The sequence below is a fragment of the Leiobunum rupestre genome, chromosome 1 (assembly GCF_980474605.1).
Source record: "Leiobunum rupestre chromosome 1, qqLeiRupe1.1.hap1, whole genome shotgun sequence".
NCBI lineage: Eukaryota > Metazoa > Arthropoda > Arachnida > Opiliones > Sclerosomatidae > Leiobunum > Leiobunum rupestre.
The window spans coordinates 51,145,376-51,289,554 of NC_143384.1; the positions used below are offsets into that span (position 1 = coordinate 51,145,376).

At 36.3% G+C, this 144,179-nt stretch overlaps 6 protein-coding genes across 9 annotated transcripts; 4 read left to right on the plus strand and 2 right to left on the minus strand.

Moving 5' to 3' along the window:
• Positions 1 to 524: 524 nt before the first annotated feature.
• On the plus strand, positions 525 to 8,157 carry LOC149963193 (uncharacterized). The gene is made up of 4 exons (XM_090165015.1): positions 525 to 766; positions 7,104 to 7,440; positions 7,502 to 7,695; positions 7,878 to 8,157. Exons 1-4 carry the CDS (start codon positions 525 to 527, stop codon positions 8,155 to 8,157), a joined length of 1,053 nt encoding a protein of 350 aa, XP_090021141.1.
• Positions 8,158 to 10,292: 2,135 nt separating this feature from the next.
• LOC149963194 (uncharacterized) lies at positions 10,293 to 58,527 on the plus strand. 3 transcript variants are annotated; one of them, XM_090180417.1, is made up of 6 exons: positions 10,293 to 10,405; positions 10,475 to 10,620; positions 10,699 to 11,382; positions 11,447 to 11,822; positions 11,903 to 12,206; positions 58,337 to 58,527. In XM_090180417.1, the coding sequence occupies exons 1-6, from the start codon at positions 10,327 to 10,329 to the stop codon at positions 58,371 to 58,373; spliced, it is 1,626 nt and encodes a 541-aa protein (XP_090036543.1). In that variant the 5' UTR covers positions 10,293 to 10,326; the 3' UTR covers positions 58,374 to 58,527. The 3 variants fall into 3 exon arrangements, with proteins under 3 accessions (XP_090036543.1, XP_090036540.1, XP_090036541.1); XM_090180414.1 differs by lacking the exons at positions 10,293 to 10,405; positions 10,475 to 10,620; positions 10,699 to 11,382; positions 11,447 to 11,822; positions 11,903 to 12,206 and adding exons at positions 56,394 to 56,506; positions 56,576 to 56,727; positions 56,800 to 57,534; positions 57,599 to 57,974 and having other exon boundaries at positions 58,039 to 58,527; XM_090180415.1 differs by lacking the exons at positions 10,293 to 10,405; positions 10,475 to 10,620; positions 10,699 to 11,382; positions 11,447 to 11,822; positions 11,903 to 12,206 and adding exons at positions 56,394 to 56,506; positions 56,576 to 56,721; positions 56,800 to 57,534; positions 57,599 to 57,974 and having other exon boundaries at positions 58,039 to 58,527.
• Positions 37,391 to 39,473, minus strand: LOC149963195 (uncharacterized). Of its 2 annotated transcripts, none has more exons than XM_090180419.1 (5): positions 39,361 to 39,473; positions 39,146 to 39,291; positions 38,384 to 39,067; positions 37,944 to 38,319; positions 37,391 to 37,879 (listed from the first exon to the last, which is right to left on the minus strand). In XM_090180419.1, exons 1-5 carry the CDS (start codon positions 39,437 to 39,439, stop codon positions 37,545 to 37,547), a joined length of 1,620 nt encoding a protein of 539 aa, XP_090036545.1. In that variant the 5' UTR covers positions 39,440 to 39,473; the 3' UTR covers positions 37,391 to 37,544. The 2 variants fall into 2 exon arrangements, with proteins under 2 accessions (XP_090036545.1, XP_090036544.1); XM_090180418.1 differs by having other exon boundaries at positions 39,140 to 39,291.
• A 39,367-nt stretch (positions 58,528 to 97,894) lies between the features above and the next one.
• Positions 97,895 to 98,644, plus strand: LOC149963196 (zinc finger MYM-type protein 1-like). The gene has a single exon (XM_090165026.1). It carries the CDS (start codon positions 97,895 to 97,897, stop codon positions 98,642 to 98,644), a length of 750 nt encoding a protein of 249 aa, XP_090021152.1.
• A 6,041-nt stretch (positions 98,645 to 104,685) lies between these two features.
• Positions 104,686 to 106,180, plus strand: LOC149963197 (uncharacterized). The gene is made up of 4 exons (XM_090165034.1): positions 104,686 to 104,771; positions 104,894 to 105,123; positions 105,194 to 105,486; positions 105,565 to 106,180. Exons 1-4 carry the CDS (start codon positions 104,686 to 104,688, stop codon positions 106,123 to 106,125), a joined length of 1,170 nt encoding a protein of 389 aa, XP_090021160.1. The 3' UTR covers positions 106,126 to 106,180.
• A 36,423-nt stretch (positions 106,181 to 142,603) lies between these two features.
• On the minus strand, positions 142,604 to 143,528 carry LOC149963198 (uncharacterized). Its single transcript, XM_090180420.1, has 2 exons — positions 143,131 to 143,528; positions 142,604 to 143,050 (listed from the first exon to the last, which is right to left on the minus strand). Exons 1-2 carry the CDS (start codon positions 143,411 to 143,413, stop codon positions 142,710 to 142,712), a joined length of 624 nt encoding a protein of 207 aa, XP_090036546.1. The 5' UTR covers positions 143,414 to 143,528; the 3' UTR covers positions 142,604 to 142,709.
• Positions 143,529 to 144,179: the final 651 nt, after the last annotated feature.

Sequence of the window (144,179 nt, forward strand, 5' to 3'; positions counted from 1 at the left end):
CAGGATTGGCGCCGCCTAAATTATTGGGGCAGCTTGTGTTTTAAAGTTCTAACCAATTGATATTTTAATCAACCTTCAATCCTTATCCGTTGGAGAGCTATGTTCAAAACAGAGAAATAATGTCAACGGACAGTGCTCTCATTCTAAGCCCGTGATCGTGAAAATTTAAAACAGGATATGGAGGTCTTGTAAATCGCCATCTATTGATACATCATTCGCCTTCCTGACCCTATCGGTTGGGAGTTGTGGCCCTAGATGCGAATATCAAACAAATCCATGGTATAAAAACGAAAATGGTTACTAACACGTGCAAAAACTATATGGCCAAATATCTCAAATCTTACAAACATTAATTTTTGCCATTCAAGAAACCAGGTTTAAGCCTCGCTCACTTTCCAAAAAGTCAAATAACGAAATTAAAATTTATCCCCCTGACCGAATACAATCCTGAGATTAAGCTAGTGGGAACGGCTCGACAGATCCAGCTGGAAACCAAGTACTCCCTACCTAAGACGAGGAAGAAGATGTTGCAAATTAATTTGCATCACTGCCAGGCAGCTTCTGCAGTACTCTGCAGAAGGTTTGCAAAGGAGTGCTACGATGTGGCACTTATAAGGAGCCTTGGGATATCAGTGGCCAGATACTTGGTCTTCAAAGCTGTCCGTTACTTTGACAACATCAACATGGAAGACACAGTCATTGCCTACTTTGTCACCTACCCTCGAGCAAGCGTAAGAATGGCCTGCTCTGATTTGGACTCGTCAAAGTACTACGTTCGTTTGGAGTGTCCTTGACCGTCATAACTATCACCCATTTCGTGCCACGCTCCATCAAGCACTTAACGATGGTGATCAACGACTTCGGCTAGATTTCTGTAACTGGTTTTGTACTATGGCCGACCAAAACGAAGATTTCCTCCGTTTGATTCATGTGTCCGACGAGTGCTCCTTTGGGAGAGACGGCCCGTTTAACCGCCAAAATAACCACATGTGGAGTGATGAAAATCCGCACTGGGGATGTCCTCACCACAATCAGGTACAATTCCGTTTAAACGTCTGGGCTGGTCTTCTGGGAGATCGCGTTATTGGGCCATTTTTTATTTCGCGTCGACTCAATGGGCAGAACTACCGGGCCTTTCTACAAAATGAAGTCGCAGACGAGTTGGAAGATGTGCCATTAGTCGACGTCCCACGCCTTTGGTTCCAGCATGACGGTGCACCTGCCCACCAAAAAAGACACTTCGTGCAGTACCTTAACAACGAGTTCCCTGGGCGATGGATAGGCAAGAACTGTCTAGTACGATGGCCTCCGAGGTCCGCAGATTTCGCGTCGTCGGACTTTTTTCTGTGGGGATTCGTCAAGGAGGAAGTGTATAAAACGCCTGTCACTAACGAAGAAGATCTACGGCAGAGAATCATCGCAGCGTTCCAATTCGTAACTCCCGAGATGGTCCGTGCTTCGTTTCAAAATATGCTTTATCACGCACGGATTTGTATTGCAGCGGACGGTGGAATTATTGAACCTCATTTAAAGTAAGTCGCGTGAATTCTGGAATTGTATTTTCTCTAAAAAATAACTTAAGTTATTTGGCTTAAAAAACAGTCCTTTTTTATCTTTACAAACATACGATCATTTCAAATTAGATAGGTTTCTCTATTTTTCTTTTTCATGAGACTTAAACCTTTTTGGGTAGTACCAAATTGTCCATTTTTGATCAAACCAATTTCATTAAAGGTTTTCGAGTACGCTCTACAACTTGTTGATTGAAAACTTTCGTCTACCACCTACCGTTCAATTTTTTTTTATCAAAACGGTGAAAAATTTCACGATTTTTCTGTAAATTCCAAAAGAAAAGGGTCTTCCCCGAGAGAGTATACCCTGATAATTTCACATTTCTAGCAACTATAGTGTTTGAGAAAAATGCCTGGGCCGATCAAATTAAGACACCCTGTATAATGACGAATGTAATAAGCCCGATATCTCATTAGTTACCAAGGACTTACGTCTTTCGGTGGCATTCAGACTAAGTCCAGAAATTTTATTATTTATTCTGAGGGATAATTATTATGTTGGAGTTATCTTTAGCGTAACTCCCAATCAATCTTCCCTTTCCTTGTTTCCCTAAGAATCACGTCTCACGACTTGATTGAAGAGCACAACTTTGGTGTTTTTCCTCCCCCCTCCCCACTGGTAGCGCGGGAACGTTAGACAAAGTCATTCTCTTTCAATAGAAATAAGTACATTCTTGATATAAGATAATTACATTAACGTCGAAACAAAGCTATATTCATTTTAAACACGCGAAAACTAAACGGAACATTCTTTAGAAGATTTTATCTTTTCGCATTTCCCGGTATTATTTCTTTATACAGAAGACGGTATTATTGGTGTACATATTGTTCATGAATAAAGTCTCTTTCGTTCTAGTCTTAGTTAGTCAGCGCGAGGTATATCTTATATACATACATATTAATGTAATAGTGCTGGCTAAATCCTCAAAACTTAGTTCTGTAAAATAAATTTTAAAAAGTAATATTGTATACAACATAAAAAAATTGTGTAGAGTAAATCTTAAAAACATTCTGTAGAGTAAATACTGAAAACATTTTTTGGTGGAAATACTAAAAATATTCAGTAGTGAAAATCGGGAACACTTTATAAATCTTGAAAATATCTTAGTGTAAATCCTGAAAACACTTTATAGTGTAAATCCTGAAAACATCTTATATTGTAAATCCTGAAAACACTTTATAGTGTAAATCCTGAAAACACTTTATAGTGTAAATCCTGAAAATATCTTAGTGTAAAGCCTGAAAACACTTTATAGTGTAAATCCTGAAAACATCTTATATTGTAAATCCTGAAAACACTTTATAGTGTAAATCCTGAAAATATCTTAGTGTAAATCCTGAAAACACTTTATAGTGTAAATCCTGAAAACATCTTATATTGTAAATCCTGAAAAATTTTATAGTGTAAATCTTGAAAACAACTTATATTGTAAATCCTGAAAACACTTTATAGTGTAAATCCAGAAGCAAAAGAAATCTTCGATGCTTTCAAATTATGAATAGAAGTAACAAATAAGTAAAAAGGTGTTAATAGAATTACGTGTGGCCGTGGATATATATTGGTTATATCACCGGCGTTGTAGGTTGCTGTGAATAACTCAAACAAACTTAACACATTAGAAGGATTGTGTGTATTCTGAGCGTCGTACGTCTTGTTTAAATCTATATTTGAGATTAAAGACAGGTGAAGCGACTCCCTGAAAACGTGAACGGGTGAGCTTGTATAAGATTAGCTAGTACACAAAAACCAATTTAAAATAAGAATGTATACAGGGTGTCTCAATTTGCTCGATCAGGCCATTTTTCTCAAATTGTATTTATGCTAGGGTTCTGAAATTTTCAGGGTTTATTTGTTAGGTATGGAAGGCTTTGGTTACTAAATTTCAGAAAAATCGAACGATTTTGTGCCGTTTTGGAAAATTTATTTTTTCACCGGTAGGTGTCACGCAAAATGTTTCAATAGAAAAGTTGTAGGGCATAGTCGAAACTGTAATAATAATTTTGGTTCGGTTGAAAAAGACCTATTTTTCACTGAGTTTGGAGGTCGGGGGAAAAACAAGGTGTACTAGCAGGCAATAGCCTTTAACGAATTGTAGGTAACATGCATTTCAGTTATAAGATTTCGAAAAATAAACAAATAATAATTAGCCCAAGTGACAAATGTTTTTTAATGAGTTCTACAAAATGTTTTCAAAAATGCCACCTTCTGATGCAATGCACAAATATGCACGATGTTGCATATTGCGAAATGCTCCCCGAACCATTTCTGGAGTCACCCGGCAACATGCTTCGATGATTCTTTGTCGTAAATCTTCAACGCTCGTCACAGGTGTTTGGTATACGTAGTCCTTTACGAATCCCCAAAGAAAAAAGTCGAGTGGTGTTAGATCAGGGGATCTTGCAGGCCAACGAACAGGACCAGTTCTTCCGATCCATCTTCCAGGAAACCCGTCGTTTAGATATGCAACCACGTCACGATATTGGTGAGGTGGCGCCCCATCTTGCTGGAACCAGATGCGTCTGTACTCGGCCAGAGGAATGTCGTCCAACACATTGGATATTTCATTTTGAAGGAACTCCAAGTAGTTTTGACCGTTCAGACGATTTGGCCAATAATTCTGTCACCTAACAGACCAGCCCACACATTTAAGCGAAACTGCACTTGGTGGCGGTGAGGAAATCCCCAGTGTGGATTCTCGTAGTCCCACATATGTTGGTTTTGACGGTTGAAAGGCCCATCTCTTCCAAATGAACATTCGTCGGACATCAGTAGTTGATCGTGAAAATCCTGGTGTGCGTCAGCCATGAGGCAAAACCAATTGCAGAAGTTGAGTCGGCGCTGTCTATCACCGTCATGCAGTCCTTGGTGAAGTGTCGCTCGATAAGGATGAAAATGGTGTCTTTTGAGTGTTCTCCAAACGTAGTTTCGATCCAACCCTAAGTCAAAGCTGGCAGTCCTGATGCTCGCTCGAGGATAGGCGACGAAGTAGGCAAGTATGGTGTTTTCCATGTCGATGTACTGGAGACCACGACCACGAAACCTCGGATTGATATTACCCCAGTTGTCGAAGTCGCGGACCACTCTAAGAACCGTCGTTTGACTTGGTCTGCAATTGAAAAATCTTCGTCTAAATAACTGACTTACTAGAGTAGCATTACGACGACCTTCTCCGTAAAATAATTCTAGCATATGAGCGCGTTGATCTCGAGTGTAAAGAGGCATACTGGACAACAATCGGACAAGCTGAGATAATGTTTTAACTTTGAAATGTAAACGCTTTAAATACTACTCGGACAATTGATATCTCACGTTAAAAAACAACAAAAGAAAAATAAGCGTAATTTTTGGTCTACAAATCTTTGTTTGATGATCTTACTCGTAACCACGTCGAAATGGAAGACGCGGTTTTTGTCTACTTTGTCTAATTAGGTGTTGAACGTAATAATTTTCTTTAACAATAACTTTTTGCAGATCTGATTATTAACTACATAGCTGAAAGTATAAGTTCCCTAAAATAAATGTACATGTGTGTTGTGATTATGTACGATTGTTTACGTTAAAGGCTATTGCCTGCTAGTACACCTTGTTTTTTCCCCCGACCTCCAAACTCAGTGAAAAATAGGTCTTTTTCAACCGAACAAAAATTATTTTTACACTTTCGACTATGCCCTACAACTTTTCTATTGAAACATTTTGCGTGACACCTACCGGTGAAAAAATAAATTTTCCAAAACGGCACAATATCGTTCGATTTTTCTGAAATTTAGTAACCAAAGCCTTCCATACCTAACAAATAAACACTGAAAATTTCAGAACCCTTGCATAAATAGATTTTGAGAAAAATGGCCTGATCGAGCAAATTGAGACACCCTGTATAGTATTTAAAAAGTGTCCCTTTTTAGGTGGGTTTCGGGATAGAATTGAACAATTTTCCCGTTGATTTGCGACAAAAGTCCCTTGAATGAGCACTTCGACCAAATCTTGAATAGCCCTTCACCCCGTCCGTAGCAACGTTTAGGCAGCGAGTGACCTATTCCATGTTATTTTACTTCAAATAATCAAAGTTTCGGTCCAATTTAAGTCGTACTCGTAGATTGTGGGATTCAGAGACGTAACCCGTTTTCAAATGATAAATAATCACCAAAAGCGTGCCAGTTCTTATAATTTCCAATGATTAAGATTAACTCAAATATTTTATCGAAATAGAGGGCATAGGATGCAAAAAATGATCCACTTTCTGATTAGGACTTCTGTTTCAAAACGTAGATATATGGCGGTAGCACGTGCAGTCAGTGGAAAAAAAAATCAATAAACCTACTACCCTTCTCCATTGCTTCCTTAGTTTTCGAAGCTCTCCCCAGGTGACACTGTTTCTGCATGTGAACTTCATTCTTTCCATATTGCATACCCTCCCTCCTCCTCTGCTAACTTTTATATCGAGCGAAAGTTACAAATGAGACACGATTACAATGATACACTTTTCGTCACTTTTAGCATATAATTTTCTATAAAGTAATAATATATAAAACAATAAACCTGAATAGCAAACGGACGATTTTCCCATGATAACTAACATAGTTCAAGTTTTTTCGCCCTTGCAAGGGCCACAGATTCACTTGAATTTTGAGGGTTGCGTGTTTGGCCGGCGAATGTTCTACAACCGAACCACTGATACAAATTATGGTGCAGCGATATTTCGAAAAACCGCTTGTGTGAAAGTCCGTTTTCCTTTACGCTTTTACAAACGTTTTAACGTCAATTTATTCTATAATATTTTCATATTTATAAGTTAAATGAAAATGAAATTTATTGAATTATTTTAATATAAAATACGGTTGAGGCCAGGAATCGAACCCGTGTCACATTTTAACAGTCAGATTATTTACCGCTGAGCCATTAACTTTCTTAAAAAGTGTCACAGGGAAACTCTTACGATCAGAAGTATATTAATAATAATCAGCTAGGCTAATACCCAAGGCACCACCTTAGGCCTAAGTCATCAAGCGACTTTTGAAGCCATTATTTCATTAATATTTTGGCTTGCCAACTTATCGTTTCATTATAATAATTATTAATTTCCCTTGAACAAAACTGCCTAGTTAGCATTTTCAGAAAACATCGAGCCACGTAGCAGCCGACGTGATAAGTTCGTAAAGTGCTGGATTTTTGTTCCCTAAGCAGCAGATAAATCCCAAGTCGTCTGCTTAGCAGATGAAATTACAGCTATTTATAAACTAAAAAGTCTAATTATAAAACCACAATTAATAAAAGTTAGGGTAAATATTACGGACGAGTCACACAAAACGAGTAGTTCATTGGTACGTTCAATAACTGTCGCCGATGACACCGGTATCTTACTATACGCTTTTTCGCGAATCCTTTTTTGACATCAAGATGGTCAACAGTTGCTCACCGAAGTCAACAGCTGGAAGAATCACTTTTTCCGACGACTGACGTAAGACTAAAGAAATTTTGGAGGTAGAAGTTTATCTGCATATTGTTTATTGGAGTGAAGGGTGTTCATTTTCTAGGCGACAGTTTAGCCAGCTTGTTTCCCAAAAATCCAAGCACTGTGGTATCCCTGATCTTAATGGCCCGGAGGGTGCTATCACCTGCGCAGAGTCTAAAGCCAAACTGCTGGCAGAAACCTTTCATGGCACTTTCACTGTTCACACATTTGAAACGGTCTCCCTTCTGCCGCCCCAATGTTCTGTAATGCCTCCGATCATCTTCACGGAGCAAGGCGTACAACGTCTACTGCAGAGCAGCAGGTCTTTTAAGGTTGCGGGCCCTGACGGAATTCCCGCTGCTGTCTTGAAGAACTGTCGTGGCCCTGGCTGCTCCCCTAACGCAGCTTTTGTAACTCTCGTACGACTCTGGGAGTATTCCGGCTGATTGGAGTACAGCTAATGTGACTCCCGTTCCAAAGGGCGGTGACAAATCAAATCCGTCTGAATACCGCCCGATTGCACTACTTTCCCTGGTGCTCAAGGCTAATGAGCATATAGTGGCTTCGGACATAACCTCCCACCTTCAAGCCCAGGATGTTCTGCAGCCTTACCAACATGGTTTTCGCAGCAGCTTTAGTACAGAAACCCAATTACTTTGCTGCGTTGAAGATTGGTTCGACGCACTGGAACGCACGGGACGTGTTGACATTATTTTCCTCGATTTCCGTAAAGCATTTGACTCTGTCTCTCACGAACTCCTAAAAGCCAAGCTCCACTCCTATGGCATTAGGGGCCAGACCTTGCTTTGCCTGGCTGCCTACCTTCCAAACCGACGTTTCCGTGTTGTAATTCCAGGGGCTGCGTCCGACTGGCTTCCTGCGGCCTCTGGTGTTCCACAGGGCTCAGTCCTGGGCCCCTTTTATTCGTCATTTTCATAAACGACATTGGGGACCATGTTATCTCCCGACTGTATATCATCGCCGACGATGTTGCGCTCTCAAGAACCGTTTTGGCCCTTACCGATGTTATTACCCTACAAGAGGATCTCAATCGTATTCTGTCTTGGAGTGACTCTAACAGGCTACCTCTAAATGCCTCCAAATGCTCAGTCCTCTCCCTTCACCGCTCAGGGTAACCATCTCACTCTCCCCACTACACCTTGGGGGATATCGAACTGAAGTCCGTCACCTCCCAAAAATACCTCGGAGTAACGCTATCCTGTACCCTTGATTGGAATCCCCATATCTCGACCGATACTTCTAAAGCCGCCGACACCTCTCAAATTGCTCCTTCCAGACAAAAACCCTCGCTATTAAAACATATGTCCTCCCCATTCTGGAGTATTGTTCCCCAGTCTGGTCCCCCAACACCGCCAGCGGCATGCATACCATTGAAACCATCCAACGTAAAGCCCTCCGTTTTGTTGCCAACATCGGTTTCTCTTGGAGTACAAGCATGACGCGAGTCTTGAAAAACTTTAAATGGGATTCCCTCTCGGACCGTCACCGCGTCAAATGCCTCGCAATAGTAAACAGTGATATTCACCGCTCCAACGGAGCCCTGGCCCCGCTTACGTCCGCCATCTCGTCTTGGCGTCAAGCTCCGCGCGGAATGAAATCCGTGGCCCTCATTCTCTCTGGATTTCGACTCTCCGTCCGCAGGCACTCTTTCCTCCCCTCTTCGATCCATGACTGGAACTCTCCCGGACTGCCTAAAGTCCATTCCCAACCCCAAATGGTTTCGCAAGGAGCTAACTGAGTTCCTAGGACTTTATATTTAACTCGTTAACACGTAATAATGTAATACATAACTCCTTTATTTTGTTTTATTTCCCTTGTATCTCCCTCACATTGTACTGTTTTCCTGTACATACAAAACTGTATATAATATCTCCTCTGTATATGTATAATTTGTATTGTCCACTGTCTTAACGTGATGGGTCTTAGACCTCTTGTTGAGTAATAAAAGAACTAAAGAACTAAAGAAAAAGCAGAGTAGCAATTATAGTGCTCTGCTCTGTTTTTTTTTCATGAAAACGATTGACTGCCACTAAAATCTACAGTATTTTATTCAATTACTGCATCATTTACAAGGTCAATTAAAAATAAATGAAGCAGTTTGCGCTTTCTTCGATTTTCTGGAACAGAATAATAATAATAATAATAATAATAATAATAATAATAAGGCTTTATTTGGATATCCAGTTCAGTCAAAGACTGATTTCCAACTGGGTCCATAGATTAATATTATTTACAAATAACAAAAAAAATTAAGAACTTGACAGGTTAAAGTTTTAAGGTATTTACAAAATTAAATTTACATAATGTTAGGTTATCTTGAAACAATCGCGAAGGAAGGGAATTCCACAAAAGAAATACCATTGGATCGCGGACTTTGTTTACGAATCGTCACGGTGATATATTCAAGATAAAATGAAACCGCGCTTAAGCGAGTTGGATAATCATGAACGGTAGAGACTCGTTTAAAATGGTTGATGACATACGGCGGAACTTGGTTAGTATGGACCTTGAACATGAACAATAAGAGATGAAAAATATATCGTTGCTTAAGTGTGAGCCACTTTACGGCATTACGGGCTTGCGTAGCGGAAGACCGCCGATTAGTACCAAGGATAGTTTTGGCAGCAAAATTCTACGCCATTTTAAATATTATTGATGACTAAAATAACGGCGTTCAACAACTTACGATGTCATTATGACCAAAAATGTCATCGGTTGAATATATGAAACCATCAGGTTGGTTTCCGAGGTCAGTTATTGAACGTACCCCTAGACTGTTGAGAAATTAAGATGTTTTACTTTATGTTTTAAAACTAAAATAAATAAGAAATCAAATTGTTACGAAAGTATTACTTGAAAAAGATTCTACGGCTCTTAATTCAATGAACGGCGATTTACAAAGAAAACCCATTTTTCGGCGCCTAATTCGGGAGAAATTGAAAAGAAGGATTTGTTCCTCGACTGTAAAAAGTCCCGTGATGGAATTTCCATCCTGCCGGCCCTAACGACTGGTTCCATTATTCTTTGGCTTTTCGTAGGAGTTTTGACAAAGTTTTGACCTTTATAAATAAAACCATAGAAACTTTTTACCTCACGTGCAGAAAGTCCTTTTTCCAAAACGATAAACCAGTTGGCAAAGAGTTGATTTATTTATCTTTTTTAATAATGAGTAGTAAAGGTTGCTTTTACCTAAAAAATTATATAAAAGTTTTTAATATATCATATATAAGATAATCGTTTTCGACTCTCTTCAAACAGTCTCCGATATTATAAACTTTCAAAACATGGTTGGACTTTTATGCTTGTTAGTTCTCAGGTTCGGCGTTTGGGCGGCACCAATTGAGGAAGATGTCTACTTGCTGGGTGAGTGTTTCATCATTAAATCTGACTCGTGGTATTCTTAAATAATTTATGAAATGGTGATGTGTGCAGAGCTCAACGATGCCTTATCTAACGATATGGCAGAAATCGGAGATAAGATCAAGTACGAACTGATCACGGCTGAGCGAGATGAAGAATTGCTGGCAAGACACTCTACAAAGGACCGTCATGATCTCCATATGAAGGAACTTAAGAAGGTAAGGGGTAACAAACGTAGATGATTAGTTTAGGCTTAAATCTCCAAGCCTCAAACCTTAATTCGTTCCGTCTTGTAGAATAAATCTGGAAACCGAAAACCAGGAAAAAACTTGTACCAACGATTGCCATCTTCGAAAGTCTGCCATCCTTCCTTCGCTTCTCCTTCCTTGCTGATGAGCAATTCGTGGCCACCTTTTAAGTACCCGACCATGCCACCGTTTAAACCATTTCCAACTTGGGCGCCGTTAACAATTCCTACACTACCACCGCTTAAACCATTTCGAACTTGGGCGCCGTTAACGATTCCTAAACTACCACCATGGAAACCATTGCCAAACATAGCTTGGCCCAATTTGGTGTCGTCTTCTCCACTGATGGCGCCAAAGCCGCCGCCGTATGATTTCGAAAGCAATCATAACATTTGGAACAACTTATTTCCACAAATGACTCACCAGAAGTTAACGTATCCGGCTTGGAAGTTACCAACTGTGGTTCCTTTAAACATGACGCTTCCTTCGATGGATCAATTCAGCAGCAATTGGGTATTCCCTACGTACCCTCCAATAACTCCTTTGCGATTGCCGTGCTACTCTGGCACAACAGCTTCGCAGTGGTCGACCTTAAGACCTTGTCCGTTTGCTTACCAGTATGCGCACGAGTTTCCCTCTCACATGCACAGTTCGTCACCATCCCTCCTACAGAATTTTAATCAACAAGGGAAGGTCCATCTCAACAACATGGTTGGAGATGGAGATCTCACGGTACAGCAGTTGTATTTCCTTTGTTTTTAATATGGGACATTGCTAATTCTTTCAGTTTTCGTAGTTGGATGTTAAGCAACTAAATGGAGAAAGTTCACAAGCAGTTCATATCAATGTGACTTCTTTTGCTATTGATGGTAACAAGACCGTTCATCTGATGGTGCCCAATCAGCAACATTCAGCTACTCAAATTTTCGAAATAGGAAATACGAAACACGTCAACAACTTGACCATCGTCATATTGAAGAATTGCCAAGAGTCCGACTTGAATGTCCAGTGTACCGATAAAGCTGCATTCAACTTCGTTCCAGCTTATCAGGAAAAGTTGGGAAACTTTCCAGGCTCGAGTGACTACGACCACGAGATTATGAAATTGGTCTCTTCATTTCTTGAAGAAGCTGCTGAGGTAGAAGACAGCAAGTCACCTCTTTCGCTTGCCAGTAAGTTAAAACCTTAAAGTTACCTCAAATATTTGTATAAACATTTTAACTTGAAAATAACGCTGAATATTTTTCTTCAGAGTTTGTTCGGCTAAAAGGACAAGTCTTCAACCAAAACGAGGTGAATCAAGGGAATGTCTTGAAAGATATGAAGTCTCTCCTATTTGGGGAGTCTACATTCTTTCCTGATGACTTGTCTTTGATGACGAGAGCTAAGCCGGATACTGACCTCTCACCCCCGGAAGAAAATGGTTCAAGCGGTTTATCGACGACCGGGAGTTCTATAGTTCCAAGCGAAGATAGTGAATCTGGCAGCATAGTTAGCGTTGCTGGAAGTGTGGGCGTTGAAGACTCCCAGTCCGATGTTTCTGCTTCGACGAAGACCTCTGATCCAGTTGCGACGACTGTTTCCGGAGCCTAAGACAACGTTATTAGACTTAAACTGTTATTTTAAGACTAGACTTATTGCTTGTTACACCCGTAATATATACAGATAATTGACTATTATGACATGAAACTATGTTTCATTATATATATAAATACACGTAATATGGTTTTAAATAAATAAACTCTTATATGAAAACGAATATTTATTATAAATTAATATCTACACTTAAGCGATGTCTAAAAATTATTCTACCATTGCCTCTTAAACAATAGTATGAAAACTATGGTAAACTTCTTTTTAATATCTGCGAAGTATTCACAAGGCGCAGACAAAGAATTTGGCACTATGAGGTAATGCCCAATAACCAGGAATCTTCTCCTAAGAATGAGTAATCAAAATGACGTTATTCCAATCGGGAAAAACGTTCAAGAGTAGAATTATCTATAACATGGCTTTCACTCTGAAATAATTTATTGTTAAATAAGAATTTTACTTGGATTTATCTTGCTCAACTTTCATTACTTTTGTCATCTGTCTGTCAAACTACAACAGTTTGCTCAACACCATTTTATGATAATTCTCTAAAAAATGTTTCCCGTATCTAAAATGTAATATTGCACCGCCGCAAATCAATTTGAAATGATTCACACATAAATCTTCGAAATTACTTTTAGCGCTTAATTATAACGACAATTTGATTAGGTTGATAATCAAGCTTACCAAAATTTTGACGAAACGTTCAGTTTATACATTAGGCTGACTTATCCTGTATGAATTTAACTTAAAATAACTAAACGGGGAGGAGAAGTCAAGATTAAGTCGATAGGGTCTGGAAGATTTTCAATATTCCAGATAGGTGAAAGTTCACCTTCTTTATCGACGTTAAGTTTACCAAATTTGTTTACTAATTTTTTTCTGCTATTTTACGTTTGTATGTGTGCTTTTATTTGTATAAATTTTTTTGTTGTTGAAATTAATAATATGGCTGGTTTGTAAAGAATGTATTGATATTTGATAGACTATAATTAGGATCTCTATTTTTAATTGCGTGTTTATGTTCAGTGATACGCGTTTCTACAGGTCGTATCGTTTCTCCGACGTAACAATCAGGGCATACACCACAAGGGATTTGGTATATTACACCGTCAGGATTTAATTTATTATTTCGATTATTTGTTAAATTTTTATAGACGGGTTTTACGTTAATAAGTTTAAGTTTGCGTTCAAGTGCCAAATTTGAGTCGCCAAGATAAGGATGTTTTAAGTATACAGCCCACAGGGTTAACATTTTCGTTTAGAGGTTTGCATGTATAAAGATTATAATATAATCTGGATGGTTTAATTATACTATTAGGAAAATCACCGTCTTTCAGTTGTTAATCAATGATGTCCTTGTCCTCATTGTTATTAGAATTATACTTGTTTATACGTTTGTGCATGTTGTAAGCTAAATTTTGTTTAATTTTATAGGGTTGGAACGAACGAAAATGAAGAAATTTACAAGCGTGGGTAGATTTATTGAAGACCGTTTGGAACTGCCTTTTTCATAGTACACAAGACTGTAAATATAGACTTATGAACATCCATGGCGAATACCTAACTTGGAATACAATAAAAAAAGTGTACAACAATGATATGGAAACTTCACAAACTCACAGCGGATCATATTAGCGTTGAAAATAAAATGAAAGTTAAATTAGCGACGCAAGTCATCAGCCAAAGTGTAGCAAATTGCATAGAACAGTATTTTCCTGGTGAATATCCGGAGACTGTTCGTTTCATCAAACTATTTAACAAATGGTTTGATATCATGAACGTGGGGCATCTCCTAGAGGGCCTTAATTCCCGAAATCCGAACCTCAACCCGTTCAAAAGAGTTGATGATCCAAGATTAGGAGTAAATATTTCAAATGTAATCACAACTTACTTTGAGGCTTCTATACTAAATATGCTACTTACTTTTCAGTGGCTGAAAAATAAGTTCCTTGACTATTTGGATGAATGGAAACATTATGTTGAAAGTCTGCCTGAATCTAGAGCCACAAAAAATAAAATGTTGCTTACCCGTGAAACATTGTCTGGATTGCGACAAACAAGTAATTAAGTTAGAATTTGTTTTTGTATGTAATTTTAATTTTATTTTTTCATTAATTCTAGCAAATGCCATTCTGGAACTGATTCCTTTTCTTAATAGGAAAAGGTGCTAATTTCATCCGAACTTCTCATTTCAATCAGGATCCATTAGAGCAGTATTTTAGTAAGCAGAGACAAGCTTGCAAAGCTGGTTCACAACCTAGACTTTACCAATACTCAAGAACAGCAAAAATATTGCAAAATATTCAGGAAGGCAGAATAGCCCTGAAGAAAGCAATAGGGGGAAACACTGAATAATAGAACCTGCAACGGGGCCTCTGTAATGTATGAATGGAGACGTTATAAATAACATAAGATGTTATTATGAAAATATATTGCGTTTAATTTAAATGCAGCTACAACAATTGTTATAACATTTCATTTTCATAAATTAAATATCACGATAGCTTTATGGTAACAATATCACAGGATACCAGTTTTAGGAACATATGTGAGATTTCGCAAGATTAATTGGTTATTTAGATAATAATATTGTGTTTTTCCAAAAAATATTTTTCGATCTTTGCCTTTAATTTGTCTTTACTACCAAATTTCGTTTGTAGCCTCTTCTTTCTAATTTCTTCCTTCTTTTGATTTCTTACTCTCTTGGTTAATCCATTACCTTTTCTGTTGATGAAAGTGGAAAATTAAAATTTTAAGTATTTTCCCCCCTTCCGCCAAGCTAACGTCAGCATTTGCAAGAATTTCATTCCATTGAGCTACAATTTTTGAATCTTTCATAATAAACTCCGTTGCTTTTACCAGTTTATCCGAACAAGCAGGGTCATTTAAATATTTCACTACACGAGAGTCTATTTCTTTGAATAGTTTAAAGGCATCCATGGTTGGATATATGAGTCTTCCACGGCTCTGCTTCTGCACCCACTTTTTGTACTGTTCAGGTATAATGCTGACTTTTTTCAACCATCGCTTCGCCAACGCTGATGCTAATGCTGGTTTTGGATTTCTTTATAAGTTTACCGACTACAAACCCTGCCACGCAATAAACAGTACACGATTCTTCCTCAGTACGGTTGTTAATCTCTTCATTAGGTACTCTTGCACATATTCCCTTGTTAAATACTTCTTGCATTAGTATTCAATCCTATTTCCTTTTCTTTTGGCCCCAATACATTATCTTCATCCATATCCCATGAGCTCACCAATGACTGTAAGTTGCTATGAAATGCGGTTTTAAACTGTTCGTAAACCTTATCCTCACTAGATAGAAATATTGCATAGAATACTTTTTTGAGCTCGTAGTAATATAAACTTCCTGTTGCAATTTCGGAAGCCCAATTAATTCGTTGAAGCTGTTCTTGAATGCCCCCAATTTCCATCAAATTTTTCAAACCCATTTTGGCTGCGCTGAAGATTACACTGAAAGTCTCGTCGTAGTTTTTGAGAAATAGTGATTGACTAGGTTTCGGGGTTTGTACCTTAAATGCATTTAAAGTTGGTTTCTTTTTTGTTCTTGGCTTGCTTTTCCTTAGAGATAATAAGTTTTCCAATTCATCAGAACCCGAGCTCAAGTTATCTAAATTTTTAACCATTAATTTGATGCAATAGTAAAAAAAAACAAATTAACATTCTTTCTATCATAACAAATGTTTGCTCCTGAACAGGGCCGGCTCAAGACATTTTTCTCAGACGGGCAAGTGGGATTTTTGGCGCCCCTCTTATTTTGAGACTAAATAAAACTACCCCCCCCCCAGTAAAAACATTACCATGTCCATGTTCTGAATTTACCGTTTTCATAACAATAAATAATCTCTATAATCACTTTCTAAATACTTTGTGTAAACATATTTAATACCTTCTTTCTGGTACATGGTCATTTTACATGGAGTTTGAAACACTAGGTAAGGTGGCAAGGCTAGTATACCTTAAGTTCATTAATAATAATGTCCATACTGAATAGTATCACGATTAATATATGTGAAATAAAAGAATTAAGTTTACGAAGAACCCGTAAGTTAAAGATAAAAATAATGGATATTTTTATTTTTAACTCACGGGTTGTTCTTAGTAAACTTAATTCTTTTATTCCTTACATTAATTGCTTTAACAACTTAATTAAAACACTTTTTTGTGGGATTTTTTAAGGCCTACACCATATGTAACATAATAACTTATAAGTATGCCATAAAAGCATTTTCGTTAATGAAACTTTGTTCACGGGATATGACGTTAATTACGTCACTTACAATTCCGTGACGAAATAAGCGTCATCAACTTTACTGAATACTGATGGGAAACGGAAGTTAGTGAGAATTCCTCGCGCGTTTCTGGCTTTGCCCATGTCAAGTTTAGTTCGTGCCTCGCGATCACATGACTTCATTTCCATGGTAACCTTTTCAATAGCGCAAGGATTATAAGCATTTTTGCATTTTAGGGTTCGCTTTATGTATGTTCCGCGTGAAAAAAGGTCTCATTGAATTTTTTTCAAAGTAAATGTTATACAGAGGCATACTTATGAGTAATTATGTTACATATGCCTACACTTATGACCATTTTTAAAGCTGTCGCTTGCTTTTCTGCTTCATTTCCTTTTTTTATATAAAGAACCAAAATGCTTTCAATTCAACGTGACTCTAATTAATATCTATCTAACTGAAACTAATAAATGGCTTTTTGCGCGTGCGCGTAAAATAGAAGAGACTAACTGTAACCACGGACACACGACAGATGAAAGCGTACCGATAGACTGCTTTGGAACTAGCCACCGAAAACGATTTAAATGCATTTTAGCATATTAAATGCAGGTTCATAATAGCCTGAGAAACAAATAGAATTCTTGAAGTTGGCTAGTTTATTTATCATAAAGCTGGATAAACGACAACGAAATAGCAAGCAAGTACATTGAAGTACTGTATTACTTTGGGCTTCCTTCTATTCTTGTGGCCCTAAATGGGTGTGCAATAACTGGTGACTTTACCGGGGAGTTGGGGTCCGGCTCTTGTAACCCATAAGGGTGGTGGCGCACTGGGAGATGTTAGCTCTGATCAAATGGTCCTACCTCGCTGGGGCGAAAAACCAACATTGTGCGTCCAGGAAACGCCTGGGTGCGGAAAAGTGGCTCAGTCCAATCCGAAACTCAGCGCACTTTGAAATTTTGAAATCGGATAATATTTTCAGTCTGTTCTTTGAGGGTAAAAAACACTAAAATTTAAGGTTTTGCAAAAATGGGCTTAAAATCGATACCGATACCTTCCAAGGGTGACTTTACGATGAAAAGTCATCAGAGGGTACTTAGAGGTCCGTACCGAGTCGCCAAAGTCCCCCCATGCCAATCCTCATGGAGGGGGAAATGCTCAAAATTGCGTATTTTCTTTCGAGTAAAACGCTTGAATACTTGTGCGGTCCCTGGGTCATGTCTGTCTACGAGCACACCTGTATCTGTGCCACCTCTACACTGAAGCTGGACCCCCCCCCCCGGTCACCGGTCTCCTTCTCCCCCCCCCCTTCTGGTCGAGCGTTGTCGAGACTTGTCAGAACCTGTCAATGGCTCGTACTGTCGGCTCACGCCTAATGTTCGTTCACTCGCAGGTGCTAGTCGACGTTGTCGTTATAGTTTCTTCTTCTCATTGTCTCGTCGTTGTTTTTTTTGGTGGGTAGAGATTCTGGTTCTGCCTGCACGCACTCCCCTCTTTGGTTTCATTTTGGTTCGAACGTTTTGCCAACGAGGGCTGACGTTCTGCGATGTTGTCAGGAGGTTCGAAGGCAAAAGGGCTGTCTTTCAGAAAAAGACAAGGTGCCTTCGTTCGGAGACATTGCCGACGAAGTCCGTTCCAAACTAATAGTTATTTGGGAATCTGCTTCTATCCCAACGGTCTCAGAGCAGCGCATTAAGGAATGTCTCACAAATCTTCATAAAAAATACACTACGTTGAAAAATTTATTGAAGAGTAAAACAACTTCCCAAAGTAATAAGGATGAGAAAATCGCCGCCTTCAAAGAGTACTTCTCTGAATTATTTAACATAGCCGCGTGTAAGTGCGTTGACTTGTCTAGGTGCTCCTGTCCCAAGGAAAAGAAGCTTCCAGTCATAGAGCATGCCTTCTATCTTGACCAAAGAGGTAAAAGACTCATGGGAATCGCCAGCGTAGATGTCTCTGAAACAAAAAAAGTACATAAGAGAGCAGAACGTAATGCAAAAAGAGGCAGACTTGAACGGGGAGAGGGTGGGGAAAGCGTTCCTACTGCATCGGCCTCCACATCTTCCTCTACGATTGATATGGATATAGATTTAGATTCCTTCTTTGAGGATGGTGAAGGTGATAATCCTCCTCCTGAAATTAAGGTAAAGGTTGATGCTTCTACCAATGATGACGATTTTCACGACATTCCACGCAGACTTGTGCAGAGAAAATCATCGCAGGCCAGACTTGACTTATCTGAAGCAGCAGTAGTTGCTCAAAGATATGGTATAAGTCAACGGGCTGCGGCACATTTAAGCTCGTCTGTACTCCTCGCTGCCAATCGAGCAGGTATGATCTCCCCGGATATTTCTCAAAAAGTACCTGAGTGTCTAGTCATAGATAAAAGTAAGATAAGGCGCGAGAAAATTAAAACAGGCTCCAAGTTGAAGGAGGAATCACGCTATGAGGATTCTATTCGTGGCTTATACTTTGATAGTCGAAAAGACGAAACATTGACAGCCTCCGGATTTATTAAGGAGGAACACATATCTTTGGTGTCCGAACCAGGTTCTAAATACGTAGGCCATGTCGTCACACCATCGAGCCATGCCCAAGATGAGTGTGATTCTATTTATAATTACGTAACAACAGAACTGAATGGAGGCTTCGATGCAGTGGTAGTCGTGGGCTGTGATGGTACAAATACGAATACGGGCTGGAAGGGAGGAATTATTCGTCTACTAGAGGAACGACTTGATCGTCCCTTGCAATGGGTTGTCTGTCTATTACATTTCAATGAGCTACCGTTCAGAAGTCTTTTCGTATTTATTAACGGACCTACCTCTGGTTCGAACAAGTACTCAGGGCCAATAGGGGGACAACTTTCAACTTGGGAGACCCTGGATGTTGTAAAGTTTAAACAAGTTGCAAGTGACTTACCTGAGATTGAGCCCACTGATCTCAGCTCAGATCAAAGGTATCTTTATGAGATATCAGATGCCATACGGTCCGGAGCGTGCTCTCCTGAGCTGGCCTCCTGGAAGATAGGCCCCATCAACATGGCTCGCTGGCCAACAACTGCAAATAGAATTCTGAGATTATACATATCAACAAAAAGACCCACAAAGAAACTGCAAGTATTAGTTGAATACTTACTCACAGTATACGTACCTCAGTGGTTCCACATCAGACGGGATAAGTCTATCGCTGATGTGAGTCGGCACCTCTTCCAAGCAATCAAATTTTCAAGGTTTCTTCCTCTGAAGTACCGAAATGTGGTAAACACTTCCATTCAGAGAAACGGCTTCTCTGCCATGCCAGAAAATATACTTCTTGGAATGGTAACCGACCCTAGGCTTACCGTTCGCCAAGACGCACTCACCAAAATCCTGGAAGCAAAACATAAGCAACAGACAACTGTTAGATACAATATTGTGCCAAAAATTAATTTTGGAGCTAATGATTACACAGAAATGATTGATTGGGATCAGACAGATGTTTCACTTACCGTACCTCCAGTTTTAATTCCTATAACAGAGGATGAACTTACCGCTAAGCTATCTATGGCCGATGGCTTGGTACCAGACTGGGACTTAACATCTTTCCCTTGTCACACAGTAGCGGTGGAAAGAACTGTTAGACTGGTAACAGAGGTGTCCAGACAAGGCATCGATCCCGACGTTCGGGACCGACAGATACGCGCCACACTTCTTTCTCGAAAGACTGTCAAATTATTTGACACTAAGAAAGACTTTGTGGGTGAAATTAATGAATCTGACACTTAAATAAGCACGTTCTACATATGGTTGGTTGGTTGGGTAGGGCGTGGGTGGAGCCCGATGTGCAGCCACCTCCACGCGGTGGGCTCTGGGTCACTCGAAGTAGTGGAACTCAGTGAGCTAGGAGCTGCACAAGTATTTAAGCGTTTTACTCGAAAATACGCAATTTTGAGCCATTTCCCCCTCCATGAGGATTGGCATGGGGTGACTTTGGCGACTCGGTACGGACCTCTAAGTACCCTCTCCTCCTAAGGTAGGAAGCAACGAAATTTCGCGATAGGAATTGACATCTTGGGGGTTTTTTCCCGGTTTACAAATAGGATGTAAGAGCGCATGCTTCCATTCTGTAGGGTAACAGCCTTGAACCCACAAAGAATTAAACAGTTCCAATAACTTTTCTTGGAAACGTTTAGGGGTGTTCTTCAACATAAGGTTGGAGATGTTATCAACACCTGGAGCCGAGTTTGTTAAACGTGAGAATACACTCTCTAATTCCGCTGGCGTAAAGGGAAGATCGTAAGGGTCCCCTAACGGAGATGGACCTCTCACCGGTGCACCAGACCGGAGGAACCTAGTCGGTGGAAGATGGACGTTCTGCCGGAATCTGTTCGCCAAGACATCAGCAACATCCCCTTGCTGAGAGTAGATCTGGTTACCTTGAGTTAACGTAATATTTTGGGTTGACGTAGTGCCTTTGCTAAACCATTTGACCCGCTGCCAAACTTGGGTGAGGGAGAAATGGCTATTTAAACCGTCACTATATTCTTGCCAGCTCTTCCGTTTCAGTACTTTGGTATACCGCCTGAATTCAGCAGCGGCCCTCCGATAGCTCACGTAATCCTGTAAGTTTCGACTATTTCTTGCAAGCCGTCGTAGTGCATTGATTCTTTTTACCTTAATAGGGCAAGAAGAATCCCAGTGGACGATCTTCTTCGATTAAATAATTTATCTTAGATGGCGGTCTAGTTACCCGTGGTGCATTCGAAATTTCCCTGTAGTCGCGGGAGGCCGAAAATTAACAAGGCCTCGCTTGTTAACCCTCCCCTTTCGCACGGGAAAATTGCCGTCCGACAAAAATATGCTCGCTGATAATTTCGGTTCATGTATTCTGGTAAATAATTGCACCCCTGATCGAAGATTATTAAAGTGTGCCATGTACAAATTTTAAAACAAAAATTCCCACATGCTCAGATTTTTTAACAAAAGTTTTGAACCTGTTAAATCTTATTCTAATGTGAATACAAGTTAACTTATTGGTTAGAATAATACAAAGAAATAACTGACAACTGACTCTGCAACTGCATTTCGTGAAGCCACCATAGAAATCGGAGACAAACTAGAACGATTTTTGAAATTTGGTCGCGTGGTCCGATTAGAACTTTTAAAGAACCCTGCCTTTGGCCCATGCTTTTCATTTGGCTGGTAACGAAAGTTACGCCATCAGCCAAAGTTCGTAAAAGAAAAGCACTATAAGCAGTGTTTCCACTCTGCGGTCGAAATTTTCGCCTATTTTAGGGGCAATTTTACCAGTTTTCGCCGGTCCTATAGTCGATTTTCGCCGCCATTTTCGCCACAATTTCCCCCCCTATATCAAGTGTCACCATATGTTACATAATTACTCATAAGTATCCCACTATACCTTTATTCCATTCAAAAATCTTCACTAACGGTTTGTTTCACCACGAACCAGTAAAAAGGTGGACTACGTTAGATTTTAACCTTTTTATTCATCCTAGTAATTTTGGGAGTCACACTTTTGGCTACTAACATATGCATTTAAGCCAATGGAAAACCTCTAAATTGAGAAGGAATTTTTTGCGTCGGAATTTTAGTCAGTCCCCGCCGCCGCCGTTCGCAAACACGCCGTTTTCTAACGCCACGGTAGGATTCTTACCGTCCGCAATAACGTCGTTCTCTTAAGCCACGGTAGAATCCTCCTACGCTCGCGTTTTAAACCAGAGATGGAAAGGCCGTAGAAAGCTAGCCATATCCTCCTATAGTTTTTCCAGATTTTCGTTCCTAAAATTCACGCGCGTTCGACAGCCAACAACCTAGCAAGTCGGGCAATCGGGATTCGGCGATCTTCTGGCGTGGTCACGTACTTTGTAATCTTTTTCCGTGTAAGCATCACCACACGCGTAACATGTTGTTGCTTGCAGAAAAGCTATTTCCTCCGCTCGTGTCATTTTTATCGCTACGTTCACCTTAATCTTCACCTCAAAAATTGCCATTTCGAGTAACAAATTCTCCAAGAATTTCTCCGTGGCGTCTTTTCCCCGATACGTCACTGGTTTAGATGGGGTTCCATCCGGACCCACGATTACGTAACTAAACCCGCATGAAACGTGAAGCGCCAGAGTAGTCGTAGGTGAGAGTGACGAGTCTGGTACGCAAGTTGACACTTTGGGGAGAACGGTCTCAAAGTCGGCGTATATGACGTACTTAATCTGTAAATGAATTGTAATTATGATTTACCAAAATGTATTGAAAGATGTTTTATGAAAAAAAAAAAATCAAACTTACTTTTTGGTGCCCCTGGTATTTTTTAAATTTAAGTACAGGCTGCTTCACCGGCATGATAACTTTCTGTGGACCGTGGATGCTGCAGTCCCGCACATGCGCATCACGGTTTTTCTCCGAGTTAACACCAGTAAATCGATGGAGACAATAGCGGCAATAATGAGTTGTGTGTCCGTTCTTTAAAAAGTTATTCAGCAAACGACTCAAACTACGAATAAGACAGTAAAGTCTCTTCTCTCCCTGTGATAATATCATGAGATCGATTTGGCGTTCCTTGCCCACTTTGTTTGAACTAACGTATCGCGTAACAAAAAATGTTGATCGAAAGATCATTTTTCGTTTCAAATTTTTCCAACCTATCACCGTTAAGCACGAAACTGAAAGTAATGTCCGATATGTCCAACTCTTCCTGGAATCTCGTGTAATTTTGCACACGATGAGGGTTATCTCTGACAGGATGTAGATGCGCAATGATACACCTTAAAAAAACACTTATTGTCCGCGTTTTTTATGTTTATAATAGCTTTTTTGCCCGAGAATACCTTTGGAAGTTCAAGAAAAGTCCCGCCTACAAGTGGAAGGTACGCAATTATATTTATTTGCATAAACAATATGCGATCCAACACCCATCCACTGCAGCGTTTTTCAAATTCTTCAATACGCTGCTTAAGCACTTCTACGCGCAGGTTGATCTGCTTTGGAATTATGTCGGGGGTTAGCGTTTGACGGACTCCACTCTGGTGATACGCGACGTATTCCACTTCTTCACCAGTGTTTAATTCACGCGTGTATCGTACTCTGATAACTATATACCACTTGATGCCTTTTTTCTCGGTTAATTTCCCACGTAGATAGTTTTCTATCGCTTTTCTATGTTTGTTTACGTACAGTGGCGGCTTAAGAAGGCTGGGTCCCTGGGGCGGCGGCAGCGTTTTGTGACACCCCTTAGGACCGCGCAGAAGTTTTCACGGGTCCGTCTTCTTCAAGTTTAATCGTTCTGATCGGCACCCCCCCCCTCGAGCTTCTCCGATGGCACCCCCTGCTGCCCTGGTACCCGGGGCGGACCGCCCCCCCTCTTAGGCCGCCACTGTTTACGTAGGCATCCACGTCCGTAACCACACTAACTGGCGTGAAACGTGCGCAGAAAATCGCGTGCCCTAAAGCTTCCATCTCTTCCAACTGATCGAGCGGAGATGCAACTTCATGTGTCGGAGGCGCATTGTTTTCAATGTTCTCTATCAGATCCATATGGGCGTTAAGTTCCGCGCATTCTTGGGCGGTCAACTCACCCTAGGAACTTTCTTGTACTTCGCTGGATGCCGTCAAATTAACACACGCGGAAACGTCGTTTAGCGACGGTGCACCGTTGACTGGAAGAGCTGAAGTTTCATCGGCGACATTGGATATTTTCCTTTTTTTGGCAGATGGTACGTCGGAACATGCCTGGTCTTTTGATCTGGACTGACAGCGATCTTCTAAATTTTTATTTGCCGAGAACTTAGCCCCGCAGATTTCACACATAACCATTTTTAAGTGAAAATTAATTTAAAAAATATATACGTAAACTTATATTCTTACAAGTACTGGAGTAGAGTTGATGTCGCTTTGATGGAGCATGAACGTTTGATAATTAAAAACTAAGACTTCAACTATTTATACCGTCCACTTATTTGATTATTAACTTGGATTTTATTTGTGTTTTTTTTCGATTGCTACATTGTTTGTTGTTTATTTATCTATAGATTAGATATGAAGGAAAGACTTAAATTAAAAACATTTTGGGATTTTTTTTAAATTGGAAAATTCCATATTTATTTAATCACAAATACTGTCTCGAAATACAAACAATTCTAGGAACCATTTGCTTGCAAAATTCAAAACTTAAAAATGTTGAATTATTGAAAACTTCCGTTATTGACTCTATATTTAAATTACTGATGGCACTTGAAATGTTCATGTCGACACGTTCTTTCCAATCGTGTAATAGACAATCGTGCTGTAATTGCGACGGGTGATCTATACGACACCCATTACACGAATTTTTAATATACGTGGTTAGCTGTTGAACGACAATCTCCTTAATCGCTTACTCTCGTTTAGCAATATCACGACCTGTTCATGTTTCTCTAAAAGTCTTTCCCACAATTCAGATCCAATGGCAAACCCATTTTTAGTAGGAAATAAAATCCCATAGTTTTTGCCGTTGCCGGTAGACATTTCCCGAATATTTAACGTCTTGCGGCCTTGATAAGTTTTGACTTCCAGACGCTTATGAGTCGACCCTTCGAAAAATAGCGAGATGGGGATGGCATCGTCTTTTTGAAAATACATCGTGATTTCCTCCTTCATACGATAGAGCTGGTAGTACTCATGCTCGGTTAGATCGATGCTGGACGTTCCATCTGTAAATCCTAGTCTAATTTTACAGGCTGGAGTGACGATGATCGACTTGCTCGAGGAAATTTCGATAATATTTGTGTTGTCCCTATAGAGTAACCCAAGTTTTAGGTAAAAAAAAATGACCAAGGCTTAAGAGCATTCACGAAAACTATTAAGTTGTTTAAAAAAATATATATAGTAATCACATTTATTACTGTCGTTATAAATCAGCGTCCGGTTGTGGTTGCAGAGAGAGCTCCGAGAAAATATAGCTCTTTTTGGGATTCAGCGGCTTTTATAACGTGAATATATCGAACTTTAATACTTTCAGTTGCAGTTTGACCTTATGACGTATTAGTTTTTTCACCACTCAACGCGTACGTTTCACAATGTTTACTTGGAAATACCAGTCACGTGTTCTGAAGGCTTACACACTGGCTTACCCCATACGTTCTAGTTTTAGTTACAGTATCGGTCCGTACACGCATTTGATTATCTGTGTAAACAAACTCCGACGTTTCAATGTTTACTTGGAAATACCAGTCACGTGTTCTGAAGGCTTACACACTGGTTTTAACCATACGTTCTAGTTTTAGTTTCATTATTGGTAGAGGTTCGTACACACATTTTATTCGCTGTGTAAACAAACAAGACTGACGAAATGTATAATTTACTCTATCCTCATACGGAATGACGTAAACTGTCGATCCCTCAAATCGTACGAGTTTACTTTTAGTTGCAATAAGCACCATTGATTAAGTTACCTGTCCTCTAAGTACCGATACACCTTATCTTATATCAGCCTAGTATAGATAAGCTACAAAATGTTTGGGCTCCAATGGCTTCAATGAGCTCCAACGGCTCCAATGAGCTCCAACGGCTCCACCTGCTCCAACTGTTCCAGAAATGGCAAAATAATACTACTTTCGTCCCTAAAATTCACGAGCTTTTGACAACCAACAACCAGAAAGTGTAAATATTATGATAGGCGTCTCTTCCTATTCCCGTAACGTTAAAATGTCGTACAAGATTTTGAGACCGCACGCCCATAGGAGAGGTTATGATATTATCCGACACAAGATGTCGCTACTGGAAAATTTTTAAATTTTGTAAACATCCGGAAAATATTTTTCATCAGTCATGGCTGTTGAACATAGTTGAATTATGCTAATTTAAAATTAATACAATTCAATGCCATGAAAAGTAAAGAAACGTAAGAACAAGAAAGCGGACTATTGATAATATTTAATACTAAAAGAATTAATTTGTTTGATTAACCAAGGAAATTCATTGGAAATTTTATGAAATGGCCGAGGCTTAACGAGAACACAATAAATTAAAAATATGATGTAATTAATATAAATTAGAGCGGAATAAATTAAAAAATACGAGGAAACATTGAAGTAGGTAAAATGAGATTAATGTTGTATTTTTAACAGTTTCCTATCTAATCTTTTCTGGGTTTTCATGTATTCATGGTCGAGATCTTGTTTTTAAGGGATCTATGTATGCAGAATTCTATGAAAAAAAGATATCATGTTTTGGTATGCAGTTTCACATGGAGAATCTTCGGTAGCTTTAAACCATTTCTTGTCAATTCTTCGGGTGATGAATCTCTCCAAACGTCCTTTAATATTTGTCATGTGCCATAAAACCTTAAAACTGGTGTTAAATACTTCATTTGTCTCCGTTACAAATTTGAAGAAACTATCAGTTGGTACGATGAGGCTGCTGAACGCTTTAAAGTAAGAGAGCAGATTTGTTGGGTCAAAAATTGGATTGTCTTTTTTGATTTGACTTATTGATGGTTTGAGTAGTTGCGGTGAATTAGATATCCTGAAATGTAACTAAGGACATTTTGTTTTCGCAGGTTTGGACTTTCAATAGAATTACAAATTTCTACGTCTTCATTGGAACATTGCCCCTGGCTTTGCAAGACTTTAAGATTTTCAAAATTGGAGAAATCTTCATCCGGTCCTGGAGCTGCAGTTTTAAAAGTGTCAATGTTTAAAATGAACTCATCCAAATCATCAATGCAATTAGAATCCGGTGGTTTCATGAGATTATTCACAGAGGCAGCCCGGTAAACAGCTCGAAATTATTTTGGATTGGGATGATCACGGTTGCCTCCTTTCTGTCTTATAGATCCAAAAAAAATTATCTACAAAATCTTGGCTAATCCTGCCCGTTAATAAAAACTTGAAACCAAAATTCTCCTTTAGATCTTCCCAGAGGAGTAGCAAGGCCTGAATTGAAATTTTCCATCCTTCGATACAAGGCAGGGTTTTATATCTGCAGTTTTGAGGCTTCCACGTTCTAAACCATTCCAATTTCTCATTCAACATTTGTACGTGAATTGACGAATCCCTCATAGCTCTCTTACACAGCGTTTCATTATTAAGGGTCCTACTGTTGAATAAATCAAAAAGATCATTCATGTGGAGAAGGAACTCGGCTGTGAATGTGCTATTTAATGTCAGGTCTCCTAATCTCAATGAACACGCTGTTTGGATACAGTTGGAAACACTTCGGCTGAAAACTTGGGCTGCTAAGCTAACTTTCATGTTGGAAAATGCCAGTAACTTGTTATGTTTGGATTTTAACTTGTGAGCACCGTGGAACTTTCCAATTTTTTGGTCTAAGTCAAAAAAAAATTCTAGGTCCTTCCAATAAACTATGTTGCCTTCTATCATAATTGGGTATTTCTTGAAATGGTTTCTAATACTTTTTAAGAGATGAGGCGGATCAAAGAATAAATATATTTTCTTGCCATCAATTTCAATGTAAGGCTTTTACGAGGTTATTCCGAGATTTTTAAATAGATTTTGGTTGCCTGTTCCTTGGTCGCAAACTACGGCTTTGACAATTAGGCCAATATTTTCAAGGTGTTTTATGCATTCTTTAAGGAGCAGTTCCAAAGTCTGCCCAGAGCAAGCATCCTTAAAGAGGAAGTAACCAATTGGTTGTTTCCATTTGAGTTTTATGCATTTAGCCATGAAGACAAGGGCCAGATTTGCGTACTGCTTGGTTCTTCCATGTGGCCCATAATCAACAAAGCCTTCAATAATATCATTGCATTGGTCAAGGGTGAGTTTTTCTTTTAAACTCATTTCATCAAAAGAAATTAAAACCACTTTTTCACTTAGTTTCTTATTCTGGAATTTCATCTTCAAGGCTTCGAGTGTTTTATGATCAAAACCGGGAGCAATTTTCATGCGACCAAGCCATTTCTCCAAGGTCCTTTTCGTTGGAAGACATAACACAGCTTGCCACATCCTATATGCTTGGGCACTATGGTAGAATAGAGAAAGTGACCATTTCTTAAGCATTGTGGAATAATTCCTTCCCTTTTTATTTCTTTGTCGAAGTTTCAACTCCGAATCGAAGAGTTTTTTTCGAAAAACCAGTTAAGAAAATTGTAGCATTGCTAACATCGCAAATCTTTTCACTGCCTGCCAGTTTTTCTTTTAAGCTTCTTATCTGTTCTTCATTCTTTGAATTTTGGTATTTTGCTTATTGTTTTTTCTAATAAGTCTTGACTCTCTTTTTGTTTTCAATCCTTTTACTTGGACAGCCTGATCATTGCTTTGCTTCCCCGAAACTTCGGCTCCTACATTTAGATGTACTGTAAATAATTTGAAAAGCCCTTAATTAAATGCCCTAAATTAAAAAATATTTATCATACCATATTCATTGTGGTTATTTATTGCGTAGGTGTTGTTTGGATTGATTGTTTTTGTTGGATCGCTTGTTTCGGTTGGATTGCTGAAGCTATGACTGTGATCTAGTTGTACGCGTTTAGCTGTCTCTGTAAAATCCGGGTTTAAATCCAAAGTTATTTTTCCATTTTGATTCACTGTAGGCATTATAATGTTTTCCAATTAAAATCTGATAGCTATCAGGGATACAAAGTCTCTTTCAAATTACCATTTTCTGAAATTTCCAATGGTGTAGAGTCTCTAAGACTGAAAGTTAAGTTAATATACCAATAAACCTATCTAATGAAAATACGAATTTACAGGTCTTTTTCCTTTGGAATCTAAAAAAAAGATAAACGAGGATATCTTGTTTTCGATGTTTTACAATTTAAAACAGAACAATATACCCCAGGCATACTAGACTATTTAAAAACCTTGTAAAACTAGCATTAAAAATCGGGAAAGTTTTTGCGTCTCTTTTAAACCTAACATCGATACGCGTGCGCTGTGAGAACGGCGCCACTGGTGGCGCGATCACTCCTACAATAGTAGTGGACATTTTTGGAAAAAAAAAGTTAGTACGCTTTTTAGAAAGAGAGACGCCTCTCATAATCTTTACACCGTCTGCAACAACCTAGCAAGCCGGGAAATGGGGATTCGGCGATCTTCTGGCGTTTCCGTCTCTGGCGTTTTCGTTCGCACACGGTTTCCGCAACAGCGCTTGCCTCTCGCTTCCATTCGGGTGGGGGAGGCAACGATATGGCGACTCTCCCTCCGAGCGCTCCTTTCTACTGTTGGCAACGCTTCGGAGCCCAACCATTCTGTGGAATTTGGGAACTATCACTGCCACAGAGCCCCCAGGTGTGAAGGAAGGGGAGGGGGCGGCATGGGTTTTCGTAAGTGAATCTCTAAACCTGGTGAAGTCGCTTCTGTTTTTTTTGAATGCCTTAAGCCCAACCACTCTGGGTAATTTTTCCCACAAAAATAATTCGAGCGGTTCCCATATTTCCCACAAATTTATTTCGAGCGGTTTTCAGAGCTGCCAGTTGGGCTCTTTTATAGCCCATTTTGGCTTCTTTTTATGTCTACTTGCGGGAAAAAATTAATTGGGCTGTTGGACTGTTTTTTGGGCTACTTTCAGAGGTTTTCTATAATATACACTAAAATCGATAGGATACCGATTTCTTTCAAAGGAATACGCTTTAAAGCACTTCGAAATATATTACTCTCAATATATGTACATGTACAGTCTTTCTTTAAAAATTCGATTAATTTGTACTTTATAAAATATTTCGATTAATAAAAATGGGAGTTCCTATAAAATTTCCCATGACACTTAAAACTATGACATCACGCAAACACCAATATTTTGAAAAGCGCGCCTTTAAAAAAATATACTCATATATACTCAAATTGGGCTAGAATTTGGGCTTGTTTATAAAATATGGCCTATTTATAATTGGGCTGGAAATTGGGCTCCCTTATTTGTTCGTGTTTTCTTTACCGGTTAAGGAGGATAATGCCTACGGTGGACACCTCCTTCGCTAAATAAAAAAGGGCCTAGATTCCTACCTGACGGAGGTGGTGTGGAAACGGAATTATACTACATACTTTAATCAGTTTATACTACTATTCGTTGTTTTCGTAAAGCTAGGCTCGTGTGAAACTATTATTTGGGACTGCCGGGCCCACTTGTTATATTAGCTTCAATGTAAAAACTATTATAAAAAAATAATCCGCTAGGGGCGCTCAAATCATACACATCTTTTGCTCATAGGTTAACACAGAAACGTCAACGAATGAGATGGCCGCTGTAGCGCGCGAGAGCGCGAGAGATCAAAGTTGGCCGTGGGTGAACTAACACTAATTTCGCCTAAGATTAAATGGCCGACTATAGCTCGCCACTAAAGAGGTTTTTTGAAATCTTTAAAGCGACTTTTGTTTAATTATAGTTGAAGAATTGCTCAAAATTGCGTAATTTAAACGTGTAAGAGTAAATACACAAAAGAAAACATATCTTTTCACAGGTTAGTGTTAGAAATAGTTTTCTTTTTAACATAATTTCCAATCGCTAAGAACGCACTAAAAAACGCGTTGCTTTCAAATCATATAAACATAATAGAAAGCTACTTTTTTCAATAAAAAATTAAGAATATATGGTTCAAAATTGCGTAATTAGGCCTAAATATTTTGGGAGTAATTACTCAAACAAAAACCTATCATTCTGGCCACTTTTTTTGGTCCTTGGCCTGCAAAGATTCAACCAAATTCAACGTGCGCGCTACGCTACTTCTGGAAAAAAAGTTATTGAAATATATTTATAGTGGCTAATAGTCATACCTTTGTGTGATACAATACGCGAAAAAGTAGATTAGTCCATAATTAAAAGGGATAATATAACTAAATCCTAAACAAATTTCAAGAAATTAAAAAACTTACTAATAACTTGTACCAATAGGTCTTCCAGCAAACAAAAAACGTGAAACTCGGATCAAATAGATCTTCGAGTAATAAACTAAATTAAAAATAAATAAAATAGCCAGAAATTCCAACGGTAGACCGGTTTCGTTCTATTTGGAACTCATCAGTACCGTGCGGGAAATCTGGCTGGCGACTGTCAAATCTAAAAGAGAAACTAAGCCTTAACATTAAAAATTTCAAAACGCGTTGCTATATGTAACGCGTTTTGAAATTTTTAATGAGTTCCAAATAAAACGAAACCGGTCTACCGTTGGAATTTCTGGCTATTTTATTTATTTTTAATTTAGTTTATTACTCGAAGATCTATTTGATCCGAGTTTCGCGTTTTTTGTGTGCTCGAAGACCTATTGGTACGCGTTATTAGTAAGTTTTTTAATTTCTTCAAATTTGTTTAGGATTTAGCTATATTATCCCTTTTAATTATGGACTAATCTACTTTTTCGCGTATTTTATCATCCTTCTCACAGTCCATAGGTGGTTTCTTCTAACATACCTTTGTGTGGCAATGAAAAAGAATAAAGTTTCGGATAAGTTGAAAAAGTTATTTGATATTTTTAATATTTTTTTTACAAAGAAATGCGTAAAAAAATCCAATAATTTAAGTTTTTACAATGACCTTTAAAAGAACATATATCTTCTCAATTAACCTATTCCAACCCACGTTTGCATGTAGCCTTTTTTAATGTGCAATTCATAAACGCTTAAATATTCGATGTTTTTACGTTCCCCACGTGCTCGAACGGTGTTTGAACAATTCGGTCAGAATTTACCATATGATAGCTGATGATGTACGACCAATCATATTCTGGAAACTGGATAAATTCAAACGCCGGTGTGACCCGTTAAAAGTGCTGCGCGAAATTTTTTTTTGGATTGCTTTGATCCCAATTTAACGTATTTAAAGAGAGGAAACAAGTCGCTATTTGGCACATCCGGATTCAAAGTAAGTATACATTATTTAAAAAAATTAATCAATTCAAGAATAGCTGCCGCATTGTGGTTCCGTTTCGCCTACTTGGAACTACTTCATTGACGAATTTCTAACAAATAAGATGCAGCTATTCTTAATTTATAGTAAGAAAGTATTAGGATAAGACTTTCAAAGTAATTCTTTAAGTTTATTGTTAAAGGAAATAGCAAACCTGCCTAAATATGCTCTAGTTATCACCGATAACCAAACAAAAAAATTGTTGACACTGATAATAAAGTTACGTTCTATCCAAAACATTTGGATGACTTTAAACCTCGCCATAAATATTCTTTGTTCCTGGATGAACCTGATAAATCAAATAATCTATTTGAAGAAATATTAATAATAAGGTTGGGTGGTAAGTATTTAGCATTTGTGGGACAATCGCGTATGAATTACCCTTGAAATCATTAAGTTTTAGCTACAAGCGAAGAAATTAACGAAAAATATTCAAACAAAAGGATACGTGTACCCGGTAGGAAAATTCAAACAAATACTCCTGAAGAAAAAAAGTTACCCCAAAAAAGAAAACCATTTGTAAATGCAAACGTCTAAAAATCTAAAAGGCTAAAAAAAGTGTTACAATGTAAACTTAAAGACCAAAAAAAAATTATATTGGCAAGTATCATAAATGTAACGTATCAAATAAATAATAAGCCCAAAATCAATACCTATTTCTTTGTGTTTAGAGTAATGAAACTATTGAAGAGTTTGACAGTGAAGAACTGCAACAGGACCAGGTATATTGCTATATATTTCATAATTTAAGTCATCATAAAAAAATTACCTAATCTACAGTTTTGAACATAAATTGATCATCAAAATCATTATTTTGTGTACTTACAGGCAACCCAGAGGTCCTATATGGCTACGCTAAAAGGTGGGTAAAAGCGTCGACCCTCCCTGTGAAATTTGAATATATATGAAGACCAATACCCGTTTTTGTGCAGCGTCTGGTTTTCGGTTTAAAATCGTCTGCATTTAAGACTTATTTTTGGCCTTTCCTATAAACACAATTTATTATAATTTTGCATGGTGGGTCGACACTTTTACCCACCTTTTAGTATAGCCGTATAATTATTTAAACACCTGGGCTGCCTGTACTTATATCATTAACATTGGTATTATCTCTAAATTATTTTAATGTTTACTTTAGTTCCTACTGCAGAAGAAAATGCAAAGTCTATGGATGAAAGTTACTGTGATAATGAATATGTCATATCTCCTGATAATGAACACACTCACACTGCTGTCATTAAGTATGATGAAGATGAGGATAAAACTGGTACATATAGCAACATTCACCACCCTCATAACAACAACAATGGTTCTACGAACTCATCTTATCCCGAAAGTTTAATGGAGTCTGATAATTTGGTCAATGATGACGGTAAACTTTTAGATTTTAATGGCAAATTTTTAGTTTAAATTACTGGTTAGATTATCGTGTTTTAAACAGGGCGTAATAACATTTAGGTCAAGGGCATTGCTCCTGCTTTTTTAAGGAAAACCCTATCAATGTGATGATTTGGTCGTTTTCGTACCACTCTCTGGCCGAATAGGCAATGGTAAAATAGTTTTGTTTTCGGACTATGATATTATAAAATCTACTTAAACGTGACTTTAAACTTAGATATAAAATGTTTGTTATACAATACCTAAAGGCATAAATGAAAAATCTAATTCCTCTGAATACTGGTCTATCAAATTAAAACCAACCGCAGATTTCTCACAAAATGTCGTTTTGAGCGCTGAGATTTACTTTTAAAATATCTAAGGGCTAATCAAAATTCAATTTACTCAGAAAACCTGAGGCTCATATTCTAGTTCATGTTTCCAAACGACTCTACTTTAATTCAAACGCCTGTAAAAGTGATTAGAAAACCACAAAATAAACCTTTTTCGCTAGATTTCCCCTTAAAGTATTTTGAAAAATTAATCTGAAGTGTTTTTGCTTGTTTGAAATGTTGTACGAACCCTGATTTATTCATCCAAAGCATGCATCGCCAATTACTATTTTCGGCGTTGCTTAGTGATTTGTTTTAAGGGTTTAACTACAACAAATCACATTATAGTGAGGTATCCATAAAGAATGTGTCGCAGTTTATACTCCGTTTAATTCAGTGATGAACAGCCATCACGGAATTAATATTTTTATTATTATTATATTAAATTAAATAATCCAAAAATGTCTTTCATTTTAAAAAGGTGGGACAAAAAAATATTAATATGGTATTATTTCCTTTTAAACATAGTATGGACTTATGAAGAACTTACAATTGTTAGTGCGAAGTACAACAAATGATATAATTTGTCAGTGGAAATGAGATTGGAAATATCTAATTTAAAAAAAAAGCTAGCAGAAACAAAAAGTTGCAAATGCCTCACGGAAAAGCCTCTGGGTAACTTAATTTTATTTTAATTTACTAAACTTGGTTAGTGTTAGCTTTAAACCTGCGTATTTATAGCTGAAAAATATGTGGGGAAAAATTTCTTGAGGAAATAGATGAAAATGTAAGTACATAAATTGACGGGTATCTAACTTTAGTGGATCTTAATTCAATAAAATTATTCTTAATAATATTTTGGTTATTGTAATTTTTAAGGTATATTTAGGAAATGACATTGCCATCCCTAAAGATAAATGGGATAGTTGTTTAATGGCAACTAATTTTTCAAAATTTGCCAAGGACCTGGCCTTAGTGGTAAAATTTTGAACAGAATGAAAAATATTAATGGTCATCAAGTCCCTAGAAAGGCATTGATCCCGCAAAAGGTGGCGTCAATAAAAAGTAAGATATATACTATATAGTACTTCTGTTTTTACTATATAGTATTTCTGGTATTCATTACCTGTGGTTTTAACAGGGTTCATACAGACCTGGAAAAAGCAGGGAATTGATATGTTGACAGGGAAATTAATTTTTAAGTAAAATCAGGGACATTTTTGAGGGTTCAGAAAGTTTGCCCTAATGAATTACAAATTTGCATCAATAGGTTTTCCTTATTAAAGATTTGACTTCGTTTCTTCTTTTAAATAATAATATTGAACCAATTTAAGTTAAATGACAATCATGAAATAAATTGCTCTGTAAAATCTAAGTTTTATTTGATCTTGCACCTGGAAATATCAGGGAAATCGGGTTGCCAATAGCTGTATGAACCCTGTTTAAGTAATAGTTACGTTAAAAAAATTTAATTTGTAAATTGTTTTTTTTAATAAAAGAATAAGGTCGTTATTTCTCTTTTAACCAGCAAGTGTTAGATATTACGTGGAGAGGCAAGGGAAAGATCGTTCATATCAAGACTTAGCCGTAACTAAAGTTAATCGCTCATTAACAGAAAAAATATCGGATATTAGGAAACAATGTGAAAAATAATTTTAAATAAATAAATTTTTATTGGTGTGTGTTCTTTATAAACTTTTAAAAATAAAGCATTTATTTCTATTTGGACATGTTTAATCCTCTAATTAAGCTAAATATACATAAAAAGATTTCCTAATGGGAAACATCTTCAATTGTCTTATGAAAAATATCCAATATATATTTAACTATTATCTGTAAATGAACTCCTAGTGGGATAACAAAAGGTGGCTAATTTGGACAAATCCAATAAGTTTCCAATTTGGATAAATCCAATAGGTTTCCAATTTGAATAAATCCAATTGGTAACCAATTCGTATAAAATCCAATAGGTTTCCAATTTTGATTTATCTATTGGTAACCAACAGGGTACGTATTGGTAAAAAATATATTTACTATTAAAAATGGTCCAAATTCCCTATTGGTTTCCCAATTGGAATCGTATAGTTTTTTTCATAAACTAACCACTCCGCCACCCCACCTATATTTGGGAAATAGATCGACACCCGGACACGACAGGAGAAACAGTTGAAGAATTCTGTAAACGCCATTTCTGCAGATTCAGAATTCCAGCGCTCGTAATCACGGACAATGGTCCACCATTCAACGGACGAGCATTCAAAGAATTTGCTGATTTGTGGGGATTTACTCATAAAACATCTTCTCCTTACTATTATCAAGAATATGGAAAAGCAGAGTCAGCAGTGAAAATAGCACCTACTAAAGGAATTGATGTAAGTCCAGCACAACGACTAATGTCACGCCGTCTTCGTTCAAATAAACCCTATTCAAACAAGCAACTGAAATCGAAAGTGGCTATAAAAGTAATGAAATTACAAGAACAACGTCGACAAAGAATTAAAGAATATTTCGATCAAACGACAAAGCCACTGCGTGCTCTCAAAATAGGTGAATCGGTTTGGGTCCCGCCAAACCCGAAACTCAAAGAAAGTTTGTGGCGCGAAGGCAGAATAATCAGAAAAGTTGCAAATCGTTCTTACATTGTCTCGATTGATGGAAACGTCGAATATCGGCGAAATAGATGTGTACTAAGAAAATAACAGGCGCAAACTCGAACCCACAATATGTGAAAATAGACAAGTTTGCCAAACCACTAATGTATATTACGTCTTCCCAACCAGCGAAACCCTGTGTAACACATAGGGTACCACCTGTACCTATCGTAACCCCACCATCACCTGTCATACAAAACAGGCCAATCAACCTTCCAGCATCTCCGCAAGCAGTGAAGGACATAACTCCAGTTCAAAGCCCAGAAACACACAGATCAGGCGCCGAATCTCCAATACGATTGCAGCGACCAGAACTTCAGCAAACCCGATCAGGAAGTAAAGTTAAAAATCCAGCAAAATACGGAGACTATGCTAAATAAATTTTTATCTTATTATCGGTGGTTAACTTTCGGTTTGTTATAATATAAAACTTAGTTTGGTTTTGCGATATCGCTATAAATGATGGCAGCACCCTCTCTACAAAATGTATCTTTTATGACCTGTACCTCTCGTCTCGACTAAGCCAGTCGACAACGCGAGACCCAACTAAAAACATATAATCGTTTTGGTAAGTTAATTTGTTTCTTCATTTCATGATTTACATACATTATGAAACTTATCGTAACTATTCTTGAAACGGCAACGATAGAATCAATTTGATAGACAAGGTAGAAAACAGTGTAGATATTGATTGTTAAATATTTCATGTTCGGACAAGAGTTTATTTAAAACCATATTATGCGTACAATAAAATAATGTGTCATGTCATAATAGTCAACTATATATATATTACGGGTATAACAAGCAATAAGTCTAGTCCATCTACATATCAGTTGAAGGTCCAGTAACGTCGTCTTAGACTCCGGAAACAGTCGTCGCAACTGGTTCAGAGGTCTCCGTCGAAGCAGTGGACTGAGAGTCTTCAACGCCCACACTTCCCGGAACGCTAACTAAGCTGCCAGGTTCACTATCTTCGCTTGGAACTACAGAACTCCCTGTCGTGGATAGACCACTTGAACCATTTTCTTCCGGCGGTGAGAGATCAGTATCCGGTTTAGCTCTCGTCATCAAAGACAAGTCACCAGGAAAAAATGTGGACTCCCCAAATAGGAGAGACTTCATATCTTTCAAGACATTCCCTTGATTCACCTCGTTTTGGTTGAAGACTTGTCCTTTTAGCCGAACAAACTCTGAAAAATGATATTCAGAGTTATTTTAAAGATAAATGTTTATAAAAATATGGTTTTAAATTACCAGCAAGCGAAAGCGGTGACTTGCTGTCTTCTACCTCAGAAGCTTCTTGAAGAAACGAAGAGACCCATTTCATAACCTCGCGGTCGTAATCACTCGAGCCTGGAAGGTAACCCAAATTTCCCTGATTAGCTGGAACCAAGTTGAATGTGGCTTTATCGGTACACTGGACTTTCAAGTCGGTTTCTTGGCAATTATTCAATATGACGATGGTCAAGTTGTTGACGTGTTTCGTATTTCCTACTTCGAAAATTTGAGTAGCTGAATGTTGCTGATTGGGCACCATCAGATGAACGGTCTTGTTACCATCAATAGCAAAAGAAGTCACATTGATATGAACTGCTTGTGAACTTTCTCCATTTAGTTGCTCAACATCCAACTACGAAAACTGAAAGAATTAGCAATGTCCCATATTAAAAACAAAGGAAATACAACTGCTATACCGTGAGATCTCCATCTCCAACCATGTTGTTGAGATGGACCTTCCCTTGTTGATTAAAATTCTGTAGGAGGGATGGTGACGAACTGTGCATGTGAGAGGGAAACTCGTGCGCATACTGGTAAGCAAACGGACAAGGTCTTAAGGTCGACCACTGCGAAGCTGGTCTGCCAGAGTAGCACGGCAATCGCAAAGGAGTTATTGGAGGGTACGTAGGGAATACCCAATTGCTGCTGAATTGATCCATCGAAGGAAGCGTCATGTTTAAAGGAACCACAGTTGGTAACTTCCAAGCCGGATACGTTAACTTCTGGTGAGTCATTTGTGGAAATAAGTTGTTCCAAATGTTATGATTGCTTTCGAAATCATAAGTAGGGGGCTTTGGTGCAATCAGTGGAGAAGACGACACCAAATTGGGCCAAGCTATGTTTGGCAATGGTTTCCATGGTGGTAGTGTAGGAATCGTTAACGGCGCCCAAGTTGGAAATGGTTTAAGCGGTGGTAATGTAGGAATTGTTAACGGCGCCCAAGTTGGAAATGGTTTAAACGGTGGCATGGTCGGGTACTTAAAGGGTGGCCACGAATTGCTCATCAACAAGGAAGGAGAAGCGAAGGAAGGATGGCAGACTTTCGAAAATGGCAATCGTTGGTACAAGTTTTTTCCTGGTTTTCGGTTTCCAGAATTTTTCTACAAGACGGAACGAATTAAGGATGAAGGCTTGAAGATTTAAGCCTCGACTAATTATCTACATTAGTTAACCCTTACCTTCTTAAGTTCCTTCATATGGAGATTATGAAGGTCCTTTGCAGAGTATCTTGCCAGCAATTCGTCATCATGCTCAGCCGTGATCAGTTCGTACTTGATCTTATCTCCGATTTGTGCCATATTTTTAGCCAAGGCATCGTTGAGCTCTGCACACACCACCAATTCATAAATTATTTAAAAATACCACGAGTCAGATTTAATGATGAAACACTCACCCAGCAGGTAGACATCTTCCTCAATTGGTGCCGCCCAAACGCCGTAACTAAGAACCAATAAGCATAGAATTCCAACCATGGTTTGAATGTTTATAATATCGGAGACTGTTTGAAGAGAGTCGAAACGATTATCTTATATATGCGATTTTAAAAACTTTTATATAATTTTTTAGGTAAAAGCAACCTTTACTACTCATTATTAAAAAAGATGAATAAATCAACGTTTTGCCAACTGGTTTATCATTTTAAAAAGATGACTTACTACAGGTAAAAAAGTTTCTAGGGTTTTATTTATAGAGGTCAAAACTTTGCCAAAACTACTACTAAAAGCTAAAGAATTATGGAACCAGTTGTAAAGGCCGGCAGGATGGAAATTCCATCACGGGACTTTTTACAGTCGAGGAACAAATCCTTCTTTTCAATTTGTTGAGAAATAGGCGCCCAAAAATGGGTTTTCTTTGTAAGTTCCCGTTCATTAAATTAAGAGCCATAGAATCATTTTCAAAAAATACTGTCGTAGCAATTTGATTTCAAATTTATTTTTGTTTTGGAACATTGTAAAGTTAAACATCTTAATTTCTCAACAGTCTAGGGGTACGTTCAACAACTCTCCTCGGAAACCAACCCGGTGGTTTTATATTTTCAACCGATGACATTTTTCGTCATAATGACGTCGTAAGTTGTTTAAAGCTTTTAAATTAGAAATTCAATTTAAGCAAAAGCCTATATTAATAGTGTTTTTTGTTTAGTTTCTTAATGAAATATAATGAGATTTCGTGTTCGATTTAAATTATTGCATAAAATAAATTCAATTGTCTAAAAGCAAAACCAGCAATCGAGATTTGAACCTGCGCCCTCCTGCTTGGCAGGTTAGTGTTCTACCACTGTTACATATTATGATATTTAGAAAAACCGCTTGGGCGAAAGTCCGCTTTCCTTTAAGCTTTTACAAACGTTCTAACGTCAATTTATTCTATAATATTTTTCTTATTTTCAGGTGTTTGGGTTTGAATTTTCGCCGCCATCTTAGGGGCTGCCGCCAGCGCCCCTAACCCCGTATGAGCGATTTGCGAGCTATCCTAACTTTTAAAATCGCGCCATTTAGGCTTAGGTCTCTTATAACTGGAACGCACCTCGCGTGCAAAACAAATTTTTTGCGTCTTCAGCAGCGCGCGCTTTTACATTGTTTTTCTGTCTCACCGACTTTTCACCAGGTTTCGCGGCGGACGCGCGCTTTTCGATTTCCCGAAATTTATTTCTTTTATTAAAAATTAACCACTCTATATTTTTTTATGCGGTTTTCACCATAAATTTTAGTTTTTAATGGGCTATAGGGCTATCTAACTGGTTAAAGCTTGACCGTTCCCCTTTAACGTAACCCTTAGCGCTCGGTCCGTCTCAAAAGTCAATGATTAGTAGAAGACGGAGAGTACATACGGAACGCAATAACAAACGCCTAAACACACACTATCGTTCTAATCAACATCACCATACAACACACACAAACACTGCAACATACGTCACTTTACGTCAAGCACAATCACAAAACGCAAAAACATAAACATACTACACTCAATGAAAAAAAGAATGGTTGCCAGTCTGTTATTAAAGAAGTAGTTATTTCCTTGAGGGAGATCTTAAGCTACGTCATCTTCGAAACATTAAATAGTTGGGTGAAAGTTATCATAATGGACCTGATTTGATTCTGAGGCGATGGTCTCTTACCTATCATTGTTATCTAATAGTCGGTCGTTTTTTTTCCTGAAGCCCAATTATATAATTCTTTTATTAAAAATTCCTATATTTAGAGCGCTTAATATTCTAGAGTGTTACTTTAAATTGAATCAAACGATACATAAGGGTATCCTACACTTAAAGACCCTTTTCGCTACTGTTAACAAAAACAAAATGGCAGCGAAGAGAATACTAATTAATACTTTTGAGCTGGGCTAAGATATTTTTTTGGGAATGTATAACACAGTAGTCCGTGCGGCCCGTGTTCCTAAGACAGAAACAACCAAACACAACGTTTGAATTTTGTTTAACAAAAAACACAGTTAGGTACTTAACACTTTTAACTCCAGAGCCAAAATCGATATGATAGCTAACTAAACTAGAGCCAGAAATTCCAACAGTACGGCCTTCAGGAGCCCATCAGTAGTTTAGTTTCAGATTACACAGAAACAAGGTAACATAAGATTTCTAGCCCACTCAGGCCGTGGTTAATCACTTACCAAAACACGGATTTATGTCGCGCAACCCCCTTAATTCAAGCGAATCTGTGGCCCTTGCAAGGGCGAAAAAGCTTGAACTATGTTAGTTGTCATTTGAAAATCGTCCAATTGTCCAAGGTGTGCTGTTCAATCAAGTCGTGAGACGTGATACTTAGGGAAAAAAGGAAAGGGGAAAGGAGCTTACTTTTCGATCAGAAGATTGATTGGGAGCAAGTATATTATAATATCACACATAATCATTTGTAACGCTAGATCCCGCTCTCGTATAGGGTAGGAAAACAGAGTTTCAAAAACGGCGTACAAATCAATATGTTCCAGAAATTTCCGTAAAATGTTTAATAAATATTTTTTAATTAAATTGATTTATTTTAAGAGCCCACTGATTTTTATTAAGAGCCATTGGCCCCAAGACTCCCGCTAATTCCAAGTCTGCTACACTAGAAATAATCTCATATTAGGGCCTGATATAAGATTTATTCTTTTTCAGAAAAATATTAATATTAATATAATATGTCAGAACAAAACTATATATTATTATACTATTGAGGGATTGATTTTGGGATTAAGAAGATACACTTCTTTTAAGAAAAATTAAAACATCTCATATAATTGGTAATTTCAACAACCACTACAAAATACATACTAATTTACCGAGAACCTTTGCAAAATTCTTTACTTCAATATTAAATTCACCGAGAAGACTTTAAAATAGGCCATATTTTGCTTAACGAATACTAATTTACCCAGAACTTTTGTAAAATTCGTTACCTATCTATGTATATCAACAAAACAACACTTGGAAATCCAAAACTAATATTACACTCAATGATTTAATTGAAGTCGTTGAAATTAGTATAACCTCGTCCTCAACCTTCCTTGATTTTGACAATAATGTCTATACACAAATTAATGGTTTGGCCATGGGTCCTTGTCTCTCTCCGTTCCTTGCTGAATGTTACATGCGCAATTTGGAAACTAAACTAGCTAATTTTAATAATAAGCCATTTTGGTTGTTACAATATTTTCTGACTTGATAATATTGATATTAATATCCAGTTCACACTAGAAACTGAAATTGAAAAATCTATAAACTTTCTTGACACCACAGTCATGAAAAATAATTCCAAACTTTTACATAAGTTTTTTCAAAAACCCACACACGCCGGTAAATTCCAAAATTATAACCTGCTAAAATTAAATAAATATATGACTTATGACTGTAATACTGATAAATACAATATTAAAAAACAACTAATAGACAGCCACTACCCCATAAGGTTAGTTGAGAATAGTCTCGAACGGTCCAACACTTTAACTTGTAAAACAAACCCAATTCTTTAAATAAACATTATATCTCCTTCCCGTACAGAAAAAATGATAGTGAAAAATTAGAACGTAAATTAAAAGATATAAATATTCCGGTTGTTCATAAAAGAAGCCCAACACTAAAAAATTTCTTTAAAAATAAAACTAAAAACAACATAAATGTTAATAACAATAAAAATAACCCTGCTGGTGTTGTTTATCAAATTCCTTGCAATAATTTCGATAAAAACTATGTGGGTGAAACTAAGAGCGAAATACAAACGAGAATAAAAGAACACCTGTAAACGAGCTATAATTAATAAAAATGAAAATAACGGTATTTCTGTACATTGTAATAAAACTGGCCACAATATGGATTGGAAAAATTTTAAGATTTTAACCAATGAACAGCAGTTTTATTGTCGTAATTACGCCGAAAGCTTATTTATTAAAAAATGTGGCCAACTAAATTTAGAACCAGGGGAATTAGCGATAACTTGTGGGTGGACCAGGCCCGGACTGGCTCCTTTGAGGGCCCTCGGCTAGAGACTGAAGTGGGGCCCCCTTACCGGGTGGTGTGGGGGGTATGGAATAAAAAATCTAAATGCTTATTTATAGCACAACAAATAACATTTTAAGTGTACCAGATTCTACGCGCACAGTAATTTGAAACGTCAAACGCGTCTAAAGGACTTTTAGGAAAAATGTATTATATGCCTGGGGTGGACATTGTATAATAATTTTTTTAGATTTTCCAATTATTTGTATATTATTAATTTTTGAACTTTGGCCCTAGTGCTCTAATGAATTGTCACACTCATAATAGTGTCTACACCTGACGAAGAAGCATCGCTTCGAAACGCGTCGTATTTTATTGTATTTGGTTCCTTTTACAAGCAATTAAAGTCATGAGAATTTGTCGTAAATAATTTATTTTTATTATGTTGCTTTATTGAGTTTCAAATTTTAATCAGGACAGTAGCAACCACTTCAAGTAACTTCCAAAATTAGGAAGTTTAATTCTTGTTAATATACATTCAGAGTGCCCTTTGTACATTAGTTTTACTGATATCGACAGATTGCCTACACAGTACTGATGAGTCCCAAAAAGGCGAATCCGGTCTACTATTGGAATATCTGGCTGAATTACTCATGCGTGCTGTGCTCCACTCATTAATTTCTAATACGTGCTGTGATCCGCTTACTAATGACTTAAGCGTGCTGTGATTTATGTGTAACATGTTTAAAGGGGTGGTATCCAATAATGAGGAGAGGACATCATCGACAAACCTATACCAACATAAAGGTTTATTAGAGTGGTCATTAAGCATAATAGATTCAAAATGTAGCATGTTCATATTCGCTAATAATGTGGATAGTGTACCACCCATAGGGAGGTCTTTAATTTGTTTATAGACTTCACCATCGAATTCGAAGAATGCACTATTTAAACACAGTTCTACAGCTGACATAATGTCCTCGAGGTGAAAGTTAGTTAAGAATTGCCATTCGTAATTAGATTTTAAAGGGGAACGGCCAAGCTTTTCCAAATATGGCCTTATTTCCGTATCAAAAGATTAACAAGACGTTCAATATACTAACACGAACCTTTTTTTGTTTTGAAAAAATAGGTTTTGGCCCAAAAAGTTGAAACGAAAATTCGAAAAATAACGCCAGGTGTTTGGGTTTGAATTTTCGCTGCCATCTTAGGGGCTACCGCCAGCGCCCCTAACCCCGTACGAGAGATTTGCGAACTATCCTAACTTTTAAAATCGCGCAATTTAGGCCGTTAAGCTTAGGTCTCTTATAACTTGTAGTTTTTAGTTTTAGGAACTACTGGGGGTTGGGAGAGCTAATTATTTTTACCATAGCGCCGACTGAAAAACGCTAGGTTTACTGGTTGCCTGCTCGATTAGGGACTTAAGTATTTTTAAAATGATAACGATGTTGGTGAAAAAGAAACATTTTATTTCGCGTCAAGTCATGAGCGAATTATAGAAAGAGACAGTGGATAAATTTTTGCGGAGGAGGTATTTATAGATTTTACAAAAGGGGAGAGAGGTACCAATGGGTCAGGTGGTGCCACTGGTGGAAAGGATGTCCAAATCTTTCCCTTCCAACCCGTGACGCTGCACTTTTTCCCACGTTGACCCTCGTGTTGCAATTCACGGGGGCGCGTACAATGGGCAGGATATTTAGACTTATAACTATACAAGAATAGACAAATACATTAGTGGAAATTTTACTCCCAGAAAATCTGGCGCCTAAATATTTTCTCGCGACAACTTGTTTTATTTTTATTTATTTAACAAATTATTAAAGGTTTTTACACTCCCAGCTGGGATATGTAGGTATCGAAATATCACAATATTTAACATTAATAAATTTAACATTTCAATTTTAGTCATTTAAAAGTTCTAGTGAATATAGAAGCTGAACTGGTCTACGTATTACAGTTCCATTCTGAGTTTTTACCAGACTAGCACGCAAATTGTCATCTCTACTATCGAGGAGCTCGGTAATGATACCTAACTTCCAGTTGTGTTTTGGTATCACGTCTTGGTGAATCAAAACTACTTCACCTACTTTAAAACTATTATCCTTATTTTAATTTTTTGCGAAATTCGCGGTTCTTAATTGCAGTAGATATTCTGACTGCCATCTTTTCCATATTCTACTATTTAATCTTTGCCGATAATTATATCTCTTAGTTCATTCTTCACGAGACGAGGCGATTTTCATTTTTGTAAAGGTTTGTGGAGGTAGGCAATTTATTCTTTGCCCTAATAGAAAATGTGCCGGGGTCAGCGGTTCGGGCTCACCAGCTTCGTTAAATACATACGTCAAAGGACGGGAGTTTACAGCCGCTTCAGTTTCGGCTAATATGTTTTCGATTTCCTGGTAATTAAGGATAGATTTTTTAAGTATAGTTTTGGTGTTTGAAACTAATCTTTCATAGAACCCCCCCCCCAACTGGCTCTTTCCGCTATAAATTGCCAAGAAATACCCTCCTTTCCGAAATATTCTAGTAACTCCTTTTGTTTTAAATTTTACCAAATATCTTGTAGGTCTTTATTGGCTCTCTCAGAGGTCTTAGCATTATCAGAGTAAATAACTTTGGCAACCATGCGTCGGAACGCTAATAAGAATTCGTCCGTGCTAAGAGATGGCATGATCTCCAAATGTAACGATCTCGTTACCGCGCATGTGGTTAAACAAATGTAGGATTTATCTAATTGTTTACTTTTCCCTTCGTAATATTGGGGACCCTTGATGTAAATCGGGCCTGCAAAATCTATCCCAATGATTTCGAATGGCGGGGCTTGTTCGATTCGGTTTTGCGGGAGGGGGGCGGAAGGCGCGTGTCCCGGCTTAGCCCTAGCTCGTCTACACGCCAAGCAGCCTTTCACCATGGACTGTAAATTTTAGTGCTTTCACTACCTTTTTTGCCAACTGCCATCCAGCACTTACCTAATATTTCTCCCGCGCCTGCGCTATTGTAATTTGAGTGCCACCGTGTAGTACATTTCGGTGATATCGCTCCATAAAAAGCTCGGAGATGCGCTATTTTTGGCTTAAAATAATAGGGTGTTTTAGATTATAGGCCATAGTTGATTTTTCTAGTCGACCTCCCACGCATATTATACCCTGTTCATTAAGTATCGGATAGAGAACAGCGGCGGCGATCGGAAAACATTTCTGTGGGGGCATGGGCGATTTTTTTTTATCCCAAAATTCATCTACCTAAAACTTAAGCAAGAAAATGTACAGCTCTAAATTTGTAGTGCTATATATATTTTTCTAAAAGCGTTCTTTCTTATATCTCATCCGTCAATGAATAATCTGATTGCAAAAGTTAATTCAATATCTTTAGGAAAATACCTGTGTATATTGCTAGATTTTTAAGCCTTTCTTGGCCATATACTTTACGAAGATATTTTAGCTAAAATAGGGTACACGACGACGCGATTTTCGATTTGGACGAATCTATCGAAATCAATTTTACGGTTATATCATCTGCAATCTCAAAATTATTTCGGTAAAAAGACTGAATTCGGATACAAATAAATTGTTAATTTTTCCCTAATTGATATTTCTCCTCAATTTTATTTCTGTGGGGGCTCTGCCCTCGTTTGTTCTTCCAGGTGGGGGCTCGAGCCCTAGAGCCCCCACGGGATCGCCGTCACTGATAGAGAAGTGACATTTTTGAGGATGGTTTTACCGTTTGTTTATTTTTTCCTCGGCTTAGGTTTTTTCTTGGATACATTTAATCCACTTAATTTCGGCCGCTGCCATTTCCTCCGCGGTTATTCGTCTTTTTGGTTTATGGGTACGATCTACATATATTAGGACGTACGCCGTGACTCGAAGAGCCTTATCCAACAAGCTAAATCTGTTTAAATTTATTATCTTATCAAGACTAGGTTTTTGGGCGAAGCTTATTACTAAAGCGTGAGCGCGCCTTTCCCTGTCTAGCTCGTCTTTATCTACCCGTCGCTCTTCTTGGTTATCACTGGCCACCGCGTCTTGGGCTCTCGAAGCCACCTCGGACCTCCCTACCACATTTCGTGGGCGTTTAGTTTTTCAGCTGAAATTGCCCTTGTCGTGATGTCTGCGGGATTTTGCAATCCAGGACAGTGATTCCAATCCCCAGGATTGGTGAATTTTCCAATTTCTAATACCCTATTGCTAACGAAAGGCTTCCAATTAGTAGGAGTGTCTTTAAGCCAGTGTAAAGCGATTGTGGAATCTGTCCACCGATAATTCTTAACATTTAGATTCGAAAATACGTCTCTGATGTTGTTCGTTAATCTGGCACCAAGGACGCAGCCCAATCGTGTTTTCGGGTTTGTTTTTTCTCACCCCAGAGCTTCATTCGGGAGAGTTCGTTTGCCATGTACGAAAGTTCATGTTAGCGCTGCTAATTAGCTTGTTGACGTTTACTGATAGGTCAAACGCTTCGCTGACACTTTTGTCCCCTACCGTTAGATCGTCTACGTATAAATCGTGGTCCAGGGTTGTTACCGCTTTTTTATCGGCCCCTTTCGTGTGGTGAATGTGGTATTTGATAGTATTTGCCAGTAAAAATGGACTAGCGGTGATAAAATTATTTTCCATTAGTTTGTTACTCGAGTTCTCGTTGTACCACAAAAACCTCGCGGAGTCCCTTTCGTTTTCTGATAGCGCGATTTGTAAGAACGCCTTTTCTATATCTGCTATAAACGCGATTTTAGGAATTCTAAACTTTAATAAAATTAGTAGTAAGTTGGGGTTTAAGTTAGGTCCGCTGAATAATTCAACGATGGTGCGCCCTTAGTGTGTGACGAGCCATCTAGAACCACTCTCAGCTTAGTCGTGACTCTGTCGCGTTTGACGGCCTGTGGTGGGAGATAATACGTGCCTGGGGGTTTTATTTCCGGTTGGGGGACCTTCTCGACTATTCCTAAACGTAATTGTTCGTCAACAACCGCCTTGCATTCTTCGTATAATACTGGGTGTTTATAAAAATTTTTAATCAAGCTATTTCCCCTAATAGTGGCCTGTCCTAAATTATCTGGTAACGCCAATTTATCAGTTTTCCAGGGAAACGTTACGTGATATCTACCGTCAATCATTTTAATTTAACGGTTGAAATTTTCCACTATTTCGGAATTCTTTAGATCCATATTTGTTTGTTCCCCATCTTCTATACCCATACTTTCTAAAGTCCAATCATGGACTGTAAATTAAAGGGACTGGAAAGGGAGGCTTGCGGTGGGGTCAAAGAGCATTCAAAAAACGTCATCAGTGACGTCAAAAACGGAACATAGCGTATACAATACATAAAAGGTATGCAAATTTAAAAGGACTTTTAAAGCAAAAGTCTTAATTGATGTGGTATATTTTAAAATTTAATTATGGAAAACGTTGCCCATTTATTTAAATCTATCAAATACTGTTAACATAATACAAATTTGAGTGGAACTACTTTTATTCGAATCGGCCATGAATCGCCCTACAAGACTGTAAACCGACTTTTCCTGTTGGATGATAAAATTCGAATTGTGCAATCCAGCGTGGTTCAATTTGCCATAATTTTAGATTTAGGTAATTTTAGTCTATAATAAGAGGAATTTTTTTGGAAAAAATAATGAGTTTAAATGAGAATGTAAGCTGTAAATGCCGTGGGAATTGTGTGTCAGGTACCGGAAAAGCTACTAAAAATAAAACTAATTGCAAGTGCCATAATACCCATAAGAAATGTGGGCCTTGGTGCGCATGTGGAAAAGGCAAAACCGTATGTATGAATGGTAAACCACTCGATATTGAACCACAAACCAAGAAGAAGAAAGTAAAGGAAAATTACAGTTTTAGGTATTGGATTTCTTTAATAATCTTAATATAAAACCTGTAGTAAATCTTATTGCAAATTTATACAAACAGAGAATAGCAAGACTATCCCATAATCAGCTATCATTCATTTTGAGCGATATTCTGAATAAAAATCCGAGAATAAAACTGGAAAACACATGCCAGAGCAGGTTAACCTGAATAAAGAAGTAGAATGCAACGACCATGACCTTCCTGGTCAATCTGGGCCCGATGCTATCATTTCACCAAATAATCAGCAAGTAGCGACTAGTCAACCACCTCCTGACCCGCAACCAGAACCTAATCCTGGAAACGGACCAGATTGGTGTTTCTGCACCAAGTGTGGCGATATGGATTCACCAGTTGAAAAACAATGTTGTACCAATGCAAGGATCATTTGGACTTCATAAGATTAATTTTAGATCGAGAAGTACTACGTCTGCAAATGAATATTCGTCGTGATGCAATCAATGTTCGGGCTTTGAATACAAACCGTTTCTATAGGCATGCTGGCTATAAGCAATACATTGCGTGGCAAATTGGCCCTATGGGTAGGCACAATCGTAGAGTTATCCCATCTTGTTCTGTGCTGAAAATAAGAAGTGTCTATCCAAATCCACCTGGAAGAAATTACAAGGGATTTGCGGCTGTTGCACCACCAAACCAAAACCAAGGTCATTGATTTAGGTAAAATTAGAAAATAAATAAAAATGGTTCTTGTGCATATGTAATATTGATTTTTATTTACATCTCAAGACACGTCCAAGCTTTTATTTTTCATTAAAAATTCTTTGGTAGCAATTGGGATTCTTCATTTGTAGATAATAGTTCGCTGCATGTAAATTGATTTCTGGAAAATCTGGCTTTTTCTTCTCGTAGAAGTATTAGTTCATCTTTAGATAGGCCTGGTGTTTTCTGGCAATTTGCCTTCTTAGGAAAAATGTCATCAACTTTCCTAACAACTTCCTTAGATAAGGTCAAATCCAACAAGTCTTGAAATGGTTTCATGCATTTAACTATTTTGACTGGGACAGCGGAATATTTTGACGATAATTTTGAGCATTTCTTCTTATACCTGCAAATTAAAATTATTGTAATTTTTAAAAATTATTTAGCTAAAGAAAAGAAACCTTAGTGTTCCCGTTTTGGTAGTTGCTTGTGGTCTATATACGTTCGAATTAAAATCGATTGCTGCCAAAAGATTCCTTACAACATAGCCCTTTGACCTAGCCATTAATAAGGAAACATTTACTGGTTAAGCATAGTTATTTATAATTAAAATTTATAATTACCCAAACGGTAACTTCTTCAAAGCGTAACTCAAAATGAGAGCGTGAAATGATTCGAGTGATCCTGTATGTCTAAATATTATATATATTTTTCTAATTATCTGAATATTAAAATGTAAATAAAAATTAAACAGCCAACCTAAAATTTTCATAAAAATGAAAATCTTGCAGAAAGGTTTTATCCAAAATAATAGACACTAGTTTGTCATATGCAGCACTCTCGTAATCTAGCCAGGATTTATTCCTATCTTCCTCAGTAAGGTCCTCATGATAACACGAACCCATACTCTAATCATGTTCTTTAGTGACGTGATGTAGCATTGTAGACCAAAGCTCCTAAATTGTTTTAATTTAAAATTTTAGTTTTTTAATTTAGTATTATGAAGAATCCAGAATCACCTTCATCAGATTTACTACTATCCTATATTAAAGGAAGACGACGAAGCAGTCGACGATATGACGTAGGAGAAGTAAGGTCGGCGCTAGGGCATGGCGACAAAGGCGACCGCCTAGAGCCCCGCACTCACCATAAATCCGTCAAGGGGGGTGGAGGAAGTCTGGACCCGGAACACCCCTGGTCTACGCCACTTGCCCGCACTTAGCGACATGTTTTAGGATCCCGCAGTTAGCGACACTTATTGTTATTCCACACTTAGCCTGGGTTTTTGGTTCCCCCCGTACATAGCGACACTTATTGGTATCCCGCGGTTAGCGACCTTTATATGCATCCCGCACTTAACGGGTTTTTTTGTTTCCCCCCTTACTTAGCGGCACTTATTGGGGCCCCCGCTCTTAGTGGCACTTATTGGTGCGCCCCCTCTTTTTCCCTCAAATTGCGTTGAGAGAAGGGGCCCCTTCTCATTACTTAGGGCCCCGCACTCTCTAATGCCGGGCCTGAGGGGGGAAGTTGGACTTCACTTCACGCAAATTTTCACCCACTGGCTTTCTGAATCTTAACTATCGCTCGATTTGACGTCTTGAGTTAGCTTTGTTGATATTCAGTCTATGCCTGCTCTTCTTTGAAATGTTCTGTTAAATTTCGTGTCGCTACTCACACTACATAGGAATCGTTATGTATATCTAAACTGTACCTATTATCTAGATACAGATATTTTTACCTTTAGATAAAATCACTTTTTACTCGGTACTATATTTTAAGATAATACGCAAATATAACTCCCGATAACGTATGAAAAGATATAGCACGTTTAGATAATTATAGCTGAACTAGATAAAAGTATCTTTAAACTAACAATCAACAGATACGCTAGATACTTTAACCTTAGATATAAATATCTTTTTATCTAGTATGTTTATAATATCGGAGACTGTTTGAAGAGAGTCGAAACGATTATCTTATATATGCGATTTTAAAAACTTTTATATAATTTTTTAGGTAAAAGCAACCTTTACTACTCATTATTAAAAAAGATGAATAAATCAACGTTTTGCCAACTGGTTTATCATTTTAAAAAGATGACTTACTACAGGTAAAAAAGTTTCTAGGGTTTTATTTATAGAGGTCAAAACTTTGCCAAAACTACTACTAAAAGCTAAAGAATTATGGAACCAGTTGTAAAGGCCGGCAGGATGGAAATTCCATCACGGGACTTTTTACAGTCGAGGAACAAATCCTTCTTTTCAATTTCTTGAAAAATAGGCGCCCAAAAATGGGTTTTCTTTGTAAGTTCCCGTTCATTGAATTAAGAGCCATAGAATCATTTTCAAAAAATACTGTCGTAGCAATTTGATTTCAAATTTATTTTTGTTTTGGAACATTGTAAAGTTAAACATCTTAATTTCTCAACAGTCTAGGGGTACGTTCAACAACTCTCCTCGGAAACCAACCCGATGGTTTTATATTTTCAACCGATGACATTTTTCGTCATAATGACGTCGTAAGTTGTTTAAAGCTTTTATTTTAGTCATCAATGACTTTTAAAATGGCGTAGAATTTTCTTCTGTTCCAGAAAATCGAAGAAAGCGCAAACTGCTTTATTTATTTGTAAATGATGCAGTAATAGAATAAACTACTGAAGATTTTAGTGGTGTCACTTTTGGTGCAGATAAACTTCTCCCGCCCAAAATTTTGGTAGTCTTACGTCAGTCATCGGAAAAAGCGATTCTGCCAGCCGTTGACTTTGGTGAGCAACTGATGACCATTCTGATGTCCAAAAAATTATTCGCGAAAAAGCGTACAGTAAGATACCGCTGTCATCGGTGAGAGTTATTAAACGTACCAATGAACTACTCATTTTGTGTGACTCGTCCGTAATATTTACCCTAACTTTTATTGATTGTTGTTTTCTAATTAGACTTTTTAGTTTATAAATAGCTGGAATTTCGTCTGCTAAGCAGACGCCTTGGGATTTATCCGCTGCTTAGGAAACAAAAATCCAGCAGTTTACGAACTTATCACGTCGGCTGCTACGTGGCTCGATGTTTTCTGAAAAGGCTAACTAGGCAGTTTTGTTCAAGGGAAATTAATAATTATTATAATGAAACGATAAGTTGGTAAGCCAAAATATACCTCTCCTCGTAAGAGTTTCCTGTGACACTTTCTAAGAAAGTCAAATGGCTCAGCGGTAAATTATCTGATTGTTAAAATGTGACACGGGTTCGATTCCTGGCCTCGACCGTATTTTATATTAAAATAATTAATTAATTTTCATTTTTATTTAACTTATAAATATGAAAAATATTATAGAATAAATTGACGTTAGAACGTTTGTAAAAGCTTAAAGGAAAGCGGACTTTCGCCCAAGCGGTTTTTCTAAATATCATAATATGTAACAGTGGTAGAACACTCGCCTGCCAAGCAGGAGGTCGCGGGTTATTCGAGTAAATTTTACACAATGAACTGTTAATTTTACACTCTCGATGTGTGTAATAAATACAGCTGCAAATATTCCTGAACATTTTTACAAGGTCCTTCTGTACATTTTACAAGACCAACCCATTTTTATAGAATACAGGCCATTTATGTACTTATGTTCCTGTATAAAATAAAGGATACGTTTAATTTGTACAGGATTATTCTGTACAAGTTGTACACAGACGTTTTATGTAAATATCTTCTGTTAAATTAAAGGATTTCCGTAATTATCTCAGGATTATTCTATGCAAGTGAAATACAGATGGTTCATGTAAAATTATCCTGTAAAATTTAGTGTTTTTTCTCTCAGTGTAGGTGCTACTTGTACAGAATCAGTTCGTTTCATTTTAGTGCAATTGGAGCTCGTATTTGAGAAAATCTATTATGGTGCAATAGAAAACACCCCTAACCTCTTTGTTGAGAATAAACGTCGCTAATAATTGGTGTTAGGACCGAAAATATTCTTTCAAATATCTAATAAAAAAACCAATAAAACATTTCATTTACATAATATAATTAAGAATATAAACAGTCCGATATCTCATTTTTTAGCAAGGACTTACGTCTTTGGTAGCCTTCAGACTAAGTCCAGAAATGTTATTATTTATTCTTAGGGATAATTATTATGTTGGAGTTATTTTAGCGTAGCTCCCAATCAATCTTCTGATCGAAAAGTAAGCTCCTTTCCCCTTTCCTTTTTTCCCTAAGTATCACGTCTCACGACTTGATTGAACAGCACACCTTGGACAATTGGACGATTTTCAAATGACAACTAACATAGTTGAAGCTTTTTCGCCCTTGCAAGGGCCACAGATTCGCTTGAATTAAGGGGGTTGCGCGACATAAATCCGTGTTTTGGTAAGTGATTAACCACGGCCTGAGTGGGCTAGAAATCTTATGTTACCTTGTTTCTGTGTAATCTGAAACTAAACTACTGATGGGCTCCTGAAGGCCGTACTGTTGGAATTTCTGGCTCTAGTTTAGTTAGCTATCATATCGATTTTGGCTCTGGAGTTAAAAGTGTTAAGTACCTAACTGTGTTTTTTGTTAAACAAAATTCAAACGTTGTGTTTGGTTGTTTCTGTCTTAGGAACACGGGCCGCACGGACTACTGTGTTATACATTCCCAAAAAAATATCTTAGCCCAGCTCAAAAGTATTTATTAGTATTCTCTTCGCTGCCATTTTGTTTTTGTTAACAGTAGCGAAAAGGGTCTTTAAGTGTAGGATACCCTTATGTATCGTTTGATTCAATTTAAAGTAACACTCTAGAATATTAAGCGCTCTAAATATAGGAATTTTTAATAAAAGAATTATATAATTGGGCTTCAGGAAAAAAAACGACCGACTATTAGATAACAATGATAGGTAAGAGACCATCGCCTCAGAATCAAATCAGGTCCATTATGATAACTTTCACCCAACTATTTAATGTTTCGAAGATGACGTAGCTTAAGATCTCCCTCAAGGAAATAACTACTTCTTTAATAACAGACTGGCAACCATTCTTTTTTTCATTGAGTGTAGTATGTTTATGTTTTTGCGTTTTGTGATTGTGCTTGACGTAAAGTGACGTATGTTGCAGTGTTTGTGTGTGTTGTATGGTGATGTTGATTAGAACGATAGTGTGTGTTTAGGCGTGTGTTATTGCGTTCCGTATGTACTCTCCGTCTTCTACTAATCATTGACTTTTGAGACGGACCGAGCGCTAAGGGTTACGTTAAAGGGGAACGGTCAAGCTTTAACCAGTTAGATAGCCCTATAGCCCATTAAAAACTAAAATTTATGGTGAAAACCGCATAAAAAAATATAGAGTGGTTAATTTTTAATAAAAGAAATAAATTTCGGGAAATCAAAAAGCGCGCGTCCGCCGCGAAACCTGGTGAGAAGTCGGTGAGACAGAAAAACAATGTAAAAGCGCGCGCTGCTGAAGACGCAAAAAATTTGTTTTGCACGCGAGGTGCGTTCCAGTTATAAGAGACCTAAGCCTAAATGGCGCGATTTTAAAAGTTAGGATAGCTCGCAAATCGCTCATACGGGGTTAGGGGCGCTGGCGGCAGCCCCTAAGATGGCGGCGAAAATTCAAACCCAAACACCTGAAAATAAGAAAAATATTATAGAATAAATTGACGTTAGAACGTTTGTAAAAGCTTAAAGGAAAGCGGACTTTCGCCCAAGCGGTTTTTCTAAATATCATAATATGTAACAGTGGTAGAACACTCGCCTGCCAAGCAGGAGGGCGCGGGTTCAAATCTCGATTGCTGGTTTTGCTTTTAGACAATTGAATTTATTTTATGCAATAATTTAAATCGAACACGAAATCTCATTATATTTCATTAAGAAACTAAACAAAAAACACTATTAATATAGGCTTTTGCTTAAATTGAATTTCTAATTTAAAAGCTTTAAACAACTTACGACGTCATTATGACGAAAAATGTCATCGGTTGAAAATATAAAACCACCGGGTTGGTTTCCGAGGAGAGTTGTTGAACGTACCCCTAGACTGTTGATAAATTAAGATGTTTAACTTTACAATGTTCCAAAACAAAAATAAATTTGAAATCAAATTGCTACGACAGTATTTTTTGAAAATGATTCTATGGCTCTTAATTCAATGAACGGGAACTTACAAAGAAAACCCATTTTTGGGCGCCTATTTCTCAAGAAATTGAAAAGAAGGATTTGTTCCTCGACTGTAAAAAGTCCCGTGATGGAATTTCCATCCTGCCGGCCTTTACAACTGGTTCCATAATTCTTTAGCTTTTAGTAGTAGTTTTGGCAAAGTTTTGACCTCTATGAATAAAACCCTAGAAACTTTTTTACCTGTAGTAAGTCATCTTTTTAAAATGATAAACCAGTTGGCAAAACGTTGATTTATTCATCTTTTTTAATAATGAGTAGTAAAGGTTGCTTTTACCTAAAAAATTATATAAAAGTTTTTAAAATCGCATATATAAGATAATCGTTTCGACTCTCTTCAAACAGTCTCCGATATTATAAACATTCAAACCATGGTTGGAATTCTATGCTTATTGGTTCTTAGTTACGGCGTTTGGGCGGCACCAATTGAGGAAGATGTCTACCTGCTGGGTGAGTGTTTCATCATTAAATCTGACTCGTGGTATTTATAAATAATTTATGAGTTGGTGGTGTGTGCAGAGCTCAACGATGCCTTGGCTAAAGATATGGCACAAATCGGAGATAAGATCAAGTACGAACTGATCACGGCTGAGTATGATGACGAATTGCTGGCAAGATACTCTGCAAAGGACCTTCATAATCTCCATATGAAGGAACTTAAGAAGGTAAGGGTTAACTAATGTAGATAATTAGTCGAGGCTTAAATCTTCAAGCCTTCATCCTTAATTCGTTCCGTCTTGTAGAAAAATTCTGGAAACCGAAAACCAGGAAAAAACTTGTACCAACGATTGCCATTTTCGAAAGTCTGCCATCCTTCCGTCGCTTCTCCTTCCTTGTTGATGAGCAATTCGTGGCCACCCTTTAAGTACCCGACCATGCCACCGTTTAAACCATTTCCAACTTGGGCGCCGTTAACAATTCCTACATTACCACCGCTTAAACCATTTCCAACTTGGGCGCCGTTAACAATTCCTACATTACCACCGCTTAAACCATTTCCAACTTGGGCGCCGTTAACGATTCCTACACTACCACCATGGAAACCATTGCCAAACATAGCTTGGCCCAATTTGGTGTCGTCTTCTCCACTGATTGCACCAAAGCCCCCTACGTATGATTTCGAAAGCAATCATAACATTTGGAACAACTTATTTCCACAAATGACTCACCAGAAGTTAACGTATCCGGCTTGGAAGTTACCAACTGTGGTTCCTTTAAACATGACGCTTCCTTCGATGGATCAATTCAGCAGCAATTGGGTATTCCCTACGTACCCTCCAATAACTCCTTTGCGATTGCCGTGCTACTCTGGCAGACCAGCTTCGCAGTGGTCGACCTTAAGACCTTGTCCGTTTGCTTACCAGTATGCGCACGAGTTTCCCTCTCACATGCACAGTTCGTCACCATCCCTCCTACAGAATTTTAATCAACAAGGGAAGGTCCATCTCAACAACATGGTTGGAGATGGAGATCTCACGGTATAGCAGTTGTATTTCCTTTGTTTTTAATATGGGACATTGCTAATTCTTTCAGTTTTCGTAGTTGGATGTTGAGCAACTAAATGGAGAAAGTTCACAAGCAGTTCATATCAATGTGACTTCTTTTGCTATTGATGGTAACAAGACCGTTCATCTGATGGTGCCCAATCAGCAACATTCAGCTACTCAAATTTTCGAAGTAGGAAATACGAAACACGTCAACAACTTGACCATCGTCATATTGAATAATTGCCAAGAAACCGACTTGAAAGTCCAGTGTACCGATAAAGCCACATTCAACTTGGTTCCAGCTAATCAGGGAAATTTGGGTTACCTTCCAGGCTCGAGTGATTACGACCGCGAGGTTATGAAATGGGTCTCTTCGTTTCTTCAAGAAGCTTCTGAGGTAGAAGACAGCAAGTCACCGCTTTCGCTTGCTGGTAATTTAAAACCATATTTTTATAAACATTTATCTTTAAAATAACTCTGAATATCATTTTTCAGAGTTTGTTCGGCTAAAAGGACAAGTCTTCAACCAAAACGAGGTGAATCAAGGGAATGTCTTGAAAGATATGAAGTCTCTCCTATTTGGGGAGTCCACATTTTTTCCTGGTGACTTGTCTTTGATGACGAGAGCTAAACCGGATACTGATCTCTCACCGCCGGAAGAAAATGGTTCAAGTGGTCTATCCACGACAGGGAGTTCTGTAGTTCCAAGCGAAGATAGTGAACCTGGCAGCTTAGTTAGCGTTCCGGGAAGTGTGGGCGTTGAAGACTCTCAGTCCACTGCTTCGACGGAGACCTCTGAACCAGTTGCGACGACTGTTTCCGGAGTCTAAGACGACGTTACTGGACCTTCAACTGATATGTAGATGGACTAGACTTATTGCTTGTTATACCCGTAATATATATATAGTTGACTATTATGACATGACACATTATTTTATTGTACGCATAATATGGTTTTAAATAAACTCTTGTCCGAACATGAAATATTTAACAATCAATATCTACACTGTTTTCTACCTTGTCTATCAAATTGATTCTATCGTTGCCGTTTCAAGAATAGTTACGATAAGTTTCATAATGTATGTAAATCATGAAATGAAGAAACAAATTAACTTACCAAAACGATTATATGTTTTTAGTTGGGTCTCGCGTTGTCGACTGGCTTAGTCGAGACGAGAGGTACAGGTCATAAAAGATACATTTTGTAGAGAGGGTGCTGCCATCATTTATAGCGATATCGCAAAACCAAACTAAGTTTTATATTATAACAAACCGAAAGTTAACCACCGATAATAAGATAAAAATTTATTTAGCATAGTCTCCGTATTTTGCTGGATTTTTAACTTTACTTCCTGATCGGGTTTGCTGAAGTTCTGGTCGCTGCAATCGTATTGGAGATTCGGCGCCTGATCTGTGTGTTTCTGGGCTTTGAACTGGAGTTATGTCCTTCACTGCTTGAGGAGATGCTGGAAGGTTGATTGGCCTGTTTTGTATGACAGGTGATGGTGGGGTTACGATAGGTACAGGTGGTACCCTATGTGTTACACAGGCTTTCGCTGGTTGGGAAGACGTAATATACATTAGTGGTTTGGCAAACTTGTCTATTTTCACATATTGTGGGTTCGAGTTTGCGCCTGTTATTTTCTTAGTACACATCTATTTCGCCGATATTCGACGTTTCCATCAATCGAGACAATGTAAGAACGATTTGCAACTTTTCTGATTATTCTGCCTTCGCGCCACAAACTTTCTTTGAGTTTCGGGTTTGGCGGGACCCAAACCGATTCACCTATTTTGAGAGCACGCAGTGGCTTTGTCGTTTGATCGAAATATTCTTTAATTCTTTGTCGACGTTGTTCTTGTAATTTCATTACTTTTATAGCCACTTTCGATTTCAGTTGCTTGTTTGAATAGGGTTTATTTGAACGAAGACGGCGTGACATTAGTCGTTGTGCTGGACTTACATCAATTCCTTTAGTAGGTGCTATTTTCACTGCTGACTCTGCTTTTCCATATTCTTGATAATAGTAAGGAGAAGATGTTTTATGAGTAAATCCCCACAAATCAGCAAATTCTTTGAATGCTCGTCCGTTGAATGGTGGACCATTGTCCGTGATTACGAGCGCTGGAATTCTGAATCTGCAGAAATGGCGTTTACAGAATTCTTCAACTGTTTCTCCTGTCGTGTCCGGGTGTCGATCTATTTCCCAAATATAGGTGGGGTGGCGGAGTGGTTAGTTTATGAAAAAAACTATACGATTCCAATTGGGAAACCAATAGGGAATTTGGACCATTTTTAATAGTAAATATATTTTTTACCAATACGTACCCTGTTGGTTACCAATAGATAAATCAAAATTGGAAACCTATTGGATTTTATACGAATTGGTTACCAATTGGATTTATTCAAATTGGAAACCTATTGGATTTATCCAAATTGGAAACTTATTGGATTTGTCCAAATTAGCCACCTTTTGTTATCCCACTAGGAGTTCATTTACAGATAATAGTTAAATATATATTGGATATTTTTCATAAGACAATTGAAGATGTTTCCCATTAGGAAATCTTTTTATGTATATTTAGCTTAATTAGAGGATTAAACATGTCCAAATAGAAATAAATGCTTTATTTTTAAAAGTTTATAAAGAACACACACCAATAAAAATTTATTTATTTAAAATTATTTTTCACATTGTTTCCTAATATCCGATATTTTTTCTGTTAATGAGCGATTAACTTTAGTTACGGCTAAGTCTTGATATGAACGATCTTTCCCTTGCCTCTCCACGTAATATCTAACACTTGCTGGTTAAAAGAGAAATAACGACCTTATTCTTTTATTAAAAAAAACAATTTACAAATTAAATTTTTTTAACGTAACTATTACTTAAACAGGGTTCATACAGCTATTGGCAACCCGATTTCCCTGATATTTCCAGGTGCAAGATCAAATAAAACTTAGATTTTACAGAGCAATTTATTTCATGATTGTCATTTAACTTAAATTGGTTCAATATTATTATTTAAAAGAAGAAACGAAGTCAAATCTTTAATAAGGAAAACCTATTGATGCAAATTTGTAATTCATTAGGGCAAACTTTCTGAACCCTCAAAAATGTCCCTGATTTTACTTAAAAATTAATTTCCCTGTCAACATATCAATTCCCTGCTTTTTCCAGGTCTGTATGAACCCTGTTAAAACCACAGGTAATGAATACCAGAAATACTATATAGTAAAAACAGAAGTACTATATAGTATATATCTTACTTTTTATTGACGCCACCTTTTGCGGGATCAATGCCTTTCTAGGGACTTGATGACCATTAATATTTTTCATTCTGTTCAAAATTTTACCACTAAGGCCAGGTCCTTGGCAAATTTTGAAAAATTAGTTGCCATTAAACAACTATCCCATTTATCTTTAGGGATGGCAATGTCATTTCCTAAATATACCTTAAAAATTACAATAACCAAAATATTATTAAGAATAATTTTATTGAATTAAGATCCACTAAAGTTAGATACCCGTCAATTTATGTACTTACATTTTCATCTATTTCCTCAAGAAATTTTTCCCCACATATTTTTCAGCTATAAATACGCAGGTTTAAAGCTAACACTAACCAAGTTTAGTAAATTAAAATAAAATTAAGTTACCCAGAGGCTTTTCCGTGAGGCATTTGCAACTTTTTGTTTCTGCTAGCTTTTTTTTTAAATTAGATATTTCCAATCTCATTTCCACTGACAAATTATATCATTTGTTGTACTTCGCACTAACAATTGTAAGTTCTTCATAAGTCCATACTATGTTTAAAAGGAAATAATACCATATTAATATTTTTTTGTCCCACCTTTTTAAAATGAAAGACATTTTTGGATTATTTAATTTAATATAATAATAATAAAAATATTAATTCCGTGATGGCTGTTCATCACTGAATTAAACGGAGTATAAACTGCGACACATTCTTTATGGATACCTCACTATAATGTGATTTGTTGTAGTTAAACCCTTAAAACAAATCACTAAGCAACGCCGAAAATAGTAATTGGCGATGCATGCTTTGGATGAATAAATCAGGGTTCGTACAACATTTCAAACAAGCAAAAACACTTCAGATTAATTTTTCAAAATACTTTAAGGGGAAATCTAGCGAAAAAGGTTTATTTTGTGGTTTTCTAATCACTTTTACAGGCGTTTGAATTAAAGTAGAGTCGTTTGGAAACATGAACTAGAATATGAGCCTCAGGTTTTCTGAGTAAATTGAATTTTGATTAGCCCTTAGATATTTTAAAAGTAAATCTCAGCGCTCAAAACGACATTTTGTGAGAAATCTGCGGTTGGTTTTAATTTGATAGACCAGTATTCAGAGGAATTAGATTTTTCATTTATGCCTTTAGGTATTGTATAACAAACATTTTATATCTAAGTTTAAAGTCACGTTTAAGTAGATTTTATAATATCATAGTCCGAAAACAAAACTATTTTACCATTGCCTATTCGGCCAGAGAGTGGTACGAAAACGACCAAATCATCACATTGATAGGGTTTTCCTTAAAAAAGCAGGAGCAATGCCCTTGACCTAAATGTTATTACGCCCTGTTTAAAACACGATAATCTAACCAGTAATTTAAACTAAAAATTTGCCATTAAAATCTAAAAGTTTACCGTCATCATTGACCAAATTATCAGACTCCATTAAACTTTCGGGATAAGATGAGTTCGTAGAACCATTGTTGTTGTTATGAGGGTGGTGAATGTTGCTATATGTACCAGTTTTATCCTCATCTTCATCATACTTAATGACAGCAGTGTGAGTGTGTTCATTATCAGGAGATATGACATATTCATTATCACAGTAACTTTCATCCATAGACTTTGCATTTTCTTCTGCAGTAGGAACTAAAGTAAACATTAAAATAATTTAGAGATAATACCAATGTTAATGATATAAGTACAGGCAGCCCAGGTGTTTAAATAATTATACGGCTATACTAAAAGGTGGGTAAAAGTGTCGACCCACCATGCAAAATTATAATAAATTGTGTTTATAGGAAAGGCCAAAAATAAGTCTTAAATGCAGACGATTTTAAACCGAAAACCAGACGCTGCACAAAAACGGGTATTGGTCTTCATATATATTCAAATTTCACAGGGAGGGTCGACGCTTTTACCCACCTTTTAGCGTAGCCATATAGGACCTCTGGGTTGCCTGTAAGTACACAAAATAATGATTTTGATGATCAATTTATGTTCAAAACTGTAGATTAGGTAATTTTTTTATGATGACTTAAATTATGAAATATATAGCAATATACCTGGTCCTGTTGCAGTTCTTCACTGTCAAACTCTTCAATAGTTTCATTACTCTAAACACAAAGAAATAGGTATTGATTTTGGGCTTATTATTTATTTGATACGTTACATTTATGATACTTGCCAATATAATTTTTTTTTGGTCTTTAAGTTTACATTGTAACACTTTTTTTAGCCTTTTAGATTTTTAGACGTTTGCATTTACAAATGGTTTTCTTTTTTGGGGTAACTTTTTTTCTTCAGGAGTATTTGTTTGAATTTTCCTACCGGGTACACGTATCCTTTTGTTTGAATATTTTTCGTTAATTTCTTCGCTTGTAGCTAAAACTTAATGATTTCAAGGGTAATTCATACGCGATTGTCCCACAAATGCTAAATACTTACCACCCAACCTTATTATTAATATTTCTTCAAATAGATTATTTGATTTATCAGGTTCATCCAGGAACAAAGAATATTTATGGCGAGGTTTAAAGTCATCCAAATGTTTTGGATAGAACGTAACTTTATTATCAGTGTCAACAATTTTTTTGTTTGGTTATCGGTGATAACTAGAGCATATTTAGGCAGGTTTGCTATTTCCTTTAACAATAAACTTAAAGAATTACTTTGAAAGTCTTATCCTAATACTTTCTTACTATAAATTAAGAATAGCTGCATCTTATTTGTTAGAAATTCGTCAATGAAGTAGTTCCAAGTAGGCGAAACGGAACCACAATGCGGCAGCTATTCTTGAATTGATTAATTTTTTTAAATAATGTATACTTACTTTGAATCCGGATGTGCCAAATAGCGACTTGTTTCCTCTCTTTAAATACGTTAAATTGGGATCAAAGCAATCCAAAAAAAAATTTCGCGCAGCACTTTTAACGGGTCACACCGGCGTTTGAATTTATCCAGTTTCCAGAATATGATTGGTCGTACATCATCAGCTATCATATGGTAAATTCTGACCGAATTGTTCAAACACCGTTCGAGCACGTGGGGAACGTAAAAACATCGAATATTTAAGCGTTTATGAATTGCACATTAAAAAAGGCCACATGCAAACGTGGGTTGGAATAGGTTAATTGAGAAGATATATGTTCTTTTAAAGGTCATTGTAAAAACTTAAATTATTGGATTTTTTTACGCATTTCTTTGTAAAAAAAATATTAAAAATATCAAATAACTTTTTCAACTTATCCGAAACTTTATTCTTTTTCATTGCCACACAAAGGTATGTTAGAAGAAACCACCTATGGACTGTGAGAAGGATGATAAAATACGCGAAAAAGTAGATTAGTCCATAATTAAAAGGGATAATATAGCTAAATCCTAAACAAATTTGAAGAAATTAAAAAACTTACTAATAACGCGTACCAATAGGTCTTCGAGCACACAAAAAACGCGAAACTCGGATCAAATAGATCTTCGAGTAATAAACTAAATTAAAATGTTAAGGCTTAGTTTCTCTTTTAGATTTGACAGTCGCCAGCCAGATTTCCCGCACGGTACTGATGAGTTCCAAATAGAACGAAAGCGGTCTACCGTTGGAATTTCTGGCTATTTTATTTATTTTTAATTTAGTTTATTACTCGAAGATCTATTTGATCCGAGTTTCACGTTTTTTGTTTGCTGGAAGACCTATTGGTACAAGTTATTAGTAAGTTTTTTAATTTCTTGAAATTTGTTTAGGATTTAGTTATATTATCCCTTTTAATTATGGACTAATCTACTTTTTCGCGTATTGTATCACACAAAGGTATGACTATTAGCCACTATAAATATATTTCAATGACTTTTTTTCCAGAAGTAGCGTAGCGCGCACGTTGAATTTGGTTGAATCATTGCAGGCCAAGGACCAAAAAAAGTGGCCAGAATGATAGGTTTTTGTTTGAGTAATTACTCCCAAAATATTTAGGCCTAATTACGCAATTTTGAACCATATATTCTTAATTTTTTATTGAAAAAAGTAGCTTTCTATTATGTTTATATGATTTGAAAGCAACACGTTTTTTAGTGCTTCTTAGCGATTGGAAATTATGTTAAAAAGAAAACTATTTCTAACACTAACCTGTGAAAAGATATGTTTTCTTTTGTGTATTTACTCTTACACGTTTAAATTACGCAATTTTGAGCAATTCTTCAACTATAATTAAACAAAAGTTGCTTTAAAGATTTCAAAAAACCTCTTTAGTGGCGAGCTATAGTCGGCCATTTAATCTTAGGCGAAATATAGTGTTAGTTCACCCACGGCCAACTTTGATCTCTCGCGCTCTCGCGCGCTACAGCAACCATCTCATTCGTTGACGTTTCTGTGTTAACCTATGAGCAAAAGATGTGTATGATTTGAGCGCCCCTAGCGGATTATTTTTTTATAATAGTTTTTACATTGAAGCTAATATAACAAGTGGGCCCGGCAGTCCCAAATAATAGTTTCACACGAGCCTAGCTTTACGAAAACAACGAATAGTAGTATAAACTGATTAAAGTATGTAGTATAATTCCGTTTCCACACCACCTCCGTCAGGTAGGAATCTAGGCCCTTTTTTATTTAGCGAAGGAGGTGTCCACCGTAGGCATTATCCTCCTTAACCGGTAAAGAAAACACGAACAAATAAGGGAGCCCAATTTCCAGCCCAATTATAAATAGGCCATATTTTATAAACAAGCCCAAATTCTAGCCCAATTTGAGTATATATGAGTATATTTTTTTAAAGGCGCGCTTTTCAAAATATTGGTGTTTGCGTGATGTCATAGTTTTAAGTGTCATGGGAAATTTTATAGGAACTCCCATTTTTATTAATCGAAATATTTTATAAAGTACAAATTAATCGAATTTTTAAAGAAAGACTGTACATGTACATATATTGAGAGTAATATATTTCGAAGTGCTTTAAAGCGTATTCCTTTGAAAGAAATCGGTATCCCATCGATTTTAGAGTATATTATAGAAAACCTCTGAAAGTAGCCCAAAAAACAGTCCAACAGCCCAATTAATTTTTTCCCGCAAGTAGACATAAAAAGAAGCCAAAATGGGCTGTAAAAGAGCCCAACTGGCATCTCTGAAAACCGCTCGAAATAAATTTGTGGGAAATATGGGAACCGCTCGAATTATTTTTGTGGGAAAAATTACCCAGAGTGGTTGGGCTTAAGGCATTCAAAAAAAACAGAAGCGACTTCACCAGGTTTAGAGATTCATTACGAAAACCCATGCCGCCCCCTCCCCTTCCTTCACACCTGGGGGCTCTGTGGCAGTGATAGTTCCCAAATTCCACAGAATGGTTGGGCTCCGAAGCGTCGCCAACAGTAGAAAGGAGCGCTCGCATTTTCATTAGATAGGCTTATTGGTATATTAACTTAACATAAATTTAAGTTCCATTTTGTGGCTGGAAAATGTAAATAAAGATGGGCTTACAAATAAAACTACGGAATATTTACACGTTAACCATCGAATTTGCGCGAATCATTTCATTGATGACAGTTTTACGAATATTAGAACTAAAAATAAGTTCATACCATCCGATGTTCCAACAACTTTCAGTCTTGAAGACTCTACACCATTGGAAATTTCAGAAAAAGGTAATTCGAAAGAGACTTTGTATCCCTGATAGCTATCAGATTTTAATTGGAAAACATTATAATGCCTACAGTGAATCAAAATGGAAAAATAACTTTGGATTTAAACCCGGATTTTACAGAGACAGCTAAACGCGTACAACTAGATCACAGTTATAGCTTTAGCAATCCAACCGAAACAAGCGATCCAACAAAAACAATCAATCCAAACAACACCTACGCAATAAATAACCACAATGAATATGGTATGATAAATATTTTTTAATTTAGGGCATTTAATTAAGGGCTTTTCAAATTATTTACAGTACATCTAAATGTAGGAGCCGAAGTTTCGGGGAAGCAAAGCAATGAGCAGGCTGTCCAAGTAAAAGGATTGAAAACAAAAAGAGAGTCAAGACTTATTAGAAAAAACAATAAGCAAAATGCCAAAATTCAAAGAATGAAGAACAGATAAGAAGCTTAAAAGAAAAAGTGGCAGGCAAGGAAAAGATTTGCGATGTTAGCAATGCTACAATGTTCTTAACTGGTTTTTCGAAAAAACTCTTCGATTCGGAGTTGAAACTTCGACAAAGAAATAAAAAGGGAAGGAGTTATTCCACAATGCTTAAGAAATGGTCACTTTCTCTATTCTACCATAGTCCCCAAGCATATAGGATGTGGCAAGCTGTGGTATGTCTTCCAACGAAAAGGACCTTGGAGAAATGGCTTGGTCGCATGAAAATTGCTCCTGGTTTTGATCATAAAACACTCGAAGCCTTGAAGATGAAATTCCAGAATAAGAAACTAAGTGAAAAAGTGGTTTTAATTTCTTTTGATGAAATGAGTTTAAAAGAAAAACTCACCCTTGACCAATGCAATGATATTATTGAAGGCTTTGTTGATTATGGGCCACATGGAAGAACCAAGCAGTACGCAAATCTGGCCCTTGTCTTCATGGCTAAATGCATAAAACTCAAATGGAAACAACCAATTGGTTACTTCCTCTTTAAGGATGCTTGCTCTGGGCAGACTTTGGAACTGCTCCTTAAAGAATGCATAAAACACCTTGAAAATATTGGCCTTATTGTCAAAGCCGTAGTTTGCGACCAAGGAACAGGCAACCAAAATCTATTTAAAAATCTCGGAATAACCTCGGAAAAGCCTTACATTGAAATTGATGGCAAGAAAATATATTTCTTCTTTGATCCGCCTCATCTCTTAAAAAGTGTTAGAAACCATTTCAAGAAATACCCAATTATGGTAGAAGGCAACATAGTTTATTGGAAGGACCTAGAATTTTTTTTGACTTAGACCAAAAAATTGGAAAGTTCCACGGTGCTCACAAGTTAAAATCCAAACATAACAAGAAAGTTAGCTTAGCAACCCAAGTTTTCAGCCAAAGTGTTTCCAACTGTATCCAAACAGCGTGTTCATTGAGATTAGGAGACCTGACATTAAATAGCACATTCACAGCCGAGTTCCTTCTCCACATGAATGATCTTTTTGATTTATTCAACAGTAGGACCCTTAATAATGAAACGCTGTGTAAGAGAGGAATGAGGGATTCGTCAATTCACGTACAAATGTTGAATGAGAAATTGGAATGGTTTAGAACGTGGAAGCCTCAAAACTGCAGATATAAAACCCTGCCTTGTATCGAAGGATGGAAAATTTCAATTCAGGCCTTGCTACTCCTCTGGGAAGATCTAAAGGAGAATTTTGGTTTCAAGTTTTTATTAACGGGCAGGATTAGCCAAGATTTTCTAGATAATTTTTTTTGGATCTATAAGACAGAAAGGAGGCAACCGTGATCATCCCAATCCACAACAATTTCGAGCTGCATACAGGGCTGCCTCTGTAATAATCTCTTGAAACCACCGGATTCTAATTGCATTGATGATTTGGATGAGTTCATTTTAAACATCGACACTTTTAAAACTGCAGCTCCAGGACAGGATGAAGATTTCTCCAATTTTGAAAATCTTAAAGTCTTGCAAAGCCAGGGGCAATGTTCCAATGAAGACGTAGAAATTTGTAATTCTATTGAAAGTCCAAACATGCGAAAACAAAATGTCCTTAGTTACATTTCAGGATATCTAATTCACCGCAACTACTCAAACCATCAATAAGTCAAATCAAAAAAGACAATCCAATTTTTGACCCAACAAATCTGCTCTCTTACTTTAAAGCGTTCAGCAGCCTCATCGTACCAACTGATAGTTTCTTCAAATTTGTAACGGAGACAAATGAAGTATTTAACACCAGTTTTAAGGTTTTATCGCACATGACAAATATTAAAGGACGTTTGGAGAGATTCATCACCCGAAGAATTGACAAGAAATGGTTTAAAGCTACCGAAGATTCTCCATGTGAAACTGCATACCAAAACATGATATCTTTTTTTCATAGAATTCTGCATACATAGATCCCTTAAAAACAAGATCTCGACCATGAATACATGAAAACCCAGAAAAGATTAGATAGGAAACTGTTAAAAATACAACATTAATCTCATTTTACCTACTTCAATGTTTCCTCGTATTTTTTAATTTATTCCGCTCTAATTTATATTAATTACATCATATTTTTAATTTATTGTGTTCTCGTTAAGCCTCGGCCATTTCATAAAATTTCCAATGAATTTCATTGGTTAATCAAACAAATTAATTCTTTTAGTATTAAAATATTATAAATAGTCCGCTTTCTTGTACTTACGTTTCTTTACTTTTCATGGCATTGAATTTTATTAATTTTAAATTAGCACAATTCAACTATGTTCAACAGCCATGACTGATGAAAAATATTTTCGGGATGTTTACAAAATTTAAAAATTTTCCAGTAGCGACATCGTGTGTCGGATAATATCATAACCTCGCCTATGGGCGTGCGGTCTCAAAATCTTGTACGACATTTTAACGTTACGGGAATAGGAAGAGACGCCTCTCATAATATTTACACTTTCTGGTTGTTGGTTGTCAAAAGCTCGTGAATTTTAGGGACGAAAGTAGTATTATTTTGCCATTTCTGGAACAGTTGGAGCAGTTGGAACAGTTGGAGCAGTTGGAGCCGTTCGAGCTCATTGGAGCCGTTGGAGCTCATTGGAGCCATTGGAGCCCAAACATTTTGTAGAGTATCTATACTAGGCTGATATAAGATAATGTGTATCGGTACTTAGAGGACAGGTAACTTAATCAATGGTGCTTATTGCAACTAAAAGTAAACACGTACGATTTGAGGGATCGACAGTTTACGTCATTCCGTATGAGGATAGCGTAAATTATACATTTCGTCAGTCTCGTTTGTTTACACAGCGAATAAAATGTGTGTACGAACCTCTACCAATAATGAAACTAAAACTAGAACGTATGGTTAAAACCAGTGTGTAAGCCTTCAGAACACGTGACTGGTATTTCCAAGTAAACATTGTGAAACGTACGTATTGATTGGTGAAAAAACTAATACGTCATAAGGTCAAACTGCAACTGAAAGTATTAAAGTATTCACGGTATAAAAGCCGCTGAATCCCAAAAAGAGCTATATTTTCTCGGAGCTCTCTCTGCAACCACAACCGGACGCTGATTTATAACGACAGTAATAAATGTGATTACTATATATATTTTTTTAAACAACTTAATAGTTTTCGTGAATGCTCTTAAGCCTTGGTCATTTTTTTTAACCTAAAACTTGGGTTACTCTATAGGGACAACACAAATATTTTCGAAATTTACTCGAGCAAGTCGATCATCGTCACTCCAGCCTGTAAAATTAGACTAGGATTTACAGATGGAACGTCCAGCATCGATCTAACCGAGGATAAGTACTATCAGCTCTATCGTATGAAGGACGAAATCCCGATGTATTTTCAAAACGACGATGCCATCCCCATCTCGTTATTTTTCGAAGGTTCGACTCATAAGCGTCTGGAAGTCAAAACTTATCAAGACCGCAAGACGTTAAATATTCGCGAAATGTCTACCGGCAACGGCAAAAACTATGGGATTTTATATCCTACTAAAAATGGGTTTGCCATTGGATCTGTATTGTGGGGAAAACTTTTAGAGAAACATGATATTGCTAAACGAGAGTAAGCGTGTTTACCAAGTGATTAAGGAGATTGTCGTTCAACAGCTAACCACGTATATTAAAAATTCGTGTAATGGGTGTAGTATAGATCACCCGTCGCAATTACAGCACGATTGTCTATTACACGATTGGAAAGAACGTGTCGACATGAACATTTCAAGTGCCATCAGTAATTTAAATATAGAGTCAATAACGGAAGTTTTCAATAATTCAACATTTTTAAGTTTTGAATTTTGCAAGCAAATGGTTTGTATTTCGAGACAGTATTTGTGATTAAATAAATATGTGTGAAATCTGCGGGGCTAAGCTCTCGGCAAATAAAAATTTACTGAGACATAAACGCGAAAAACACGAGAAAGTCCATTTTCCGTGTCTGAAGTGCAAGCAAGCGTTTACGAGGCGTGATGTTCTTAATCGGCACCTGCGAGTTCATGATAACAGCAATCCAGTCGAAGATCGCTGTCAGTCCAGATCAAAAGACCAGGCATGTTCCGACGTACCATCTGCCAAAAAAAAAGGAAAAAATCCAATGTCGCCGATGAAACTTCAGCTCTTCCAGTCAACGGTGCACCGTCGCTAAACGACGTTTCCGAGTGTGATAATTCGACGGCATCCAGCGAAGTACAAGAAAGTTCCTCGGGTTAGTTCACCGCCCAAGAATGCGCGGAACTTAACGCCCATATGGATCTGATGGAGAACATTGCGCCTCCGACACATGAAGTTGCATCTCCGCTCGATCAGTTGGAAGCGATGGAAGCTTTAGGGCACGTGATTTTCTGCGCACGTTTCACGCCAGTTAGTGTGGTTACGGACGTGGATGCCTACGTAAACAGTGGCGGCCTAAGGGGGGGGGCGGTCCGCCCCGGGTACCAGGGCAGCAGGGGGTGCCATCGGAGAAGCTCGAGGGGGGGGGGGTGCCGATCAGAACGATTAAACTTGAAGAAGACGGACCCGTGAAAACTTCTGCACGGTCCTGGGGGGTGTCACAAAACGCTGCCGCCGCCCCGGGGACCCAGCCTTCTTAAGCCGCCACTGTACGTAAACAAACATAGAAAAGCGATAGAAAACTATCTACGTGGGAATATCACCGAGAAAAAAGGCATCAAGTGGTATATTGTTATCAGAGTACGATACACGCGTGAATTAAACACTGGTGAAGAAGTGGAATACGTCGCGTATCACCAGAGTGGAGTCCGTCAAACGCTAACCCCCGACATAATTCCAAAGCAGATCAACCTGTGCGTAGAAGTGCTTAAGCAGCGTATTGAAGAATTTGAAAAACGCTGCAGTGGATGGGTGTTGGATCGCATATTGTTTATGCAAATTAATATAATTGCGTACCTTCCACTTGTAGGCGGGACTTTTCTTGAACTTCCATAGGTATTCTCGGGCAAAAAAGCTATTGTAAACATAAAAAACGTGGACAATAAGTGTTTTTTATGGTGTATCATTGCGCATCTACATCCTGTCAGAGATAACCCTCATCGTGTGCAAAATTACACGAGATTCCAGGAAGAGTTGGACATATCGGACATTACTTTCAGTTTCGTGCTTAACGGTGATAGGTTGGAAAAATTTGAAACGAAAAATGATCTTTCGATCAACATTTTTTGTTACGAAAAAGGTGTTTTTCCGCGATACGTTAGTTCAAACAAAGTGGGCAAGGAACGCCAAATCGATCTCATGATGTTATCACAGGGAGAGAAGAGACATTACTGTCTTATTCGTAGTTTGAGTCGTTTGCTGTATAACTTTTTAAAGAACGGACACACAACTCATTATTGTCGCTATTGTCTCCATCGATTTACTGGTGCTAACTCGGAGAAAAACCGTGATGCGCATGTGCGGGACTGCAGCATCCACGGTCCACAGAAAGTTATCATGCCGGTGAAGCAGCCTGTACTTAAATTTAAAAAGTACCAGTGGCACCAAAAAGTAAGTTTGATTTATTTTTATTTTTCATAAAACATCTTTCAATACATTTTGGTAAATCATAATTACAATTCATTTACAGATTAAGTACGTCATATACGCCGACTTTGAGACCGTTCTCCCCAAAGTGTCAACTTGCGTACCAGACTCGTCACTCTCATCTACGACTACTCTGGCGCTTCACGTTTCATGCGGGTTTAGTTACGTAATCGTGGGTCCGGATGGAACCCCATCTAAACCAGTGACGTATCGGGGAAAAGACGCCACGGAGAAATTCTTGGAGAATTTGTAACTCGAAATGGCAATTCTTGAGGCGAAGATTAAGGTGAACGTAGCGATAAAAATGACACGAGCGGAGGAAATAGCTTTTCTGCAAGCAACAACATGCTACGCGTGTGGTGATACTTACACGGAAAAATATTACAAAGTACGTGACCACGCCAGAAGATCGCCGAATCCCGATTGCCCGACTTGCTAGGTTGTTGGCTGTCGAACGCGCGTGAATTTTAGGGACGAAAATTTGGAAAAACTATAGGAGGATATGGCTAGCTTTCTACAGCCTTTCAATCTCTGGTTTAAAACGCGAGCGTAGGAGGATTCTACCGTGGCTTAAGATAACGACGTTATTGCGGACGGTAAGAATCCTACCGTGGCGTTAGAAAACGGCGTGTTTGCGAATGGCGGCGGCGGGGACTGTAGCGGCTACGGGAGTTTTACTCTAGCCTATACTAGGCTCGTGTATAACTGAACTCCTACACGTTATAGTACAGTTTATAGGGGGAAAATCCTTGCTCGCGGAATTTCGACGAATGTGTTGGCCACTGTAGCGTGGACAGCGCGTGATCAAAGTTGGCCGTGGTTCACCAGTGCGGCGCTGATTGCCAACGGGGGCGCATCTCTGGAACTCGTTTTTGAAGAGAAAGTCGAAACGCGGAGAGAGAGCAAGCGGGCGATCTGACCAGTGACGTCACTGGTCAGATTTTGAAGAGAGCGATTTTAGGGGTGGCTGCGTTTGTCTTTTTCTAAGTCTGTCTTTCAAAAGTTGCCTGTTAAAGCTTATAGCGCTTATACGCACCTATGTGTATGGCTATATAGTGCTTTTAGTGCTTATACGAATCTCAACCTTTTTAATGCAATAATTTCTGAAATAAAACTTTTATTTCAATGCCACAATTTGAGTATGGAACAAAATATAAATATTAAAATCTTTAAAACTACAGTCATGTGACTGTAAGAATCAAATCAACATGCATTACCATATGCCTATGTTAATAATATATGACTTGCCACTTGTTTTTTACCTTAATTTATTGTACCAAATCCTATAAAGTAAGATGTAAATTTTCCTTCGATTATAATACTGTATTTTGATAGCCGCTGCTTTGTTGTTTTTTTTTTGAAAGATAAAAAGAACTTAAGCCGAATCCTGGAATTCAATACACGAAAATAAATTAAAACGTAGATATTATATTAAAAAAATTAAATTCATTGTTAAATTCTTTTTTTACCTTAAAATTTATTATTAATTTGAAAATCATAACAATGCCCCTGTCGCCACGTGGTTTGTATAAAATCGTAACCATTAGGCCTAACTGAGCCCGCTCATATTCTTATAAATATCGCCCAATAAAATAAGATTAATATGTACCATCTTTATGTTACTGACCTCCAATATTAGTTTAAAGCTTATAGTATTATGTATGAGCTTTAAAAAATACAATCAATTCTAAAAAACAGATATCAATATGAAACGTTTTATAAAGTAAATCAGAAATATCTATTTTTGTTGTTTATAATCAAATTTGGCTGATACATCCATTCAGTGGAAGCTCTGCAGGTGGAAGTTGTTTTTTATTCCTTTGCACCTGCGCCGTAGATATAACAAATATAACATCACGCCACGTCTTGTTTAATTTTTCTCACTAGCGACTAGGGGAAACAACGCTCTCTTTCCCCTTTCCCAGCTGATGGCGTAACTTTCGTTACCAGCCAAATGAAAAGCATGGGCCAAAGGCAGGGTTCTTTAAAAGTTCTAATCGGACCACGCGACCAAATTTCAAAAATCGTTCTAGTTTGTCTTCGATTTCTATGGTGGCTTCACGAAATGCAGTTGCAGAGCCAGTTGTCAGTTATTTCTTTGTATTATTCTAACCAATAAGTTAACTTGTATTCACATTAGAATAAGATTTAACAGGTTCAAAACTTTTGTTAAAAAATCTGAGCATGTGGGAATTTTGGTTTTAAAATTTGTACATGGCACACTTTAATAATCTTCGATCAGGGGTGCAATTATTTACCAGAATACATGAACCGAAATTATCAGCGAGCATATTTTTGGCGGACGGCAATTTTCCCGTGCGAAAGGGGAGGGTTAACAAGCGAGGCCTTGTTAATTTTCCGCCTCCCGCGACTACAGGGAAATTTCGAATGCACCACGGGTAACTAGACCGCCATCTAGTGAGGCTAAGATAAATTATTTAATCGAAGAAGATCGTGAGAAACGTGGTCTGTAAACCTAGGCTTAGCCGTGTTTTGTTTTTGATAGAGGTCAGTGGAAAGCGGTAGCTGCAGCAGCTGTTCAATATGGAAAAAGTAGATGAATTAAAAACCTTTTCAAATAATCTTACCAGAGCATTTATGTATGAAAGAACAGAGAAATACTTTGTTTTATTCAAATCAGAAAATATACCAATTACTTAATGGATATATGAAACCCAGATAAAAATATTTATGCCTGCATTGGCAAAGAATATGGGAAGACCAAAGAAACAGAAGCCTACGGAAGAAGAAGAACTAGTAGAAATAAGCAATAGAAATGATGATTTCGTTTACGAGTAAGGCTACCTTTACGTTGCTATTCAGATTTAGATTTCAAATAAAACAAGTACAATTATTTTAACAAAATAATACAAATATTTATTGTTTATAATTCTTAACGTAGTCAAGTTAGACTAGTTTTTATTAGTCGTTAACTGGGCTTCATTAATTAATAACAATTAACTGATTACGATGATATTTGTTTGAGCTATTCGTTCCTTGGACGTTTCTTCTAATAGTGACAGCCTTTCTTCCACAGACTGACAGACACATGATGCACTTGTAATTTTTCCCCAGCAACATATTTTATTTATTTATTTGTTTTTCGAGAAAGTTTCGCTCGGCCGTCGCCAGGTAGCGTATTCAAACCTTCGCCGCGGATGTGGGGAGGTTCTCTTTTCGAGGAGGGGAAGATGACACGTGGCCACTAAGGTGGGGAAAACGGGGAACTTGCCTCCCGTGTTAGAGGATTTATAGGACGCTGATAATTTCGGTTCATGTATTTCTGGTCAAACCATTGGCAAAATTTTACTATATGGGAACATGGACTAACTAACTACGGGGACGGTCCAGCAGAGATAAAAAATTCCAAAACTAATTTCGACGCACTCTAGCGGCGTTCTCGTGCATAACAGGATATGCTTGTATAGGACGGTGATTCAAGAGAGAAAGGAGGGAGGGGGAGGAGGAGGACCAGGGAGTTATGATTTTTCGATTCTGCCGCTTACTGCTTAGGAATTGTAGCACGCGTGTCTTTCAAACAAGGTTATAGAGTTTAAAACAATATGACAAGCTTTTCGGAGTATACTTTTAGTCAAATCTTCTGTTCACCCTCTGGAAGTAATTCTCCAATTTGTTATGGTAATTATTCTAATGCAGGTTTTTTTGTAATGTGATTTAAAAAATTGTACCAAGGCTTAATAGTTGTTTACCTTTTTTAAGATGACGAATTTTAGAGGATATATCAAATATAACAAAGATTGATGTTCCTTCTCCTATTAAAAATAAAGAAGGAAATGTGTTCCAATTGCTGACAAAAAAGACAATTAAAGTTGATGAAGTTTCAGGAGCAGGGGCGGCTCAAGGGCCGGGCAACCCGGGCAACTGCCCAGGGCGCTGGTTTGAGAGGGGCGCCGAAATTGAGTTGTGCGCCTTTTTGGTTTACCAAGAATTGGATTTGTTTATAAAAATTTTAATGAAAGCATAACATAATTTGAAAAATGTTAAGCGAATTAGAAATACAAATCGTTTTCCCAACCAAAATGTCCAACATCTTCGATGAACGTTTTTTTGCGACTATATATTTTACAATATCAAATAAACCATAAAATTACGGTGCATATGGTTCTGACGGATGAAGCATTATCCTGGTATTTTCATTATAAACCAGGGTATAGAATATTAAGAAGAAAAAGTAGTTGGGCGATACTTAGAGAATAGAAGTGTGTCAGAATTTTTAGCCCGGTGTACCTAGCAACAGGGGCAGTGGCGTAGCCAGGGGGGGCCCGGGGGCACAGGGGGCACATGCCCCCCCCGAAACGTATGGTCGTACATACAAATATTGTTATTTTTTTACTTTTTTTCAAGGGTGTGCCCCCCCTCCCGAAACAAAATCCTGGCTACGCCACTGAACAGGGGCCATACCACCGGGGGCCTATCATCCTAGTGCCCTACGCCAGCGTCCCCAAGCCCGGACAGGTGACAAATCCAGTATGGGTAGTAGTACCCTACTACTGATGGTCGCACCATTGACGCAAACCACTCAACCCAGCAAAAGGTGCAGCAATGGGTGGACCAATTTTCACTTCGCACACAGCGGTGGGATTAAGAGTGGATGCTATAGCAACTCCAGCCGACACCCTACCTACGTAGGTAAAGAGTCATACCCTTTGGAGAGAGCTCCTAAAGTGGAACGATGGGGACACAGCGGTCCACATAGCCCGGCATAGCTGGCACCGTAGATCCCGGTGTGCTCCAAAAAGCCGGGAAACAGGACCCCTGTGCCCTCATACGGAGGCCCGCCACCCCACAGCAGGCTACCGAATCCGCAGACGTGGCCAGTTTGCACGGACCCTCTCCGTTAGCCTGAGACGAAGCTCAGTTTCCAGCCCAAACCTGACCGAAGTCGGAGATGGAGGACAAGCTGGGGCGAAAAACCAACATTGTGCGTCCAGGAAACGGCTTGGTGCGGAAAAGTGGCCCAGTCCAATCCGAAACTCAGCGCATTTTGAAATTTTGAAATCGGATAATATCTTCAGTCTGTTCTTTGAGGGTGAAATCTCGAAATTTCACTAAAAAACACTAAAATTTAATAAAGATGTTAAGTCCCAGTCTGGTACCAAGCCATCGGCCATAGATAGCTTAGCGGTAAGTTCATCCTCTGTTATAGGAATTAAAACTGGAGGTACGGTAAGTGAAACATCTGTCTGTTCCCAATCAATCATTTCTGTGTAATCATTAGCTCCAAAATTAATTTTTGGCACAATATTGTATCTAACAGTTGTCTGTTGCTTATGTTTTGCTTCCAGGATTTTGGTGAGTGCGTCTTGGCGAACGGTAAGCCTAGGGTCGGTTACCATTCCAAGAAGTATATTTTCTGGCATGGCAGAGAAGCCGTTTCTCTGAATGGAAGTGTTTACCACATTTCGGTACTTCAGAGGAAGAAACCTTGAAAATTTGATTGCTTGGAAGAGGTGCCGACTCACATCAGCGATAGACTTATCCCGTCTGATGTGGAACCACTGAGGTACGTATACTGTGAGTAAGTATTCAACTAATACTTGCAGTTTCTTTGTGGGTCTTTTTGTTGATATGTATAATCTCAGAATTCTATTTGCAGTTGTTGGCCAGCGAGCCATGTTGATGGGGCCTATCTTCCAGGAGGCCAGCTCAGGAGAGCACGCTCCGGACCGTATGGCATCTGATATCTCATAAAGATACCTTTGATCTGAGCTGAGATCAGTGGGCTCAATCTCAGGTAAGTCACTTGCAACTTGTTTAAACTTTACAACATCCAGGGTCTCCCAAGTTGAAAGTTGTCCCCCTATTGGCCCTGAGTACTTGTTCGAACCAGAGGTAGGTCCGTCAATAAATACGAAAAGACTTCTGAACGGTAGCTCATTGAAATGTAATAGACAGACAACCCATTGCAAGGGACGATCAAGTCGTTCCTCTAGTAGACGAATAATTCCTCCCTTCCAGCCCGTATTCGTATTTGTACCATCACAGCCCACGACTACCACTGCATCGAAGCCTCCATTCAGTTCTGTTGTTACGTAATTATAAATAGAATCACACTCATCTTGGGCATGGCTCGATGGTGTGACGACATGGCCTACGTATTTAGAACCTGGTTCGGACACCAAAGATATGTGTTCCTCCTTAATAAATCCGGAGGCTGTCAATGTTTCGTCTTTTCGACTATCAAAGTATAAGCCACGAATAGAATCCTCATAGCGTGATTCCTCCTTCAACTTGGAGCCTGTTTTAATTTTCTCGCGCCTTATCTTACTTTTATCTATGACTAGACACTCAGGTACTTTTTGAGAAATATCCGGGGAGATCATACCTGCTCGATTGGCAGCGAGGAGTACAGACGAGCTTAAATGTGCCGCAGCCCGTTGACTTATACCATATCTTTGAGCAACTACTGCTGCTTCAGATAAGTCAAGTCTGGCCTGCGATGATTTTCTCTGCACAAGTCTGCGTGGTATGTCGTGAAAATCGTCATCATTGGTAGAAGCATCAACCTTTACCTTAATTTCAGGAGGAGGATTATCACCTTCACCTTCCTCAAAGAAGGAATCTAAATCTATATCCATATCAATCGTAGAGGAAGATGTGGAGGCCGATGCAGTAGGAACGCTTTCCCCACCCTCTCCCCGTTCAAGTCTGCCTCTTTTTGCATTACGTTCTGCTCTCTTATGTACTTTTTTTGTTTCAGAGACATCTACGCTGGCGATTCCCATGAGTCTTTTACCTCTTTGGTCAAGATAGAAGGCATGCTCTATGACTGGAAGCTTCTTTTCCTTGGGACAGGAGCACCTAGACAAGTCAACGCACTTACACGCGGCTATGTTAAATAATTCAGAGAAGTACTCTTTGAAGGCGGCGATTTTCTCATCCTTATTACTTTGGGAAGTTGTTTTACTCTTCAATAAATTTTTCAACGTAGTGTATTTTTTATGAAGATTTGTGAGACATTCCTTAATGCGCTGCTCTGAGACCGTTGGGATAGAAGCAGATTCCCAAATAACTATTAGTTTGGAACGGACTTCGTCGGCAATGTCTCCGAACGAAGGCACCTTGTCTTTTTCTGAAAGACAGCCCTTTTGCCTTCGAACCTCCTGACAACATCGCAGAACGTCAGCCCTCGTTGGCAAAACGTTCGAACCAAAATCTTTTGGAGGACCAAATATAGGGCACTGCACAAAGTCTCTCTTTCGACATGCTGTGGCATAGAAACCAAAGAGGGGAGTGCGTGCAGGCAGAACCACAATCTCTACCACCAAAAGAACCAACGACGAGACAATGAGAAGAAGAAACTATAACGACAACGTCGACTAGCACCTGCGAGTGAACGAACATTAGGCGTGAGCCGACAGTACGAGCCATTGACAGGTTCTAACAAGTCTCGACAACGCTCGACCAGAATGAGGGGGAGGGGGAGGGGAGAAGGAGACCGGTGACCGGGGGGGGGGGGGGTCCAGCTTCAGTGTAGAGGTGGCACAGATGCAGGTGTGCTCGTAGACAGACATGACCCAGGGACCGCACCAGTATTTTGGCGTTTTACTCGAAAATACACAATTTTGAGCATTTCCCCCTCCATGAGGATTGGCATGGGGTGACTTTGGCGACTCGGTACGGACCTCTGATGACTTTTCATCGTAAAGTCACCCTTGGAAGGTATCGGTATCGATTTTAAGCCCATTTTTGCAAAACCTTAAATTTTAGTGTTTTTTAGTGAATTTTCGAGATTTCACCCTCAAAGAACAGACTGAAGATATTATCCGATTTCAAAATTTCAAAGTGCGCTGAGTTTCGGATTGGACTGGGCCACTTTTCCGCACCCAGGCGTTTCCTGGACGCACCATGTTGGTTTTTCGCCCCAGCGAGGTAGGACCATTTGATCAGAGCTAACATCTCCCAGTGCGCCACCACCCTTATGGGTTACAAGAGCCGGACCCCAACTCCCCGGTAAAGTCACCAGTTATTGCACACCCATTTAGGGCCACAAGAATAGAAGGAAGCCCAAAGTAATACAGTACTTCAATGTACTTGCTTGCTATTTCGTTGTCGTTTATCCAGCTTTATGATAAATAAACTAGCCAACTTCAAGAATTCTATTTGTTTCTCAGGCTATTATGAACCTGCATTTAATATTCTAAAATGCATTTAAATCGTTTTCGGTGGCTAGTTCCAAAGCAGTCTATCGGTACGCTTTCATCTGTCGTGTGTCCGTGGTTACAGTTAGTCTCTTCTATTTTACGCGCACGCGCAAAAAGCCATTTATTAGTTTCAGTTAAATAGATATTAATAAGAGTCACGTTGAATTGAATTAAGATGTCCGAGAAAAAGAAGCATTCTGGTTCTTTATATAAAAAAAGGAAATGAAGAGAAGTCATTGACGCAGAAAAGCAAGCGACAGCTTTAAAAATGGTCATAAGTGTAGGCATATGTAACATAATTACTCATAAGTATGCCTCTGTATAACATTTACATTGAAAAAAACTCAATGAGACCTTGTTTTACGCGGAACATACATAAAGCGAACCCTAAAATGCAAAAATGCTTATAATCCTTGCGCTATTGAAAAGGTTACCATGGAAATGAAGTCATGTGATCGCGAGGCACGAACTAAACTTGACATGGGCAAAGCCAGAAACGCGCGAGGAATTCTCACTAACTTCCGTTTCCCATCAGTATTCAGTAAAGTTGATGACGCTTATTTCGTCACGGAATTGTAAGTGACGTAATTAACGTCATATCCCGTGAACAAAGTTTCATTAACGAAAATGCTTTTATGGCATACTTATGAGTTATTATGTTACATATGGTGTAGGCCTTAAAAAATTACACAAAAAATGTTTTAATTAAGTTGTTAAAGCAATTAATGTAAGGAATAAAATAATTAAGTTTACTAAGAACAACCCGTGAGTTAAAAATAAAAATATCCATTATTTTTATCTTTAACTTACGGGTTCTTCGTAAACTTAATTCTTTTATTTCACATATATTAATCGTGATACTATTCAGTATGTACATTATTATTAATGCACTTAAGGTATACTAGCCTTGCCACCTTACCTAGTGTTTCAAACTCCATGTAAAATGACCATGTACCAGAAAGAAGGTATTAAATATGTTTACACAAAGTATTTAGAAAGTGATTACAGAGATTATTTATTGTTATGAAAACGGTAAATTCAGAACATGGACATGGTAATATTTTTACTGGGGGGGGGGGGGTAGTTTTATTTAGTCTCAGATTCATCTAAGACTTTATACAGACTAGGTGACTTCTGGTACATGAAGAGACACCACTGTACTACCAACGGATGCCATTGTCTTCCATGTTTCTTACTCTGTAACATTTTAAGTTGGGTCTTTAAAAATAACGTTTGAAAATTATCATAATTTTTCTCTGGTTTATCCATGATTTTCTTTAAAATAGTAATTAAAAATTCATGGTCTCCATTTCCCACATCTTCCGATTTTTTTAAAATCTTTTTAGAAATTTTAGCTTTTAAAAGTTTCAACTTGTTATTGAGTTTGGTTTGATTTGTCTTTGATCCTTTTAATTCCGTCACTAATTCAATTTTGCTCATGCTGTGAAAGCGTTTGCCCAAGGTTGGTTTCCGTTTTTTAATACAAATAAGCACTCTAAAACTAGATCGTTGCTTAGTGCAATAGAAACAACGGCTTCGGCTTGAGTTTTTAATTATCAGGCAACACCGCTCACTATGAATGGATCCTGTGAAATTGTTCTGGAAACCAGCTTTATGGGTGCTACAAATTTAGTTTCTGGGCTTCCAGTGCAAGGTTTCCAAATCGACAGTTGGATAAGAGCTTTTCTCAGTTCATAGATAGAATTAATTCTGGATGGTAAATCTTTGGTGATGTCCGAATTTTAAACCACTCTTCATGCTACCTCAAAGTGTGCCACAAAATCTTCTACGAGACTACGGTATTTATTGCATATATTGGAAAACCCTTTTTTCGCATATTTTTTTAACCTTCACTTGTTCCAGGAAATAAGTTTCGCTCCAGCCGATGGGAAAACTTAAATTTTGGAAAGCTAGTTGTAAATCCTGTGGTTCCTATGACGAAAGAGGGATCGTTTAAAATCAGTAAAGAACTATCAATTAAATAATGGCAATTTGATACTCACTTTCAAAAATTTTCCATCAATTAGTTCCTTAAACGCTTCGGTATTTTGATGAACTACTTCTTTGCTAATTGTCTGAGACAAATTAATGAAAGATGGGTTTTTAGAAGAAAAAATATTACAATTCTAAATGTACCTATTTGAATAACATCAAGAAATTAAATGTACAAGTATATTGAACGAAAGGCTATGCTGGCGCCACAATCTAATCTGTTTCAGAATGTTCATGCACGAAAAACAGGTGTGTGTAGCAAAACAAATTCACATGCTTAAACCAATTCGATCTTGGGACCAGGAGCTAATGTGTTCATTTAACATTCTTATACATAAATAAGTTCTTGATAACATCTATATTATACCTTTAAAATATCTGATTCATTAATTTCCTCATGTATATTATTACGTTGCTTCAGAGGAGTACTACAATTTGGCGTATCTCCAGATAATAATGTTTCATCCTGAGATACATTCTGCGTAATCAAACATTTGTATCAGATTAATTTCACCATATATTATACTTCAAACATGCTACGTTACCATTAACAGTGATGCAGGATCTTCCACTAGGGTCATATCACCACCGTCAATCTGCCAGAAAAAAAGGGGGAAAGCAGTAAGAGACGTTTTCATATTTATATTCCGGATATCGCTGGACTCCTGCAGCACCAAAAATAAAATATCAAAAACCAAAGACTGAATTAAACAATATACATTTTTTTTTATAAACGAAAAATGAAACGTTTTTTCTAACTCTTAAAACTTACAAAAACTAAGCGTTTTTAAAAATTAGGATAATTATATATTATTATTTTGGTTTATATTTTATATATTAATGTGTTTTCTTCTCCTAGCAGAACGATTTTCGCTATGATAGCTCGCAAATAGAACTGACTTCAATTTTCGAATAGTACTACAACTAATCTTACTCTCTATTATGCTTTTCAGGTTACTGTTTTCGAAACAGAATAATTTTTCCGTTTTTACATGAACGCCTTTAATCACAAATAGGAGGGAGGAATCAAATTTGGCCCTTTATAGCGCCATTACCGCACATAGAACCGACCTGACATTAAAACCATTAACACTACTATTTGTACCCTTTAGAACGTTACCTTGTTTGTCGAGTTACCTCGCACGGTTTTCAAGAAAAATGATATTTAGCGTTATTACATAAGCGCGTTTATTAACCATATTACAAATTGAAGGGAGGGATCGAATTTGGCCCTTTATAGCGCCATTACCGCACATAGAACCGACCTGATATTAATATTACTAACACTACTATTTGTACCCTTTAGAATGTTACCTTGTTTGTCGAGTTACCTCGCATGGTTTTCCAGAAAAATTATTTTTAGCGTTATTACATAAGCGCGTTTAATAACCAGATTACAAATTGAAGGGAGGGATCGAATTTGCCCCTTTATAGCGCCATAACCGCACATAGAGAACACCTGAAATTAAAACGACTTACACTACTATTTGTACCCTTTACAACGTTACCTTGTTTGTCGAGTTACCTCGCATGGTTTTCAAGAAAAATGATATTTAGCGTTATTACATAAGCGCGTTTAATAACCAGATTACAAATTGAAGGGAGGGATCGAATTGGCCCCTTTATAGCGCCATAACCGCACATAGAGAACACCTGAAATTAAAACGACTTACACTACTATTTGTACCCTTTACAACGTTACCTTGTTTGTCGAGTTACCTCGCATGGTTTTCCAGAAAAATGATTTTTTGCGTTATTACATAAGCGCGTTTAATAACCAGATTACAAATTGAAGGGAGGGATCGAATTTGCCCCTTTATAGCGCCATAACCGCACATAGAGAACACCTGAAATTAAAACGACTTACACTACTATTTGTACCCTTTACAACGTTACCTTGTTTGTCGAGTTACCTCGCATGGTTTTCCAGAAAAATGATTTTTTGCGTTATTACATACGCGATTAAAAACCAGATTACAAATTGAAGGGAGGGATCGAATTTGCCCCTTTATAGCGCCATAACCGCACATAGAGAACACCTGAAATTAAAACGACTTACACTACTATTTGTACCCTTTACAACGTTACCTTGTTTGTCGAGTTACCTCGCATGGTTTTCCAGAAAAATGATTTTTTGCGTTATTACATAAGCGCGTTTAATAACCAGATTACAAATTGAAGGGAGGGATCGAATTTGCCCCTTTATAGCGCCATAACCGCACATAGAGAACACCTGAAATTAAAACGACTTACACTACTATTTGTACCCTTTACAACGTTACCTTGTTTGTCGAGTTACCTCGCATGGTTTTCCAGAAAAATGATTTTTTGCGTTATTACATAAGCGCGTTTAATAACCAGATTACAAATTGAAGGGAGGGATCGAATTTGCCCCTTTATAGCGCCATAACCGCACATAGAGAACACCTGAAATTAAAACGACTTACACTACTATTTGTACCCTTTACAACGTTACCTTGTGTGTCGAGTTACCTCGCATGGTTTTCCAGAAAAATGATTTTTTGCGTTATTACATAAGCGCGTTTAATAACCAGATTACAAATTGAAGGGAGGGATCGAATTTGCCCCTTTATAGCGCCATAACCGCACATAGAGAACACCTGAAATTAAAACGACTTACACTACTATTTGTACCCTTTACAACGTTACCTTGTTTGTCGAGTTACCTCGCATGGTTTTCCAGAAAAATGATTTTTTGCGTTATTACATACGCGATTAAAAACCAGATTACAAATTGAAGGGAGGGATCGAATTTGCCCCTTTATAGCGCCATAACCGCACATAGAGAACACCTGAAATTAAAACGACTTACACTACTATTTGTACCCTTTACAACGTTACCTTGTTTGTCGAGTTACCTCGCATGGTTTTCCAGAAAAATGATTTTTTGCGTTATTACATAAGCGCGTTTAATAACCAGATTACAAATTGAAGGGAGGGATCGAATTTGCCCCTTTATAGCGCCATAACCGCACATAGAGAACACCTGAAATTAAAACGACTTACACTACTATTTGTACCCTTTACAACGTTACCTTGTTTGTCGAGTTACCTCGCATGGTTTTCAAGAAAAATGATATTTAGCGTTATTACATAAGCGCGTTTAATAACCAGATTACAAATTGAAGGGAGGGATCGAATTGGCCCCTTTATAGCGCCATAACCGCACATAGAGAACACCTGAAATTAAAACGACTTACACTACTATTTGTACCCTTTACAACGTTACCTTGTTTGTCGAGTTACCTCGCATGGTTTTCCAGAAAAATGATTTTTTGCGTTATTACATAAGCGCGTTTAATAACCAGATTACAAATTGAAGGGAGGGATCGAATTTGCCCCTTTATAGCGCCATAACCGCACATAGAGAACACCTGAAATTAAAACGACTTACACTACTATTTGTACCCTTTACAACGTTACCTTGTTTGTCGAGTTACCTCGCATGGTTTTCCAGAAAAATGATTTTTTGCGTTATTACATAAGCGCGTTTAATAACCAGATTACAAATTGAAGGGAGGGATCGAATTTGCCCCTTTATAGCGCCATAACCGCACATAGAGAACACCTGAAATTAAAACGACTTACACTACTATTTGTACCCTTTACAACGTTACCTTGTTTGTCGAGTTACCTCGCATGGTTTTCCAGAAAAATGATTTTTTGCGTTATTACATAAGCGCGTTTAATAACCAGATTACAAATTGAAGGGAGGGATCGAATTTGCCCCTTTATAGCGCCATAACCGCACATAGAGAACACCTGAAATTAAAACGACTTACACTACTATTTGTACCCTTTACAACGTTACCTTGTTTGTCGAGTTACCTCGCATGGTTTTCAAGAAAAATGATATTTAGCGTTATTACATAAGCGCGTTTAATAACCAGATTACAAATTGAAGGGAGGGATCGAATTGGCCCCTTTATAGCGCCATAACCGCACATAGAGAACACCTGAAATTAAAACGACTTACACTACTATTTGTACCCTTTACAACGTTACCTTGTTTGTCGAGTTACCTCGCATGGTTTTCCAGAAAAATGATTTTTTGCGTTATTACATAAGCGCGTTTAATAACCAGATTACAAATTGAAGGGAGGGATCGAATTTGCCCCTTTATAGCGCCATAACCGCACATAGAGACGACCTGAAATTAAAATTACTTACACCACTATTTGTACCCTTTAGAATGTGACCTTGTTTGTCGAGTTACCTTTTAACGTTTTCCTTAAAGAGCTATACTACCAATCAGTACCAATTTAGAACATAAAATGAATCGCTGTTTTTGTTTAAGGGTATTTATTTTTATATGATTTTGCTTATGTAATAATCATTTTATAAAATCTATAATTAACAAATGTTTTTTATTTAATTATTTTACTACAAAGTATTTCAAATTTTTTTGTCATCGTGGTTTTGGACTGGTTTTTAATGTCTTGTATGGCTTTTTTTCATTGACTGCATTTCTAAATTTGTTTTCTCGTTTTAAAGTTTTTATACATTCATTAAAATTGAGGAAGGTTCTTCTTAAAAATCTAATTGTCTCCGACAAGGTGAGAGTCCTCTAATTTTTGGATTATCTTCAATATAAACCTCGTGGAACTTTAGATCCTCTATAAAATATGGCGTTAGATCTAGCAACGCAAAAGCTTGTGTGCGTGATAATTGAGGGTTTATTCTCTGCTCCTGTTCAATCCAGTTGTTAATTTGGTTTCTTAACAAAATTTGATGTTTATAAAAGGCTAAAGTGCCAGTTAACCCATGCTTGTTAGCGTTATTGAGCAGTCTTTCGTCCGCAGTTTGAACTGGACTTCTTTGGAGTAATTCTTTTCCTGTTGGGTTAGGCACCAAGGGCCATCGATATCCAGTGTTAAACCAATGATTGTATTGTTCTTGAGCCCACAAGAAATCTGTATGATTTGGATTTTCCAATATATCTAGTAAATCTTGTGGTAAATAATGTTCTCCTTGCGAGTTGAATGTATCCCTTATATCTGATTCCAAAAGTACCACAGTTTCGAATTCCGAAAAGTCAAAATCGGTGTTCTTTATTTCCATAATTCGTTTTAAATTTAACCCAACTGCACTAATCATTTTAAAAACAATTTTTTTCCTTTCTTCGTTCACAACATGCAGTTCTATTGGTTTACTCCTACCTTCGTTTTGCGATAAATTGTATTTAAGTGAACCACCGTCCGTTAGATTTTTAACGGAAGACCATGACGTAGTATTTTCTTTGATGAAATAGTCGTGATCCTTTAAACTAAACGCAGTCTTAGATGCTAATTTAGGTTGTTCATAGATTACATGAGTTTTTGAAATCAACTCTGAATTTGTTTCTTTTGATTTATAACGATTAAAAATTGACACTTTGGGTATTTTCTTGTAAAAACCCTCCTTTCGAGATTTGACTTTCTTTCGTGCATGGTCCTTACCCTGAACAAGCTGCAATTTCTTTCTTTTAGAACTATTTGGTAATGGCATGATTATCTCCGTTTTATCACATTTACTTATGTTGTAACAACGTTTTTCTGATTTTAGGAAGGGGCTGCTAAAATAACTTTTCAAATTATTGGTTTTTAATTCGTTTCTTTTTGTATGGATATTTTTTGGTTTATAGGTATCTTTCACCTCGCGATACTTACGAGCTTGATTTGGCGCTTGTTTATTTGAAAGTATTGCACTGCGGAGAATCAAGTCTTGGTGTAATTTCGCCAATTTCTTAACTGCTATATCAACTCTATGCATTTGGTTGGAAATTCCTTGTTCTTTGAGAATTTTATGGAAACATTCTACGTGCCCTTGAGTATGAGCTTGATTATCGATATAATTAACAAGCCCGTCTATGAAATTATTCCGAGGTTTATAGGTTCGTGGAACACATTGAGATTGAACTTCAAAATGTCTACTTAAATCACCCGAAAGAATTCTAGTCCAAAGAGGAAGTGTAGGAAAATAGTTTTTTTGCATGTACTCTAAGAATTCAGCACCAAGGCAATCATTTTCAACTTTGTCACTCTCAATTCGGTACTTGGAAATATCAGACTTTGCCTCTTGTATTATACTATCGCATAAATGTTTGAAATATGGAAATTTTCCACCAGATAATAGATCCAATTCTTCGTCGTAACATGCATCATGCGAACTAGAATCGCCATCTTCCGATGACTCGGAAATATAAATTTCAGAATAATCTTTTAACTTCCCTTGTAACTCATTAACATAGTTGGAAATATTATCTAAATGCTTCTCAAAAAAACTGCTTTTAAATTTGGAAAGGAGAACAACAGCGACGCTGTAGATTTTGTTTTTCACTTCCTCTAATAAGGAACTGTTAATTATTATACTTATCATAAACATTCCTAATTCTCGCTTTTTATTGTAGCATTTCTTTGCGAGAATACTAGCATCTTTCATCATATGACAATTTCCACACTGTATTATAGTCATATCTAAGTCATTTTCAGTAACTTGGCCGATTAGAATATTTTTACATTTTTCCAAGTAGATTTCTAAGGTCATGTTATTAAATTCCTTTAAAGCAGCGCTTATTAAAACTAAACTTCTATCGCTAGAAATTACAGCTGGTTTCTTAATATCGGTACGTCTTGCTCCTAGGAGAGATACCTGTGCCCTTAGAAAACTAGAAAGCCAGTTTTGAATAATATTCAAACTTTGATCGTCCGTTAGTAATTCGGCCAAAGGTATTGGGACTGAAGTTTCACCTTCTATATTCGGATGTCTCATGACTATTGCATAATACATGAAATTTTTTTTCCCTGCTTTTTTGGCGACTGAGCCCGTTGCATCCCAGAATAGAATATCTCTTTTACAGTTATCACGAAATAAGGCGACTGACTCTTTCGACCACATGTATATAAAATGAGGGGAAATACCTACTGTCTGTACATATTTGCCATATTGTTTATGTTGGGCTAATAAGCGAAGGCTTAGGTAGAGGTCTCTAGCCAACTGCTCTTCTTGGAATGCCTCAGCTTTGGCTTGTCTTAAGGTACCGGATCGAATAACTGAATTCCTTAAATTAAATCTACTCAAATCATCGCTCGAGACAAGGCTGTTTAATTTGTGTAGTGTTTGTAAAGGTTTCAAAGATGGGTGTCGCCTAAATTCGTCTTTGACTTTCTCTCTTTTTTTACCATTTAATTGAGTGCATGCCATCACACCTGATTTATGACTAGGATTAGTTAAATGTATAATTTCGCCGTGAAGATCTTCAAATATATTAACCCTACATTCTGCTGGGCATGGGTTTTCTGCTAATTTCTTTCTAGAGCAGTAAAGATTGCACGTAAAGATGACACCTCTTGGTGAATTGACTGGTGCGTAATTGTAACTGATATTCCACATGCAAATGGGGCTTTTTATCGTCAATATTTTATCAAGTACTGGTTTGTAATATTTTGGGTTTAAGGAAGTACGGGAATATCGCCATTTGCTCATCTTTTCCCACTCAGCAAGGGCCATGTTAAAACTGACATTTTTTGTTGAAGACTCGTTTAGCTCAATTTCACTCGCGGGATTTTTACCAATTATGTTTTTGTATACTTCGGGAGACATGAATGAGGAAATATCATTTATGGGTACTTCTTCATTTTCATAGGTTTTTGTTTCAAGCGAATCATTAGAAGTCTCAGAAAAGACAGTGCTATAGGGAGATAAATTCTTTTGCACAGGAGTGAAAATACCTTCATGAAGTTGAGAAGTTTCAGTATCCATAGCAGCGGGGCTGCTAGTTTGGTAAAGAGGGTCAATATTAATGAGAAGAGGACTAAATGGGTTAGGAGAAGAATCGTTTTCAGGAAATGTTATCTCGTAATCTTCTAAAGGGTCTAATACTTGGTTATTGTTAGTTCTAGTTTCTAAATTAACAAATTGAGCATTTCTTTCTAAAGCTTGTTCCTCGTTAGTTCTAGGTTCAGAATTAAACAATTGAGTAGCGGCATTTCTTTCTAATACGGGCTTATCATTTTTTCTCAATTTAAAATTTAACAAATTATTACCATTTTCATTGAGATCCTTATCGATTATTTTAACTTCTGAATAAAACAAAGAGCTCGTATTACTATCTACTACCTCATTTTCCAATTGCAATAGCCTTTTATTCAATTTAGTGCGATTAACATGGCTCACAGGTTTTTTATCAATTTCGTAAAATGCCAAAACCCAGTCTTTACCTATATCTGGATTGTTTAAAACTGATTTACGAGAGTCGTCGTAACAACCCCAAGCCTGAAAGTTGTACTTCACGTACGCTAAATAATGGCCTGATGAAATGTCTAAATCTCCTTGGTGCAATACGCAACTTTTTAAAGAGTAAGTAAATTCAAAGTATTGTATTTGAGATTGAAGTTGGCATGTTTGACGATTTGTGGTAAGACTCGGATCTAGTTTTCTTGGGCAGTTAAATGCCAGAATGCTGCATGGCTCTGAAATTTTAAATTCACAAGGAATAAAGCAGTTCTTACACTCCATTCTTACGCTTGTTTCCAGTTCCTTCACGTAGTCAACAATATTGCTCATGGCTGTATCCAAAATAATGTTCAGGTTTTCGGAGTTTCGAAAAATTTCCAATTTGCAATTCTTACAAATGTACCTACCTAAGCTAACAAATATATCACGGCACATGGGAGCAATAAGATTAAAAAAATCCACAGGATCGTAATTTTGCCCAAGCTGGTAATGAACACTCATGTTTAATTTATTACAAGAAATTTTTTCAATATATTTTAAAATTGGTAAAACTTTAGCAGTTGGTACGCTATACTTTGATGTCTCTTTAAATGCTGAGACATAAGATTTAAGCGTTGCGTCAGAAATGGGACAGTTTTGAAACGAAATAAGTTCCAACAAACTTTGCAAAAGTGACGAAAACCAACAATTCTGGTACGCATTCTCAATCCCGCGTCTCATAGCTTTTAAAAGACACGTAGAACAACTAAAATTTTTGTCCCCCTTGATACGGTTTTCAGTATTTGGGCTTTCGCTAAAGCCAATGCACTTATTATGAAGCCAGGCTTTACAGGATGTGCATTTGAAATACACATTCCCATCATTTGGTTTGTCACAAATACAGTATTTTTTATTTCCATTTATTTTAGTCCCATATTGAAAGTCTTTGTCAAAATTTGGTTTAATTTTTCTTGTGGTACGACGTTTGTTAGATTGCAAAATTTGATTTGATTGTAAAGACAAATCACCATTTAACACTGGTACGTGAGATAATTGTAACTCATCAATGGGCCTACTAACATTTTGTTTATCGACTTGTATGATAGCTTTGTTATCAATATTAGATGGTCCATTTATATTTAAAGTATCATCTACGCTATGCAAAATATCAGAATCATTATCAGCAACCAATAAATCGTTATTATATTGCGTTTTTGTTCTAGAAAACAAAGTTTCAGCTTCTACATTATTAATTTTTTTGTTTTTTGAATGGATAGAACCTTTTTCAACCATTTCCTTAAAATATGCTTTCATTCCACATTTATTTTGATTGTATTTTTTCGAGTAAAAAATGGCTGCACGCTTTAGGCTTCTTTTACTAACTTTGAGATTAGAAGCCACTCGTACCCATTTTGAGTGGCATTTCACATCAAATTCCGCCCCCCTGCTTCGTTCATAATTGATCACCTTAAGCATTGCATTTGCCAATTCACAATTAGATATCTTTGAATAAAGCATCTGGAACACCATTTTGATGTACCTAAAACTAATTTTTTATATGTTCTCAAGAATATAATGTCATTTAGTATTTCAACAAGAAAAGTGTGAAAAAACTAATTTGTAGTTTCAATCTGATTTTAAGGGACCACATAAGATAAAAACACGCGTACACCCCTTCTCTCGACATGATTTTCCAATTAATATTAGTCACTTTAGATATGAAATTTATCCATAATATGATCAAATTTAAAAGACTGTTGTGGACTACTGTATGGCGCAACTGTATCATTCAATTATGGATATATTTAACACCGAACCCAAGACGAAAGTCTTTTTGAAGTTAAGGTGAATGCGTGGTAGTTCGGTAATAAAAGGCCGAATATATATGATATCGAGGAAAGTGAGTCTGAAATTAAAAACCTTCAATTTATTTCCGAGAAAGTGGAAAGTATTCTATGTTGCGTCAGTAACAGGGTTATGACAACAAGATAAGAAATTTCTATATAAGTATCGAAAAACCGGTAATTGTGACCCGCTTGGAGCTCTGCAGCATTAAACGTGCTAGTGCCCAAAAACAAAGCTTTCCATGTAAAAATCAACCTTATCTGAAGTAGTTCGAATTGGCCTAACCATCAAATTGGAACAAATGTACCAATTCACCCTGTTAATGTACGAGTCTCCCCTCGAAGTAGTACAAACAAGTAATATCCGATGCTTTAATAACGAAATTGGAGTACGATATCTTAATCTATGGAAGTTCAAAATGAAAAAGAAAAATGTCTGACCCAGAAAAAAAAGGACTAGTGGTTCAAGTATAGACTTCAGAAGATCTTAAGAAGCTGAAAAAGTATTGGGGTATCGACCGCTCTTAGCGATTCAGTAAAAATCTAGTACACATAGTTAAATAACACATGGGTGATGATTTCTGCCATTGAGGAAGAAATTCAGTAGGAAGATGTTCCTAATAAATTACTAAAAACGAACAAGTTTGCTTTTGAAGAAAAGGATGAAACTCAAAAGTTATCTTCTAAAAACCGTAGCGGGATCGATTTCACCATTTCGGCTCGAGATATGCATGATTCAATCATAAATTGCTGAGTAAGCAATGACATAAGCGAAAGCGACCATTAGATATCTACAATGATATTCAGGAGTTCCCACACAGAGGGAAAGGTAATTAATGCGACTGAAAGATCTAGATGTAGATCGATTTAAAGCTGAGATTAAGTTATTTTGTAATACTTTCAAGAAAATTCCGCTACATCAGGCGGATCAAATCTGATATTATGCACGTTATCCTGCCATGGTAGATGAGATAATTTGAGAAAAACGGATGAACAAATGCAAACTTCATAAGCAGAGGCCGAGATACAGGACTTTAGGAATACTGTAGAGCAGACACAATAAAATTATATATATATAATTTGTTTGTATATATATATAGTAGCTGTAATGTATTAATTTCAACCAGGAATATCTAACTATATCAATACCCCTTCCACCATCTGGGGCTCAGGTGGGTGGTACCTTTCAACGCCTTACCTAATAAGTTCAGCCAATCAGGAGGCTGGCGTTTGTCGTTGACTCGATCCACAAAACGTTTCAGGAATCGCACGATTTAACGAAAATGACTGGTGATTCTTAGAAAATATCTGTACTTTTCTTTTTTTATTTTATTAAAAAATTAATATTTTTATAATTTTTATTTTATATATATACATAAATAACTTAAAAATAATATATATATATATATATATATATTTATATTATTTTTTAGATTTTTACCTCTCCGAGGGGTCAAAGTCCCCAAGGAGGTGTTATAAAACCACCGTGTCTGTCTGTCTGTGGGTCTGTCTGTCAGGCCTGCGAACGCGTTCGCATTTTCGGGGCAAAGGTTAATCATTGCGTACGCAGTTTCTCGAAGGGTTGGCAAAACCACCATGTGACGGTGAGCGTTAACGGATTGATTTGCGGTTGGGTTTGGCTTGGTTGGTTTTTTTCATCAACGCGCACCGGATATTTCGTTATTGTTATGTTAATGTGTGGCTCGTGAATGTTGAGTTCGTGTTGTGAATGTTGTGGGTGTTGAGTTTGTGTTATGATTGTTGTTGATGTTGAGTTTGTGTTATGATTGTTGTTGATGTTGAGTTTGTTTTATGAAGGTTGTGGATGTTGAGTCTGTTGTGTTTGTATGGGCGTTTTCTCTCCAACTTCTTCTTATTGACTTTGGGACGGACCGAGGGCTGAATGTTATGCAACCTCTCAACGTCCAATGGCAGGGTTTCCACCAGTTGTACACGGTATTCGTCTTAGTATCAATTTGCGATTTTTTGGCGCCGGCCGGAAACGAACCCGGGTTTGCCTCGTGCAAGAGATGTACTCTAACCACTCAGCCACCAACGCTCCTTAATTTACGGTGTTTTTCTAAAAAACAGCTTTGGCTAATGTCCTTTACAAAGTTATAACGTTAGGTACTATAATTTATTCTACATCATTTTAAATATTTATAAATTATATTAATCTTATATTTAATGAAATATTTATAAATTATATTAATCTTATATTTAATGAAATATTTATAAATTATATTAATCTTATATTTAATGAAATATTTATAAATTATATTAATCTTATATTTAATGAAATATTTATAAATTATATTAATCTTATATTTAATGAAATATTTATAAATTATATTAATCTTATATTTAATGAAATATTTATAAATTATATTAATCTTATATTAAATGAAATATTTATAAATTATATTAATCTTATATTTAATGAAATATTTATAAATTATATTAATCTTATATTTAATGAAATATTTATAAATTATATTAATCTTATATTTAATGAAATATTTATAAATTATATTAATCTTATATTTAATGAAATATTTATAAATTATATTAATCTTATATTTAATGAAATATTTATAAATTATATTAATCTTATATTTAATGAAATATTTATAAATTATATTAATCTTATATTTAATGAAATATTTATAAATTATATTAATCTTATATTTAATGAAATATTTTAGTATTTTAATGTAAAATTTGATCGTGATCAGGAATTGAACTCGGGTCGCATTGTAACAATGTGGATAGTTCACCGCCGACTCCTTAACTTATGATATTCTATATAAATTAAAATTTGTCGTTTCGTCTCAATTATTTTAATTATAATTAAAATTTTATACTGGGCGGGATAGAACCGGGATTACGTTTTTAGTAAATAACTCTGAATTGCGGAGATATCTTTAAGGGTTGCCTCGAGAAATTAATACCACTAGGGACAATTCTTCCGAGGAGAGGTATATTTTGGCTTGCCAACTTGTTTTTCTAGGCTAATACCTAAGGCACCACCTTAGGCCTAATTCATCCAGTGACGTCTAAGGCCATTAATTCTGGTGGCTGGGTAAATGTATATATATACAAAATTTATTATTTTCCATGGTAGAGATATAACTTAGAATTTAAAATTTAATTCTATATAGAATAGAATAGAATCGTGTTTATTGTGCCATAAAACAGTTTTACAACCTTCAAGTTATAACACATTATACAACTCTTAATACAAATCGCTGAATATAACAGTCGTTGAAAAGTTAATACAAAACATAGATTAAGTTAAAATTTAAATTAGGTGTTTTGCATAATCGTTATGAGGAAATGGTGTTCAAATCATTAAAAATAAAGGTCGTAAAAAATTTAAAATTAGTATATAAATTTAAACAGTAGCAATCTTTATGCAGCCCTAAAGGGTAGGTTAAGCGGTGTTAACATTCAGAGTTTATTTGTAAAGGGGGATCATTGTTATTCGGGGAAAAACAGCTGCTTCCATAAGCCGCACACGTTAACGTAAAAATTACCTCGGACCTCCCTCTACCTCGTGGCAAGTTCAAAGAGTGAAATGTCTCCCCCCCCCCCCCAAGATGCAAATCTAGAAAGGGGGCCCCCGCCCCTGACACATGTTCGTCCGAGAGCTACCGTGTTATGAAGAATGTCGTTTGTTGATAAGCGCAATATCGTCCTATAATAGGTGGGCCTCCACCATCGGGGTACAAATGGAAAGCTCCAGCTTATTTGGGGGTTTGTGATTCGCCCACTGGGTCACGTGTTCGAAAGGCCGGTGGTCACTCTTATCTTAACGAAGTTAAGACATTATCTTTACCAGAGTTTCATTTCATTTTGTGCGCTTCTTCAAAGCAGTTCTCTACATTTCGAGTCTTTCTCAGTCAGTTAATTTAGTGTTCGTTTTGTTTAAATATTTTTGGCAAGTGCCGACTTCTACCTCCTAGAGGTTTTAAAGAAGCCGTACTGCGCTAGTTTTAAATAAAAACATTTCGAGCTAGTTTATATAGTTAGTTGGCTTTTTTCAAGCTTTTTATTTAGTACCTAGTTATTTTTTAATAAAACTATATTAGTAGTGTCTGTTTTGTTTTAAATATTTTTGGCAAGTGCCGACTTCTACCTCCTAGAGGTTTTAAAGAAGTCGTATTGCGCTTGTTTTAAATAAAAACATTTCGGGCTAGTTTATATAGTTAGTTAGCTTTTTTCAAGCTTTTAGTAGCTAGATATTTTGAACCAAACTATTGGTGTTGCCGAGGGTGGTACCATTCTTAAAAATAGTTTTTATAACACCATAGTGGTACAATTTTTAAAAGGCGTTATATCTGGAGTTTTTACTTTAAGAACTAAAACCAGAATGAGTTCCCGAAAGTTTATGTCCGGGGCCCAAAAACGCCAAAAATTTAAGAGAGAAGCGAGCATAGTTAGTAGTAAGAAAGACGCAATGGAACAATTTCTTCAACCGTCAGCTAAAATAAATAAACTGAATTCAGGTTAGACTCTAGGTTTTACCGAGACTGAAAACATTAAAAAAATGTTGTTGACGTTTTACCCAATGTCGATGTCAGTCCGGCTAAGGAGGTAGTTCTAAATTCTGAGTTAACGGTAATTTTGGTAGAATCCTCTAATAGAGCCTCGAGTGCAAAGATAGACAAATCAAACGTAAGACGATTAATTGCTTTAGATATTAAGTTAGATAAGGATTGACTGCCCGTTCAACCTAACATCGCTTCTTTGCCCAAAACCCTAATGGGTGGTAAAAACTGAGGCATCAATTCTTCTTGGTACACCAAATGCTCGAATATTCTGTAGCAAACGATAAAGTTTATTGTTTTTGTTGTCGGCATTTTTTAGGTGGTAGAAATACGGGATTTATTGAGGGGTTTTCGGACTGGAAAAATATGGCCAAATAGTATGTCAGGTTGATCAGCATCATAAAACAGACGTTGCTAGAAATAGAGATGTATTAGTTGCTCACGTGCAGATAATAGTACTGTGCGCCCAACAAGATCTCGCTCTTCGGGGGCATAGGTCGGACGATGAAAATGGGAACCGGGGCAATTTCGTAGAAATTTTAAATTTATTAAAGAGAAATTGTCCCGACTTAAAAGCCAAGTGCGAAAGTATGCCAAATAATGCTAAATATATACATAGCACTGTCTAAAATGAGCTGATTAACCTTAGTGGAAATTTTGTTAGGCGAATGATGGTAAAGGAGGTTAATGAATCAGGTGGTTTCTTTTCCGTAATTGCCGATGAGACTAGATATAATGCGGGAGTAGAACAGCTGAGTGTTTGCATTAGGTATACTAGAAAGGAAATTGGCGTAGTAGAGCTATTTTTAGCATACACAGATTTGCATAAGTTCGACTCTGAAAGCATCAGTTTGGCTATAATTACCCTTTTGACGGAGAATGAACTGATAATTGAAAATTGCGTTGCTCAGACTTATGATGGGGCCAATGTAATGAGTCGGCACGTAAAAGGGGTGAGGGTTCAAATAGACGAGGCAGTAGGTGGAAATTGTCCGTACGTCCATTGCTATGCCCATCGTTTAAATTTAGTTTTGGTTGAATGCTGCTCCAATATAATCGCGGTTAGGGAATTACTCGGACTAGTTCAAGTGATATATAATTTCCAAAGCAATTCAGTTATTAGGAGTGAATGTTTTGATAATTCTCAAAAAGAGCTGGGCTACGAAATAGTTCTTAAAATGCCGCAAAGCTGCAACACTAGGTGGTGGAGCAAAAAAAAAGGTCTTCATTACTTCAGAAGCAAATTTGATTATGTTCTATTACAATTGGAGAACTTGGTAGAAAATGGTAAGCCCGAAGAAGCTGCCGAGTGTCGAGGGTACATATTGCAATTACAAAACTTAACTAACTTGATTTTGATTACGGCTTTAGATGAAATATTAGGTAATACCAACTCCTTGTTCGAGAGTCGTTCTAACTGAAGCTATCGCTATTTTCAAAGCTACCATAACTACCTTAGAGGAAGTAAGGAACCCCGAAAAATTCGACTTAATTTGGGACGAAGCTTCTAAGTTAGCAGAATCCGTTTTTATCACGGTTCCCGATCGCAACACTGCACCTTTAGCTTTAAGAAAACGAAAAATAATCCCTAATCAAAGACTAAAGCATGGTGTGGTAACGTGTACAACAGGAAACCGAGACACTGAAGCAAAAACCTTAAATGAACAGTTGAGATCAACTTACTACCAAATAATCTACAAATTTATATGATAAATGAAAAACCGATTTTTTTAAAATAATAGCCTAATTAAAGGAATAACTGCGTCTGACCCCGACTCGGAAAACCTTATCGTAGAAAATGACGTCCTAGCCCACTGCCAAATATATACTCGCTTTGATTTCGACTTAGATTCATTGAAAGGTCAAATTAAAATAGCCAGAAATTTAATAAAATCGAAAAATTTGAAAAGCGTAACAGACTGTTATCACTATCTAATGACGATGGAAGGTGGCTTTCCCGACTTAGTTAAGTACTTTAAAGTTGTTCTGTGTATTCCCGTGGCCAATACTATTTCTGAAAGGAGTTTCAGAATAGAATTGAAACGCGTCTACGGACAACAATGCGAGAGGATAGACTTTCCAACCTGGCCACATTATCCATTAATCGAGATTTATCGAAACATTTAAAGGAACATCCGATGTTAGTGGTTGATGAATTTGGGAAGAGCTCTAATCGCAGAGTGTCATTCATTGAGTAAAACGACTTTAATATTTAAAATAAGGGATTATTGGAATTGGGGATATTTGATATCTAAATGTTTGTTAAACTGGGGGACAAGTGAGAAAAAATTATCGATTGAAATGATTGCGTATAGAGGGGGGCCTCTCAATTCATCGGTGCCTGCTTGGGAAAAAATCCTGGCGGCGCACCTGATCACAATCGTATGCTTATAGATAACTTAAACATTACTTTAAGAAGAAACAATTTAGTGATTAAAGGTCTTCAGGATAGTGATCTAGAGGATAAAACCACACTTGTTACAAAGGTAAACTATGTTTTTTCAAATTTGTTTTCTTTGAATAATATGGTTAAACCTAATCAGGTCTATAGAAGAGGACAATTTCAAGTTAATAAGAATAGGGTTGTCATCTATAAAGCAGAATCATACGACATTAAAATTTAAGTGGGGTGGCGGAGTGGTTAGCACTTTCACCTCGCAGCAAGAGGAGCCGGGTTCGATCACTGGGTGGAAACTCGGAACAACTTCTGCTGCGTTGAGTTTGCAAGTTCTCTCTCCACTGGTTTAAGGGGTTTTCCCCCGAGCTCTTCGGTTTCCCTTCTGTAAAAACTTGTAGAGGTTAACGGTAATAGTGAGTGTAGGGAGCTGTTGGCTCGCGAGGCATGAAGGGCTTGCCCCTGTAGAAACATATAAGTAGCCAAAATATACCAAGTATAAATGTTGTAAAAAAACCCCATTGTAAAGAAGGGAGGCGTTCGCTGAGTCATTGGAACGGGACGGCCGAAAACTCGACCGTCCGGTGAACCAGCGGGAGCCACCTTCTACAACCCCCTTTTTATCTAAAAAAATTTCCACGTTGCTTGAGAACGGTAATAGTTAGTGTAGGGATCTGTTGGCTCGCGTGGCATGAAGGGCTTGCCACCACCCTCCTACGTATTGTAACCCGGCCACCTGTTTAAAGGCAATAAAAGTCGCAAGATGACTTGGGCCTAAGGCGGTGCCTTGGGTATTAGCCTAGCTGATTATTATTAAAAGCAATTTTTTGTAAAAAGAACACTTGTATTAACTAGGCGGGACCGAAAGGGTCACAAATTTAGCGCAACTAAAAATGAGCTAATGTAATCTGTTTTAACCATACCATATTAAACCTTTTTATTAGGTTTTAAAATAACTCCAATTATTCAGTCGGCTTCAGAGTTTTCAAAATCAGCTCTCCCACGGAACTAATTAACAGTCACCATGCCCCTCCTACACTTTAAAAATGGTTGGGTAAAATATTTTTTGACCAATTTTGAGTCACTTTTGACCCAATTCGGGTTATTACTACTTTTTTGGGTAGCTGGGTTTCACAAAATTCCACCTTTTCACCAGCAGCTTTCCAGACTGTTATAATAAGCCATAGCTCTTAAAAAGCCTTAGATTTGGGTCTTTGAACTGGTTGCTTTGTGAAAGCAACAAGTACTATTAATCTTCTTTCCTATTAGGTTCCGTTAATAATTAATCAAAGCGAAGATTTAAAGTGCCCTACTTGAAATTGACGTAATGGTACATCAGAGGCGAGCTAAAGTTGAAAGCGCTTGCTTTTTTGAAAATCTCCCACAACGAGCGCGCGCTTAAATTTGAAAATCATTGTGTTTCACTCACAAGAAGACGACCCGAGCCGGTGAAAAATTGTAAATATTTTAAAATACCAAAATAATAAAAAAAATTATGCAAATTAACGAAAAAAATCAAAATTGATCACATTTTGATCAATTTGAACCAAATGGGTGAAATTGAACCGATATGGCTAAAATTGGAAATCATTTTTCTGGAAAACCATGCGAGGTAACTCGACAAACAAGGTAACGTTGTAAAGGGTACAAATAGTAGTGTAAGTCGTTTTAATTTCAGGTCGTCTCTATGTGCGGTTATGGCGCTATAAAGGGGCAAATTCGATCCCTCCCTTCAATTTGTAATATGGTTATTAAACGCGCTTATGTAATAACGCAAAAAATCATTTTTCTGGAAAACCATGCGAGGTAACTCGACAAACAAGGTAACGTTGTAAAGGGTACAAATAGTAGTGTAAGTCGTTTTAATTTCAGGTCGTCTCTATGTGCGGTTATGGCGCTATAAAGGGGCAAATTCGATCCCTCCCTTCAATTTGTAATCTGGTTATTAAACGCGCTTATGTAATAACGCAAAAAATCATTTTTCTGGAAAACCATGCGAGGTAACTCGGCAAACAAGGTAACGTTGTAAAGGGTACAAATAGTAGTGTAAGTCGTTTTAATTTCAGGTCGTCTCTATGTGCGGTTATGGCGCTATAAAGGGGCAAATTCGATCCCTCCCTTCAATTTGTAATCTGGTTATTAAACGCGCTTATGTAATAACGCAAAAAATCATTTTTCTGGAAAACCATGCGAGGTAACTCGACAAACAAGGTAACGTTGTAAAGGGTACAAATAGTAGTGTAAGTCGTTTTAATTTCAGGTCGTCTCTATGTGCGGTTATGGCGCTATAAAGGGGCAAATTCGATCCCTCCCTTCAATTTGTAATATGGTTATTAAACGCGCTTATGTAATAACGCAAAAAATCATTTTTCTGGAAAACCATGCGAGGTAACTCGACAAACAAGGTAACGTTGTAAAGGGTACAAATAGTAGTGTAAGTCGTTTTAATTTCAGGTCGTCTCTATGTGCGGTTATGGCGCTATAAAGGGGCAAATTCGATCCCTCCCTTCAATTTGTAATCTGGTTATTAAACGCGCTTATGTAATAACGCAAAAAATCATTTTTCTGGAAAACCATGCGAGGTAACTCGACAAACAAGGTAACGTTGTAAAGGGTACAAATTGTAGTGTAAGTCGTTTTAATTTCAGGTGTTCTCTATGTGCGGTTATGGCGCTATAAAGGGGCAAATTCGATCCCTCCCTTCAATTTGTAATATGGTTATTAAACGCGCTTATGTAATAACGCAAAAAATCATTTTTCTGGAAAACCATGCGAGGTAACTCGACAAACAAGGTAACGTTGTAAAGGGTACAAATAGTAGTGTAAGTCGTTTTAATTTCAGGTCGTCTCTATGTGCGGTTATGGCGCTATAAAGGGGCAAATTCGATCCCTCCCTTCAATTTGTAATCTGGTTATTAAACGCGCTTATGTAATAACGCTAAAAATCATTTTTCTGGAAAACCATGCGAGGTAACTCGACAAACAAGGTAACGTTGTAAAGGGTACAAATTGTAGTGTAAGTCGTTTTAATTTCAGGTGTTCTCTATGTGCGGTTATGGCGCTATAAAGGGGCAAATTCGATCCCTCCCTTCAATTTGTAATATGGTTATTAAACGCGCTTATGTAATAACGCAAAAAATCATTTTTCTGGAAAACCATGCGAGGTAACTCGACAAACAAGGTAACGTTGTAAAGGGTACAAATAGTAGTGTAAGTCGTTTTAATTTCAGGGGTTCTCTATGTGCGGTTATGGCGCTATAATGGGGCGTTAATGTAATAACTGCAAATTCATTCTGTTTCGCCAAGTTCGATATCATTTCTAAGAGTAAGCTTAGTTGTACCATTCAAAATTTCAAGTCAGTTCTGTAACGCGTATTATCATAAAGGATATCGTTATGCTGGGATAAGAAAATTTCATAAAATATAAAATAATTAAACAAAATTAATTTCAATAATGTAAAAATAAAAGATATTTTATTTTGAATATTTTATATTTTATAATGTATAAAAATAAAAATAATTATTGATATTTAAATTTATAAGTAAAAACGTTGATTTGTCGATTTTACAAAATATATGTTTAGTTTCGACTTTCGGTTTCAATATTTTATATTTCGTTCTGTGGGAGTCCAGCGATATCCAGAGAATAAGCAGAAAACGTCTTTTACTGCTTTCCCCCTTTTTTTTCTGGCAGATTGACGGTGGTTAACATATCACCTATATTTCTTGAACCCAAATTAGTTGTGGTTGAAGTATTGTTGCCAAGTGGTGACACAGACACAGTTTCGGGTATAATCGGAGTTTTAACATTATCTTTGACTTTTGAGGCTCCAAAGTTTTGCAACACAGCTTCGTGCAAACCAATTGTGACCTTTACCTTTGGAGTTGTGTCCAATTTATAGCACAGCTTAGGTTTAAGTATTGATACGTATTCCTAACATTCGAGGAAATTCTTACTTGGAAAATAGTTACATAATGCTCGGAACTTTCATACTTACGGATGGCTTGTGGATTGGGTCTGGAAAATCACTTGTCGGGCCGTTTCCACCAACAAAATGCTTCGAACATAAATATGTATTTTTGTTTACTCGTTCTACAGAATAGTCATCTCGTCCTAACCAATTAATCCATTTACTACACTTCTCAAAGTTGGTTTTTGGTTTAGGGAAGGGTAAAAAATAAACCCCACCTATATAGTAGTTAGTTAGTGCATGATGGGAATGGGTGCAATAGAACACGTGACGGACATAGACGCAAAGAGTGTTCAAACCATACTAAGCTCTCTGGGGAATATAGTTCGACAATAGTAGAACTCGTGAAGATGACATGGTGTGAATTATTTCTTTTGGACTGTAGTACAATAATATTGAATTATTTTCTAGTATTTTGGACGTTTTTTGACAAATCATTTTCGAGTTCTTCCAACATACTTCGGGATCCGGGGGAAAAGTGGGGCTTTATTGAAAGAACAATTTGTGCCGTGAATTATATGAAATTATTAAGTGCTTCCTATATTTTAGGCTGGAACTCCTATTAGTCTCCCATGTCTGATAACTATAGGTAATAACAAAAGTGAGATAATTACTAAAAAGTGTGACACTCCCTGTACTTTCCTATGCTAAAGGTTTCATGAATGTTCAACTCGAGATCTACCACATATCAATGGAAAAACCTGGAAATATCAGGGAAAACGGTTTGCATATAGTTGTATGATGGGCATTTTTAAAAATTTCGTGGTAACTCTCACTCCACCTCATTCCAGTTTCTAAAATTTTAAACTCAAACTCATCTCCTCTAACCACCTTAAACTAATTTTGTATCTCATCTCACCTCATCGAATTTCGCTAATTAATCTAAACTCGCGCACACTCCAGCTAGTTTTGTTGAAAAATCTGATCTCATCTCACGCTCTTTTCCGTTTATGCACGGACCGTTTATAAGAGGACAGGTTATCCATGTATTTTCTCGCACCCCACCTGCTTAGCTTTGTAACGGCCAACTTTTCAAAGTTGGTAGTACCAGTGGAACCTTCAAGGCCACATAATCTGTAGGTATTTTGATTTCAACATGGCTCGCGTATCTAAAAATATAAACGGCAAAGACGTTTTAAAACTAAAAAAAGATATTCACGTGGACCATTTTTACCAGAAAAGGTAAGCTTTATATAATCTACTTTGTCAAACTTGAATTATATTGATAATCGATAATCAAAAGCGAGTTTTTTGGAGTTTCGCTATTAAGCCTTGTCTAATTCTTGGTGTGTTTGATATTTCAGACTGCTGGTAAAAACCATATCAGACACTGGAATTGTAATTAACGACATCAAAACAGTAGAACCACAAATTATTGTCGAAGAATACATAGATCTGGATCTTACATTTTTATTGGAAAATAAAATAAATGAAGAGGCAACTCCGGCTTTAAAAGCTTACCCCGATCAAATAGGAGGTGCTATTCCTTTGAGAGAGAAACCTACAGCTAAGGCCACACGTAGTACTTTGATACGTAAGCTTCAACTCTTTTTTTAAAACAATACATAAAAAATGATAAAGCTGTGTTGAATTATTTAATCTAGACTTTACAGCCCATGAGTTCCAGGCTATAATAAATCAAAGCCTCCAAAACTTTCAATCTTTGGTAACGGCTAATTGCAATGATGATCATGACTTGCATGTTGTAATTGAAGAACTTATTTGCATAGGGAAAGGGAACAGTGCTCCATACTGGGATATTGGTCATGAAACTATTAGTATTGCATTTGGTGATATGAGTTCATCCAAATCTTTCTGGGGTCCCGCACAGAATTTACACTCCGATAAAGAATTTTTGAATGAGGCAGTCATCTATATTACTGCACTTGCACCGCCAGTAAGAATATCTAGGTTTTATTTAGTTTCATTCAACTAAGGTTCTTTTTTTTCAAAGATATTTATATACATTTCGCAGTTTAGTCGAAGATTTTGCGCATCAGAATTTCTTAGGTCATTACTGAATTTAATTAAAATTCATATGTTTAAAAATGATTTACCAGTTAAAAATGCTGAGAATTTGGCACCTTTAAATAAACAATGCTCTAATAACTTAACCGAAGCTTTAAGGAAAAAGCAAATATTATATTATGTTTCTGGTGCAACAGTTAAAACCATATGCAAAAGTGTCCCAATTCAATACGAGCTAACAGATGCATTGGCTATCAAGGGCCCATTTGAAAAAATTAAAATTTATTTAGAAGAGGAACTTTCCGATATCTCAGTCACAAAATGGGTAACTGAGAATAACAGAGGTGGGTTACTTTATATTAATAAGGCTGCCTTTGAACTTTTTGAGTACTTAAATGAACTTGTTGAACAATTTTATGACGGAAACAAAAAAATCTTTATGGAAATTAATTTTAACCGTAAAAATATTGCAAAAACAAAAGTTGAAGAAAACGGCGAATTTAAATTTAAGTGGGATAGTATAATTTCTAAGTCATTAGTACCTGAACATAAAAAAATGCCATATTAAGTAAACTTGTTGAAAGTTTTTTGAAACTTAGAGAAAAGGGCCTAATGCTATACCTAAGAGCAAAGTACTTTGCAAAAGAAAATAAACAACAGAAGGGTGCTCCTTCTCTAAGAGAAGGTCTAAAAGATTTAAATAATCATAAGTAATATTTTCTGTGATAACGGACTGTTTTTAAACGGTTCATATTGTGATAAGTTTTGTACAAGTTTTTCATTTAATTAAACTTAGTTCCTATTTTTCTCGAACGTTGGTTTAATTTATTTAAATAAAAGTTGGATTAAATTATACAAGTAGTAGTTGTGCTCAAACTTTACTTTAATGATAAACTATAATAGACACAAAAAAACTAATTTGGTCATTTACATTGTGTTGCCTGTTACAGGAGCTTTTATTTGTAAGTCTAAGTTGATGAAATAATCAAGGTTTTGTCCATATAATACCACATCTGGATTAGTATTACCCCCTAGAGAACCACGCTGTTTACCAAACTCCTGTTCTAAGCAGTCTTGATTAATATGGGAAGTTAAAACAAATTTGGCATTTTTGGATAACAGGAAACGTATTATTCCAGGCACAGATTGAGCTATTGAAAATGAATATTTAAGATAACAAATCCCAAAATTATTTTGGTTCCTAATAAAGGGTAAAAACAAAATACCTGTCATGATTCAATGGTCTCTCTACTTAGAATCATCATTTTTCGTTGATTTGCTTTGAAATTTCCAGGTCTATTTTGGATTTCACTTTCCCAATCCTTGAAATATTGAATAAATGAAGTCTCCAGCCACTATAAAATTTTAGTTATAATTTTTCTTTCTAAATATTGGTTTTTTATCATATCTTACTTGTAATCGCATATCATCTGGGTCCTTGAAAGGATCTAAATTTGGCTTCCTTTTCAATAGGCCTTCTTTTAAGTTTCTTGTGTTCATTATGTCAAAAAATTTATCAAACATTCTTATAAATAGAACAGTCTCTGAATACTGATCCTTGTATTCGAATTCCAAACCATTGGCCACGGTAGAGCTCAAAACTTGGGCCGCTAGCCTGACCCTCATTCTGGAATGATAATCCAGAAAAAGGTGATCTCTTGTCAGCTTCGGTAGAAGTTTTAGGGTTCTTTGCGAATCGGTTTCAAAGAGTTTCAAAACATGTGTCCATAATATTTCTTTAGAATTTTTGTATAGATGCTTTGTTTTGAAATGAAAGTTGCTATTTGAAAACCCATTCCTGGCAGTTTTCAGTAAGTGTGGAGGGTCACACACAAAAAATACTGATCGCTTCTCATCTCGAGCATAAATGTTTTCCCACTTAAAACCGTCTTTAACAAAATTTCTGAAGACTTTGCGATTTGTACTGGCACCGTCAGCAATAACAGCTAACACCTTTATATTATTGTATTCTAATTTGCTTATAGCAGAAATACATGAACCGAAATTATCAGCGACTGCTTTTTTATTCTGAAGCGTTTTCCCACAGCGCTAGGGGAGGGTGACAAGGAAGCATTCAAATATTTCAACCCACCCGCGGCCAAGGTATATTTTTGAGTGCATGCCGGGTAGAGTATTATGCCATCTAGTGAGTGAAAAATGAAATAGTTCCAGTTGAACGAAGGTCAAACTATCGAACGTATTATGGTCAAAGGCTTAACAGTCTTAGTTTGTGATGTTGTAAATTCTTTTGAATTTACATTACTTTTAATCAAATTACAAACCACCGATTTATCCTTCACTTTAGGCTTGTTAATTAGAAACATATTGCACTGGGTAAAAGCCTCCTTAATTGACATTTTGACGTTTTAATTTGAACTAAATTGATATCTGATATAATGGTAGCTGTAATTCTTTACACTGACTGAAAAAGGTACTTTTTAAGTATTTTTTTAAAGTTTCTCACGGCGGCCACCAGGGTGAGTATTCAAATCTGTACCACGGACCCGTAGAGGATTGCATTCCGCGGAGGGGGGGGGGGGACTACAACCGAGTAAAGAGGGGTAGACGGGGAAAACGCCTTTAGTATAAGCGGGATAGGTCGCTGATAATTTCGGTTCATGTATTTCTGATAATAGGGAGAGCAATTAAGTATACTTACCAAAAATAAGTTGGATTTCAGTTTGTATTTAGTTTATATACACATTATCAGAAATACATGAACCGAAATTATCAGCGACTGCTTTTTTATTCTGAGGCGTTTTCCCACAGCGCTAGGGGAGGGTGACAAGGAAGCATTCAAATATTTCAACCCACCCGCGGCCAAGGTATATTTTTGAGTGCATGCCGGGTAGAGTATTATGCCATCTAGTGAGTGAAAAATGAAATAGTTCCAGTTGAACGAAGGTCAAACTATCGAACGTATTATGGTCAAAGGCTTAACAGTCTTAGTTTGTGATGTTGTAAATTCTTTTGAATTTATATTACTTTTAATCAAATTACAAACCACCGATTTATCCTTCACTTTAGGCTTGTTAATTAGAAACATATTGCACTGGGTAAAAGCCTCCTTAATTGACATTTTGACGTTTTAATTTGAACTAAATTGATATCTGATATAATGGTAGCTGTAATTCTTTACACTGACTGAAAAAGGTACTTTTTAAGTATTTTTTTAAAGTTTCTCACGGCGGCCACCAGGGTGAGTATTCAAATCTGTACCACGGACCCGTAGAGGATTGCATTCCGCGGAGGGGGGGGGGGGACTACAACCGAGTAAAGAGAGGGGGAGACGGGGAAAACGCCTTTAGTATAAGCGGGATAGGTCGCTGATAATTTCGGTTCATGTATTTCTGCTTATAGCCTCTGATATTATACTATGGAGGTTGTCACTATCAATGTTGTTACACGGAAAATGAGCAATAGGGAATTTAAAATGACCAGTTATGCTCCTAATAAATAATTGTAACATATGGGTGGCTACTTCTGGAATTTCTGTATCACTGGATTGGAATTTTATTTTTAAAATTTCATTTCCAACATCATCGAGGTTACTAAATCCAATTAATTCACCAGTATTTGATTTGTAGATTATGTGCTCTTTAATTTTCATTTCATCAAGAATAAGGCAAACATATTTTTGGTGATCTTCAATGCAAGAAATATAAAGTTTCTCCTTAGCTAACTTGAATTTATCTTGAGTAAAACCAGAATTCAGGCCAATATGGGTAGAATGATTATAGAGAGTCCTTTTAGAAGGTAGTTCCAATAATCCACTAGTTGTCAAAGACTTGTAAGCTGCTGGTGATTTTCGATATAAATATATACACCACTGCAATATCTTTGGGTGCCACCTTCTAAGTCTTTTAGTCTTGGCCTTCAAAGCTGCTAATTGCTGATCGACGAACATTCGTTTAAAAGAATTTTTTGGCAATAATTCTTTTTGTTTTTCCAGAACATTACTTAAAACTTCATTATCTTCGGAGGCTAATTTCTGTCCCTGTTTCTTCAGAATTACTTTCATTCTTCTTTTCATGTTTTTTACTTTTTGTTTTAGGCCCTTATTTTCTTTCTTCTGTGATTTTAGTTTCTTTTGAAGTTGTCCTCTAGACATAAACCGGTTTCGGTTTTCCCGACTGGGATTTTTACTTTGAATTAGCGATACTGTTAATGACTTCCTAAATTTAAAGCAAGCATTACACAAACTTAACACGTCGCCATTTTTTCCATTAGAATGCCTAGGTTTTTCAAGTTTTTCACAGTTTGAGGCATGTACTGCGTTAGTAAAAATATTTTTCTTTCCATTTAATTTTCTTTTGGTGTCGAAGTTTTGTACTAATTTTTGTTCATAAATGCCAGTGCACAATATAAAACAGTCTAGCACTTCCAATGCTATTAGCAAAGTTTCGGTATTATTAATGAGAGGGAGTCGCTGCCACAAAGTACTACATTCATCAACATGATATCCATTAATTTGTAGAATTCCTTGGGAACTATGGTTTTTGATTTCAAAAGATATTTTTACAAATCCAGATTCAATATTGATTTGACAAAATAGCAAACCATTCTCTTTGGGCTTAACCATCCAACCCTTAGGTAAATTCTTTCCCACCATCAATTGAACTAAATGTTGACTATACGCTGTCTTGTTTAAAACTTCCAATCCAATGGTTCCCTCTGCTGTTAAATTTTGCTCTAATTCTTCATGAACAGGCTCACGTTCTCGAGTAATATGCTGCGAAAATAACCGAAGCTCTTCACTAAAAGGTTCTTGTTTTGGCAAAACTTCAGGCACTTTTAAAAGGTCATTAATACTCGATGAAACTTTGCTTTGTGACTCGCTCTGAAGTGATGTTTCATCACTAGTGATTATCAGCTTGGCCGAAGCACTGTCTAAAGTTTCACTTGCAAAAGTAGTAGAAACATTTTCGCATAATTCTTTCGTTATTCCATGCTTAAAAAAAGTGTATTTAGTTTAAACATTAAATTTTAAATTGAAACACTGATGTTACTTACATTTAATCGAAGAGTATCTTCAGTTTCTGTAAAAGGTATTGGGTCTGGATTTTCGATTGTAGGGCCCTGACTACCCATGAAATGTTTTGAGCAGATAAAATGAGGATATTTTATAATTTTTTCAAGTTATAATAGATCATCATATCTTGCACAAGCCGCAATCCACCGTTGACATTTACTTAATTCTTGCTTAGGATTTGGAAACCGAAAATAACATACAGGTTCCATATTCGAACTAGGCTTAACAGTGTTCTCCTTATTCCAACAAAGGGAATACATACAATGTTTCCGTACCATTTTAAAAAGATTTGAAACCACTTAATAAAATTACTTTTGCGGCAAATTAAAAGATTAAATTATTTTAAAACAAAATATATATATTTCTTAGTCGAAAGCCGAAAATAACAAGCGGCCATTTTGAAATAATGAAATGGCCTTGGAGGTTCCAGTCTATATAGTTTTTCCGCCTCCTACTCCCCCCTCACCGCCGCTTTGGGTATCTCAGCCGGTTTAATGCTGGGAAAGCTGGGACGATTTACGTCCCCTTATAAACGGTCCGTGGTTTATGGAAGTCGTAAAATACCTTCGTTCAATCTCTTTGGGGAATTTTAAAATGAAAACTTTGTGGCAACCCGGATCAACATTTAGAGGGAATAATCTTTTCTTGTATAATAAGTCCTTTCTTTGAATGCGGGCTGACTCTACTGCTAAACATAAATTATTGAGGGCCAGGTTTAACTAATTTTCTTTTCAGAATTATAGAAATAAGATGCATCGCCAAGATAAATCCAGAGAATCCTAAAGAGGTTATAAACGTAAAGATCCTTGTTTTGATAAACAAAATATCCCAATATGATTGGATATGATTAAAAAATAAAATCCTGTAGTAATTTTGGGAAATTGGCTCATGAATAAATGATTTTTTCGAAATTGTATCCAATATTTTGTAATATTTGCAGAATTTAGGTTTTTTATCACAACGGAATGTCCGTTTTTCAAAAGAAGTTTTAAAAAACCGAATTCAAAGTATTTCAGAAAATCTGGGCTAAGTTGTTCAGTTTGTCCAACAGAACGGTATGCCATATTTACAGAATTACGTTTTATAAACACACAAATTGTTCATTTTCTCCTACAGAATTGTATGCCATATTTACAGAAGTAAGTTTTATAAAAACACAAGTTTTTCAGTTTGCCCTACAGAACGGTATGCCATATTTACAGAAGTATGTTTTATATTTACACAAGTTGTTCCGTTTTTGTCCTACAGAACGGTATGCCATATTTACAGAATTACGTTTTATAAAAACACAAGTTGTTCAGTTTGTACTATAGAAATGTATGCGATATTTACAAAAGTACGTTTTATATAAACACAAGTTGTTCAGTTTGCCCTACAGAACGGTATGCCATATTTACAGAATTACGTTTTATAAAAACACAAGATGTTCAATTTGTCCTACTGAACTGTATTCCATATTTACAGAAGTACGTTTTATAAAAACACAAGTTGTTCAGTTTGTCCTACAGAACGGTATGCCATATTTACAGAAGTACGTTTTATAAAAACACAAGTTGTTCAGTTTGTACTATAGAAATGTATGCGATATTTACAAAAGTACGTTTTATATAAACACAAGTTGTTCAGTTTGTCCTACAGAACGGTATGCCATATTTACAGAAGTACGTTTGATAGAAACACAAGTTGTTCAGTTTTTAAAACAAAAAATTCTTTAATATGTACAGAACAATGATTTAAAAAAAAACGTTACATTTTTATTTAACATATTTGTTCTGTGAAATTTACAATACAAATACCTGTAATTTTTACATAATTAATCTGTAAGTGAAAATTTAGTTTTTATCTGTTAAAAAACAGTTTGTTACTGTAAACTTTTATTTTGGAAATATCTGTAAAGAAATCAGAACATTTCTGGAATGATTGTTTGCCAGATATTTTCTGTAATTCATACAATATAAATTCCTCTCAGTGTGCGCACTAGTCTTCTAAACCAAATTGGGGATGACTCGGCTACAGTGTCTGGGGTAGAGTTCTTAAATTACCGTAATTTAGGAAAACAGTAAATTACGCGGTTATTTACAGCGTAATTTACCGTGTTGCGGTAAATTACCCTAATTTTATTTCAAAAAAAGGTTTGTTTTTACGATTAAAACAAGGAATACCAAGAAGAAACGCTTTTATTGGGTAAACAAATCGCATTTACCGGGCTTCACCGTTTGTTGCTCAAAATATTTCTACTTTCTTTTACGCATTTTAACCAAATAAACTTTATAGAAAGAATACTATATTATTTCGCTAGACTACTTCGTAGTAACGCTACACTAACGCAGATGTTCGGAATAACCAAGTGAAAATAAAACTAACATTTTAGCAGACGACAGATGAATCATGAATGTGATTTTTCTTAAACAGGGCGATACATAAGTAATTAAGTAATCTTCCTATTAAACGTATCAAACTATTCTAACACGGCCTTCGACTAATTGGAAATTCGCTACCAAAACGAATCTAGGTGGCGCAGCGGTGCCTCGCTCTTCGAGTTAGTGCGTTACGCCTATGATCTAGTGTTTGCTGGAGTGAAATTACTTTATTAAACGATGCAAAAATACACTAAAACGCGAATAACGTTAGGTTTTGAGTATTGTAATCTTGTGCGAAGTATTTTACGTACCTTTTAGCCCGAAAGATCAAAGAAATTGAGAAACAGTAAATTACCATGGTAAGTTACCACAGTAAATTACCCTGGTAATTACCATTTTCGTAATTTATCTGAGAAAATTGTAAATTACTGTTACCAGGGTAATTTACCGCGTAAATTACCAGGGGAAATTACCGATTCGTATCTCTAGTCTGGGGGCACCTTCGCTGAACGCCAATTGCGAATATAACAATCGCCAGAGAGAACGGCCAGCATTCAAACAAAAAGAAAGGTATCTTAAAAGAAACTTCAAGTATAGGAGCATGAGAGGGATAATTATGGCTGAGAAAACATAAGGAAAGAGCCATATCTTCCAGGGTTTAACATTTGGGCATTATATTTTACATTTCTTAAATATTGAAATTCCAGTTTCTCGAAAAAATAATTTTTAATAAAACATAATCATAGAAACTACAAGAGGAATAGAAAGAGTCGATGAAAAGTGTTACGGGCTCGGTACGGGCAAAAGGTTCTTCGTTCATTTCCGCTTGAATCTAATTGGCCGTCATTTCCAAAGCTTTATTTGATTGGATCAGAGATAACCGGAAATGAAGGGAGAACCTTTTCCCCGTGTCATCTTAGTAAAGCACGTACAAAGACAGGACCTTCAATTCCGGTGGTAGTTTCTATGACATAATGGTCCATAGTAATTCTGAGACATATCACTTAACTATGTTGAAACTTTATTAATATCTTCCTAAAAGAAGCTCCTAAAGAATTTTAAAGCACTTATTGTTTTAGTCGTACTTGAAAATAATTATTCAAAATGTTGTTATCTCAAAAACTAGTTACTTAAATAAAGCTTTGCAACTTTATCAATTTACATATAATAAAATACTCCGGAATAGACTAACGCTCTGAGCTTAAGGGTGTGGTTGTGCAACAAAGCTAAACATGTTTCATTGAAGAACTCTTCATTCTCTCTTTTTTTAAATGGATTGCTTTACATAAAAAAAATGGATGATCCTTAAAGAATTTTTATACCATGGTTGCTTTTCCGTATTATCTGTGTTTCGTCAAGCTTTTTCCTGAACCTTAAAATCGCGCGGAGACTACCTAAAATGATATTATTTTCAATAGAATCTGCACGCTAAAAAGATTGTAGTGGTTTATAATCAACAAGCGCTTATAAAATAATTTACCTCTATTATTAAAAGGGCGAAGGAAACGGCGTTGCCCAAAGTGTAAACGATGAATGGAGTTAGCAGTTGCGACAAATCTTTTCCTTCAAATTCTTTTTCAGGTTTTTCCCATAATAATGTGTCCACAAAATAGTTAGCAAGATTGTCCAGATATCTTAGCGGTTGACATTCGAAGAAAGGCAAAACCCTAGTAAAGTTCAGAAAGCAGTTAGAAAAACTACCCTTAGATACCGTTGACCTTCAAAACATTAAAATACACCATCATAAATTAAAGCCTGAATTTAAAATAATCAAATTGTACGTCTATTAGGGTTTAATAATACAGTGGATTCCGCTTATTTGGGACCCCGGTTTATGGGGACAGCCGCTTATTCGGGACAAATCGTCATGAACAAAATTCAAACCTATAATATAATGTTAATTTACTTCGGTTATTTAGGCCAAAATTCCGTTTTATCGGGACAAAAATCCTGAAAAACCAGCAAAATTATATCATACGTCTAAAAATTATTAAAAGTACATAACATTTAAAAAATAAGAATTATATTCAAAAAATTTGTGTAAAATATTTTTCTATCATTCAGTCGATGTTCATCAAATACCTCGACAGCCATAGAGATTACTAAAAAAGTTAACATTATGCAAGCGGTACAGTTTGCCAAAAAATGTATAGATTTATTACATCGTTATTTCATTCATATTGGCAATGAAGAAAGCCCTATTTATGTTTTGAAAACCTGCTTGGATTTTATAAAATTCAAATATTTTAATAACTTTAGACAAACAAAATGATTTCATAAAAAATAATTCTTATTTTATACATGTGTAATTTGACCATATGATTTACAACATAATAAAAATGCATAGAAATAAACTTGCTCTTCGGATTATTGGCACAGCCGCTTAATTAGAAAAAATGGCCAGGCCCGATGTGTCCCAATTAAACGGAATCCACTGTATCAATAAATTGTCTTAAATTACTTATTGGTGTCTATTTTCATCGATTTGGTTTTCGGGTTCTCTTAAATTTGGTATATAATATACATTGCAGCTTCTGATAAGGCAAATTGCATGTTCTCATAAAAATGGTTTAACTCTTAAATACTTATATTACCCAGATATTGAGAACTCGGTTAGCTGCGGATCACTTGTGATGAAAGATTTATTAACAGGAAATATCAGGTAGTCCATTTTCAAAGCGGATTTGGATAAGTAGAGCCCTCCATATAAATGCTTCAGAGATTTTCCTTTTTGATTGGTTTGGGAGAGTGCAAAACCAATCATCCAAGTGAAAATCATTTTATTGATAACCAGAGACTTTTTCCCAGAAAAAACTTCTTCTAAATTTTGAATATCACAAAGATCCATGAAATCGACAAAATTCTCCGCGTTTGTTGCATTGATCCAATCATTTATAGCTTGATCATTTTCACCCTAAGACGACAACGAAAATATTAGCTAAAAACCACAAAGGGAATTAAACGTATTGCGAAAACTAGCAATAAAAAGGTGGTGTTTGTTGAAAGGATCTCTACACTCTTAAAAAAAGGTTTATTTTCAAACCTATAAGAGTTTCAAATCAAATAAAATTCAAATTAATTTTATTTTTAACCTTATGTACATTTTTGGTTAGAGGGCCAAGTCAACATGCGACTTATAGTTTTTATTGTCTCATATTTAACACCTACACAGGTTTATAAATGATGTTATCTACATTTGGGGTGCTTTTAACCTCTATTTTGGTTCCTTTATTACACCGTTTGTGGAATTAATTTAGTCGCTTCAGGGTACTTAACGACTCCCTTTAGTTTGTGGTATTACAATACTCCCTTTAAAGTGTTAAACTACTCCCTTTAGGATACGTAACTACTTCCTTCAGGGTAGTAAAGTATTTCCTTAAGGAAGCTATACACCCTATCTGGTGTTAAATCGCTCTATTTACAGTGTAATATAACACACAATTTGGGACATGAAAAACCAATAAGGGACTAAGAGTGTTTTACTAACGGTAATAGTTAGTGTAGGGCGCTGTGGGCTCGTGTGGCATGAAGGGCTTACCACACCCTCCTACGCATTGTAACCCTGTTTAAAGGCACTATAATAATAATAATAATCAGCTAGGCTAATGCCCAAGGCACCACCATAGGCCTAAGTCATCATGCGGTTTTTGAAGCCCTTAATTCAGGTGGCTAGATGACTTGGACCTAAGGTGGTGCCTTGAGTACTCAGTCAGCTTTTATTAGAAATGGGACTGTGTGAGTCGATTGAACTCTCATTTCCACCGGAAAAAGCGATGCAAACAGAAAAATAAACAAATCGGCTAATTTTTAGTTGAAGATAATTTTGTTGGCGATATTAGAACTTAATCTTGAGCAAAAGAGGCATAATTTTTTAAAGTTTAGAGCATATTTTGCAATAGATTAGAGATAAATTCTTTATTACAAAGGTTGCGAAGAATAGCTTACTAAAATTATTAAATGGACTAATTAAAGTTGGAAATATATATATATATATATTATTATTATTATGGTTATCCACATTTTTCTTTGGCAAGAAATTACTTCTAAACATGCTTCAAAATGACCTTTACAAACCCCTAAACTAATTGTGACTGGTGTTTGATATAACTTACGACTGTGTTCCTTCATTGATGATTACTTAACCGCTAACAATCACAGCTAAAAATGTTTGGTGCTCCATTATTTCTTTATTACAACAATTTAAATATCATTTGTAACGAAGCGTTTTTTAACTTAAGGCTGGTTTTCACTTATGCAAAAACGCCAGAACGGTGAACGTTGACACAAAAAATTTCGCCGTTTTAGTCCTAGTGAAAACCAGCCTTAAAGCAGAATTTTTGTCTTTTTAAAGCGATGTGGTACGTCAGAACAAGCAGAGGCAAACAATGTAACACTTTTGGACACGACAAGAGGTTTTTTTTAATCAACTCCGGATTACCGATTTATTTATGGGCTGACTTGGAATACAGTCGAAATGCGTTTTAGAGTGAAATAAAAAAAATAATAAGGAATATAAAGGGCTTTTAGAGACAACGCAAATTTGTTATATGAGACTAGCTGAGAAGCCCGCCTTACAGGCGGGCTTCTCAGCTAGTGGTGTGTTTCGAAGCACCATATTCGAACCACCGCAGTAAGGCCGCCTCCCCCTTTTTCCCAAGCGATATTTTCCGTGGTACCCTTTACCCCATAGTGGAACCTCCCCCCCAGTAAGGCCTCCTCCCTCTTTTTCCTAGGGGATAAATTCCATGGTACTCTTTTCCCCATAGTAGAACCACCCCAGTAAGGCCCTTCCGCCCCTTTTCCCCATGTGATCATTACCGTGGTACCCCCTCCCCCCTTTTCCCATGTGATAACTACCGTGATACCTCCTCCCCCCTTTTCCCATGTGATAACTACCGTGGTACCCCTCCCCCTTTTCCCATGTGATAATTACCTTGGTACTCCCTACCCCCTTTTCCCATGTGATAACTACCGTGGTAACCCTTTCCCCTTTTCCCATGCGAGAATTTCCGTGGTACCCTTTTTGCCGAAAAAATAACTCAAAAACTCGCAGGCGTCCCAAACTCCTCTGTACTCCTTTAAACCCCTGTGTCCAATGGCTGATTTACTCTCATGACGAACAAATAAAAATACGCTCGTCCTTGAGTCCCGATTTACAGTGCGAAATTCGAGCCAGTGTGAAATCCGATCCGAAATTCCAATTTTATTATGTAGATAATTTGGATGCAGAGTTTGATAACTCTAAAGGAAATTTGACAATCGATCCAAGTTAGAGTCGAATATATCTTAATCGGATAACAATAAAGAATAAAAGGCAAAAAATCTAAAAAACCAGCTAAGCTAATACCCAAAGAACCTAACAGACCTAAGGCAACTAGTGACCTGTGATACCAATTACCGATAACTGCGTAAAATAGTTATTACCCCTCAGAGGGGACTATGTCCCCTAGGAGGGGTTAAACAATCACCGTGTCTGTCTGTGGGTCTGTCTGTCAGGCCTGCGAACGCGTTCGCATTTTCGGTGCAAAGTGTAATCACTGCGTGCGCAGTTTCTCGAGATCTCTGCGTTCGCAGTTTCTCGAAGGGTTGGCAAAACAACCGTGTGACGGTGAGCGTTAACGGAATTATTTGCGGTTTGGTTTGGATGGTGTTTTTTCGCTCACCGTCGTGACGGTTCGGTGTCGAGCGCTCTACCACAGAACCACCGATAGCTGCTTAGGTTCACTGAAATTAAGACACGCATCGTAAGCATAATAGGTAATAAAGTCTTTTTTATTAATGAATTTATGAAGACCTAATCTTTTTTTTACGAATGAAATTTTAAAGGTTAAATCTTGTTTTAGCGCAGTCAGCCGAGATAAGAGGGTTAAAGGGTAGACCCTGTGGGTGGTCCACTTTGTTAGTTTTTTTGTTATTTATTTACGGGTATTATTAACGACCTATATATAGTTGTGTTAATACACAGGAGATAATTTAACGTTAATTGCTTTAAGAGCTGGCGGTTAGTCAAGTGGCTCTCTGTGCTTTGTTGATGGTAAGGTTTTTGCTTCTTGTAAATATATTTGGTGTGGATATTTGGATATCTACGATTTCAAACGCAGTCAATGATTTCCTGGGTGTGCGAGTCATTATATGATATTGGAAATTGGACGGCATTGGTCTTTTTCATGCGGTATGTGTCACAACGTCAACTGGAAGTCTACGAGCGTTGAAATAAAATGAGCGTTAAAGATGCGGCAAGTATTTCGTAAGCGAGAAAAATACAAATACCATCTGTAGATATTTCTTTCATTAAAATTTGCTTAGTATTATATTCAACTGATAAACATGTACTGTAAAAAGGGTTAAATTCAATTGTGCATTGTTTTAGTAAATCTAACTCGCTGTTGTAACTACTTAATTTATAATATTCTGAATAAATTAAACTCGATTGTTTCGTCTCAATTATTTAAATTAAAATTAAAATTTTATACCGGGCAGGGTTTGAACCGAGAATACGTTTTTCGTAAATAACTCTGAATTGCGGAGATATCTTTGGGGGTCGTGTCGAGAAATTAATACCACTAGGGACCATTCTTCCGAGGAGAGGTATATTTTGGCTTGCCAACTTGTTTTTATAAAATAACCTTGGCCATCTTGTTGAAATGTTGCCTCCCCGCTTCAGCTGTGGATCCGTTTTCTCTCCCACTAAAGAGTTTATGAACTCATTCTTAGGCATTGGCTGAACTATTCCAGGGCAACATTTCAACAAGTTGGGCAAGCGTTAAGACATTTTATAAAATCAACTATTGCGTATAGGAGAGTAGTGGCAAGCCTGCCAAGCTACGTGAGTCAACAGCTCCCTACACTAACTAGACTCTTATAAAAAGGGGTGAATTGAAGGTGTTTAAGGGTGTTTTCGTGTTGTGCCAAAGGTGTACAGTTTATCTTTAAGAAATAAAAAGGTGTACAAAGAGTGTCTTGAAGGAGTGAAAGATGTTTAAAGAGTTTCACTACACTTTGTGGGAGTTCCACTACACCCTTTAGCGTCGCAATAAGGTGTTAAAAGGAAATATTGATATAAGAGTAAATTGTCTAATATTCCATCAGTAACCAATAAATAAAATCGGTAATTGTTCCTCTAATTTATTTAATAACTAATAAAATAGACGAAATGAAGGTAAAATTTCAAACTTATTTAACTAAGTTTTTCAAATATTAAAGAAAAAAATATTTTTTTAACATTTAGCCAGTAGTGGGTACAGCGCCCTCTCTGTGAAATAGAAGTGGGGGCCATTCACCTTAGCTGCCCCAGTGGTTGGCACGCTCCTGCCTTTAGACGCCGGTACTTCATATAGCTAAAAGCTCATTTTCTATCCCAAAAGTGTTGGTTTACAACCTGTATTTGAAAGATAGAAAAGCTGTATTTTAAAGATACAAAAGGTGTAGCGCAAAGACACAAAAGGTGTATTTTAAAAAGACAAAAGTTTTATTTGAAGTGTTCACAGGAGGTCGCATTTGAGGTAAAGAAAAGTCACCTTATTTTTTAAGAGTGTATAACCGTTAATCTCAAAAAGACTGGGTGCTATATTACTTGTAGTCTTTGTAGAAGCCAAAATATGCTTGTCTACTTATTGAGCTCGACTGAAACGCCATATTTAAATGCAATAGAACTCACAGTTGTTACATACAGTTCGACTATTCAAAAAACCTTCAACAAATTCAAAATTATCAAAATAACAAACCTTTCCTTTGAGATACCAAAAAGACAATCCACCTTTAATAAGAAGTGGCCTAACGTGTTCATTAAGAACAAGATCTTCCAGAGTATCAATAGAAATGTACGTCTCCACAGTATACGCCGACCTTAAATAACAATTGAAAAACGAGAGTATGATAAAGACACACAACAGCCAAACTCCGGACAGAATCCTGGATGTAAATGATCTTGGCAAAGTTGGAAAAGCTGTGATCAGAATAAATATATTTAGTGATAATTCTTTACATATGTAACCAAAGGCAAATTTATTTATACTTAGGATGAATTATAATGTTGCTACGATTTTAAACTTTGCTCAAAGAGTTAAGCTCTCTCCTCCTTAAAAAGGTGAGTTAGCCTACAGTGCCGTCTTTCCCATAGGCCAAAAAGGGCACTGCTCTATTGCCCCGAGATTCTGGAGGGCCCCATTTTTCAAATTGTGAAATGCAAAAGAAATTTTAATCACAAAAAAGGTTTTTAACATTGCACGAAAGTCCTAAGCTTCGTATTTAGTCGCGTGTATAGACAGGGTAAATTTAAAACGAATAAAGACTTTTGCTATTTTTAAATTCAGAATAAGCTTCTTCTTCAGTAACCTTTAGTAGGACAAGTGAAACTATTTGAACCGATAGTTGTACTGGAGGTTAGAAACTTGGGTGGACTTGCAGGGGATCGCCCATAGCTTTGCCCAGGGGCCTCCAATTAGGTAAAGATGGCCCTGTTAGCCTAAATCCTCCGTCTTCTGGCGCATTTACAGCACGCACTATGGGCTTTTTATTTTCCTGAGCGTGGAGGAAAATTCGAGTTTGATGCTCATGGACTGTCTCAACATTGTCCTTCTCCCAAAGTTTAAATAAATACATTCCAGTTCAGATTCAGTTTATTCGTAATTTTAGTAATATTAATACATCAAGTTTTCAGATGACCAAGTCAAAGGCGACTTATAGCCGTCGTTAAATTAAATGCTAATGCAGCTAATCTCAAAAAGAAATTATTATATAAGATACAAAAGAAAACAAACAAGAAAATTAAAATAAGTTATAACATGAAACAATTAAAAGGAATAAAAAAGAACTATCTTAAGGGTTTTCGTTTTAGCGATTTGTCGGCACTAATTCACCACCGAATCATTTTCCATTATATATTGTTTAATTTTGTTAAGTTAGGAATTTGGAAAATTTTATGGATAATCATATTAACCCCGGTATAAAAATAGATAAAAATGTTTTTTTCTGTTTTACATTGCGATAATTTAATCTGGTATTTATGCCTTGTAATAGATAGAAAATTATTAGAAGAAAATCAACTATTAGAAGAAAACAAATTATTAAAAGAAAACAAATTATTAGAAGAAAACAAATTATAAGAAGAAAACAAATTATTAGAAGAAAACAAATTATTAGAAGAAAACAAATTATTAGAAGAATACAAATTATTAGAAGAAAACAAATTATTAGAAGAAAACAAATTATTAGAAGAAAACAAATTATTAGAAGAAAACAAATTATTAGAAGAAAACAAACTATGGGCATTATTTTCTATAGGTTATAAAATAAACAATATACTAACAAACCAATATAGATGCTAAAATTTTCAGTTTTTGCTCATTTGAGTAATTAATTAATTTCAGGTATGAAACTTACGTTCAGAGAAGAAAACAGCCATCACACTCCAAAGTGTCTTGCTAAAGTAGCGAACGATTTTATTTGTTGAAACAAAAACTTTATTTAAAATCAGGTTTGCTGTCAACATGGTAGATATTAACACTACAGATAACGTAATCATAGCCATCACCTAAATAAATAAAGATTAAATACAATTAAGAGTGAACTAGATATTTGAAGGGATTTTTTTAACTTCTGAGATCTTATATAATCAGCTACGCTCAAGTCATCTAGCGACTTTTGATGCCTTAAACAGGTGGCCGGGTTACAATGCGTAGGACGGTGGTGGCAAGCCCTTCATGCCACTACACTAACTATTACCGTTATCCTCGACAAGTTTTATGGGAAGGGGAAACCCTTTAAACCAGTGGTGAAGGAACTTGCAAACTCAACGCAGAAGGAGTAGTTCCGAGTTTTTATTGAAATGGGAAACCGAAGAAATGGGGAAAATCCCTTTATCAAAGGGACACAAAAACTTAAAAAAGTATACAAAACAGTATGTTCCAAGTCAAAGATTCACCCTCCTTATTGTTTTACGTGCTAACACAGCTCTGATGAAGAGTCAGAAAAACAAGTTGCATGCCGAAAACCCAATATCAAATTTAAAATTCGCCATTTTTAGGATCTAGATGTCTGGTTTAAATAGGTTTTTTGTATTTATGAGATTTTGTTAAACTTTTATTGTTTTAAAAATTCGGGAGTGCTATTAACGAAACATTGTCGGTTTTCCTCTACTTTTCTAAATGGAAATCCATTTTAATTTTTCGGTAAACCAAACTGCTTTAATCAGATTAATTAATAAAATCAATGATTTAATCAACCACATTTCAATTTGTGTTGTTAAGCCCAGTTCACACTATACAATTAATTGGGCCACTTAATTGAAACCCACTAATTGTGAGCAAGAAAATTGTACAGTGTGAACAGAAAAAGTTGGAGCAATGGTTACAATTTTTCTGCTCACACTATTCAATTTTCTTGCTTACAATTAGTTGGTTTCAGTTAAGTGGCCCAATTAATTGTATAGTGTGGACTGGGCTTTAAACTTGAGAGGATGACGGGACAGGCAAAGTTTTCACACGATAGGTAATTTCGCACACTGAATTTCGGAATCAACTTACTTTGATATTTCAGATAATTTTATAAAAAACAATTTTAAAATAGTTATCTTTAAAAAAAATTATATATTTATAAAAAAATAAACTGAATCCGTAATATGTTCAGTGTAAATCTCTTGCTGAAAATTTTAAATTGAGTGTTGACGTTATTTTTAGTAAATTATTGAAGCTGCTTTTCGAACTTTTAAGGGATCCTTTTTTAGTAGAATTAATTTATTTAAACAATGATGTTTGGTACTCCGTTATTTTATCACTTCAGTGATTTGCCCAACAAATGTACGCTTATTACTAAAGCATCGAAAAGAAGATTTTAACTCACAAGAAAGATTAATGAAATATCTAAATGTTTAAAAAATAGTTTTAGGTGTAAGCAACGTTAACGACTATAAGATAATTAATGTAATTAATTTATGTAATATCGTTAAACTATGAAATACTAAAAGAGATACTCATATTCGTTTAATACTCGATTTAGTGCGGTGGTGAAGTGGTTAGCACTCTGGCCTCGCAGAAAAAGTAGCCGGGTTCGATCGCCACTTGTGGCACTGGCTGAAAACTTGGAAGCGCTCTTTCTGCGTTGAGTTTCTAAAATCTCTTCCTGCTGGTTAGAGGGGATTTCCCGAACTCTTCGGTTTTCCATTTACATCAAAACTTATTTAGGTTAACGGTAATATTATTGTAAGAGAAACGAGCTGTGGCGTGAAGGGCTTTCCACCATCCTCCTAAGCAATTTAATTCACATTAGTCACTAGTTAAATTAGGCTTGCCACCTGTGTGGTTCCTTGAGTATGAGTTTAGCTGATAATAATAATAATTATTTTTATTATGGTTACTATACCTCGTTATCCATGGCCAGAATGGACAAAGTTCTTGACACATATTTCTTTGGTGGAGATGAGACAATTATCGTGTCGGTTGCGTCGAAAATTCCAGAGCTTTGAAAGTAGTGAGACACTAAGTGGATAAGAGAAAGCTCAATAGGAAACAAGATGAAATGTTTATCCTAAAAAAACATTTATTATTTACATTGGCATTATTATTAATACTATATTATACATCAAATTTGGAACCACTAAACTACATGTAATCATTGCATTTGTCAATATGTTTATTAATTTAAATTCATTTTCAATAGCTGTCTATATAAAGTCAAATTAATCTAAAACTGCGATTTTTTATCTACATATTTTAACTTATCGGCTTTTAACTAAAAAATCTGTTAAATAATTACTCGATAGAGAATTATATTGTTTTATAAGTAAATAAACTCATTTAGATAAATTTTTATCGGTTTTGCACTAAAGCGAATGCATCACCTCTTTTTAAGTAAACGTAACGTTTAATTTTTGACCCGAGTTTTTGTACAAGAACATTATAAATTCATTTATAAAGTTAATTTTATTTTTTTATTTTTTTGCTGTGAACCAGCTTAAGCTCTGCGATACGCAGATCGATATGATTTTGATACAGCTGAAAAAATGTGTTTTCAGACCAAATAATATAAATTTTATCGCAGTTGAAACAAGAAAACTAGTATTCATTAAATTTAAAAAAAATACTTTCCAAAAACTTTTCGGGCTCGTTGGCGATATTTATAAAATTTTCGAATGAAATTGTATGGTCTTCAAAGTTTATTCTGAAATAACACTGATTGTAAAAAAATGCAACCAAAATATGCGACATAACAATTTTTTGTTGGAATTTTTTGATGGATGCTTAATTAATAGAAATTCGATTTAAAATGTGAGAAGACCAAACTCATACGTAGTTTGTAAAAATGCAGTTATTGAAATAATTTATTTAAATAAAATGTTTTGTTATCATCCCATTACCTCCAACACACAATAAAAGTGTGTTTTCAAAAAGCTCCACTCAATTAATTATTTTATAAATAGGTTATATCTCACTACCTACTCTGGAGTCAAGGAACTCAAAATACCTGACTTTGTAAAATTAAAAAAAAATGTTTTATTCATGCTAGTAAATAATTGAATATCTTTTCTAAATTTGTTTTTTTACTGGCTTGACCTTTGCTCTTAACTAATTATTTGTGAAACCCAAGAATGTATTTATATTTTGGCATACAAGGTGTTTCAAAAGGATATGCAAAATTTTGAAGGAGTTGTAGGGGGTGAGTTGAGAAGTATGCCGGTTTTTTTTCATTTTTTCACCTCCTATGTAAAATCAAACCCCAATCGATAACAACAAAATAAATAATTTGATTTGAAAATTTTAAATTTGAGTTAAAAGAGCGCCAGAGAGCTTCAAAGTATGGTCTACTAGCCCCTGGAAGTAGGATACGACAAGCACAATTCCAATACGGATGACAGGATGCTCTTGTTACTTCATGAATTCTTGGTCTGGAGCTCTTTCAACTCATCGTAGGAAAATGGAAAAAAACAGGCATACTTCTCGACTCACCCCTACCACTCCTTAAAATTTTTGCATAACCTTTTGAAACACCCTGTATATTTTTTATACCAAGGGACAATGGCGATGTTGGGACGATACGTGTGCATTATGATGAAATCATTCCTTTGCAAAAATGAGGGAATCATTCCTTTGCAAATATGAGGGAATCATTCCTTTGCAAATATGAGGGAATCATTCCTTTGCAAATATGAGGGAATCATTCCTTTGCAAATATGAGGGAATCATTCCTTTGCAAATATGAGGGAATCATTCCTTTGCAAATATGAGGGAATCATTCCTTTGCAAATATGAGGGAATCATTCTTTTGCAAATATGAGGGAGTCATTCCTTTGCAAATATGAGGGAATCATTCCTTTGCAAATATGAGGGAATCATTCCTTTGCAAATATGAGGGAATCATTCCTTTGCAAATATGAGGGAATCATTCCTGTGCAAATATGAGGGAATCATTCCTTTGCAAATATGAGGGAATCATTCCTTTGCAAATATGAGGGAATCATTCCTTTGCAAATATGAGGGAATCATTCCTTTGCAAATATGAGGGAATCATTCCTTTGCAAATATGAGGGAATCATTCCTTTGCAAATATGAGGGAATCATTCCTTTGCAAATATGAGGGAATCATTCCTTTGCAAATATGAGGGAATCATTCCTTTGCAAATATGAGGGAATCATTCCTTTGCAAATATGAGGGAATCATTCCTTTGCAAATATGAGGGAATCATTTCTTTGCAAATATGAGGGAATCATTCCTTTGCAAATATGAGGGAATCATTTCTTTGCAAATATGAGGGAATCATTCCTTTGCAAATATGAGGGAATCATTCCTTTGCAAATATGAGGGAATCATTCTTTTGCAAATATGAGGGAATCATTCCTTTGCAAATATGAGGGAATCATTCCTTTGCAAATATGAGGGAATCATTCCTTTGCAAATATGAGGGAATCATTCCTTTGCAAATATGAGGGAATCATTCCTTTGCAAATATGAGGGAATCATTCCTTTGCAAATATGAGGGAATCATTCCTTTGCAAATATGAGGGAATCATTCTTTTGCAAATATGAGGGAATCATTCCTTTGCAAATATGAGGGAATCATTCCTTTGCAAATATGAGGGAATCATTCCTTTGCAAATATGAGCGAATCATTCCTTTGCAAATATGAGGGAATCATTCCTTTGCAAATATGAGGGAATCATTCCTTTGCAAATAAGGGAATCGAAAATCTGCACAGACAAAAGATTTAATCGCGTCAGAAGACGTCTGTTTTAGGGAAACAATGACTAATTAATACACTAGCATAAAATTATCAATTGTTAAATTGTTGAATTTACCACTATACTTCTGAAGAAAGCCAATTTATTAATATTGCATCTGATTGGCTCTAAAACGTCCATCAGCATTTCGTTTTTGATAGTCAGTTTTTAAATTTTCTTAGAAATGTTTTCGTATAAAATTAATATTGTTTATATTTATTGATATTTTTTTATCAAAAAAAAATTCCATTCAATTCAAAGGAGCCATATCTTTGTAGTACAGTACCAATTTAGGATTGTAAATTATTTTTCCGGAAGTATTAAAATATGCCTACTCTTTTCTAATTTTTTTTACAAGCTAGTGGTAGAACAGAAATATTTTAATTTCCCTCTTTTTAAACGACATCTTAGTGGAGATTCGTCAGTGAACAATGTTTTAAATTATATTTCCTGCCAAAAACATCATATTGGAATAAAAGACAGTTATCTTTATTAAAATATTAGATGTAAGAAAAACACACTTAATATTGAGCACTCGTTCGATAAAATCTCCAGCGTATAAATACTTTTTCTCTTGTTCATCAATAACCCACGTTTCCTGGAAAAATAATTTGGTAACTATTAGTTTTTACCTCTCCGAGGGGACTTTGTACCCAATGAGGGGTTATACAACCACCGTGTCTGTCTGTCTGTCTGTCTGTCTGTCAGGCCTGCGAACGCGTTCGCATTTTCGGGGCAAAGCGTAATCACTGCGTACCCAGTTTCTTAGAATCAGGGAAAAGGTTTTTCCAAAAGCGCCCTCTTTTTGTCATTGGGTGTAGTATAATTTATTAATCGGCCGGGATTCGAACCCGAGCCCTCTTGAACGATAGGTGAGCGTTCTACCGCAGAACCACGGATACAGTTACGCTTCTCTGAAAATTAAAAACTCTTCCGAGGAGAGGTATATTTTGGCTTATATTAACACAATAGATAGATTATAAAAAAACGGTTCACCGAACTCAAAAAACCGTGTTTATTCTTGTAAATATTACGGCCAAGAAAGTACAGATATAACAAAAAAAAGCATTTTTATTTTGCAAATAAGTTTCACAGTGAGTTCGACCACCAGTGGTTGTTGACGAGGAGAATATTTGAATTTGAACTCTTTCCGGAACAGTCACTTGGGGAAATTGAACAACGCTTTGAACGCTGTTATGGACCTTGAATATCTGTCCCTTCTTAGCCGTAATATTTACGAGAATAAACACGGTTTTTCAGTTCGTAGAACTGTTTTTGTATAATATATGACCCTTTATAGCTACGATGTTTAAGCGTGTTCCACCGGAATTCAACTAAGTTCACAAATTTTGAACTGCACGTTCATTAATTATTAAAATGACCCACACTTCAATATTATTTAAAGATTTATTTAATAAGTTGTGTTAGAGAGCTTAAAATTCTAAATGTAATTAGCTAAACTATGTAATTAACATGGAAATTAATTCGTAGTGGGCCTGATGAATGTTCAACTGTGACGGATAAAATAGGAACAATCATTTTAAATGTTATCAAAATAATTGTGTTATAAAGGTATAAATCCAAGATAAATGTTTTGTTAACAGAAGATAATTTATCATGTTTCCACCCAAAACTAATAAAAAATAAGAGTTGTTACGTGTTTAGAAGTGATGAAAGCGTGAAATACCATATGAATCATAATTTATTAAGTGATAGATGTGACGAAAGTCAGTTAAAGATGAATAAAAAATTACTTATTCTCTCCACTTTGAATCATTTGTTCGCACTTTCCTCTGTGAGCGTCAATTGACAAAGCCGCGCGTCGCGTGTACTATCTCCCATTCACTTTCTCTGAGGTAATGTTCAAATGGTAAAACTACAACTCTAAAAGCTGGTTCACACGGGCAATGATTTTCTGGTTTACTCTATTTTCTAGATTTACCGTCGCTTCCCGTTGTTCTGACGCACGGGAAAGCGACTGTTCACACGCGCAAAATTAATTAGACGGATTTTACCGCCGCGAGCAAAACGGAGGACCTTTTTTAGAGGCGCTTTGGGCTCGACCAATCAGCGAGCATTTTGCCGTCACGTGACAGACGCTAAAATTCCTAAGCCTACTTTTAAAGAGTTTCAAAATCGCCCCTTGACAGCGTAACGCTTGCTGATAGCTCGAAGTGATTTAAATAACCAGAAAAATAAAGTGGAGCAATTTCCAAAAAAATTCAACGGTTTCACGTTTACTGGCGGCGCAAAAATTTTGAAACTTTTCTGCGTGTGCACAGTCGCTTTCCCGTGCGCCAGAACACCGGGTAAAGGCGGTAAAATGAGAAATCAGGAAATCAGGAAAACACGGTGAACCAGCCTTTTAGACAACTCTGCGTTCTAAAATTTCAAGAGATATAAACATTTATACCCCTTAGAAGTGCGCGACTTTAGGGTGTTAAAATTCTAGAAAAATGTCTTTGCTCTTTATTTAATTTTATGAAGACAAATTAAAACTAAAAACGGCTTCTTTTGTGTTCTTTAAAGTGGTGATTAGAATTTCGCCAGCTCTTGAAATCTTAAAAATGTAAGTTAAAAACTAATGCAAATCTCTATTCTTCTCCACAGCTCTTTAAAGTGACATTTCTAAGAAAAAATATTATTTAGTGGCCATGTGCATCTAAAGAAAAAGAGTACTCAACTTTTCAATAATTTCTGAATATAAACCTCATAATAAACGAAAAATCCGTATTACTGAAAAATAATTCAAAAATATAACTTCGTATTAAAAATTAGCTAAGTTCTATAATATAAACAGTAACTTTCAACTTAGTATTAATTGTATTTGATTTCAAGGTAGATAATGAGAGTGGAAAAAACAATTTAATAATATAAACCTAAATTTTAATCACTTAATAAAACTGTCCATTAAGACGGAAAAGTCTCGTTAAATAACGAGAAAGGACACGTTTCTAGTAGAATAAAGAGAAAGGGGGCGTTTCTAGTAGAATAACGAGAAATGGGGCGTTTCTAGTAGAATAACAAGGAAGGGGGCGATTCTAGTAGAATAACGAGAAATGGGGCGATTCTAATAGAATAACGAGCAAGGGGGCGTTTCCAGTAGAATAACGAGAAATGGGGCGTTCCTAGTAGAATAAAAAGAAAGGGGGCGTTCCTAGTAGAATAACGAGAAATGGGGCGTTCCTAGTAGAATAAAAAGAAAGGGGGCGATTCTAGTAGAATAACGATAAAGGGGGCGTTCCTAGTAGAATAACGAGAAAGGGGCCGTTCCTAGTTGAATAACAAGGAAGGGGCGATTCTAGTAGAATAACGAGAAAGGGGCCGTTCCTAGTTGAATAACAAGGAAGGGGGTGATTCTAGTAGAATAACGAGAAAGGGGGCGTTCCTAGTAGAATAACGAGACTTTTTCAGAAACGCGTTCCAGAGACATTTTAACGAGCTCAGAAGCTCTCGTAAACGCGTTCGGAGGCGAAAATAATAATTTTTTTTATTAAAAATGGCGGTGGATCTTCTTCGAGCTAACGTGATAACAATATCGAAACAGATGTCGCGCGGAAAATAATGTATTGTGAGTGACCCAATACTCTGAATTGATTATAAAAAAGGATTTTTGGCACTACCAATCAAACATTTGCCTGAAACCGCGTATATTGAGCTACCAATGGGAATGGCCAAGGCAGCCTATTCATTTTTCTTTGCAGATAAGAATGCTTCTAGCATTATTTTTATTTAATATTAAAACGAAAAGAAGAAAGAACGATCTTTTCGTTTTGATATATTTAAAATGTCACTTTTAAGCAATAATTGTTATTATTTTTTAAATTGTATAATAAATTTATCTTATTACAGATCTTCTAAATCATATGCCGTATTAATTTATTTGTTTTCAAAAGACGAAGAATTATTATCGACACAGAACTGTCAAGTTGAGTGTTTGTCGAATCATTAACAACATCAACAGTCAAATTATTTTTGTATTTCCTAGACCACAATAAAAATTATTTCAATTCATAAAATATAAGTATTTAAAATGATACAAGTTCCTTTAAGTATTTATTTATTATTGTAGCTATCATTTAAACAAAAATGGGGACCCATTTCCCTTTCGACCTGATACCCAATGATAAAAGATACTTAATTAAATGTTTTTGGAGCCCCAAACTTCTTTGATGGGTAAAAAATTACAGGAAGGTGATAACCACCTTTGAAAAATATCCAAATTAAATTCATATCTACCGCCGAACTGATATTAAGAGAAAAACAAGCATGACGATGGAGACAGCTCCGTTGGAAAATAAGAAAAACTTTGATCAGCTGACAATTGTAAAGAAATTGTTTCATTGTTGTGGGAAGCTTTATATATGTAAGCTAGGTAAAAGGTTCAGTAAATTTATTTTATAGAAGTAGACATACTGCTGGTAAATGTAATTATGTTTCAGGGTTATTAATTATTTGTTGATAAAGGCGAGATCACTGAAACAATATTTTAAATTTAATTTTCAGCCCGAAAACGAGTTTTTAATAGCCACCAGAATTGTATTGATATTGTCCGAAAGGCGAAAGAAAATTGTACATTTTGGGCTACCATTTCGTTTAGAATCATTTCCAAAAGCCCATTCAATTGTTCTTGATTATTTACTACAGACAGGGTAACGTGGTCTAAATTAAATGTTCCGGCACTGTTAGTAGCAAAAAGTTTGTAGGAAACATTTAATGTATGATGTTTCTTATGGCTTCTTTTATCACCTTTAACACGTATACCAAATTATTGATTTTATATGAATTTATGTCAATCTGTTTTTCAGGGAATGTAGGAAAAGAGCAACGTTAACAATACATGTACCACTTTTGGATTTTTCTCCTACCGTTAGCCTAGGCGGAGCTGGAAGTGGGTTTTCAGCCCTTGCGTCTATTTAAAAAATGTAACTGAGCTATATCTGCTAGTAAGTAATATATATAAACTGAGTGTTTCTAAATATACCCATTTCATTGACAATATCTTGCATTCTCAATCTTTGTTTTTTTACCATTGTGTTGTAATCAATATGGGAAACTTAATTAAATTTCAATTAAATAATGATACCCTCTACTTTCTAGAAATATTTTACCACGTCTCTTTGAAGCAAAATTAAAGGGTGCACTACCACCCATGAGGGTAGTCATAGGAGTAATGAGAAAACACCCCTCGCTTGGCGTACCAATAAAAACAGTGTAAAACCCCACTTGTTCTGGCTAGTGGTGGCCCATCCCCCAGTCACTTTTCTGATGGGCCCTTTTACTAAGACGTATACCGTGAACATTTGGTGGAAACCCGGCCAGTTGGACGTTGAGACGTTTATCGTTAGCCTCAGCACTCGGTCCGCCGTCCCAAAAGTCAATAAGAAGTAAACAAGAAGAAGTCAAGGAGAAAACGCCCCTACTTACAAAACACAACAAAAAATCAACATTCACAGAAAAGAAAACACTCACAAACTCGGCACTCACAAACATCACAACACAAAATCAACATTCACACATTATATGCATAAACATTACAATAACGAAAGTGCTAATTACACTGAGTCTAAACCGCCGCGACGGTAAGCGTTAATAAAACAAAAAAGAAATCCATACCAACGCCAAATTTATCCGTTAACGCTCACCATCACACGGTGGTTTTGCCAACCATTAAACTACGAACACGGTTTTTAGACTTTGAGCCTGCGAACGCGTTCACAGCGAACAACAGACAGACACACACACACACACAGAGACATACAGATAGACCGACAGACAGACACGGTGAATGTAAAACCCTTCCTACGAGACATACCTATGGGGCGCCAAACCGGAAAAATCTGAATATAAACGCAAATATATGGTAGGGAACGCAAATTTATGGTAGATAACGCAAATATATGGTAGGAAACGCATATATAGAACGATATTTTTACGCATATATAGAACGAGATTTTTACGCATATATAGAACGAGATTTTTACGCATATATAGAACGAGATTTTTACGCATATATAGAACGAGATTTTTACGCATATATAGAACGATATTTTTACGCATATATAGAACGAGATTTTTACGCATATATAGAACGAGATTTTTAGGCATATATAGAACGAGATTTTTACGCATATATAGAACGAGATTTTTACGCATATATAGAACGAGATTTTTACGCATATATAGAACGAGATTTTTACGCATATATAGAACGAGATTTTTACGCATATATAGATTTTATCATAGTCGTGATCAAATCAATCTAATCACGATTTAATTAATTTAATCATGATATAAACCAGATTTTATCATAGTCGTGATCAAATCAATCTAATCACGAATTAATCAATTTAATCATGATTTATACAAGATTTAATCATAGTCGTGATCAGATCAATCTAATCACGATTTAATCAATTTAAAAATGATATAAACCAGATTTTATCATAGTCGTGATCAAATCAATCTAATCACGATTTAATCAATTTAATCATGATTTAAACAAGATTTAATCATAGTCGTGATCAGATTACTCTAATTACGATTTAATTCTAATTACGATGTAAATAATTATAATTACGATTTAAATAATTCTAATTACGATGTAAATAATTCTAATTACGATGTAAATAATTCAATTAGCCGTCTAATCATTGTAATGTAATCACGATTTAAACAATACAATCGTTTGAATAAAATCTAGATTTAAATAATTATAATCGTAGTTTAATCATCTAAATGTACGTTAATTTAATTTTGATTAAATTCAAATTATATGATTCGTAGAACTAGCTGACACGTAACGCCAGCTATATTCGTTCTATATATGCGAAAAAATCTCGTTCTATATATGCGTGAAAATCTCGTTCTATATATGCGTAAAAATCTCGTTCTATATATGCGAAAAAATCTCGTTCTATATATGCGTAAAAATCTCGTTCTATATATGCGTAAAAATCTCGTTCTATATATGCGTGAAAATCTCGTTCTATATATGCGTAAAAATCTCGTTCTATATATGCGTGAAAATCTCGTTCTATATATGCGTAAAAATCTCGTTCTATATATGCGAAAAAATCTCGTTCTATATATGCGTAAAAATCTCGTTCTATATATGCGTAAAAATCTCGTTCTATATATGCGTAAAAATCTCGTTCTATATATGCGTAAAAATCTCGTTCTATATATGCGTAAAAATCTCGTTCTATATATGCGTAAAAATCTCGTTCTATATATGCGTGAAAATCTCGTTCTATATATGCGTAAAAATCTCGTTCTATATATGCGAAAAAATCTCGTTCTATATATGCGTAAAAATCTCGTTCTATATATGCGTAAAAATCTCGTTCTATATATGCGTAAAAATCTCGTTCTATATATGCGTAAAAATCTCGTTCTATATATGCGTAAAAATCTCGTTCTATATATGCGTAAAAATCTCGTTCTATATATGCGTAAAAATCTCGTTCTATATATGCGTAAAAATCTCGTTCTATATATGCGTAAAAATCTCGTTCTATATATGCGTAAAAATCTCGTTCTATATATGCGTAAAAATCTCGTTCTATATATGCGTAAAAATCTCGTTCTATATATGCGTAAAAATCTCGTTCTATATATGCGTAAAAATCTCGTTCTATATATGCGTAAAAATCTCGTTCTATATATGCGTAAAAATCTCGTTCTATATATGCGAAAAAATCTCGTTCTATATATGCGTAAAAATCTCGTTCTATATATGCGTAAAAATCTCGTTCTATATTTGCGTGAAAATCTCGTTCTATATATGCGTAAAAATCTCGTTCTATATTTGCGTGAAAATCTCGTTCTATATATGCGTAAAAATCTCGTTCTATATATGCGTAAAAATCTCGTTCTATATTTGCGTGAAAATCTCGTTCTATATATGCGTAAAAATCTCGTTCTATATATGCGTAAAAATCTCGTTCTATATTTGCGTTCCCTACCATATATTTGCGTTCCCTACCATATATTTGGGTTCCCTACCATATATTTGCGTTCCCTACCATATATTTGGGTTCCCTACCATATATTTGCGTTCCCTACCATATATTTGGGTTCCCTACCATATATTTGCGTTCCCTACCATATATTTGGGTTCCCTACCATATATTTGCGTTCCCTACCATATATTTGCGTTCCCTACCATATATTTGCGTTCCCTACCATATATTTGCGTTCCCTACCATATATTTGGGTTCCCTACCATATATTTACGTTCCCTACCATATATTTGGGTTCCCTACCATATATTTGCGTTCCCTACCATATATTTGGGTTCCCTACCATATATTTGCGTTCCCTACCATATATTTGGGTTCCCTACCATATATTTGCGTTCCCTACCATATATTTGGGTTCCCTACCATATATTTGCGTTCCCTACCATATATTTGGGTTCCCTACCATATATTTGCGTTCCCTACCATATATTTGGGTTCCCTACCATATATTTGCGTTCCCTACCATATATTTGGGTTCCCTACCATATATTTGCGTTCCCTACCATATATTTGCGTTCCCTACCATATATTTGCGTTCCCTACCATATATTTGGGTTCCCTACCATATATTTGCGTTCCCTACCATATATTTGGGTTCCCTACCATATATTTGCGTTCCCTACCATATATTTGGGTTCCCTACCATATATTTGCGTTCCCTACCATATATTTGGGTTCCCTACCATATATTTGGGTTCCCTACCATATATTTGCGTTCCCTACCATATATTTGGGTTCCCTACCATATATTTGCGTTCCCTACCATATATTTGGGTTCCCTACCATATATTTGGGTTCCCTACCATATATTTGCGTTCCCTACCATATATTTGCGTTCCCTACCATATATTTGCGTTCCCTACCATATATTTGGGTTCCCTACCATATATTTGCGTTCCCTACCATATATTTGCGTTCCCTACCATATATTTGGGTTCCCTACCATATATTTGGGTTCCCTACCATATATTTGCGTTCCCTACCATATATTTGGGTTCCCTACCATATATTTGCGTTCCCTACCATATATTTGGGTTCCCTACCATATATTTGCGTTCCCTACCATATATTTGGGTTCCCTACCATATATTTGCGTTCCCTACCATATATTTGGGTTCCCTACCATATATTTGCATTCCCTACCATATATTTGCGTTCCCTACCATATATTTGGGTTCCCTACCATATATTTGCGTTCCCTACCATATATTTGCGTTCCCTACCATATATTTGGGTTCCCTACCATATATTTGCGTTCCCTACCATATATTTGCGTTCCCTACCATATATTTGGGTTCCCTACCATATATTTGCGTTCCCTACCATATATTTGGGTTCCCTACCATATATTTGCGTTCCCTACCATATATTTGCGTTCCCTACCATATATTTGGGTTCCCTACCATATATTTGGGTTCCCTACCATATATTTGCGTTCCCTACCATATATTTGCGTTCCCTACCATATATTTGCGTTCCCTACCATATATTTGCGTTCCCTACCATATATTTGCGTTCCCTACCATATATTTGCGTTCCCTACCATATATTTGGGTTCCCTACCATATATTTACGTTCTCTACCATATATTTGCGTTCCCTACCATATATTTGCGTTCTCTACCATATATTTGCGTTTATATTCAGTTTTTTCCGGTTTGGCGCCCCATACATACCCCTCGGAAAGGTAAAAATAACTGATAACTAGTCAGAAGTCGAAAATTTCCGCTGTTTACAAGAAAGAAATCACAGACAACGCTAAGGCTTAACTGTGCGATTGAAGTGACCCGCTTCCCGCCGATATTTTCCGGCGATTCTATTGGCTCCGACGGCACGGGCGGAGATTCTTTAAAAAAGGCCAAAATACGAGAGAGCGAATTTATGAAGTTTCGTTAAAATCTCTCTGGAACGCGTTTTCCCAACTTATGTTTGGATCTCGTTAAATCGGTCTAGAGTTTGGAAAATTTCTCTGGAAAACGCGTTTTCCTAACTCTAGTTTGGATCTCGTTAAATCGGTCTAGACTTTGGAAAATTTCTCTGGAACGCGCCCTCAGGCGTTTACGATACTTACCGCAATCGTTCCAAAATTTCCCGTATTTGTTGACGCAAATCTAAAAAATATCCAAAGCATTACTATACGATTTCTTTACATAAAATATAAGTTGGTAAATTAAAAATTTGCATAATCCTTAAGTGGCTCAATAGATTATAGAATTTTGTCTATTTAAAATGAAACTCTAGCTGAGTAGTGAAGTTTTGATTGGATCATTTATTCTCATTCACAGATACCATTTTTCTTTGAGAGAGAAATATCAATTGAAAACGTTAAATATTATCGACGAGAACGAATCGTTACGAATTTGAATGTTTAGCGGCCGCCACGTAGTCACGAAACATTCCTTGGTTTTTTGGGGTTTTTCTTATTTTTGTTTAAAAATCTTAACACATTTATTTGAGCAATACATATTTTAAAAGATCGGCAGGCATTCAATATAAATATTAGAAAGCGGCCATAGGTGTTTCTATAAAATACGGGAGGTCATGTGTAAATTTGCCTTTTACGTCACTAACTAAAGTTATTGGAGATATAGACAGCGCTCGCTGGAGTCGATAAATGTTGTGGAATTTCAAGTAGTGTTGTAAGTAAGAAACGTTTTCGCGGAATTTTTTCCGGAAATTGACAGAGGCTGGTTTTCCGGAAAATATTCCGTATTTTTCCGAAAATAATAAAAACATGTTTTCCTTCTAAAATTGTTTTGCAAATTTAAATAAAGCGACATTTTTGCCTAATCTAAAAGTAAAACTAAACCTCTAGCCTAGTTTAAACTGATTACAAATGTAACACTATTAATGTTTTATAGTATGTTTACTGTTATTAGACAGGTTATATCGATGAAAAGTTAAAATCATCAAAAACCTGAAAAAAGTTAATTTATGTTTAAATTTTTTATTTTCCGATTTGAGGAACATTTTCTGGAAGTTTTTGAATTTTATTTTTCCGGAAAATTAACAAATCTAATTTCAAGTCTTTTTGCGAAACGCGCGCGACAATAAAGTACTATAAAGCTTCAGCTCGTAGTTCGAAGATAAACATTTTATTCTTAAAATTGTTTAATTTTTTCTTTTATTTCATGGAAACATCTATTGATTTTAGTTTAATTAAGAGATTTAACCAATTAACTCGACACTTCATTTCTGCTACTGATTTTTACAATTCACGTTTTATTTATTTTCTGGGGTTTCCTTTGCATTAATAGTAGGAATTACAATTGCGTCTTTGAACAAGATATTAAATTATTTTTTTAAATAAACTGCCGAATATGACTTTTAATTGGTTTTGATTAGCGCAGTTATGCATACAACGAAAGTTAATTTTTTACTATTGCCCTCTTAAAAACTACCGACTATGAGTAAACACCCAATGTTGGATATTATTGATTTAAGGTCTGGTAAATGGTATTACTGTACTGAGTTGCAGGTTCAGAAAGGCAAAATATCTGGTAAATTTTGGGCGGAAATATACTAGCACGAATTTCCGGTAAAACGGTGGCGGGAATATCGAATTTGGCCTGTTTACGGTTGAGTTTCTAAATATACCTGCGCGCATTATATGATTTTGGAAAATACCGACTATTACGTTAATTTTCAAAATAACTTAACATTGATAAGATGTAAAAACAGTTGTAATAATTTATTTTTGGTACTACAAAGGAGACATACCTAAAAAGAGTAGGTTTGGTGGGTCCAGGGTAAGTATAGAACAGGTAATGACGAGTTTACCGCGTTGACGTACCAAAACGTACGATTTGATGATTTTCTAGGAGCATTATACTAAAAATACACTATACTTTTGTAAAAAGTGTCAACTTCGTCATATTATTGTGCAGGCAATAAACTCCTTTTAAATTGAAGTTATGAAGCTTTAAAATAATAATCTACATTAAATATTTATTGATCGCTTTGAATTTTACGCAATAGACATTTCTAAAATGGATAAATATAACCTCTAGGCTTTCAACAGAAAATAGGCGAAAATCCCGCCGACGATTTACCGGAAAGTCACGCTAGTATCTTTCCGCCAAATGTACTAGATATTTTGCCTTTCTTAACCTGCAACTGAGTAAAGATATGCTTCTTTTTTGGATACATCACACATTGGTCGTAGCTCCTGCTCCCGAGCTCATAATTCTAGTTCGATCAACTCAAAATTTATAAAACCCGTAGTTCATTTATTACAAGCTCTTTAACTCGTTTTCAACGGCAATACTAAATTATTTATACTTTTGCATGCTAGACCAAAAATCCAACCAGATAAAATACTTTTACACAACGTTCTTGAAATAAACTTACCGGTATTTAAAGTATCGATTGTTTCCCACGAAATCCAAAGATGGCACAGCAGCTTCCTCCATATTTCTAAGTCAATAATCGCTTTACGGGAAATTACAATTTTTCGAAATAAAAATTGGAGTATACTTTAAACAGTCTGACCGAATTCAGCAACGTGTTGCGATCGAAATTTTTCTCAGTGACTGTAAGAATTATAATTGTTCGAAAATTTCAGGCATGTAGCTCCAATTGATTGGTGAAAGCAACAGTAATTATAAGAAGAGAAAGGAAACAGCTTTCCCTATAAAAGCGTTTAAAGGCCGACTACATAAATCTTCGGTTTACTCTGTCTTTCACTGGAAGTAGGCTGACTGTATGGCATACGTGTAATGCAGTCAGCCTACTTCCAGTGAAAGACAGAGTAAACCGAAGATTTATGTAGTCGGCCTTTAAACAGGCTAGAAATGATTTCAAGCAAAGCGGTTTCCCGTGGCTTCATTTACAGGAACAAAGTTTTATAATTAGTAGACGACTTTTCCAACACGGCTTCTGAGCTTTCACTATATAATAAAATAACCTCTTTTTATTTCTTATTAATAATAACTCCGTGTAATTTCGGTAAAGTTTCGCAATTACGGAATTCAAATCAATACGGTAAGGTAAAAGCCATTTATAGAGAACATAAAACATTCCAAAACTAGGAGGAGAGCAATTAAATGAATATTTTCTGCTAATGTTCTTCAAATAAAACCAATTCGGAATTGCTATGCCTGACTAGTTTTAATTTCAAAACAACTTAAAGATTTTACTGCACTAATATACAGGGTGTTTGATTTTGTTCGAACAAGTTATTATTTACAAAAACTACTTAATTAAGGTAGAAATTTTAAATTTTTATGGGACATTGATTGGTGAAATTTTATCGTTTTCTGCAAATATTTTCACACTTTTAGAAAAATTATGTTTTCACCACTAGGTGCTACTTCAATTTTTTCAAATGAGAGTTTGTAGAGCATCATCTGAAGCCTATGCGTACCTATGATTCGATGGAAAAAGACCTATTTGTCACTGAAAAAAGCGACTTAAATTTTATCGTTATTAACAATAAATTGCAGTAATTAAACTTCTTTTTACAGAGCCTGTATCAAGAAATCGACAAAGAAAAAATATTTTCTTAATGTGGAAAGCTTAAGGTAGTATTAATTTTTAAACGTGCCTTTAAAAGTGCCATACTTTGTAATATAAATTTATAGTGGTTAACTGATAACCGCTAGAAATAGATATTTATCTCTGTGTAGTATATTCATCATCACATTTGGGCTTTAAGTTCCTTGATCGGTAACGCTGGCTACCATGCTCATATGTAAAATGCCCGCTTTATAAACTTTGTATAAAGCGCCATCAGGACCTAACAAAACTAAACAATTTTTGATATTTAAGGAGAGACGTAATTTGTATAACTTGAAATGTGTTAAAATAAATTACCACCTGGTTTTTTCGCTTTTAAACCATTAAGAAAAATTCGATGGGTAAAACCGCTTTAAAAGAAATATTAACTAAGTGCCTTCACTGTGAATTATAATTTATATACTCAAAAGCCATTTAACCAAAAATGGCTACAAATGACGTAAACTAAATTTTTCTGTTAAAAACTTGTATGATTTTTTTTAATGTATTTTCTACTTTGTGTTGTCTGCTAAATACATCTACACTAGAAATAATCTCATATTAGGGCCTGATATAAGATTTATTCTTTTTCAGAAAAAATATTTTTGCCAAACCTTGAAAATTTCAATACAAAAATAGATTTTCTTTATAAAAAAGTAAAATTAAAACATCTCATATAATTGGTAATTTCATAAACAAATAAGTTTGATATTTAGAGTTGAGCAGCTAAACTTAATGAAATAAATGCTGCCATTATCATTTCCAGTAAGATAATTATATGTCAGAACAAATTTAAATTATTATGCTATTGAGGGATTGATTTTGGGTTTATGAAGATACACTTCCTTTAAGCAAAATTAAAACATCTCATATAATTGGTAATTTCATCAACCACTACAAAATACATACTAATTATTCAGAAGCTTTGCAAAATTCTTTACTTAAATATTAAATTTACCCAGAAATCTTTAAAATGGGCCATATTTTGCTTAACGAATACTAATTGACCCAGAACTTTTGAAATAATATTAATTTCAACAACAACAAAAATTTATATAAAGAAAAGCACACATACAAACGTAAAATAGCAGAACAAAATTTAATAAACAAATTTGGTAAACTTAACGTCGATAAAGAAATTGAACTTTCACCTATTTGGAATATTGAAAATCTTCCAGACCCTATCGTTTCTCCGACTTAATCTTGACTTCTCCTCCCTCTTTAGTTATTTTTAAGTTAAATTCACACAGGATTAGTCAGCCTAATGTATAAACTGAACGTTACGTTAAAAATCTTGCTAAGCTCTTCGATAATCAACGTAGTCAAATTGTCGTTATAATTAAGAGCTAAAAGTAACTTCGAAGATTTAAGTTTGAATCGTTTCAAATTGATTTGCGGCGGTGCATTATTACATTCCTTATACGGGAAACATTATCATAAAATGATGGTGTTCAGCAAACTGTTGTAGTTTGTCAGTCAGAAGACAAAAGTAAAGAACGTTGAGCAAGAGAAGTCTAAGTAAAATTCTAATTTAACAATAAATTATATCAGAGTGAAAGCCATGTTTTCTTTCGATATACACGATTTTATAGATAATTGTACTCGTGAACGTTTCTCCCGGTTTGAAAAACGTCATTTTTATTCCTCATTCTTAGGAGAAGATTGCTGGTTATTGGACATTACCTCATAGTGCGAAATTCTTAGTATGCGACTTGTGAAACTAACTGTACTTGGACCACTAATAGTTTTAATTTCGCAGATATTAAAAAGAGGTTTTCCATAGTTTTCATACTATTCTTTAAGAGGCAATGGTAGAATAATTTTTAGACATCGCTTAAGTGTAGATATTAATTTATAATAAATATTCGTTTTCATATAAGAGTTTATTTATTTAAAACCATATTACGTGTATTTATATATATAATGAAACATAGTTTCATGTCATAATAGTCAATTATCTGTATATATTACGGGTGTAACAAGCAATAAGTCTAGTCTTAAAATAACAGTTTAAAGTCTAATAACGTTGTCTTAGACTCCGGAAACAGTCGTCGCAACTGGTTCAGAGGTCTCCGTCGAAGCAGAAACATCGGACTGGGAGTCTTCAACGCCCACACTTCCCGCAACGCTAACTATGCTGCCAGATTCACTATCTTCGCTTGGAACTATAGAACTCCCGGTCGTCGATAAACCGCTTGAACCATTTTCTTCCGGGGGTGAGAGGTCAGTATCCGACTTAGCTCTCGTCATCAAAGACAAGTCATCAGGAAAGAATGTAGACTCCACAAATAGGAGAGACTTCATATCTTTCAAGACATTCCCTTGATTCACCTCGTTTTGATTAAACACTGGTCCTTTTAGCTGAACAAATTCTGAAGAAAAATATTCAGCGTTATTTTCAAGTTAAAATGTTTATACAAATATTTGAGGTAACTTTAAGGTTTTAACTTACTGGCAAGCGAAAGAGGTGACTTGCTGTCTTCTACCTCAGCAGCTTCTTCAAGAAATGAAGAGACCAATTTCATAATCTCGTGGTCGTAGTCACTCGAGCCTGGAAAGTTTCCCAACTTTTCCTGATAAGCTGGAACGAAGTTGAATGCAGCTTTATCGGTACACTGGACTTTCAAGTCGGACTCTTGGCAATTATTCAATATGACGATGGTCAAGTTGTTGACGTGTTTCGTATTTCCAACTTCGAAAATTTGAGTAGCTGAATGTTGCTGATTCGGCACCATCAGATGAGCGGTCTTGTTACCATCAATAGCAAAAGAAATCACATTGATATGAACTGCTTGTGAACTCTCTCCATTTAGTTGCTCAACATCCAACTACAAAATACGAAAGATTTAGCAATGCCCCATATTAAAAAAAAGGGAAATATAACTGCTGTGCACTGTTAAATAAGTCTTCGGCCGTTGGGATTTTGGCACTTATTTGCGATTATCTCAAAAACTATGAAAGATAGCAAGTTGAAACCAATTTTATTTTTTATGTTTTACTAATATCTTTCATATCTATGTCTTGATTCACGTGTATCATTTCCATATCCGCCGGAAACGCCAAATAACGTTTTTGACAACTTTTTAAATAATGAATTTACGCCCCTGAAACCTGTATTTGTGGATTTAAAAGGGTCGTTTCATATTTAGAAAGTGTCATTGTTATCCGGCTACGTCGAACGGCTGCTAAGATATGGACTATCGAACATTCGGGTCTCACCGGGAAATTCTAAAATGCCTAATTTATCAATATTATAAATCCGGCATATAACCACACCGTTCCAACAACTCGTTAAATCAATATATATTTATATATATTTATATATATTTTAGAATTTTCCGGATGAGACCCGAATGTTCGATAGGCCATATCTTAGCAGCCGTTCGACGTAGCCGGATAACAATGACCCTTTCTAAATATGAATCGACCCTTGTGAATCAAAAAATGCAGGTTTCAGGGGCGTAACATAATTAAAAAAGTTGTCAAAAACGATATTTGGCG

Excerpts from the sequence above, each read along its gene's own strand:
- LOC149963193 (XM_090165015.1), top strand. The coding sequence starts at position 525 with ATGTTGCAAATTAATTTGCATCACTGCCAGGCAGCTTCTGCAGTACTC. Across the intron at positions 767-7,103 it reads TCTGATTTGGACTCGTCAAA|GCGACAGTTTAGCCAGCTTG; the intron begins GTACTACGTTCG and ends TTCATTTTCTAG. Across the intron at positions 7,441-7,501 it reads ACGCAGCTTTTGTAACTCTC|GGCGGTGACAAATCAAATCC; the intron begins GTACGACTCTGG and ends CCCGTTCCAAAG.
- LOC149963195 (XM_090180418.1), bottom strand. The coding sequence starts at position 39,439 with ATGGTTGGAATTCTATGCTTATTGGTTCTTAGTTACGGCGTTTGGGCG. Across the intron at positions 39,292-39,360 it reads GGAAGATGTCTACCTGCTGG|AGCTCAACGATGCCTTGGCT; the intron begins GTGAGTGTTTCA and ends TGGTGTGTGCAG. Across the intron at positions 38,320-38,383 it reads TTGGAGATGGAGATCTCACG|TTGGATGTTGAGCAACTAAA; the intron begins GTATAGCAGTTG and ends CAGTTTTCGTAG.
- LOC149963194 (XM_090180414.1), top strand. The coding sequence starts at position 56,428 with ATGGTTGGAATTCTATGCTTATTGGTTCTTAGTTACGGCGTTTGGGCG. Across the intron at positions 56,507-56,575 it reads GGAAGATGTCTACCTGCTGG|AGCTCAACGATGCCTTGGCT; the intron begins GTGAGTGTTTCA and ends TGGTGTGTGCAG. Across the intron at positions 57,975-58,038 it reads GTCACCGCTTTCGCTTGCTG|AGTTTGTTCGGCTAAAAGGA; the intron begins GTAATTTAAAAC and ends ATCATTTTTCAG.
- LOC149963196 (XM_090165026.1), top strand. The coding sequence starts at position 97,895 with ATGGTAAAGGAGGTTAATGAATCAGGTGGTTTCTTTTCCGTAATTGCC.
- LOC149963197 (XM_090165034.1), top strand. The coding sequence starts at position 104,686 with ATGGCTCGCGTATCTAAAAATATAAACGGCAAAGACGTTTTAAAACTA. Across the intron at positions 104,772-104,893 it reads GACCATTTTTACCAGAAAAG|ACTGCTGGTAAAAACCATAT; the intron begins GTAAGCTTTATA and ends TTGATATTTCAG. Across the intron at positions 105,124-105,193 it reads CACACGTAGTACTTTGATAC|ACTTTACAGCCCATGAGTTC; the intron begins GTAAGCTTCAAC and ends TATTTAATCTAG.
- LOC149963198 (XM_090180420.1), bottom strand. The coding sequence starts at position 143,413 with ATGGTGCCGAATCAGCAACATTCAGCTACTCAAATTTTCGAAGTTGGA. Across the intron at positions 143,051-143,130 it reads GTCACCTCTTTCGCTTGCCA|AATTTGTTCAGCTAAAAGGA; the intron begins GTAAGTTAAAAC and ends ATTTTTCTTCAG.